The sequence below is a fragment of the Dipteris shenzhenensis genome, chromosome 2 (genome assembly GCF_047967505.1).
Source record: "Dipteris shenzhenensis isolate YYH24624 ecotype China chromosome 2, Dip_SZ_1.0, whole genome shotgun sequence".
Lineage (NCBI taxonomy): Eukaryota > Viridiplantae > Streptophyta > Polypodiopsida > Gleicheniales > Dipteridaceae > Dipteris > Dipteris shenzhenensis.
Genome location: NC_141597.1, coordinates 51,935,742 through 52,079,920, shown reverse-complemented (window position 1 = coordinate 52,079,920; position 144,179 = coordinate 51,935,742). Strand labels below are relative to the sequence as shown.

Sequence of the window (144,179 nt, the reverse complement as noted above, 5' to 3'; positions counted from 1 at the left end):
CACAGACTCTGGGGGGCTGTTGAGCCCCCCCCTTTTTTCGGTTTCATGGGCTTTCAAACTGTATGAGATCAGAAAAAAGGGTGGGGCTGCTGAGCCCCCCCCTTTTTTTGGTTTCATAGAGCTTTCAGAAGCTCTATGAAACCGAAAAAAGGGGGCTGAAAGCTCTATGAAACCGAAAAAAGGGGGGGCTCAGCAGCCCCCCAGAATTTGCGCTAGCGCAGACTCTGGGGGGCTGCTGAGCCCCCCTCTTTTTTCGGTTTCATGGGCTTTCAGCAGCTCTATGAAACCGAAAAAAGGGGGGGGCTCAGCAGCCCCCTAGAGTCTGCGCTAGTGCAGACTCTGGGGGGCTGCTGAGCCCCCCCTTTTTTCGGTTTCATGGGCTTTCAAACTCTATGAGACCTAACTTCCCCTTCCCTTTCCATCATCATGTTTGTTGACGTATTAATTAAGAGATTTTAGACCGTAAAATTTGTAATGCAAACAACAACAGGCCCGTCTTCATCCCATCGCTTGGATCAGAAGACGGTGGAAGCTTTGAGAAGTTTGTCTACATTCTAACAGCTACACCCCTATCACCCTTCTAAAACCTTCACAATCCGAAAAACGAAAGATTTCTTTGCAGCACAAAAGCGGACATAAAATTACAGTTACAGACTAAAATACCAAATATTGTACCCTTCTCAAGATGCCTCGTTCCGAATCTTCGCTACAATCACTGATGCGTCTCCAGATAACTATTACCCTTTCGCTTTTGAACAATCACATTCACTGTGTCATCAAAAAACATCGTATAGACATTTAACAAAACGCTCTATCACGCAACGACGATCTGACGGTTTCCAATTTCCCTCTATGTCTACGAACTAGCATCTCGACGAACACTTCCTACATGCCGTTCCTACATGCCGTAGAGACCCTTCGATAGGGGACGAAGGAGGGAGGAGAGTGGAAAGAGGGAGGAGGGAGGAGGGAGCCAAGATAGGGGGACGAAGGAGGGAGGAGGGAGCCAAGATAGGGGATGAAGGAGGGAGGAGAGTGGAAAGAGGGAGGAGATAGGAGGATAGGTGGAAGGAGATAGGAGAGAGCCGAGAGTGGAAGGAGGGAGGAGAGAGCCGAGAGTGGAAGGAGGGAGGAAAGAGCTAAGAGAGGGGACGAAGGAGGGAGGAGAGAGGTCGACCTTATCCCGTGGTGCTTGCGTATTATACTCATCGTATCACTGAATTGCCCTTCATCGTTAAATTGATTTGGGTACCTTGGTTCGCAATCACCTACATTTTCTACTCATCATAGACTCGGTTAATCGGGCCGTATTCAACAGGATATTTTATTTAAGTTAGAGGGGAAGATCAGTGCAAAGCAAGAACCAAATGGCGGAGTTGATCTACCGAAATTACTATCATCCTAGGTGAGAGACCCATTCGACAATGCAATTAGTTTCTTTGTTCTCTATGTGGCTTGAAGCTATCAATGATGAAACAAAACGGTGGCTCATCCCTTGATACCATCGCAAGCAAGGATGTCTCCAAAGCGTCATCAGTGTGCGATCGGCCATGTGCGATCGGCCAGCGTGCATCGATGATGTACCCACTGTCTTCCTGCTAGATAGCCCACGTTGTTTTGAATGCTAGATAGCCCACGTTGTTTTGAAGGAGTCTCTCCTTCATCTCTCTCCAATCATTAATCGTCCCTATAATAGCATGTGGCTTTTAAGGCTTAAGATTGTGGCATCCTGGCATAATCCAAGTTTGTGAAAGAATCTCGGCCGCCACCTTTCTCACCATCATTCCAGCTGAATGGGTTGTAATGACGGCCACATGGCTACTTCTCATTGTGGTGTTAGGGCATCATCGACATTGGAATTAGCTCAAACACCACCTGTTTCACAATCCTCTACCCATTCTCTATCCATTTTCAATATTTGCACTCTGCTTTCTCGTGACCACGCATCCTGATACTACTCTCTTGTCATTTTCTCCTCTTCATTCTCTCCCACCATTACTTTCTAAGTCTCTTTGGTTGCCTTCTAGCTTTGCATCACACTGCATTTCTCTCTTTCATCCCTTCTTATTTTCATGATCCGTGTTGGGTTATCATCCCTCTGCTCTCAATGCCATGTTGGATTACCATCCCTTTGCTCTCAAGATTGTCTGTATTCTCTGACCTCCTCTAATAACCACTTTCTCTGAGCTCCCTCTGTCTTTGGTACCTTTTGTTGTGTCATCCAAAATGGCTATAGAAGAGGCTTCTATTGAATGGCTTATTGAAGGAGTGAATCTATCACACTCTATCCCGCTCAAGGATGGAAGAAGGATTGTTAGTAAACATTTCCTTCAAAGCCTTCTTCCCCATACGCACAAGCTCATCTGCCTTAAGGCAGTCATTGAAGGTGAAGCAACAATGAAGGTAAAGTTTTCATCTGAGTGGGATATTGATGGTCAAGAGCATTATGTACTGGATGCCTCCTTGACAAAAAGGTATGCTCTCATCCACAATACAATCATGGCAGCAAGTACTATTAGTGATCTTGAAGAGCCTGGTTCATCATCACGTTGTGTTGCTAGTAGAGTTTACTCCGAAGAGTTTGGCAAAGAAGGAAAGAAAACCTCTCAACCATCTCCTTACGTGGATCTTGAAGAGTTAAATCCCATTGAGAAGCCTGGTATGTACCACAATTCTTATAAGTCGAGGACTGATGTTGACATTGAGATGATGCAGACTTCACACATTGACCTTGAAGGCTCAAATGAGGACCATTCAAAAGATGAATGTCAAATTAGCAAAAGCATCATACCTTGGATCATGGAGAACAAGCAAGCCAATATACTCAAAATGCGGATTGCAAATATAAAGCAAAGGAAGCAAGTCACTGAATTACCAAGGGTATATAATGGAAGTATGCTATTGGAATTTCCTCCAACTTTTGGAAACATCAATGGCATGAATGGCATGGAGCAAAAATTTGATGGCCACATATGGACTAAACCATCAACCACCAACATGGCTATCTCATGTACAGTAAGGCTTAGCTACTATGTTGGCTCATTAGAATGCCATAGAATTACTTGCCCTTATTTTGCAAACAATAAGAAGTTTAACACATCCTTTTTTAGAGGCTACCTACAAAAGAAGATTGCTCTTGGACTCTTGACTGAAGAGGAGAGGAACAAGATTGTTTGTCACTATTGTCGTAAGCCTGCTTATTGCATTGATACTTGTAATTGCATAGTATATTATGTAATGCCATTTGATGAAACAATGACTAGATTGATGGTCCATGTTGGTGAACATCAGCACCCCGTACAGCCAGGAACATCTAAGGCAATGATAGAGAAAACAAAGAAGCTTGTTGCAGATGTTTTGAAGGTGGATAAAAATGCTGGACCACGCAAAGCTCAAATGAGTGTTGCCAAGGAGCTCTTGAATTCATCATTGATGAGAGGAGACAATAATGAAGGGGCAAGTGTGGGAGATCTAGAGTTGACCAACTTTCTTGAGCAATTGATACCACTAGTTGAGAATCAACGGTATGTTTGTTTGTAGCTAAGTGATTTTTAATTTACTTAACTTTAGAATGGTATAAAGACCTTCTAAATAGTTGACTTCTGATGTTACAGGTTCAAACGGATTGTTGCACAAGAGAAGAAGGCAAGGTTACCTGTTGGGGAAGGTTATGACAGCCTTCTTTTACTAAAGAAAAGGTCTATGTATTCATTCTTCCATGGAAGTCGTTTTCCAAGGCAAGGCTTGCCAGATGAAAAATGTTTTGTTTTTAAAATGTCAACCAATGGTCCAGCATCTGGTGTGGATCTTGTTAATCGCATGAGAAGAGGAGGAAATGGTGATTTGAGGAATTCATGGGTACAATTTGATCATTCCCATCGAGTGATTGGGTGGAGCACAATGGCATGTCATGTTTATGATCCTAGGTATAGCTTCCCTCCATCCTTATGTATCCATGTTGCTATCATCAAGAGAGTTGTGGTATAATATTTAATAATGTTGGCTTTGTCTACCAGTGTGCAAGAATTAATGACCATCGCCACATGTGAGATGAAAGATGAAGATGCTGCAAGCCAAATCCTATTTTGGGAGATGTTGAATGCCACAATGAAAGAATGTGGGTATCCCCCTGCAGATTTTCATGGTTTCATGTCTGATGAAGCTGGAGCAAATTGGATAGCTGTGAGAACTATTTTCAATGGGGGTCCAAACAACATAATTGTTGGGAGAGAGCGCTCATGTCTCTTCCATTGGGAACAAAGCTTGCATAAGCATACAAGGAAATTCATCAAAGAGGATATGAGGAACGAGCATATCACCATGTGTGAGAATTGGAGATTATGTAAGACAAAGCAAGAAGCTACCAACCAAGCAAAGCTCATTCGGAAGTGGTGGCATGCAGGACACGTCCGTGTGGCCGACATTCCTTCAATGGACATATGGTTTAGTTGGTGGGATGTGCGGATTGCCCATTGGGGGAATCTCATGAGCGCGGTATGTATTTTGTAGATAAATGTAGTAAGCTAAATAAATGTAATAAGCCAATCTAATTACCTCCCTTTTTACCACAGGTAACAAAGAGTTCCTTGGAGGAGGCACACACTCCAAGGTCAAATCTAGCTGAAAGCATGCATGGTAGTTGGCTAGCAGGAGAAGGGTTTAAGACAAAGATACAATTATATGATTGTTGCGTCTCGGACATGGCAAATGCCCTATTACAAAGTGCCAAACAATATGCATATATGATTGGAAGGCATGTTGGGGATGGTCCTAACTTGGAAGCCTTGATGCAAAGAGTGGCCTCAAGGAGTACACCTTCACCAGCACAAGTTGCACAAATGGTGCATGAAACAGTTGCAGGGACACCAATGTATGAAGAACCAAGACCATTACATGGGGATAAGGTAACAGTCCAAAGAAAGAGAAGCAAGTCATCAAGTATACATTTAGAAAACACCTCACACAAGCCAGGGTATGTGATGGAGACCAGAGATCGTAAGCAAAGAGGGCGGCCGAGAAAAATTAGGTTCGAGACAGAAGGTGGAGATTGGCATTCAATAGAACCGCAAGGTAATACCCAACCAGTGGATGTTGAGGCTTCCACAATGGAGCAAGGTGGAGTTCAAGGGGAGTCTACAAAAACATCATGGGAAAAACATGGCAATGTAGGGGAAGCTGAAGGAGCTCAGAATGAGACCATGCCCACAAGAGAACAAGCCCCAACGGCTCCACCTATGAGACAAAGAGGCCTTCCTAGTGGCCTCTCTATTGTTGAGGTGCCTATCCACCGTACCTTTTGGGCAATTCGAAGGACCTCCAAAAACTCTAAAGTGAAGTGTCTTGGATTCATAGATGGAAAGGTTAAGTGTAATCGATATATACAAAGCAGTTCACAAGGAGTGGTGGCACCTTGTTTCTACTCTGAACGGTGGCATCCAGGGGTAGGTGGATGTGGTTTTGTAATGATGATATAACTCATACATGGCACCTAGATCATAATATCATGCATGTTCCTGAACGTCCATCTGTGTGGAAGGTGGATGTGGAAACAAACATCACAAGTGAGGAGATAGGCAATCTCATCAAGGTTGGTTTTAGACTGCAAATAGTGGATCAACCCCATGTAAATTGGAGGACACCAAATGTACCTCAAGGATCAGCACCGATGCCAACTAATTTTTGTGATGCACATGGAGGGTCGGCATCCATACCAAGGAATTTAGCTCAACACACATTGGTAAGAACCACAAAATGGAGGCATGGCATATCTAAGGAGGCTGCAAAAAGAATAGCTAGTGCTCAATCTATGCACGCTGTTGTCATGGGAGAAATGACAGTGGAGCTTCTTCATCATAGTATTTTCCATTTGAGAACAACAGGGTCTGACAAGGCTCGGATGTCTTACGATGTGCACATCAAGACTGAACCCATGTGTACATGTCCAGATTTTCAAAAAAGAGAGTTGGGTCAACAACCTTACCTGGCATGCAAACATATCTATTACATCTTCATCCGTGTATTGGGATTGGATCCAAATCAACACATGCTTATTCATCAACCAACCCTTTCCACTATGGATGTTTCATCAGTGCTTAGTCGACCTAGGATCAATCCATAGACCTGAATGCAAAATATAAACTTGGTTGGTGTTATGATAGCCCACTTTTTGATGTGACACTTTTTTTTGCTCAAAATTTGTTGTGTTGAGTCAACACAATGTTCTTAATGTGGAACATTTTACTAATTGCTTTGGCCTTTTCAAATAATAGAACTACATGAAAATTGGCATATGCTTACTTGAAGTTTCATTAAACCTTTGTTGCCTTAGCAACAATCCATAGACTTGAATGCATAATACATATTTGCTGGTATTGTGATGGCTCATTTTTATATATGATATCATTTATTACTGACTTGCAATATAAATTACTTGGATTAATAGCTTTGTCTTTTTTAGTCCATAGAATTGCTAATTGCTTTGGTATTTCCTAGGATAAATCCATAGATACAGGATAAGTAATTACTTTGTTATTTTTTGATTAGTAGGTCTTTTTTTATGGGACTCTAAAAAAGCTCACAAACTTTGATAAATTTCCAAAAAAGCTCGCATTAAAAAGCTCACAATAAAATTTTCCCCGTCAGGAAGAGCTTCCAGTGGAGAAGACAGGAGAAAAAGAGGGCAGCCTGTAGAAAAAGCCTATAGGAGGCTACTAAAATCTACCCTAACCAAAAACGAACTGCTTCCAATTATTTTTGGGCTGTGTTTTGCCAGGTCCTTCAAGAATTTTCAGTTCAAATTTTGTGTGGGTCAGGGGAGAAGCCACAGGAGGAGATTTGGACAGGAAAGTTGTTTTTTGTAATTTCGAGCTCTATTTTGATAAATACAGTTTGCTGTAATTGTTTTGAGGTGTTCTCGAGGTGTTATGGGCCAGGAGCTACAGGAAAAGAGGTGTTTCTGAATTTCTAAGTTGGCTGTAGCAAAACAACAGCATAAGGGGTGAAACAAGAGGAGTTTTATGGAATCGAGAGTCAAATATATGCAAGTTTTGTGGATTGTTTTGAAGCGGAACTATGTGGCCTTGTTATACCAGAGAATTTATGATCTTTTGATGCCAGAGAGTGTATGAAATAAGACTAGAATTGAGCTGACTTGTAAGTTGAATATAGTCTCATGTGTGGGATCACTCTTGATGGGTTTTCCTGTGGAGTTTTGTGTAAAGAGTCAAAGCTAAAACTGAGTTTTGTATACATGCTTGACATAAAGTCTATTGATATCTCTGGGTGTTTGGTTCTGGGTGAGTTTGTTTTGCATGTGAGAGTGTGACATGCTATAGCTATACCGCTTCCATGTCATCACTTTTTGGTGCCTCCACAGAGGACTGTGCACTTCAGTTTACAAGTGTGAAGCTGTGCAGTCAGTTGTAGTGTTGAAGAGCTAAAAGAGATGGCACAGGACTTTCCAGAGTTCTGGGGGTTACCGCTTGAAAGTGTGTCTAAGTTTCTGGAAAAGATGGAGTTTATAGCCCTGATGAAGGATAGAGCAACTCCAGAGATCCTTTCTTAGATCTTGACCTTTTGTTTACAAGGTGATGCAAAAGCATGGTTATAGATGTTTGTGACCACCTTCAGAAATGCTCAACAACATGACCCTAAGTATGGTGTAGTCAGAGCTGCTTTCTTGGCATAGTTTATCCATGTAAGGAGTTCGAATGAAGTATGGAAGGAGTTGTGCAAAATTCAGCAAAAGGATAGTCAGGATGTGGATCAGTATCTGATAGAGTTTGGTAGATTGTGGAGTCTATGGTGTGAGCTTTGACTCCTGAAGTACCCCCATAGATGATAAAGAGAGACCGGTTTGTGGCTGGTCTAGAGCCTACCCTCCGTCTGAAGGTGGAGCTAAAGAATCTGGATAGCTTTGAGGAGGTTTTCAGAGTTGCTTGTGAGAAGGAGTGGAAGGTGAAGCATCTAAGGCAGTCGGGAATACAGGAAAAACTGAAGAAGTATGTGAATGTTCCAAAGATGGTGAATGTACATCCTAAGAAAGAAGCTATAGCAATTCCTAAATAGGAGCATTCATTGAAGAAAGATATTCATGAAGCAGTGGAGCTCATGAAGTCTTTAAGCTTGAATTGGATAGAGCTTGTAGGAAGAGGAAGAGGCAGAGGTGTTATGGGAAGGAAGACTAATGCATCATCTGGTTCTAAAGAAAATTCAGCAGATATTGGAAGAGGGAGAGGGTATCCGAGTAATGTGCAATGCTGGAATTGTGGTGAGTGGGGTCATATCAGTCTGCAATGTGAGAAACCAGCTAAAGTTAATGGTGGTATGTATCAGTTGTCTACAGGAATGAATGATAGGGTGATTGACCCTAGTGTGCAAATGAAGGATGCAATTCAGCCCAATGTTCATGAAGTCCATAAGGTCACATTTGCAGAGCAAGATATGGGACAGATTAACCTATTGGAAATGGAGAAGGGTAAGGTTTTTGGAATCAGCCCTGAAGAGTTTTCAGAACATGAGGAGGAGGAGGATGGAAGTATTGATGATGTGCAGCTAGTTATAGTTTAGCCTATGATTAGGGAAGTGATGAAGACTCCAGTGTGCTATCTACCATGTAAATAGTTTACTAATTTTTCCTTGCATGTTATCAGGGATGAGGATAAGGGTTCTTGTATGTCTGTTTGTCATGATTTTAATGTGGAAGAGGTTGGTCATATTGTTAAACAGGCTGAAGCTGATTATGAGCATGTTGATTGTACTTCTGACTCTTGGCAGAGAAATCCAGATATGTTGTTTAAAAAGATTATTGACGATGTTGTAGATTGTGGAAGTGATGTTAATGCTGAGGAACTTGATGTGTTTGAATATGGATATGACTTGGATGATCTCTTTGATTCAGAAATGAGTAATGACTTGCATGTGCCTGTACTTCAGCTAGTCAAGGTAGAATGTGATGATCAAAATGTTACTAATGAAGATACTATGGATGAAGTACATATTGATGATCTGAGTGATGAGTTGGATATTGTAGCTTGTGAGAATTTGGATGATGAGCTGAGCTATATTCTTGATAATGCATTGGATGATCTATTGGAATTGGCTTCCTTGGAGAAGATAACAAATACTTGCATACCAGTTGTGCAGGAAGGGAGTGATGGTATGACTGATGATGAGTTAGATGCTATTTTGGATGATGACGTGATAGATTTTGCATGTGTGGTTGCTGATCATAAGGTGTGTGTTTCTTGTCATGCCCAAGAGAATGAGTCAATTTTCAGTAGTGAGAATGCATGTGAGGCTATTGTTGTTGGTCAGGGGGACCAAGATGCTTTGCCAGGTAGTTTAGCAAGCTTAGACTTGGTAGAGATGCCTTTGCAAGATGTGGAGAATCTTGAAGGATCACCAGTGGTCTTAAAGCTAGAGAGACTATAGGGAAGTGGCAATGATGAATCTACAGTGCATGAAGTTGCTATGTTTGATGTTGATGGGCTGAAGGGAAATGAGTTTATGGTGGATACACCTCATCTTCATGCTCAACATATGGATGAGTGGTTTGGCTATAGTCTTAGTTTGGCAGTTTGTCCAGAGGAAGAGTTGGAAACCAATGATGTAGGTTGCAAAGTGGATGACCATGAGATGGAAGTTGATGATCAGATGTTGGTTAATTCAGTATATGATTATGAGTGGAATTCAGATGTGTCAAAGAAGAGTAGAGGTGAGGAATGGTTGTTTCCATCACAAGATTATGTGAGCTAGTATGGAGGAGGAAATGCAATAGTATATATTGATAATGCCATATATAAAGAAACCAGGGGGTTGCTGAAAATGGAAGATCATGACAAAATGTATCAATGGTTATTTGACACAGGAAAATGCTTAAAGAATTGGAAGGTGTATGCACCGAGATTTCTATTTGATCCAAGAGGATAAATAGTCTCTGTTTGTACAGCTGCTGGACATGAATGTCACAACAGAAGTGTGGGATTGCTAAAGGTGTGTGAAGATTTTTGAAAACTCCAAACTCAACTGTACATGTGTACATGAGTGATGTTCCGTATTGTGGTAAAGTCATGGGAGCACTCATTGACTTAGTGTGGGCAGTATGGATGTGTGGTTATATGTGGAATTCAAGCTTTAGGCTTTGATGGAAGTGTATGTGCAAGGGAAATGATGAGCCCAAGGTGTGGGAGCAACAGGCTAATCCAGAGCATGGTATACAGAGTATGACGGTGTTTTGTTGAGGGATGACATGTACTCTTCATGGTTGTCCTATGCCATATGTGCATGAAAGCATGAGTTTTTTCCATTGAGAATGCCTTGTTTCTAGTGTGTCAGAATTGGATTCATCATGTGTGATAGTCTATGGGAAATCAAGCATCAAATGCTTGCTTGAAGGTTATGTGCATTGGTGGTGCCTAAGGTTGGAATATAGGCACTAACAGCCATGGTATAAAGTTTGAAGGAGAGAGTGGGAGAGTTGTAAAAAAGCAAAGGTGACGTGGCTAATTTTAAGAAAAGCATGCATGTGCTACGTAGAGAAGAAAAGGCAAGTCAACGAGCTGGATGTAGATGAAGGTGAAAACTTGCAGGAGAATTCTAGAAGAAGTTCGTGGGCATACAGGGGATCATCATGCCAATGAAGGAGGGAATGGGGGTCGCCATTGGTAGGAGAAGTCGGGAAGTGGTTCACAGGAGGAGGAGGCTGCTGGTCAGAGGTACTACAGCAGGCTAGGAGGATCTTAGGTGCTGAGAGGCCATCATAGTTGGAGCTGGACACACATGCCTTTTATTGGTGCTAAGGTTATCGATGGAGCTGCTTGAAGAGCTGTGAAGCTGTGGATGCAGAGGAGACTACCTGGGATGCTTGTGGCAGAGCCTGGAGGGTAGATTTCAAGAAGAGGAAGCTGAAATTGCCGAGAGAAGGTTGAGGACAGTAAGAACAAAGTAGAGAGGATATTTCCATCGCAGAGAGTAGTTGTTTTTTAGAAGCTCCAGGGTCAGGAAGTGAAGAGAAGCAGGGAGACTTCATGTGTGGCTGAATTCTATGTCAAAACAAGAGGAAAAAGGTAGGCAACCTGATTTTTGTGCAGTTTGTCAGTAGGAAATGCCTATATTCAGTGCCAAGAGCAGGGTACAGTGAATGAGACAGTAGGAAATTGTCAGGAAATGTTGCAGGAAGAGAGGCGACTTCTTTTATGTGAATTCTGTCAGAAGAAAATGATGGTAGAGTGTGCCAGAAGTAGGGCGATTTCAGAAATGAAGACTTTTTGTGCCTGGGATTGATGTCTGAGGCAAGCGACTTCAGGAAGAGGCTCCAGGTGCTGTTTTTTTGTTGATACTGAGTGCCATAAGCAAAAACGTTTTTGCCAGGAGGAGTTTTGTGATGTTTTTCATTGCCTGGGTGTAGGAAAATGCACGTACAGCTGGTTTTTGACTGGATTTTGCCAGTAGAAGTGGGTTGTTGCTGATTTTTGAGAAGAGGGTGCCAGTAGGAGTGGTTATGGTCAGGATGCTTGCTAGAAATTAGAAAATTCAGGACTATTTTGATAGTTTGTGATTGCTACTGCCCTAGGGAAGTGATTTTGAGGTGAATTAGGTGTAGAACAGGAACAAAAAGTGTGTTTTTTGAGCTAATTAGGTGGTTGCAGCAAATCAATTGCATTTGCCTTAGTCAGGAAGAGCTTCTAGTGGAGAAGACAGGAGAAAAAGAGGGCGGCCTATAGAAAAAGCCTATAGGAGGCTACTAAAATCTACCCTAACCAAAAACGAGCTGCTTCCAATTGTTTTTGGGCTGTGTTTTGCCAGGTCCTTGAAGAATTTTCAGTTCAGATTTTGTGTGGGTTAGGGGAGAAGCCATAGGAGGAGATTTGGATAGGAAAGTTACTGTTTTTTGTGATTTCGAGCTCTATTTTGATAAATATAGTTTGCTGTAATTGTTTTGAGGTGTTCTCGAGGTGTTATGGGCCAGGAGCTACATGAAAAGAGGTGTTTCTGAATTTCTAAGTTGGCTGCAGCAAAACAACAGTAGAAGGGGTGAAACAGGAGGAGTTTTATGGAATCTAGAGTCAAATATATGCAAGTTTTGTGGACTGTTTTGAAGCAAAACTATGTGGCCTTGTTGTAGCAAAGAATTTGTGATCTTTTGATGCCAGAGAGTGTATGAAATCAGACTGGAATTAAGCTTATTTGTAAGTTGAATATAGTCTCATGTGTGGGATCACTCTGGATAGGTTTTCCTGTGGAGTTTTGTGTAAAGAGTCAAAGCTGAAACTGAGTTTTTGTATACATGCTTGACATAAAGTCTATTGATATCTCTAGGTGTTTGGTTCTGGGTGAGTTTGTTCAATGTGTGAGAGTGTGACATGCTATATAGGTGCATATAGCTATACTACGTCTGTGTCATCACCAGCTTGTTGAGATTATGGCCTTCGCTCATCCTTTCCTTTTCCCTATGCTCGAGTACAACATCACTTGGGATGTTACCATCTTCATTCTCATCTAAGGGAGGATAGTATGGTGTGGTCTCTTCGTATAAAAGCTTCTTTTTAATGTCCCTTTCCCAGTGATGAATATCTCTATCACTCAGTTTGAAAGCAGCAGGAAGTGAAGAGGTGCGTGAAGTTTATTACTCCCAACTTCATGTCACATCTCTTTTGGTAGACATGCCGGGTACGTTTGGTATTGGATTCATCCCACCTTACTAGACGGTCTCGGGTGTAATGGATTGCATGTTGTGCCTAGTATGGGCATGTGTTTTCTGATGTGATAAAGAAGATGCCTGGAAGAACTCCGTTATAAGAGATTGCAGCCCGTTTAAGAGAACTAGAAGATTGTGAAGGTGATGCTCAAGCTATTCGCACTTTCATCATGATCATATCCTTTATGTTTGCACTCTTGAATATGTTGGTGAATCGATGCCGACAGCAGGCACAATGATGGATTGGGGATTGTTTCATGCACTAGCAGCTTGGTGTGAACATACATATGTATGGGGTTATGACCTGCAACATCAATGGTTTGCTCTACTACCTGACTTTCATCGATGACTACAACAAATATTTGTTCGGTCTACTTTTTGAAAGAGAAATCTGAATTCTTTTCTAGATTTCAAGAATTCAAAGCCATGGTTGAGAACCAAATAGGAAGAAAGATCAAAGTCATGAAATCACATAGCAGAGGTGAATACATGTCTTTAGTATTCATGAACTTTTGTAGAAGTAATGCATTTGAATAGAATTCACATCTGTAAATACTCCTCAATAGAATGTAAGAGCTAAAAGAAAGAATGGTACTTTGGAAGACAGTGCTAGAGCAATGCTCAGTGAGAAGCAACTTCCAAATCACTACTTGCTTAATCGACTTCTGACCAAACTGATTCATGGTATGACACCTTGTAAGCATTCACTAGAAACAAGCCACACATTGGGCATCTCCACATGTTTGTTTGCATAGTGTATGCCCACATACATGACAATCATCGGTCACTGTAGAAAGTTGGATGTGAAGTCACGTAAATGCATCATGGTTGGCTATAGTGAAGAAAGCAAAGCATACAAGTTGTATGATCCCATCAACCAAAAGGTCATTATCTCTAGAGATGTAATTCTTCATGAGGAATTAGATTTCAAGACCTCAAATTCAGTGGAGAGAGATACACCAATTACGCAGTCACCTACAAAAAAGCTTGATCAAGAAGAGCAAGAACTGCCAGAGACAACCTCAAAAGTGCAGCAACTCAGATGGTCTACTAGGGAAAGAAAACAACTAGCCAAATTACCATATGCTCAGAAAGCCAAAGCAATTCTGGTTGACTACCATCATGGCTACAGAAGAGCCAGTGTACTATGAAGATGTAGATGATAAGCCAGAATGGCAAATTTCTATGAATGAAGAAATGGAAGCTTTGTACAAGAACAATACTTGGGAGATATGCAACCTTCCACCAGGAAAGAAGGCCATAGCAAAGAAATGGGTTTACAAATTAAAGTACAATCCAGATGGAAGCATTGAAAGATACTAAGCCAAACTAGTTGCAAAATGATTTGCACAGCAATATGGTCAGGATTATGATGAAACTTATGCCCTACTAGCAAAGATGGATTCCATATGGTTCTTGATATCACTAGTGACATGCAGCGAATAGAATGTGTACTAGCTAGATGTCAAGCATGCTTTTCTCAATGGTTACATAGATGAGGAATTCTACATGTAGCAACCATCAGGATTTGTTGAACCAGGGAAAGAGAATTAGGTTTGCCATCTCAAGAAAATTCTCTATAGCTTAAAGCAAGCATCCAGAAGTTGGTACAGCAGAGTTCATTAGTATTTTTCTAATCTTGGATATATGAAGTCCAATGTAGATCACACTCTCTACTACAAAGTTCAAGGGGAAGACATTACTATTGCACTTTTGTACATAGATGATCTAATTGTGATAGGAAGCAATGATAGCTTCATCAAGAAAATAAAACAAGACTTATCTACAGAGTTTTACATCAAATATCTTGGTTTTTTGCACTATTGTTTTGGAATTGAGTCCTAGAGAGACTCAGAAAGCCCCAACGACCATCCGACAACCATCCAACTCCAATCCAATAGATACAATGCAAACGCCTAAGCACTCCAAGTACACTCCAACTCCCACCATAGGTTCCAACTCCAACGCCAATAAGTGCCCGCGAGTGGGTGAATGCCTCTGACTCCGATCTGCCCGAAACGTGCCACACTACTCATTTGATTCAACCCCACTCTCATTCATTCTCCCCAACGTCTCCTCGACAAACTCCATCATCAAGCATACCTCCCACAATGCCAAATGAAAGATGATAAGTAGTCCCTCACACACACCAAAAACCACTGCCAGTTCATTGCGTGCGGCACTGTGGACCGTCCATTGCAACACCAAATCGACAGAAGCTTTTCCCACAAGCCTCCTCTACATATGGCACCCAAATGTGGCCATCGCCTCACATTTCCCAGCCCCCAGCCGAAGAGCTTGAGCCAAACCTCCAACTCTTAACTATAGCAGCGCTCCTTGATGCAGCCATGGCTCCTAATTGATCTCTCACCCCTAGTCAGAAAATCCCACATCAAATCCCAACTGTGGAGAAGATTGTAGACATCCCAGATCTAGAGGAGATGGAATCAGGTGACAAACCACCACTTCCACCACAGAAAAAGCAGATGCTCACTGCAAGCTTCGCCAATGTCAAGGTATCATGGGACTTGTCAAAGCATCAAAAATGGCTAAAAAAGATTGGCTTTTGTAGTATGCTAGCTTGCCTTGGGCGTCATGGAAGGCTTCCCCGCATGCTCTCACACAATTCAAAAGTTTCCAATGCAGTGAAGGTATGCTCGCTAGGAATATCATGCTTTCCCTTGAGATTATTGCACAGGTTTTTTAGCTTCCTATCATAAATGAGGAGGTTGTCTACAAAAAAAGATGTCGAATCCGACATGCAGAAGGAGTTCGACCCCCCGGAGACACAAAAGAACTACTTTTTCATCAATAATGTACAAGATACGACAACAATTTGTTTGGTATCTTGAATGAATATAGCTACTCTTCGTTAAGACTAATACTATGAGCAAAGATTCTTACGCTCAGTGCAGCTGAGAAGGGAACCAAGATTTCATGGGGGCACATCTACTCCACTCACAACTAATAATCGAAATTGCCAAAAGAGACTTGAGCTTGTCTAATGCTCATTCAAAGATAGGGCCGTTCATTGCAGCATTATTTGAATTTGCTAGTTGAATGGATGCAAAGGGCCTGGAGGTAGTAGTCCAACACTACAGTAAAGAGTACACAAAAGCAAATCATGATAAAAGGCATGAGGAGGACAAGGCAAAGAGAGACATGCTGCAAGCGCTAGAAGATGCCCACTACTCCAAGGAGGAAGCCACTATGGCTATCTATAGCCAATCCTTGGTAGAACGTTTATGGGATATGCCTCTTGTAGGAGAAGAGTTGCTAGCCACGCCTTCATAGCCAAAATCTTCCAAAAAGATCAAGTTAAAACTTCGATTGAAATTTGCACTTCAAAAGCCAGAGAATTGGAGCAAACTAGAAGATAATATTGCCATCATATTGCTTACAACACCTTCCAGGAGCTCCTTTGAAGCATTCTCCCCTGTTCACAACATGACCGACTTGTAGGCATCCCCAAAATAGAATCTGAAGAGTTCAACTACAGAAGGAATACATGCCAGCATGGAGCCAGAACATGCACTCAAAGTTTTATAGGACTATGTTGATGAACGGAGAAAAATTCAGCTGCAGCTGAAATAGCAAGTACATGAATCAACAAAGGATAAAAAAGCTAGACACGAATACATGCTGAAGCAGGCCAATATGCAAAAAAAGCTAGATGCCACACAGTTGGAGCTAGAGGAAGTCAAAAGGGAATATGCACAGTACAGAACTATGCAGGAGAAACAAGTCTCCAAACTCACTACCCAGGTCAGAGTCCAAAAAAAATGCTTACCCACTGTCACAACTTGGTTGGAAGAAATGAAGGCAAAATTTTTTCTACAACTGGATCGAATGGATGCAACCCATTTTGACTTGAACATTGAGAACCTGATACTCAAGGAACAGATAAATGCCTTGGAAGGAGTTGATCAGAAACTAAGGGAAATGGTAGAGGAGGTTGATGGTATTTTTTTAAGCTCCTCTGATCTCATAGATATGAAGGCACAGCTGGCAAAGACATCTCACAACCTGTGGTCCAATCTTAAAAAATGCTTGTTTATTATTGCACAGCGACCTTATGAGGCATTTGTATATGCTACTTATGCCTCTAAAATCATGGCATAGGAATTGGAAACCCTCAGAGCTACAGCATAGAGTGCCAAACAGAGTCAAATGCCACTGGATGCTGAGACAAAAAATTTTGAATTGCCAAAACAAAGCTTGGGAAGCTAGATGTAACAGAGCTAGGCCAATCCACACAATTGTCTACAAAGCATGCTACTTCAAGGATGAAAAATATCAGGATATAGATTTTGAAGAGGTAGAGACAAAAATTGAGGAGGAACTAGAGCTGAATGACACCTGCAGGGAAGAGATAGAGGAAGCAGACCCAATTGCTGCTAACATAGCAGTAATAGATCTAAACTCAACCCACACCATCAAGGTCCATCTGATGGACTATTTCCAATAAGGGTTCAAGTCTTCCACTTTTTTGCAAAAAGTTTTACCACCAAGTGTGCTAGGTGTTGAGGGTGACCTCTCCACCCATGTGGACCTCACCAAAGGAGGGTTAGTATACCCCTAGTAAAGGGAAGTTATATTAGTGAGTAGTTGAGAGATATATAATCAGACTTTACAACTCCAATCATCTTATATATTGCACTTTGTACATCCTCTGTTAAAAACCCTAGGGAAGAATAAAATATAAATATGCATTTAAAATTTACTAATAAAAAATCATTCTAATAAGAGTCATTGTAAACTAATTTAAAGATTCACAATTATAAAAAAAGAGTACCTATAAGAACTTATGCCAATCATGGACTTCAAACACTAAGCTTGTTGTCACTCATGAATGCTCCTTTTAAAGAATGCGTGTGTCTTGTCAGAGTGTAAAATGATGCAATCTCTCTTTTAACAATACTCTTTTCTTTGTTGCAGAGGAGCATAGATGGTGGAGCGGAGTGCCTTATGCTTAGGTGAGTCACCCTGGCTTTGGATGGCCTTGAGGTCGAGTCGATGTTTCTTTATCGAGCCTCTCCAATCCTCACTCAGAAAAAAGAGCACTCAAGACTTGTTGTAGAGGTCGATCTTGCAGAAATGGGCAGAATTCTCAAACTACAATTCTCCCACAGAGATTGGCAACAATTCATGAAGGAATGAACATTCACACAATGCTCTCTTACTCACAAATAAAAACATACCTATCTAAATATCTCTTCCAAAACTCTCAATCTCTCTCACAAAGGAATCACTCATGAACTTCACACAAACTCTCAAAGGAGATGAACGGAAATCCTATGGATGGAAAATCTCTATCCCTCAATGGAAGTGAAAGGACACTCAATCACTCTCGATCTCTCTCACACTCATACGAATCGCAATGCCTCAGCGGCGGTGGCAGAAGGCAAGGAATCTTTGATACCATGAACAAATATGGAGAGAAAAGAGGAGAAGAGTGGATATGAGGAGAGAGGGAACATCTAGAGAGCACACCACAAATCACTAACTGTGTACTATATTAGTTAGGGCTTCTAAAACTTGTGCCTTTTTAGCACTCTATGTGTTAGAGCTACGCACATATGAACTCATGATGTTGAGAGGAATCCTCAACACCATCTTCCACCCTTCTATTGGATGGATGATTCTCTCTCATACAAGTCAAACCTGACTAAGAGAGTGCATAGGATATGTCCTAGCACATAGTTAGTCAGCCTAGAGTAGGAAACAAGTAGGTTAGAGAAAGAAACATCCGATGTAGAGGTCACAACGGTGCTTACTATAGCATGAAGGTTGTAGGATGGCCTAGTAAATAGTCATAGAGTCTTAGTTTCTCTACTTATTGAGGAGAAGTGGTAAGAATCCAACAAAGGGATGGAAAAATAAGAACTCATTTATGTGTCATGTGATAGGGACAAAGGAAAGAAGAATGACACGATAGAAGAGGATAAAGAGGGCATGACACACGCAAGTGAGCTAAAATTTTGAGCTTGCCAAGGAAGAGGTTGTCTCTAAAATTTTTACTTCTACTTTTGGACAATGAATGGGCATCCCTACTTGGTGACCCCCCCTATGGAACGTGCCCTTAAATTGTCACATTTGTGGAAGAAAAGGATCCCCATTCTCCCTAACAAAGGTCCAATTGGAAAAAATTTTATCTACCCATCAAATATACCCCCTACAATGTACACATTTCCAAGAAAAGACAAGGGAGAATGGCTTATCTCGGCTTGTTTTCTGGCATAAACAAAGAAGAAGGTGGATAAGTAGCACTAAGTCTATAACATTTGAGTTGTAAACCTCTATTTTGAGATTACAAGAAGTCAAATTTCTGAAATTAGTAAAAGGAATAATGGAAGGAGAAAGAGTGCATAATAATGAACTTGTAACATTTCCCCCATTGCCATAAGGAGAGAGAAAGAACACCATGACCTCCTCCTGAAGAGGATCCATTAGGTGAGGTGTATACACATCTTGATATGATAACCCACTGATAAAATTACCTTCCTCTTTCATACAAGAACCTTCTAATAGAGAGAGTTCTCCTTTGGAAATTAGAGGAGGAATGAGTCCACCCAAGAGCAAGGTAAGGAGTTTATACCTTTAGCCCAAGATCCCATCACATGGATTATAATCCAAATTCAATGAGAAGAGAGGAAGATAAGCTGATTAATCAAGGTGTCCAAAGAGGGAATTCAAGGAGTTGATCAGCCGTGTAGATAGAGATGCATGGTAGACTCTATCTTTATATGAGTAGATTGGTCAAGTGTTCTATTGGAGCCATTGAGCTAAATTGCAAGAACATAGAATCAAACATGAGGTAAACCTTTAAGATATGAAAAATAGAAAAAGCTAGAAAGAGAGAAATAAGTACCAAGAGTAATCAAGAGTTTGATGGTACCCAAGAGAAATTGAGGGTTTGATGGTACCCAAGAGCAATAAATATTTCCACATTTGGAGGCCATGGTACCAAAAACAATGTTATGTTGGCCAATCTACTTGCATTCTTCAAGGAAATTATCAATTGTATCTTTGAGAGTACAATGGGAAAATACATTGTAAGGGATTGACAGTTGGACTTACCACTCAATTGTTAATCTATTTGAGTTAATTTGAAACCGAAGGCAATGTATTACTCAATGCATTGCTCTAAGATATGAAGAGGTATTCTAGCATCGAAGAGTAGTTCTAAGCTTGTCACTTGGGACTAGACCATTTGTTTATCATGGAGGAGTAGTTCTAAGCTAGTCCCTTGGGACTAGACCATTTGTTTATGAAAGAAGAGTAGTCCCACGCGCTGGTCACATGGGACTAGACCATTTGTTTATGAAAGAAGCGTAATTCTAAGCTGGTCACTTGGGATTGTAACATTCATTTATTTTACAATTGCAGTATAAGTTTCATGAGGTGCATGAAAAAGATAAGAGGGACAAATATATGACACTAATGAAGCTAAGCATTCTTCCCCTTCGTTTGATTATTATTTTAGGAAAGAATAATCTAGGAAACTTCCATTGACTATAATTGCATGTAGCCCCTAAACACTACCCATGATGGGATTTTAACCATGTTTAGTTATTATAGTTGAGGACAGCTAAGAAATTAAGCAAGAGGAAATGTCGTGACATGAGCACCCAATATTTTCCCAAGTTGAATGCTAATCAATAGGATTAGTTAAGAGAAGAGCATGAGTTCATATGGATCTAAAATCAGAGTCATGTTCAGTGAGATACGGTTATGTTAAGCTATAGGTCATTGCCTAGGGGTTAAAAAGGGATTAGAACAATTAAAGTGTAGGGAGAGGGGTCAAGGAACCTTAGAAATTCTAGTACCTAAGGTCTAAGGACTTTAACCTATGTTTTAGGGAGAATTGAAATGGCACATCTAATGAGGTTTGGCCACTCATGTGGTGTTACCGCAAAAAAAAATTCCATTGTAAATGTAATAAGTAGAAGTGAATATATGTGTGTGGCATTAGTAGAATATAATATGGAGTGGCAAGGGACCAAGGTTGAGGTGGTAGGGCATGTCCATGTGCCACCCTTCCAAATAAGAGGACCCATAGGTGTGTTGTACATAGTCAATGGAACAAATAATATAGTATTTATTTATTTGCATGTAACAGTCATTTATTTTGTAGTTGCAAGATACATTTCATGAGGTGCATGAAAAAGATAACAGGGACAAATATATGACACTAATGAAGCTAAGCATTCTTACCCTTCGTTTGATTATTATTTTAGGAAAGAATAATCTAGGAAACTTCCATCGACTATAATTGCATGTAGCCCCCAAACACTACCCATGATGGGATTTTAACCATATTTAGTTATTAGAGCTAAGGACAGCTAAGAAATTAAGCAAGAGGAAATGTCGTGACATGAGCACCCAATATTTTCCCAAGTTGAATGCTAATCAATAGGATTAGTCAAGATAAGAGCATGGGTTCATATGGCTCTAAAATTAGTCATGTTCAGTGAGATACAGTTATGTTAAGCTATAGGTCATTGCCTAAGGGTTAAAAAGGGATTAGAATAATTAAAGTGTAGGGAGAGGGGTCAAGGAACCTTAGAAATTCTAGTACCTAAGGTCTAAGGATTAACCTATGTTTTAGGGAGAATTGAAAAGGCACATCTAATGAGGTTTGGCCACTCAAGTGGTGTTACCGCCAAAAAAAATTCCATTGTAAATGTAATAAGTAGAAGTGAATATATGTGTGTGGCATTAGTAGAATATAATATGGAGTGGCAAGGCCCCAAGGTTGAGGTGGCAAGGCATATTCATGTGCCACCCTTCCAAGTAAGAGGACCCATAGGTTTGTTGTACATAGTCCATGGAACAAATAATATAGTATTTATTTATTTGCATGTAACCTTCATTTATTTTGCAGTTGCAGGATAAGTTTCATGTGGTGCATGAAAAAGATAATAGGGACAAATATATGACACTAATGAAGCTAAGCATTCATACCCTTCATTTGATTATTATTTTAGGAAAGAATAATATAGGAAACTTCCATCGACTATAATTGCATGTAGCCCCCAAACACTACCCATGATGGGATTTCAACCATGTTTAGTTATTAGTTGAGGACAGCTAAGAAATTAAGCAAGAGGAAATCTCATGACATGAGCACCCAATATTTCCCAAAGTTGAATGCTAATCAATAGGATTATTCAAGAGAAGAGCATGGGTTCATATGGCTCTAAAATCAGAGTCATGTTCAGTGAGATACGGTTATGTTAAGCTATAGGTCATTGCCTAGGGGTTAAAAAGGGATTAGAATATTAAAGTGTAGGGAGAGGGTCAAGGAACCTTAGAAATTATAGTACCTAAGGTCTAAGGATTTAACCTATGTTTTAGGGAGAATTGAAATGGCACATCTAATGAGGTTTGGCCAGTCATGTGGTGTTACCGCCAAAAAAAATTCCATTGTAAATGTAATAAGTAGAAGTGAATATATGTGTGTGGCATTAGTAGAATATAATATGGAGTGGCAAGGGCCCAAGGTTAAGGTGGCAGGGCATGTCCATGTGCCACCCTTCCAGGTAAGAGGACCCATAGGTGTGTTGTTGTACATAGTCCATGGAACAAATAATATAGTATGGTGAGATGGCATGGAATCTCCATGTGCCACCCCTCCACTAAAACCAAAAATGGTTGGCAGATTGTGCTCGCAGTGTGGAAGAGGGAAGTGAGGGGATAGAGAGAGAAAGAGGGATGAGAAAGTAGAGGAAAGAAGTGGGTTTTTTTTTCCACTTTTTAAGAAAAAATAAACAACGAGAGAATAATCGAGTATATTCACATAGGTGAAGGGCCAATCAAGGAGTCTTCAAATGCCATGCCGTGGAGATCGTATCCTAGGTGCCACACTAAATTTGTTGTGGGATTTTGAGCTCCATCAATCAACACTCATCAAAGGCCTTCAATGCCCACAACTGGGAGAGGGAGAGAAGAGGAGGAATGAAGTGGCGACATGGGAGGACTAAAATGGAAAGAGGAGAAGAGGATGTGGGAGTGGCAGCATGAGTAGAGGGAAAATAGGAAGGAGAAGGAGGAGGGAGAAAGGGAAGGGTATGAACATCAATAGGAGGTGAGTGTGGAGAACAAAGGAGGAAGGGGAGGCATGATGGTATAGACAACAAAGGGAGAGAGTCATGGAATACATGGAGATATATATTAGAGGTTAGAGCATGGTGGCTATACAAGAATGAGCATGTCGCATCAAAGGAATAGCCCCTCCTTTTATAACAAAGAACAGGGGGCTCTCTCCCATAAATGCATCCTCCCACATGCATGGTGTGGAGAGGGCATCTTCCATGTGGGTGGAAGGTGGTGCGCACCCTCAATTTGCAATCGACAAATTGAGGGATGCATTTTCCACATACTACAAGCCCCATATCTCTAGTGCAGAATGCACAGGAAATTTTCCACCCCTCTTGCACTAGTTGTGTCTGTTGTTCGAGAGGGGGAGGAGCCATGGCAATACATGCTCACACTGCCTGCAGTTCAAGGATAAGCTCGATTTGTTGCTTGTAGTTGAGTCTGACTTTTCAAGCATCCATTCTCCATAGTGTTTTCAACTTCAAAATTGCATCAATTTTTGGGTTTGGCCAATTTGAAAAATTAGCAATAATTGAAACCTCTGACAACACATTGAACTTGGTATAGCCCACAAAGTAGGGCAGCCCAATTTGGCTTTTGAAACTAGACATGAAAGACTCCAAACGTTAATTTGAGAGCCATGAGCTAAACACCCTACACAATGGCTACATTGAAATTTTTGTTTGGGAAATTCTTGCCAAAGGCTTCATCGAAAATGTCATTGAAGAGCAAGAGTGTGCACACATGTGTAAAATAGCTATGCAAGGAGCAACTCTCAAATTTCTCTACATGTTTATGTGTTTTATGTCTGAGTGCATTCTTTGCCCTTGCTTTGCATAAAATGAATGAAATTGTGTTTTGTTGCGGAGTGTCTTATGGGTTGTTCTATAGACCTTGAATGTTGCATGGAGATTGAAGTTACAATCTATCCAATTGGTATCAATTCTCTTGGTGAGAATGTTCCTTAATATTATATTGGTTGATTGGGCTTCCTTTTTACACTTGTAATAGGTATTGGCTACTCAATGCATCAACATAGATTCTCAGGTTAATACCATAAGCATTTATTCATGAAACGTGTACCTTGGTTCACAAATTCAATAGAACTAGACTAGCAAAACTCACTGTGGGTTAGATTTCATGAATGATCATATATATATTCATGAAATGAATGCATTGGTTCACAAACACAATGGAATTGAATCCAGAAAGCGGGTAATTGTAGAGAATTCTAGGTGAGTAAATAGATTGTCAACAAATAGTTTGAATAGGCAGCTTGCCTGATGGTGGGCATTTCTAAGCTTGTTTGTAATCTTGAAATTAGGCTCATTATTAGTAGCATCATCCACTTGACCTATCTCCCTTGTATTATTGTTTCATTAATCAAGTCAGTGATCCATGCAGAACAAAAATGGATTCCCAAGCAAATAATGTCATTTTGCAAGCTATATGTCATGCCTAAACGATCTTGCTCAATGGTTCTATAATTGCACTCAAATGATGATAATGTTGTTAGTGTAGTACATTGGGTAGTCCGTTTGTGCTTGGGTTCTACTAGAGTAGCTCCATAGTTTCCTTTCGAGTGAAGGCATATACTAGTTCAACAACTTGGGTAAAATCCCAAAGAAAGTGTTCATACAAGATGAAAAAATCTAATGAAAGACTTGAATTATTTGATGGCAATCCCCTTGAGTTGGTGTATCATGGCTTTGTGAGTACAAATTTGCAATAGCTTGATGAAACAACCGTCCATTCCATTTTGAAGGGAGATACACACCAACACTCGAGAGAAAGGACAAGGAATGTGTGGTTACATACTAAGCACCCATGTATGGTGTGTGAAGGGCGCTTCCCCGTGCTATTGCCGGGGCTAAAAGCCTAGTAGTTGAATGCTAAGCTAGCATTGTAAAAAAAAGGTCCCCATTGAGGCTTAGATTGTGATTAATGAGGGCATGCCAAGACTTTGAAGGTTGTTTCAACCAACCATAAAGAACATCGATATTTGTGGGCCAATCATTGCACTTTGGCATCGGAAAATTGGTTGGAATCCTCCAAAAATCATCAAGCTAGGTTGGTGTTGGAAACCGCCAAGAGATTTTCTGGTGATCAAGCTTTTCTCCTCCATGGGGCCTTGGCGTTGATAGAGCCCTACTTCTCTGAAGGAGATTCCAAATCATGGCTAGGTTCACTCCACCCACCATTGGCCATTCTCTTGGCCCAAGAGCCCGAGCCTAACACAAAAAATTTGTGTCAGAGCAAAGAGGGACGCGCACTCCATGGCCAGGTACCTTGCCATCTTCTCCAACCATGAACTACCACCTCCATGGGCAGGCAGGTGGTACACTAATGTAGCATTTGCAAGGTTCTCTTGTTTAAATTCTTGGTTGAACTTAACGTGGGACAACAAAGCTCTCGAGTCGACTCGAGAGAGCAAGCGTGAACTTCGCCAGCATGCTTGGATCATTTAGACGCAGATTTCCTTCTTTGCACCAGGTAGACCAGCTGGTTTTTTACTCCTCTTTCACAACGAGCTTTCCCACAATGCAGGTTTTTGGGTCTTCACGTCGTTGAGTTGATGGGTCTGTCTTGCAGAAGCTCTCCCGAGGCTACCTGACTCATCGACGAGCCCAGAAAGATGAGTGGTGGGCTGTCGATGGAGAGATTTTCAAAGCGGAGGAGTTCGATCCCAAGCGTGTGCTGGAGCCTTCGCCAAACACGCAAATGACCAATAAGAAAAGAAGGAAAGACAGAATGAAGCAATTGATGCTGACACGCCTGAAACTCAGAACCGACGTACGTTTGTCTTCCTTGTTTTTTGGATTCATATAAGTAGAGTAACTCAAAGAGTACGCCAATGCAAACTGATACTTAGCCGGAACGAATGTAATATTCTGTGCCTCTAAATACTGAGCAGAACTTTGACGATGATAACAATTTTACCGTTGTGGCACAACAAGGGACCTTAGAAGATGTGAGAGAGAGAGAGAGAGAGAGAGAGAGAGAGATCACTACAGAGAGAGAGAGAGAGAGAGAGAGAGAGATCACTAGAAACCCTGGTACATGCAACTAGGATAGTTACATATCCATCTCGCTGATATCACATAGCATACGTCTTATGATTATGTACACAATCTTATTAAAAACGTAGTCATTATATCTTGGATTTTCAGCTTTGGGTATGTTTAGGATCCCTTAGAATTATTTTGAAGTGGGAGCGTCAAAGCGCGCACGCTCTCTCTCTCTCTCTCTCTCTAATTTGTAAGCACTGCCCTGCAGGCAGTGCTCTCCTTACACTTTTCTTAAAAAGTGTCCCTCCTCACATTTCACTTTCTATTCTCAGTGACATCTCTCTCTCTCTCTCTCTCTCTCTCTCTCTCTCTCTCTTTCCTCCCCCTTCCTAATTCAACTCGTCCCTCTTTCCCTCTCTGTCTCTCTCTCTTCCTCCCTTCCCAAATCAACTCGTGCCTCTAAGGGCAGTGCTCACGAGTACTTGCACTCGCTGGTTTATTTATTATAAATTTCCTCCAAATTTCTTATTTTATTTATTAATATTATTTCTAATCTAAAGTATACAAATAAAACAACAAACTAATCTAAAAATAATGATAATAATTATTTCCTCGTGTTTGCGTTGGTGTTTCATTTGTTTTCTTATATGTACGTTGGTTTATCTTTGCTCCCTTGCGTTAGCATTAGTTGTCGTATTTGTCCGCCCACTTAGGTTGTGGTAGCATTAGTTGGAATTTTAATCTAATTTAAGTCTTTCTCTTTCTCTGTGTGTGTGGGTATGTGTGTGTGTGTGTGTCTGACATTCCTATTCTTATTTTCTGCTTTGTTTCTTCCTTTTTGTTATCAAAGTTTTGGTTGTTTGGGTTGGGATTTAAAGCTGAGTGAGCACTGGGTCTACCCAAGAGATTCCAGAATGGCAGCTTAGGCATGGGTACTGATGAGACGTAAGCGTGTCTTTGCTTACTAAGTTCTTTTATTTGTTATTTTTCTCATGTCCTCATAATGTTGTCTTAAGTTGCGTACAAATTCCCTTCTTTCCTTTGTTATTTCATTTTATTTGTTAAGATTGGATATATTAAAGCCTTATGGATGTATATATATAAATTCTTTGTGTGCTGATGATGTCGGTGGGGATGTCATAGTAGCTAGTTCCTGCTATGTGTGATGGAGTTTATGGTTTTCAATAGTATGAGTGAATATCAGGAGATTGAAACTGCACACTGTGTTTTGTTTTTAGAGGATGAGTTGGGCATGTTCTGGGATTCATCTAGATATATATTTTGTGGCTATCTTGGGATGGTCATAATGTTTACTCTTTAAGAAATGTAGAGAGACAGCCTGAAGGAAGTCGAGTCTGGTGTTCTGGTGGGCATGGGATCACAGAACTTCCTTCACGACGGTGGCAGGCTCCTCGTGGAAGTTCACTTTGCAAAGTGGTTCTGGCTGTATAGGAGATTGCATCAGTCTAGCACAATTTGTTGGTGCTTCTCTGTGATTTTGGTGTTGGCACCTTTTGCTTTATGGACGTTTACTGGCAGGTTTAGTGTAGCTTCGAGGCTGGTTCCATCCCTCCTTGTGGTTTGCAGGGATTAGACTCAAGCAGACATGGTTTATCCCTATTATAGTTTCTTTTTTGCCTGTATGAAATTCGGTCCATTGCCTAAGGAAAAACACTTTCAAAAGTTAATTGTTATGTTTCTTGTACATCAGTTCTCCAAACTCTAATCTCGTGTCTGTCCTTGCCATTCAATATGAGAGAAGATATCCCAGGCCTTCTATCTGGTTTTGTAAAGTCATGGCATGAGAATCAAAAGACCTTAATGCTGTGTTCTTTAAAGCACGACTTGCCTTAGATGACACATATTAATGATGAAGCTTAGCAGAATCCCTAATTTCTATTTCTTTAGCGATGAGAATTAAGGTTGTTCCCCCTTGCAATGATTGGTATTTACGTTTTCTATTACCTAGGAATTTTCTTTTAACTTCAATTCCCTGGTATGAAGATGTACTTGATAAAAGGCATTTTTGCTTTGTCTCCCTCATTCGTGAATTTTCATGGGAGTAACTTACCAACAATCCTTTTGATTTTTTGCTAAATGCTACTATTTGATTTGAGTGACATCCTAAGATATAATGCAAGGTGGTTTGCTGTGAATGCTTTTATCAGACTTAGAGTTTTGTTGCACTGTATGTAGTTGCATATACTGCATGTTGTGAACCTACGTATCAAAATCGAGAGCTATTTTCACGAGGATCACTGGGTGGTCCTTTGTGAAGCTGATGTTGGATTTGAATATGCCCCCTAAGATGTAATGCAACTTGGTTTGCTGTGAAAATTATATGAGTTGTATTGAACTGTATATATTATGTAAGCTTGTTTGTTGTGGACCTGCATATCAGAATCAAGAGCCATATTGGACCTCATATATTCGAAGATATCAAATAATGAGAGATGAATGGGAGAAAATCGTCTGGGATCCAATACCTGTACCTCCACCAAAGACTCGCAACCCTTCTTTAGTACGGAAAGATGCTGAGAAATATGTCTGGCGAGACCCTCGTAGAGATTCTTATGGCTCTCAAGATCCTGGGTTTTCCAGGTTTGGCTCAATATGTTGTGGAGAAGGGGTAAAGAGTTTGAATTGCTGAAAAGTTTTGAAAAGTTTTTAAAATTTGGCTTTGTTCTCTTCAATTTTGTGATCTTGGCATGTCATCCTTAATGTATTCATTTAGTTTTCTGTTTAATGAGTATAAAAGCTATTAGATAACTGCTGCATTTCAGGAGTCAGAGGGTATCAAAGAGACATCAGATTACTGTTGTAAGCTACTCAGCTATTGTGATACTCTAATGGTTTGCAATGGTTGTGTCCAAATATACATACGTTAAATAGACTAGCCAATCTTACAAATTGGGATAAACAAAGGGAAGGAAATAAAAAACAGAGAGAGAGAGAGAGAGAGGTTTTATAATGTTTGCAAAGGCCAAAGAGCCCTATGAGGCCAGGCCAGAATTACATCATGCTAGCACACCCCTAAGAATCTCATGTCTAATTGAAGTGAAACTGAAAGCAGAAATATAGAGTTACTCCTGTCATGGTCATCCGTTAGTAATATAAGCTCCTTGCAGGCCCAACAAGGGTCCAAAATCTACTGCTGTCACCCTGCTTTTCTGTAGAAAGTAAAAAAGAGAGACTTGTCCAGGAAACAGTTCACACTACTAACATCCCAGATTCAACTCACAAATAACTCAAAATCAACAGAGTGTCCAGAACTGTAGATTTATTGAAATATTGAACCTGTGAACAAGGATCCACTGTTGTGTTCCAGCAGACTGAAGGAACATATGGCTGCACCAGAACTCTGCTCCATGTGCCTGTAGGACCGCTTAGGTAGGCAGGATAGGCTGAAATACAATCGTAGGAGAGGCTGTGTGGGGGGACTGCACCATTTAGCACTGAATGGGGAGTGCATTTATAAAGGGAACTGTCCACCCCTGGACTGACTGACTTGGCAGTATGTGGCCGACCAACCTGGTTTCCTGGCTGACTTGAACAGACCAGGTCTTGCTGACCTGGCTGCTCCCCTACCTGGCCTATAAAAGGCTTCTTTGCTGGGCTTCTGTGGTCCAGATCCGTGCTCCGGGCAGCCCTAACACAAAAAGAATATCTTTCCTCCCTGGGCCTGCCCAGAATCTAGGGCATAATAGCACCTACAATAAAAACCCCGGGCAGCCTTAATGTCCTCGTAAGGGGCTCACAGGCAGACATTGTGTCATGTGCACGGATTGTATCTGACATGTGTTTAGGCGCACAGGATTAGCTTTGATAGCGTGGAGAGGCTAGTGGCTAGGCAGGCGATTGTCAGGTTGGGTTGCAAGGGCAACGTATGAGTTAGGGTTCCAGCTATTTGGGCATAGGGGTTCAGTTTTCATTCACGCAAGTCAGAGCAGGTCTAGCTCTTCCTTGCTGGTCTGGATCCTGGATCGTGATGCGGACGTGCACCTGCTTTCTAGCGTAGCCCGGATTCCCAGCGCAGTCCTAAGGCCCTACGGGCGCCTTCAGGTGGTATGGGATGCCAGGAGGTTGTGGACTGGTTGGATGCAGATGTTTGTGCCAGCAGCCCAGCCTGTGGCTTGGGGGGATGATCGGATTCTACGGGTCCTAGACCTGTGATCATCATGGTTGGGTGGTGAGCAAGCTTGTGCCTCTCTTTGTGGTTCTGGATTTCCTGGAGCAATCGTGGTCGTGTCAGTTGGCTATCAGAGTCACTCGTGGATGGCGAATTTATGGAGGTGATTTAGATTCCTGTTTGGATCTCCCAGGTAAGGTGCGAATTTATGTTTTTGTACTGCTTGGCTAGAAATTGCATTGTTTCGTCAGCAGATAGGGAAGACGTGATTTCCCTAGGATTCATCTAGGTATATGCTTCTGCCGTATTAGTGGACATGCAAATTTCACCTTGTGAAGTTTTTGTCCAAGTTGCGGCTTGCTGGTATTGCGATAATTCTTTCTATCTTAAATGGTGCGTTGCCCTATCAGCTAGATTTAGATTTAGATGCTCGTTTGGGAGTGACTAAAATGAAATCGTTTAGACTTCACAAGCAGTTGTAGCTTGAATGAAGAGATGTGGACTACTTTTTGAATCTTGATTAGCCTTCTCCTTTACTGCTAGCCTTCGTCATGGCTGAGTTTGCCATTCACCTCCGGAGTGCCGACAGAAACTCAGTACGAAGACTTTGTATAAATGGATGCTCAAGTATGTGTGGGTGTAGTGGATTTGTATGTGTGAGAGCATACTTTTATACTATGGTCTACACCCACTGTTGGGCGCTGATGACGTTAGTGGAGATGTCATCGTAGCTAGTCCCTGCTATGTGTGATGGAGTTTATGGTTTTCAATCTTATGAGAGACTCTCGTGAGATTGAAACTGCACTATGTTGTGTTTTTAGAGGATGAGTTTGGGAATGTTCCTGGATTCATCTAGGTATATAAATATGTGATTTCCATGTGAGGGAGGATGAGTTCTGGTTGGAGGTAGGATATCAATTCATGGGAGAGGAAGGAGCGAATTTGAGGAAGGATGGCATGCGTGTTTGTGATTGGAAGTCGTTTTGATTGGTAAGAGGTGCGTTTTGAGAGGGAGAAGAAGCTTAGGGTCGAGTTTTCAGTTGGAAAGCTCAGGGATGCACTTGTATGTAGGCATCGACCCTTAGAGATAGGGAAATCTTTGCTAGATTGAGGAGAGAAGGCAAAAAAGCAACTTTGCTTTTTCGCCAAGCAAACCCTAAAAGCAAGCATCTAGATTTGGCAGGTCATGCTTTTCAAACGCTAGGGCACCAATCGGATTAAAAGCTCATGAATTCTGCATTAAAAGGGGCACCTTTATTCCGTTGGCAGCCAGCTCTTGATTCTCAACTGCTCCAGCGCCTTCTAGATCTGAATTCCAGCTTGCATTGTTCCTCCTTGCCACTTGCCACCCCTCCACTCCTTCATCACCATCTTTCCCTTACGAATTGCCGTCTGGCTGTTGGTTTGGGAGCCGAGACAGCTCATAAGCTGGTTCATCAACAGGGCCTCAGGATTTGCGCATTCATCTCAGCTCTGTTGCTAAGGATTCAAACAGCTTTGTGGTTGCTGAGCAGCCTGCCTTCAGTTCATGTGCCAGATAAGTCCTTCCCAATCGAAGTTTGTGCCTGTTGGAATGGTCACCTCCCCATCTGTAAGCCCCCATATGAGGAGAGCATGGGGGAGGTGGACCTAGGGATGTATAGATTGCCACATGGGCAGAGAATGGGGCTGCCACATGGGCAGCACATGAGCTGTCATGTGGACAGCACAAGAGACCTTGTGCAGGAGAGATGGCGGGGGGCATGAAGCCCTGGATATGACCTGGCAAGACGGAACTGCAGAGCAAGCGTATGGCCTGCAGCAGAGCCCTATGAAGGGCACGATGACATCAGCAGGGTGTACGGATCCGTACGGCGCTGGAGAAGGGCCTGGCAGAGGCACAACATGGCGGGGGTTATCAGCAGCCTGGTCGGCCAGGTATAGGGCTGGTAGGGCTGGTTCCAGCCAGGCTACCATGCCTAGAAAATGGCAGGGTAGAAGGGGGCTGGACCCTGCATATATAAGAGGGCATCAGCCCTTGAAGTGAGGGCCAAAGCCCTAGTTTTGTGGGCCAGGGGCCCTGGTTATGAGAGCCCTTCTAGGGCGGTTTTGCAGCAGCCTGGTCGGCCTGATTGAGGCTGCTGGTCGGTTTTTGGGGCAGGCCTTGTGCCCTATAAAAGGAGAGGCCTTGGGCCTCATAAATCATCCCTTGGGCCTCACACTGGGGGTGAAGGAGAGTGGAAGGTGTGCTGCAGACTGAGTTCCCTAAAGGCTGGACCTTGGCTGTCTTCTAGGGCAGCAAGGTGTTGTGATCATATCATCTGGAGCAGCCTTCACTGTAAGAAATCCTAGATTTACTATATTTAGCAATGTGCTAAGGAACAGAAAGGAGACTGAAATAGCAGAGAACAAGGAATATTTGTATTGCTTGAGTGTCTGTTGTGTCTCATCCATACAGTTGGGCCTCTCTTATATAGAGAGTGAAGAGTCACACATGAAAAGGTGTGTACTCCAAAGTGTATGTGCATGAAGAGGTGTGTACCCCTTGTGAAGGGTGTGACCCTTGATGAGAGGGTACATTACAATGGTAGTGTCGCTTCAATAGAATGTCTCTTGTGAAGGATTGTGCCTCATAGGAAGTGTCCCGTTGAAAGGGCATACCCTTCCACAAGTGTCCATTCATCAAACCATCCATAAGTCTAAGGTATAGAGAAAGGATTACGTCACAGATCGTGACATCCCCTCCCACTCAAAATAAGACCCTGGTGGAGATAATGAATTGGTGTAGAAAATATCACGGTAAATTCTGAAAATACTGCTGTAAAATGTTAGGGTACTGCTGTAAGTCTTCATCAGATTGCCAAGTAGCGTCGGAGTTGTCCAAATCTCGCCAAAGAACAAGGAATTCCGTGATAAGTCGATGTCGAGTCTCTCGTTGTCAATGGTCCAGGAATAAGGAGAACATAATCGTCTTCGATTTCTGGGACATAATCACCTGCAGGAGGAACTGCTTCATTGCCTGGAATGTACGTCTTTAGCCAAGAAATATGAAATGTTGGATGAATTTTACCCCATGATGGTGGTAATTCCAATTTGTAACTTAAAGGTGAAATTTTCTTGACGATCCAAAAAGGTCCATAGTATCTCGGTCGCAACTTAGGAAACATAGACTTAACCGTCTTGTAGCGATGTGGGGCTACAAATAATAGCACCATGTAACTAGTTTCAAATTCCAGGTGACGTCTACGTTTGTTGGCAGAACGTTGATACCGCTCTTGCGCTTTTCGCATATGATTCCTAACTTGGAGTAGAATGTCTTGCATTTCTTGAACCAGTTGATCAGCTAGGGCCACTCGATGGTCATGTGGTACACAGACGCGATCTTGATAATACAGAAGGTCGTCCGTATAAGAATAGGATGAGAAAATCTTCTGTTCCGGAAGTCGAAGGTTGATCTTTCGAAAGAACTTATACTGCTGTGCCGAAGTCTTTATCATTTAGATACTTCCCTTTGAATGAATTCGGTACATTCACAGATAATGTAGAGATTACCATAGCTGATGCTAGAGTTACCCTGCTGAGAGCATCTGCAACTACATTGCGTAGTCCTGGAATGTACTCAATGGTCATGTGAAAGTTGGCCAGAAACTCAACCCAGCTTGTTGAGCGTTCATGACTGGCTGAGTAAAGATATACTTTAGAGAGTGATGGTCTGTCTTTACCACCGAGTCGGCTCCATGAGATAATGTTTCCAAGAGCGATAAGCATGTACAATGGCAAGAAACTCCTTATCATAAACCGGGTATCGGGTTTGGATATCGAAATGTTTATGGCTGTCAAAAGCAATAACTCTGTCTTCTTGCATCAAGACTGCTCTTGTAGCATTGTCAGAAGCGTTGGTCATGACCTCAAATGAAAGGTTTGGGTCAGCAATAGCCATAACTGGTGTGGTAGTGAGTGCTTGCTTGAGTGTTAGAAAAGATACCCATCAGAGGGTACACGCAGCGGAAGACTTACAGTAATGCCCAGGAGCTCACACAATGTGCGGTGTGGATGTGGAATCACAAACTTCTTTACTTATGTGCATTCAGTAGATGTGCAGACTCATCAATAGACAATGAACCAGCCAAATAGAGAAACCACCAAAATATTATATATTTCCGTCCAAAACTATGGACACAATACAAAAGAGATAGATCCAGAGTCCCACCAATGGTGTGTTCCTCTGATCTAACCACAAGGTCCTTCTCCAATCTGTTGGCTATCTCTAGATTCGAGTCCGCGTGTTCCACCTCGAGCGTCTGTAGACTTTCCGTTTAGTGTGTTCTTCTTGCTGCCCTAGAAGACAGCCAAGGTCCAGCCTCTAGGAACTTAGTCTGCAGCTCACCTTCAACTCTCCTTCACCCCCAGTGTGAGGCCCAAGGGAGTGGCTCCTGGCTGCTCCTGTCTGCTCTTGAACTGCTGATGTCAGCGCGCCTTTCGTAGGGTCCTGCTGCAGTCCACTGAGTGCCTCATGCTAGGCCTGATCCAAGACATTGTGTCCCCGCCATCTTCTTGCACATGAGCTGCTCCTGATGCAACCTTTCATCCTTGGGATACCCCACCAACCATGAATGCTCCAGATCTATCCCAGATCCACACATCCAGGTAATCTCTCTTTGGGCACATCCTGCCCTAGGTCTCCCTCCCCCACACACTCCTCATTTGGGGGCTTACAGATGGGGAGGTGACCTTTCCAACACCCCCTCTCACCGACACATCCAGGCCCAATGCCCACACGTCGATGAAGATGCTCTAGTAACTCCCTGGTCGTAGTCCTCTGGAACTTTTCGATGTCGAAATCTTTTCCTGGCTTTTCATCCAGTGGCTCCTGCTCCACTTGGTCCGGTTCCGCTTCCGCACACCATCCTGGTACACAGGTCCATCTTTGGTAGCACCTCCTGGCACCACCTCCTTCAGTCACGTTCCTGCCTTCGAACTCGAGCAATCCAGCCATCACGATCTTCCAGTCGTCCCCCTCATAATGAGTGAAGAACCTGGAGTCTTCCAGGCACCATTCTCTGAGGGTCTGTTTCACCCCGTCCTTCCTTTGGCAAGGTCTGCAACAAAAGTACATCTCCAAATAACCTGGACTGCGAACTTTAAACGCACCTGACTGAACCTAAGTCACCCTCCTTCTCGCAAGGGCACAATCCTCCAGTCGTGGAAGTCGATTCCCTAGAGCTTCTGAATCAGGGTCGTCCTTCAGCAAGGTCCTTGCCTTCAGGCTCCCACACATGTGAGCCTCGTACTTGGCTCTGATACCATGTTAGAAAATTTACCCAACAGAGGGTACACGCAGCGGAAGACTTATAGTAATGCCCAGGAGCTCACACAGTGTGCGGTGTGGATGTGGAATCACAAACTTCTTTACTTATGTGCATTCAATAGATGTGCAGACTCATCAATAGACAATGAACTAGCCAGATAGAGAAACCACCAAAATATTATATTTCTGCCCAAAACTATGGACACAATACAAAAGAGATAGATCTAGAGTCCCACCAATGGTGTGTTCCTCTGATCTAACCACAAGGTCCTTCTCCAATCTGTTGGCTATCTCTAGACTCGAGTCCGCGTGCTCCACCTCGAGCGTTTGTAGACTTTCCGTCTAGTGTGTTCTTCTCCACCTTACTGCCTGTGAATCAGCCTAGGTGGGCAGCCCCTGCCAAGCTTTGTCTGCAGCACACAGGTCCCTGTTCCATTGCTCCAACCTGCTTGTGAGTGACTGCTCCAGAGGGTATGATGATCACAACACCTTGCTGCCCTAGAAGACAGCCAAGGTCGAGTCTCTAGGAACTCAGTCTGCAGCTCACCTTCAACACTCCTTCACCCCCAGTGTGAGGTCCAAGGGAGTGGCTCCTGGCTGCTCCTGTCTGCTCCTGAACTGCTGATATCAGCACGCCTTTCATCGGGTCCTGCTGCAGTCCATTGAGTGCCTCATGCCAGGCCTGATCCAAGACACTGTGTCCCCGCCATCTTCCTACACATGAGCTGCTCCTGATGCAACCTTTCATCCTTGGGATACCCCACCAACCATGAATGCTCCAGATCTGTCCCAGATCCACACATCCAGGTAATCTCTCTTTGGGCACATCTTGCCCTAGGTCTCCCTCCCCCACACACTCCTCATTTGGGGGCTTACAGATGGGGAGGTGACCTTTCCAACATTGAGTTGTTGTAAACTATACTTTGTTTCGGGGAGCCACTGAAAAACTGCTGTGCTTTTCAATAATTCTAACATAGGAGCTGCAATCTCGAAAAACTGATAGACCTTTGTATGATAGAAGTTTGCCAATCCGAGAAAAGAGTGGACATCATGAACATTCTTAGGAGTAGTCCAGTTTCGGATTACCTTGACCTTCTTGGGATCCACAGAGATGCCTTGAGCTGAAATAACATGTCCCAAATATTCGAGTTGGGTCTTGAAGAACTCACTCTTCTCAACGTTGATGTAGAGAGAATTTGCGCGGAGAACTTCAAAAACTTGGTGAAGATGGTGTTTGTGCTCATGTAGGGATCTGCTGAAAACGAGGATGTCATCGAGGTAAACGATGACGAACTTATTGAGGAAAGGCCTAAAAATGTCATTCATTAGTGTCATGAATGTGGCTGGGGCATTGTTTAACCCAAAAGGCATGACCAAACATTCATAGTGTCCATACTTTGTTTGAAAAGTTGTCTTGTACTCATTGCCTTCTCGTATGCGAATTTGATGATAACCTGAACGAAGATCAATCTTTGAGAATTGTGTTGCATGTAGAAGTTGATTGAAGAGGTTATCGATGCGAGGCAATGGATACTTGTTTTTGATAGTGAGCTTGTTGAGGGCTCGGTAGTCGATGCAAAGGCGCATTGACTTATTCTTTTTTACCACAAGGAGACCAGGAGATCCGAAAGGGCTGCGACTGGGCCGAATGTGATCTTTGTCGAGTAGTTCGGTCACCTATCTTTGGATTTCTTCATTTTGAGTGTAAGAAACCTGATAAGGAGGTTTCGACGGTGGATTACTGCCGGGAATAAGCTCGATTGGATGATCCACTGGTTGTCGAGGTGGTAACTTCTTTGGTAATTCTTGTGGAAAAATATCCAGGTAGGGCTGGAAAAAAGGTTAGTTGAGGTACTCAGGAGGATCCTTTGTTGGTGTCTCCTTTATTGCCGTAACTAACAGAAGTGAAGTTTTCACTTGACGTTTACGAACCCACTTCTTTACTTGTAGGGCAGAGGTAACTGGGGTTGAAGGAGAGTCCCTAGAACCAGTTAGCTCAATAAGTTTTCCCTGGTGGACAAACTGGATAGTATGGCTGCGAAAACTGATTGATGGATCATAGTTGTAGAGCCACTGTTGTTCGAGTATGACATCATACCGAGAAAGAGGCATGATGTTGAAGTTCAACTTGTCCGTATAATGTTGGATGCGAAAAGACAAGTTTTGATTGTGGTGTTGCACAAGAAGGTAGTTTCATTTGTGAGTTCAATCTGGTAGTCCATGGGACTAGGACTGGTGGTTAACTGAAGTTTTTCGATCATAGAACTAGCTAGGAAGTTATGAGAGCAGTCACTGTCGATGAGGATAGTGACCGTTGTTCCACGAATCGATCCTTGGACGCAAAGTACTTGAGTGGCCAGGGAAGGTTCGGGGTTGCTGGCAAGGTTCATGTGGATGGTATTTGCCATTCGAACAGCTTTGCCTTTCTTGTCTTGTGTTGGGGTAGCATCTTCTATTATTTGGGAAGAGCTAGGTTCCATATTGGAATTTTGCTTTGGTCATTTGGGACAATCGAACCATCTATGGTCGCCCGTACAGATGGTACAAAGTCCTTTTGTGCTGGAATTATTCTTCTTGTCAGTGGCTGCACCTTTATGTTGGTGATGACGGTCACGACTTTGTGAAGAGGAAGAGGCGCGATCCTTGGAGGAGTGCTTCTATTGGGATCCAGCATACGATTTCTGAGACTTGTGGGGATCTTGAGACTGTCGCTGACCTTGATTACTCGAGCTTTTTTCGAACTTGGGGTTATCTTGAAGGCGAGCTCCCTTGGCCATAGTAGAGTTCTGTGTTCTATTAGAACTCTGCTTCCTTGTGTTTTGGAAATCGGTAATGCGCTTTGCGTAAGCAATAGCGCCAGCTGTGGTGGTGAAGTTTGCTTTGAGAACATCAGTGCGTAACGAGGGATTTAGGCCTGAGATGAAAGCATGAAGGCAATCATCATCAGTTAAACCATCGATCTCCAGCACCAATGTGGTGAACTGAGAGATGTAGGAAGACAGAGAGTCCGTTTGCTCCAACTGTCGGAGTTTTGAACGTGCTTGGAAGTCCGCATTGGCAGGTATGAACTGCTTATGGAGCACGTGTTCAAAACGTTCCCAAGTTAACACACTTTTGCCATCCTTTAAGCGTCGTTGCCACCATAGGAAAGCTGTATCTTTGAGGAGGGAGGCTGCCAAGGCAATCTTTTTGCCTTCAGTGAGGTCGACAATATCAAAGTACATGCACAGTTTTGCGAGCCATTGGTCAACTGTTCGGCGATTTCGTTGACTAGTGTAGGCTTCCGGAAGTTTAATGTCAAGTCTTTTAGTTTTGGAAGCTTGGAGTAAGCGGTAGAGGGCACGTAGTTCAGTGTTTTCTACCTCTGGTGGGAATGAGTCCAGATAGTCGTCCGGTGGCGTTACGTCATCCTCTGTATGTGTGGTACTGCGAGAATCCTAGAGTTGTTGGACTTTCTGGACCAAGTCGGAGATGCTGTTCTGAAGCTGAGAAATTTGAAGTTGAAGTAATGCGTCGCCTTGTATGTTGACTTCAGGGGTCTTTTTTGGGACTTGAGTCGCTTATCTCCGGAGAGGCTGCACGCGAGCGTTGCGACATATCTGAGGTCCCTGTGAGAAGAGCACTAACCTGCGCTCTAGTTTGTACCATTCTTGGAAGAAGATCCGGGCTGCTCCCTGAGATTGCTCATGTTGGAGGGGGCAGGTGAGGGAGGATGGAACCACCCGTGGAAATTTGGTAAAGGAGGTCCTGTCTGGGGTAACACTGGTGATGCCGAAGTGGGTGTTACTGCTCGTGAGAGTACAGGGGTAGGTTGCAAAGTCCACGGATCTGAGAAGGGATAAGGAGCTGCTGTCGGGAGCGGAGGATATCCAAGAGAAGGAGTGCCTTCAGAGTGTAAATACTGTCTTGGGGAAGGTAAAACCCGTGTAGGAGGATATCTGGGAGCTGAAGGAGGTGGAGAGTACCCTGGAGATGCTGAAGCTGAGGGGTAAAAGTCTCTCCAAAGATGGACAGCAAACTCGTGAGGAATATTGGGTGAGGATAAGGTCATCAACATATGATGTAACGAGCAAGACAAGATCACCTTGTACACGTGTAGAGGTTGGTGTGCGATAGTGGTGAATCCTCATTGAAGAGGGCTTGTCCAAGTCTTACTAAAGGGCTATGCTGAGGGTAGGAAGCTATCCATGGCCAAGGCTGAGGCTGGTATGGCTGATCTGTCCCCTAGAAGGTAGGATCCTGTAGAGGCTATTGGGTGAGAGCTGCTGTGGCTGAGATCTACTGTTGATGCTGCTGAGATCTACTGTTTAAGTTACCAATGCTGATGCTGCTGTAGGTAATGAATCCCCATGCCGAGTAAGTAATGAAGCACCCTAAGATCTGTCATCTCAAGCATGACCTGTGTATCTCCCATCATTTTCTGATGATTTCTAGAGAGGATAAGGTCATCAACATATGATGTAACGAGCAAGACAAGATCACCTTGTACACGTGTAGAGGTTGGTGTGCGATAGTGGTGAATCCTCATTGAAGAGGGCTTGTCCGAGTCTTACTAAAGGGCTATGCTGAGGGTAGGAAGCTATCCATGGCCGAGGCTGAGGCTGCTATGGCTGATCTGTCCCCTAGAAGGTAGGATCCTGTAGAGGCTATTGGGTCTGCTGCTGGAGAGGCTACTACGTTTGCTGCTGATGTAGACTGAGAGCTGCTGTGGCTGAGATCTACTGTTTAGGTTACCGACGCTGAAGCTGCTGTAGGCTCTGCTGCTAGGGCTACTGATGACCTAACATGCTAATGGAGGTGGAGCAAACACTGGAGGGGCTGCTGCTGCTCCGGGGAAGGCTCAAGCTGGAGGAGGAATGTCTGGAGGGACTGCTGCTGCTCCGGGGAAGGCTCAAGCTGGAGGAGGAATGTCTGGAGGGACTGCTGCTACACTGGGAGATGGAAGAATGAGGGAGTGCTTGTTTATATAGATAATAGGGCTGCTAATTGGCTGACCAATTCTGTGGCATTCCAGATGCCACTGTTACAGTAAATTCTTGTTTATGTAAAAGGGCATTATGGTACGGAAAGTTGTAACCCCTTCTTTGCTATGGAGTCTAGATGAAGAAGGGGAACTCCGTAAGTTTCAGGATGTGACAGAAATTGAAGGAGTTTGAGAGAAGTTTTGTGTAGGTGATTGTTTCCTCATAGGGGTAGAGTGGTTACGAGGTTAAAAACTGAGGTGCAATGTAAATGGGAAATAGAGAAAGACTTAGTGGAACAAAGGACGGGGAAAATTCTAGAAAGGGAGGACAGTGAAGGGAGGAAAAGGAGGATTGTACAGGGAGTCAAGGAGTTTTTGGTGGAAAAAGGAGAATGAAGTACAGTTTGGTTGTGATCTTCTCTCTCCTTCACCCTTGGCCCGATTGCTAATCTGTAAACATAATTATGCACTGCAAACAAAATCCTGTGTCATCATTTGGGGTGGTGAGCATGGTGTTGATGGGTCACAGGGAGGAGAGAGAGAGGGGAATTCATTGGAAGGTGCCTAGCATTGCTTGGGAGACTGAGCCGTCCCTTTTTTTTTTGGCAAAGAAAGGAACCTTCTATTAATGCTTGAAAAACTTCATACAAAGCAGCAGCCCCAAAGGTGCTGAGTATGGGAAAAAACCCGAGAAAAGGCTGAAAGAAAAACCGGCCTGTTCTAGAGAAACCCAGCTCACTACCTAGGGGATCTCTGGTACTGGGGCTAACAGCTTGGTGGGGGGACTATACGACCAGCAAATCCCTCGCGGAGTGAAAATGTAAAAAACTCCTGCAGGCCAAGCCTTGCAGAATCAAGCACGCCTTGTGACAGTCGCCCTAGAGCTTGGGGTCCCACCCTCCGAGGTGGAGCGGATGGTGTAGATGATATCCTGCCAGATGACGACCAAGCTCACCCATCACTAGACTGCAACGAGCAACCCATATGTTCCACGCAGTGATACTGGCTACTACCTCCCATATGCTGTCCTCCGGAGGAGTTTCCGGAGGAGGAAGAGGAGCTAGGCTATCGGGAGGGACCACCTCATGGAGCTCTATCCTTTGAATGCTTTGACCTTGTATCCGGTAAGCTGGGGAGATCTCATCAATCTGGAACACGTGTCCTCCGGAGGAGTTTCCGGAGGAGGAAGAGGAGCTAGGCTATCGGGAGGGACCACCTCATGGAGCTCTATCCTTTGAATGCTTTGACCTTGTATCCGGTAAGCTGGGGAGATCTCATCAATCTGGAACACGTGTCCTCCCTCAGTCAATATTCATTCTTATGCTCTCACGACTCAGCTTGAACCATGGTTCCTTACATAAACAATATTCTTTTATTACAACTTTATTGGAATCGTGGACACAAGGCATCTCAATTCCCTGGAAGGTTCCATACTATAATTAGCTGCTTTGCTAAGTCTTAACCCCTCACCATTCGTTACTGGTGTAGGTGGATTATCTGATTCATTAGAGGGGATGAGCTTTGAGGTTCATTTCGAGTCTGTGTGGGGCAGAAGAAATAGTTGCATGGGTGGTGATTGCTGGGCCTTTGTGCATGCTCAGGGTGAGCCTACAAGCCACCAAAGTGCTTGTGCCCACGAGTGGGCTTGAACACCTCAGGTTTGGAGCCTTGGTGTGATTTAACAGCAGTCTTTCTCCTCCTACCTAACCATGTTCTGTTGCAGGATGGTGCGGACGAGTTTTGCACTGTTCAGGGTCAATTAGGACCTACTTTGCTGCCACGGGAATAGGCTGGTCCAGCATGGGGGGCCAACCAGGCCACCCCGTGGTCAGTAGACCCGACTTGGTTGGGGGACCAGGCCCCATTACCCAGTCTGTGGGTAGGGAGGGGTACGCCGACCTGGGGTTCCGCCCTTTTGACAGCCAAGTCAGCCTGTCTAGTGGACTGACTGGATGGGGGGCTGGGGCTATATATAGGCCCCTCCACCTCATTGTATTCATCTCATGTTTTGGAGGTTTGTGTGCTCTCTCTTTTGTTCATTTGCCGCTGCACTCTCACAGTCCCATGTGTGCTGCCTGTAGCTTGCTCGTATTTGTTGTTAAATATATCCGCCAGCTTGGCAGCTTGCTCAATAGTTTGGGGCTTGTGAGACCTCACGTGGGAGGCTAGGGAGGGAGGCAAACCTTGAAGAAAATGCAGCAACTTTCCCTTCTCAAATATGTCACTCACAAAAAGGGTAAATTTCCAAAATTGCTGCAAATACTCATGCATTGTGCCCACTTGTGATAGTGCATAGAAGTCTGCTAACTACTGCTCTAGTACTAGTGGGGATACATATGTAGTGGCCATCAGCTTTGTAAACTGAGCCCACATGGTTGGCCTTTGCGGAAAGAAGAAAGAAAGAAAGTTGTATTAACGTTTGTAGAAGGCCTTATATGCCTATGAGACAAGATACACATCCAAAAAAGGAAACTGCTACATCTCCGTGGAGAGAGTGACTGCACAAGGCATCTCCTAAGAGTCCCTCGAGTACCGCTACCAAGTGTGAGCATAATCCTCTAAATGCATGGCGCTCCTTGTCATGTTTGGGATGGAAGCAGAAGCAATCTTCCAGCTTTGTGAGCCATTCCTCCAGCTCATTTGGAGTGCGTGTGCCACTTTTAAAATCGTGCACTATGAACTTATCCTTGACATCTTTCGCTGCCCAATTCTTGCTTTGGTCACCCCCAAATGTGCGGGCATCATGACACTTAACATTAGTTTGGTAGAAGGACAGAAAAATGTCCTATCACACTTTTATGTCCTGTTACTTAGCCACTTCCTAGAATTATTCTAAGGCATTGATAAGGTATTTTGGGGTTTTGATCATTGACCAAAATAGCTTATATGCTGAAAAACACTCGCAATTATTATTGATTGGAACTTACGCCTAAGAATTTGAGTTTTACCTAAAGTTTTAAGGTTGAGTTGTTTATCAAATTTCAAGCTGTTTTCTTAACCTTTTGATAAAATGGCCATACTTCTTGATTGGCCTTGGTGGGCTATAAAAGGCAGCCCTCTTGGCCTCACTTTAAATCTACATCAGGGCTATTCCAGGGTAGTCCCCTTAGCCAACATCATCGGATCAGCAGCAGGATTAGGTTGGGCAAAAAAGTAGCAATTGTGCTCCTCAGGCCGTGATCCCTACAGAGTTACGTAATGCGTGGTTCAGTCTGGACAGCAATAGTAGGGTCTGCATCAGAGCAGCCCTTAGTTTACAGCTCTACAACGAGGGAGTTCCCTCCATGCAGTCCTCCTCCTTTCTTTTCTATAGCTAGGGATTTGTCCCTTTATAGAGTACTTAACAACCTTTGCACGTGTGAAATCACTTGCAGAGTATTCTCAAAATTTGGGGCTTTCGAGGGCTTTTGCTCTCCTTATCTTCCTTCTACTATTTGAAATCTTCTCAGGCCATTTCAACAGCTTGGAAAGCCTACATTTTGAGGTCCATACTTTGGGATAGGTGCACTTTTGCAGTCATTTTGTGGACAGCAAGTCCTAATTCTGCAGTTGCAAGCCTTGAGGCTATGTTTTTTTTGGGATTTGGTCTGCAATTTCTCTTTTGATTGCAATACATTGGGACAGATTGGAGAACATTGAGTCACATTTGCAGGACATTGAGTCAGATTTTCAGACATTCAGTCTTTTTTGCAGGACATTGAGTCAGATTTGCATACATTGGGTCACATTTGCAAAAATTTCAGCAAAATTTGGGGCTTTTCTGCATTTGCCCTCAATAAATTTGGGGCTTTTGCCAGATTTGCTATTTTTTGCAGTGAACATTGCCTGTCATAGTCACATTTGGGTCAGATCTGCATTTGCCCTTTCATTTGGGTCAGAAATTTGTAGATATTTGCTGTCATTTTTTGGATAGCCAGCTTTTTGCAGTGATAGCCTTGAGGCTTTTGGGTTTTCAGGTCTTTTTCAGGGTATCACATTTGCTATGGCTAGGAACAATCAAGATTTATTTGGAGTTCTTCGTGAAGATGATAAGTTGGATGGCATCAACTATCCGATGTGGTCTTATCTCATGAAACATATTCTTGTTGCAAAGCATTTGTGGAATATTGTTTCTGGGGCTGATTTGAGGCCAGCCAATGCTACAGTGGTTGCCTCTACTGCTGGTCCTTCTGCAGGGGGTACTTCTGATGCCTCTTCCTCTAGCACTCCTGCTACTGCTCTTCCAACTCAAGAACAGTCAAGATGGGATGCAAGAGATGCAAATGCACATTCATGCATTGCTTTATCATGCAAGAGAATCATTATTCCACACATCCGGTCTTGCAGGACAGCAAAGGATGCTTGGGATAAATTGGCTTCTCTCTATCAGATTCGCAATGAAGCTCGTGTTGCATATTTGAGAAGGCAATTACAGGAAGTCAGTATGAATGAAGGTGAGTCAATGGATGCATACTTGACAAAGGTTAAGGACCTCATGGAACAGCTTGCCAACATTGATGAGGTGGTGCCAAATTCACAGCTTGTTAGTACCACATTGAATGGACTGCCAGATACATATCAAGGGTTTGCTACAACCCTTCGATTAGTGGCCATGGGTAATCGACCACTATTCTTTTGATCAGTTAGTTACTTTGCTTTTGCAGGAAGAGCAAAGTAGAGCTATTAGACAAGCCATTATTCCTGATCATACATTTGCTTCACAGCAGGCAGGAAGAGGCAAGGCTTCCAAGCCTATGGGCAAGCCAAAATCTGCGCATAGCAACTGCAATTCCTCCCATGCATCTAAAAATACAGCAGATAAGGCAAAGAAGAAAAGATGCAACTATTGTTGCAAGCCTGGACATGACATTTCAAAATGCAAGAAGCGCATTGCTTCAGAGAAAAAGAAAGCAGGATTGACAGTTAATGCCTCTCATGCTATTGAATCCCATGAGCTAGAAGATGCTTCACATGCACATGCTCTTCAGGATGATTGGGCATGGGCTGTCCATTGCTCATTTGATCTATCCAAAGCTGATGCATTCTTTACTGCTAATGATGCTCAGTCCTGGTACTTTGATAGTGGTGCTTCCAAGCATGTCACATCTTGCAGACAGTTGTTTCATTCTTTAGCTGATGCATCTCGAGAGGGGACTATTACATGTGCTAATAATGCTTCATATGTTGTAAAAGGAGTTGGAGATGTGCAGCTCACATCCATTTCAAGCCATCCTGTCACTCTGACAAATGTTCTTTTTGTGCCTGACATTGAAGTCAACTTGATTTCAATTTCAGCAATTGCTACTTCAGGTTTCAGAGTGATTTTTGATGGCTACAGATGTCTAGTTTATGATCTTTGTGATGACAATGCCATAGTTCTCACTGGCACTTTGCAAAAAGGGCTTTATCACCTTGATCATCATTCAGCTGCACTTTCTATTGAAGCATTGGCTATTTCAGATTCACAGCTTGCTGAAAGTCATCTTTGGCATGAGAGAATGGGCCATCTCAGTTATAGAGCTCTTGCAAAGCTACATTCACAGCAGATGGCAAATGATGTACCTCAGACTCACACAGTTTCCAAACATGTGTGTGAGGGTTGTCTTTTGGGTAAGATGCATCGATTTCCTTTTCAAAAGAATTGTCCAAAACTCTCAAAAAGGAAATTGCAGCTAGTACACAGTGATGTCTGTGGCCCAATGAGGACAAATGCCGTTGGGGGGTATAAGTATTTCATGACTCTCATTGATGATTTCACAAGATATTGCTGGGTATATCCTTTAAAGGCCAAATTTGAAGTTTTCAATTTATACAATAATTATATTATATTTATATTAGTTTTTAAGTTGATAATGTATATTTTTATTAAAACTAAAATTTAATATCTAGTTAATAGCAGGAAGAATATTGTAGAGATTTTTCAGATTAAGAACTACCTTACAAATACATTCACTAATTCTTCGTTGTTTAAAGAATAAGTATTATATAAAGCACATATGCTAGAAGACCTCCCTTTCAAAATTATTTTCATTGTTATATTTTTTTAATTAATGTATTTATATAATAATTTTATAATATTTATATTAGATGAGAGGAAACGTAGACTAGAGCAGAGAGGAAAGAGAGAGAGAGAAGAGAAAAGGAGAGGGAGAGGAGGGATTGTTAAATATGGTTGAGAATGAATCAGGATGCAAGCTTGTCACCCTCAACATAGATAGGGGGGAAAAGTATATGTCAAAGGAGTTTGATGCATTTCTGTCTTCACAGGGCATTATTCACTCATGCACTACTCCTTACACTCCTCAGCAGAATCGTGTTTCTAAAAGGAAAAACAGGTCCACAATGGAGATGGCCAGATGCATGCTTAAGGCCAAGTCTTTGCCCAATAAATTTTGGCTGATGCAGTAATGTGTGCCAACTATGTGCTGAATAGATCACCTACACGGGCATTGAAGACTATTACACCTTATGAAGCATGGAAAGGCAGGAAGCCTTCACTTTCACACATGAGAGTTTTTGGGTCTCTTGCATATGTTCATGTACCATCTCCGCTGAGACATAAGCTTGATGACAAGGCAATCAAATGCATATTTATTGGTTACAGCCAGGAGAGCAGAGGGTATCGGTTATATCAACCAAATATTGGGAAGATTATTGTCATTAGAGATGTAATCTTTGCTGAACATTTAGCTTCTCCTCTTGTGGACTGCATAGCAAAGCAAGATGTTGACATGTTTGATGCCTTTGAATCTTGGTTACCTCTGCCATCATCAGAAGAGGATTTTGACCAGCAACATGAGCCTCCTGTAGGCCCTCCACTAAGCAATAATCAGCCACAACCTCATGCTGATTCGCAGGTTTCTCTTCCGGCACACAATGATCCCACTACTCATGATGTAGTCATTGAAGAAAGAGCTGTGAATAGACAGCAAAGCAAGTTCCCAGATGGCTCTTGATACCTTGAGGGACAGCAAACAAGATCAGCCTTTTGCTGCCTGGACAAGATCAGGGAACAGACAGCATGGTCACTTTCTTGAGTTTGCACTCCTTGCTACAGCTTGCAATGAAGAGCCTTTGTGCCATAAAGATGCTTTTGACAGCAAAGAGTGGATGGATGCAATGAGAGCTGAGTTACAATCTATTGCCAAAAATGACAGCATAGATCGATACAAAGCTCGTCTTGTTGCAAAAGGGTATGCCCAACAACAAGGCATTGACTTTGAGGAGACATTTGCTCCCACATCCAGGATTACTACCATTAGATGTGTCATTGCCACATCAGCCCATCATCATTGGCAAGTGCACCAACTTGACATCAAGACTGCTTTTCTTCATGGGGATCTGCAGGAAGAAGTCTATGTTACACAACCTCCTGGCTTTGAGGTTGTTAATTCTGAAAATAAGGTATGCCGGCTTAGAAAAGCCCTTTATGGTTTGAAGCAAGCACCCAGGGCATGGTATGCCAAAATTCATGCACACTTACTATCCCTTGGTTTTCAGAATAGTCCCACAGAACCCACTCTTTATGTCCGTGGGAGTGGATCTGATTTTTTAGTGCTGATTTTATATGTGGATGATATGCTTATCATGGGCCCAGATACTCAGCAAATTGCAGCTTTCAAGGCTGATTTGCAGCAGATTTTTAACATGTTAGACATGGGACGGCTCCATTATTATTTGGGCATTCAGTTTGCTCATGTTGAGGGGGATATCATGATGTCTCAGTCCAAGTATATTGGACAGCTCCTTGATCGTTTTCAGTTTGAGGATTGCAAGCCAATCTCTACTCGAGTGGACCCTGGCTTCAAATTCTCAGCTTATGATGGGAGCCCACCATGTGATATCACTCTTTATCAGCAGGCTGTTGGATGCCTTATTTATTTATGTCACACTAGACCTGACTTGCAGTATGCAGTATCTCAGCTCAGCAGATTCATGCACATGCCCAGTTCACAGCATTGGCAGGCAGTGAAGAGAGTCTTCAGATATCTCAGAGGCACTCAGGATTTAGCCCTCTTCTATGGTGATCAGGGTTCACTTACCATGCATGCTTACACGGATAGTGACTGGGCAGGATGTTCCGACACCAAAGTGTCACACACTGGCAATTGTTTTTTGCTTGGCAATTCATGTATCTCTTGGCTCAGCAAGAAGCAACCAACAGTTTCCACGTCTAGCTGTGAGGCTGAGTACAGGGCAGCTTTCACCGCTACAGTAGAGTGTGTTTGGCTTCGACAATTACTTACAGATCTTGGTATTTGCCAGACATCCTCCACTATTGTCTACACTGACAGCCAGAGTGCTTTGGCCATTGCGCGTAACCCAGTGTTTCATGCGCGTACTAAGCATATTGAAGTTCACTATCATTATGTTCGGGAGCGGTTGTCAGCAGGAGACATAGAGTTGTCCTATCTTCCCACAGAGGACAACATAGCAGATATGTTTACAAAGGCACTTCCTCGTCCCAAGTTCGAAGTCTTCCGACAGGCTTTACACTTGGTTCCCTTTGTTACATGATCTGACATCCCTTGTACATTCATAGGTGGCTATATCCTTTTGAAAGAACATGTGCCACCATGACCAGAAAATGCCAGGTATTTTGAGACGTTTCCAGAGTACTTCAGCCCATCCCATGGAGGGGGGTTTGTAGGCCATCTTCTGGTGGTTCTAGTGATGCCCTATAGGCCATGGTATGTGCCTTGTAGGCATAAATGTAGGCACTTGTAGTGTTAGTGCCTTTTAGGCCACACAGGACACTTAGTCCTATGTGACACCTAGGACACTTAGTCCTAGGTCTAGGTACAAGTACCTTGTACTTCTATTTTTCACTATCCTAGTTTTGACGGCTAAGACTCGTGCGACTCTTTGCTACTTGCACTCTCTCTCTCTTTCATTCGATCCTACAGAGCCTTTTTGCATGCATGCTTCAGCTCCAAGAGATGCGGAGGCGAAAGAAGAGCGCGATCGCTAGGCTCAACAAGCCAAGGAGCTCAAAGAGCGCATAGCTCGAGAGGCGATGGAAGAATGGGATCATCATTTTCTCATTTCTCTACTCCGCCCACAAGGAGACAAAGAAGGGGAGAGAGTTCCGCGGCCCATTGAAGCTTCATTCCTCGGGAAGCTCAATTTTACGATGGTAAGACCTAACCCCTAGCGTTGATTGCTTGGCTCAACCAGTTCGAGAGTTAGTTCTTAGTTGTGCCTACGAAAGACAACAAGGGGTGTATTCTCACATCGATGCACCTTACAGGCGAGGCGGTCACATGGTGGCACAAATGGTATAAGGACGAGACCTTGGGACACCTCATCATGGGTGGACAGAGTTTGTGAAAGATCTTAGGACACGGTTCTTGCCACTACACTACCTGGATAGATTGCATAGTCAATCCTTCGAGATGTACCCTTAGTGAACCATTATGCCAACTGGTTTACACATGTGTCCATTCAATTGCATGTCCATTCATTGCAACAGGAGGAACTTGAGAAGCTAGGTAAGTTTCTTCATGGTTTGTGTACAAACTTCCAATGGTGTGTCTGAAGTTTCAGGCCACGGGATTATGAGAGTGCATACGAGCTTGCCCATACCTTTGAGCTTATGTACAAGGCTCAAGGATCCAAGTTAGCCAACATCAAGAAGTCCTAGAATTCCACCATGCTAGGAGATGGTGGGAAGAAGTTTGGAAACGGGCAGCAGATGAAGATGTGGACTAAAGGATAGCGATTGTTATGGCGGTTTCTTGGATTCAGCAACCCGGGTGACCTATGTCAAAGCGAACATGTGCTTCTATTGTCATGTGTAGGGCCACAAGAAGCAAGATCACCCTCGATTCAAGAAACTCCAGGTAGAAGCAACCACGTCAAGTGGTTCATCAACACTTTCAGTCCCCATGAATACAACATCAGTGGTCATTGAGGAGATTGAAGATGAGCAGCACGGGGAGCCTCACGTTTCCCCCATGTTTCAGGTTTACAGTGAGATTGGTGGGCAGAAGGTCCTCTACTTGCAGGTTTAGGGAGTTTGGAAGATATCATCTCCATCAAAGCCGCCAAGCAAGCCCGGTTGACTCTCATCCCGACAAATTCCATTGCCTTGAATGGTGCATTTGTGGGACAGCAGCATGGAGGTTACTTCAGCCACTGTGAAGATCCTTAGGGTAGGCAAACAGCTGGCCGCTCAGGGTCGCACCAGCTCAGGCAGCGTATATCATCCTATGCCTTAAAAATATGGAAGCATTTCGTGTATGGACATAATTTCTCTGTTCGTATAGATCATCAAGCATTGAAATGGCTTCAGACTATGCCAACGACCTAGTGGTTTGACCGCTAGGTTCGATGGAGCTAAACTTTTCAACAGTTTAGTGGAATGACTGACAACCAACCTGGGTCAGAAGATGTCCTGGCTGATGTTCTCAGCAGACGGGGCATGGTGATCTCCATCCCTATAGTTTAGAAGTCTTCTCTTGCAGACCGATGCGCAACTGGTACCATACTGACTTAGATTTTCACGTTCATTGGTACAAGGTTTGGCTTGATAACTAGTTCGACGATTATGTTGTAAATAGAGGATAGAATTACTCACTCGTCACACTCCTGATCGCAGCTCAAACAACACTCAAAGAGAAGGGGAGAGAAAGATAGCAAAATTCAGATATATATTCATTCACAGATGTGGGCAGAAAAAAGCTCAAAGACGAGCATATAACCAGCCACGAGATGTTGGACCAACTCCTGAGTCTACTCCTCTCCGTGCGCCCTTGCCGGTGCAAGGTAGTTCTGTGCAGGTTTGCTTGATAACTAGTTCGATGATTATTTTGTAAATAGAGGATATAATCACTCACTCGTCACACTCCCGATCACAACTCAAACAACACTCAAAGAGAAGGGAAAAGAAAGATAGCAAAACTCAGATATATATTCATCCACAGATGTGGGCAGACAAAAGCTCAAAGATGAGCATACAACCAGCCACGAGATGCTGGACCAACTCTTGAGTCTACTTCTCTCCCTGCGTGCTTGCCGGTGCAAGGCAGGTCTGTGCAGGTGATGAGAAGTGAGGGAGGAGTGGAGCTGTGGCCCTCAAAATGGCTGACTAGGCCAGTTGGTTGCAGCCAACTGCACTGACTTTTGAAGGGGCCTAAATGGCCGCCCCTTGGTCGGGGTTTCTAGGCCAGTCTCCTGGCCTATATTGTGAAAAACCAGACTAAAGCAAACAACACAACTGAAATTGGAGGAGGTGAACACATGTTACAACCGAAGTGGACTCGGGGTAGACAGCAAGGCAAAGGCAGGACCCGCCTTAGCTTCTTCAGCATCTATCTCTACCTGAACCTCAACCTCAGCTCCCGCTATAGTTTCAGTTTTGGTTTCAGCTCCAGCCTCAGCTCCCTCTATCTCTATCTCTACTTCGAATTCAGTGTGAGGGAAAGAGAGAGGGGTGGAACGTTAGGAGAGGGAGAGAAAGGCTCTGATACCACTTGTGAGGGAAAGAGAGAGGGGTGGAACGTTAGGAGAGGGAGACACTAGGGAGTGTGGGTGTGTAAAATGTGTTGAGCCACACCACAAACTCAAAGGTTTTATTAGGATTAGGGATTCACCCTATGACTGTCTTAAGACAGTCATAGTGGTCACAACATTGTAAAGGGTGGCAATGTGCCTTTACCCCAACAACCTCCCACCTAAAGGCCAATGTGCCTAAAGGGGAGAAAAGAATAAAAATTACAGCAATATACAGTTACTGTATACAAGACCATAAAATAAGAATGGTCTCATCCTAATCCCAGGATGCGGCGACAATGTGCAAACCGCTCTGTAGGCAAGCTCTTAGTGAGCAAATCTGCAGGATTATCATCAGTATGCACCTTCACAAGCTCAAGCCGCTTGTCTTCCAGTACATCCCTGATGAAATGGTATTTCACATCTATGTGCTTGGTCTTCTGATGAAAGACCGGATTCTTTGCCAACATGATAGCACTCTGACTATCACAATGCAAAACTGGCATATCTCCTGTAATGCCCAAATCTCCCACCAGCCGAGTAAGCCATATTGCTTCCTTGCAAGCCTCAGTGGCTGCAACATATTCAGCTTCAGTGGTTGACAGTGCAATGCATTTCTGCAACCGAGACACCCATGATATAGCACCTCCTGCAAATGTAAAAATATAACCGGTAGTAGACTTCCGGTTATCTGCATTCCCTGCATAGTCTGAATCTGTAAAACCATGCACCAATGCATCCTGCCTACCATAGCATATGCACAAGTCTTTGGTACCCTTGAGATACCTCAAGACGCCTTTCACTGCTTCCCAGTGCCGCTTGCCTGGATTTGCCATATACCTGCTGATGACTCCCACCGCAAAAGCAATATCCGGACGAGTGGCAACCATGGCATACATCAAAGAACCAACTGCAGATGCATACGGAACCTTGGCCATCTCAGCCTTATCATCATCTGATCTGGGGCTGTCCTTACTGCTGAGTTTTAAATGAGGAGGCAACGGGGTACTAATTGACTTCCCCCCCTCCATTTTAAACCTCTGCAGTACTTTGTCAATGTACTCCTTCTGTGACAGAAACAAAAGTCCCTTGGACCTGTCACGAATAATCCGCATACCAAGAATATGGTTTGCATCACCCAAGTCTTTCATGTCAAAAGACTTATGCAGTCAAAGCACTAATCTCCTGCTGAGATTTGCTGGCAATTAGCATGTCATCCACATATAGAATGAGTAGCATCAAACTGCCATCCTTTGCCCGTTTGGTGTATAAGCAGTGATCGGTCTCACACCTATGATACCCTTGGGACTGCATGAAGGCATCAAACTTCTTGTACCATTCTCTTGGCGCCTGCTTGAGTCCATACAAGCTCCTCTTGAGCTTACACACAAGCTGCTCTTTCCCTTTAATAGCATATCCTTCTGGCTGACTCATGTAGATCTCATCATGGAGATCTCCGTGAAGAAAAGCAGTCTTCACATCCATCTGACATAAATCCATGTCCTCATGAGCAACAAGGGCTAACACTGCTCTCAAAGTAGTCATCTTGACTACAGGGGAAAAGATCTCATCAAAGTCAATGCCCTTCTCCTGCTTAAATCCCTTGGCAACCAATCTGGCCTTATACCTCGGTAAAGCATTTGAATCCACTTTGACTTTGTAAACCCACTTGCACGGCAAAACCTTTCTGCCTGCAGGTAGCTGCACCAAGTCCCATGTATCATTTTGAAGTAGGGAGTCCATTTCTGACTGCATGGCTTTCTCCCACTTCCTTTTCTCTGTTCTTCCCATAGCTTCCTTGAAGCTGGAAGGCTCACCACAATCTGTCAGCATGATAAAATCAGCCACATTATTGGCTCCTGGAACAAACCTGTCAGGAGGCCGTTGTACACGGGTGCTCCTCCTAACAAAAAACTCCGTATTAGGCTGCTGTCTAGCCTGTTCATCATGCATGACGGGTGGCTGTACCACCATATTTGGCTGTTCTACAGCGCCATTTGCTGGCATATCCAGTGGTGCATCATTGGCAAAATTGTCTGGCTGATTTTCAGCCTGTATACCCTCTTGAACAGGGTTATTTACAGCAGCCTGCTGCTGCATATTATTGGGCATTCTTTGCTGTCCGACATCATCATAAACAACCCTCCTGTATTCCACAGGTTGCATGGGTTCTTTGTGTACACTATCCTCTTTAAAGATGACGTCATTGCTGCGTATAATCTTCCGTTTGACAGGATCCCATAACCTGTACCCCATTTCACCTTCGTCACCGTAACCCATGAAGATGCATCTGAAAGACTTTGGCTCCAGTTTGGTGCGCAGTTTTTTGCGTACATGAGCAAAGCACTCGCAGCCAAACACACGTAAGTGCTTATATGAAGGTGGCTTGCCAGACCACACCTCTGACACTTTCAATTCCAAAGCCTTGTTCGGCGACCTGTTAATTAGGTGAACTGCTGTTTGCACGGCTTCTGCCCAAAAGCCATGGGGCAATGCAGCATAAGACAACATACATCGAACTTTCTCCTGGATAGTCCGATTCACTCGCTCACTCACACCATTTTGAGATGCATTATGAGGGGCTGTGAGTTCCTGTTTAATGCCCTTAGCTTCGCATAACTGTACAAAAGCATGTGACACATACTCACCCCCATTATCGGATCTGAGGCATTTCAGCCTGCGTCTTGTCCGATTCTCAACCTGAGCGACAAACTTCTTGAAGGCATCTAAGGCATCGCTCTTATGTTTCAAGAAATAGACCCACACTTTGCATGTGGCATCATCAATAAAAGTAATGAAATACTTTGCACCCCCTAGTGATAGCTGTGGCATCTCACACAAATCAGTGTGCACTAGATCAAGCGGTGCTCTATTCTGGGGAGTTCTCCTCTTATGAGGAGTCATAGAATGCTTTCCAAAAATGCAATGATCACAAGTAGGCAAATCTGAAAAATGAAAGAGACGGCAAATAACCCAAACGTGACAGTTCTTGCATTCCTTTAACGGACATGTGTCCCAACCGGCTATGCCACAATGAAACCTTCGGCAGCTCGGTTATGGCAACAACATGATTACCTACACTGGAAACATAAAGAGGGTACAAGGTATCACTCTTATAACCCTCAGCCACTACAACCTGGCCATCAGTAATTACCCATTTGGAATCCCCAAATGTGGTGTGGTAACCACTGTCATCCAACAAGCCAGTGCTAATCAGATTTTTCTTGATTTGCGGCACATGGCGAACACCATCAAGCATAAATGTGCGTCCGTCAGGGAATACTATCTGTATACTGCCAATCCCTGCAATCTGACATGCATAGTTGTTCCCAAGGTGAACAACTCCATGAGTACCTGTGTAGGAAGTAAACCACTCCCTATGAGGCGTAACATGAAAAGAAGCACCTGAATCCAAGAGCCAGGTGTGCTTGTCATAGCCATCAACAACCAATGTATGTGCAATTACAGCAGAAGAACATAATACATCATGTCTGTCACTGTCACTGTCCTCTGCTGCAACATTCACTGCATCCAAGTCATCTGCCTTGGCCTTGCCTTTGCCTTTGCTTCCACTACCTGCATCCTTTGTCTCAGCCTTCTTGGCTTTCTGATCCCGTATAAACTTGAAGCACTTAGACTTCACATGTCCCTTCTTGCCACAGTAAAAGCATTCAATATCCTTTTTGCCACGGGAATGACTACGGGATTTGGACTTGCCAGCAGATCTCCCCTTCTGCTGAGTCCTACCTCTTTCCTGTACCTGCAAAGCATTGGAAGACTTGCTGCCCATATTATTCTTCCTGCTCATCTCCTCCATAAGGAGAGAGCTCTCCACATCAGCATACATAAGAGTGACATTTGAATTTGACAAAGTGGTCTTGAAAGTGTCCCAACTCTCAGGGAGGGTACACAACAAGAAAGTAGCCTTGAACTCCTCATCAAGGTTCAATCCCTGTGCGATAAGCTGTGTAAAGATGGCATTGAACTCACTCAAGTGTGAGGTCATAGCTGTACCTTCCTTCATGCGAAGGTCGACAAGCTTCTGCAACCAATAAACCTTACTGGCTGAGCTCTTTTGGGCATACAACTCTTCTAGCCTCTGCCATAGGCCATAAGAGGTCTTTTCTGCCTGAACATTGAACACAAGAGAATCAGTGAGAGTAAGCATGATAGCCGCCCTTGCGGACAAATCAAGCTCCTCCCACTCATCATCTGCCATCCGAGATGGCTTGACACCCTTCACCCTTATGGGCTTAGAAATCTTCTTTAGCAGAAGTACATTCAAACACTGTTCTGCCCATAATGCATAATTGTGTGCCCCTTCCAATTTCTTTATGTTCAGTATTGAGGATTCACTTCCCCCTGATGCCATATCAGACAAGGAAAGTGCCTGACTCCCTGTAAGTCAAAAAATGACTAAATAAAATTCTGATTTCTCAGAAAACCTGCTCTATCAAGAGCCAGGAGCACTCACAATAGTGCTGTTTTTTACTGTCAAAAAATCTGCAGCAAAACAGAAAATTTTCCCTCTAGTCACTGTACCTTCTGACACACTGTACCGTGCTCAAATAGGCATAAAACAGTAACTACAGAATGCTGCAGCTGTTCCACAAGTGTTTTATCAGTGCATCATCATCTGACGAAGCACAAAACACTGCTGTCCTGGACACTTCTCCCACCTCAGATGAGGTATTGCACTGATTTTATATGCATAAACCACTTGTCATACACTGTTTTGTCCACTGAAAAAGGCTCCAAACACCTCAGCCTGTCACAAACCTGCAACAAAGTATGGGACAAATCCCAAGCAATCACCCTTCTGCCAAGGGGATAAAAGGCATCTGAAGTTCTCAAACAGTAACTCAAGTGCTCACAAGCAAAATCTGGGCAAAAGCCCCTTGATTTGACACCTGTACCAAGTGATAAACACCCTCAACACTGAGGTAGCATACAAAATACAGCGCTCTCCTGGCACTTTCACCTGACAAAGTAATGCATAAACTGCCTGTGTGCACAGTGGCAACACAGATCCCACCGTACAAACACCGAAAAGAAGATCTTTTGAGCACTGTCAACGATGGACAGTTAGGGACCGAGTAAACTCGATGCGCCCTGACCAAGCATGGCTCAACTGAGATTTTCTAAGTGCCGTACACAAAATGTGACCTGCAAAGAAATGTCACTGATACACTGCGGAAAACGAGACCAATGTGGGCACCCTGGCTCCACACTGCCTCAAGGCATACACTGCATACACTTCCAGGCAAAAGCCCTTTGAAATTGTCACCCGAAAATTGAGATTTGCACTCATCAAAAGCATAAAAGCCCTCTGCAAATTAAGGCATCTGACCTTCCCGAAAAATAACTATGCAACTACCACACACTGTGGCACTAGTCACCTCAAGCACGAGGGACACGAGTGTACTTGCGGTACCTCAAACACACAGTTTTAGAACTGAAAAAATTCCGAGAATGCATCAAGAAAAAACCTCGTTGTACTTCTGTACCTGCGTGTACTTGCAAGTACCACGCAAAAGAGCAGAGTGCTCTCCCTTTTTCCTTCTTCCCCAAGAAAAAATTTTTGTGCCTGCTGTACCTGCAAGTACCTGCTGTGCCTGCACAATGTACCTGCTGTACCCTGTACTTGCGAGGGCATGGATCCCCAAAGAAAATGTCGAAATCTTGGCTGAGGGTACAGCCGGTACGGCTGCCTGTACGTGCACGCGTTCGTATAGCCGGTACGGTTGCCTGTCGCGGCGTCCGTACAGTCGGTACGGTTGGCTGTACGGCTGGTAGCGGCTGCTGCCTTGCAGCCGGTCAACTGGTTGCCTGGCTGGCTGCGGCCGCCTCGTAGGCTGCGGCCGCCTGGCTGCTGGTAGCAGCTAGCAGCAGCTAGCTGCTGCTGCAGCTATGGCTGCTTGCGTGCCTGCTGCGCGGGGTGGGTCGCGCACCTGCTGCGCGTGGCGGCGCCCTGGCTTGCTGTTGCCCTGCTCGCTGCTGCCGCGCCTTGCTCGCTGCTGAGGGCACGAGGCCCGAGGGGAGAGGGAGGGGTAGACCGGAGTAAGAGGGAGAGAAAGGCTCTGATACCACTTGTGAGGGAAAGAGAGAGGGGTGGAACGTTAGGAGAGGGAGACACTAGGGAGTGTGGGTGTGTAAAATGTGTTGAGCCACACCACAAACTCAAAGGTTTTATTAGGATTAGGGATTCACCCTATGACTGTCTTAAGACAGTCATAGTGGTCATAACATTGTAAAGGGTGGCAATGTGCCTTTACCCCAACATTCAGCCCCCGCTTCAGGCTCAGCTCTAGTTCCAGTCTCAGCTCCCTCTACATGACATACTCATGCCCATGGCGCTGGTTGTTGTTCCCTTCCCCTCCTCTCCTATTACAGCTCTCGCACCGCTTATGACCCCTACTTCGGAGGTGTCATACATAGTTCCGCATTACGCTTCACTCTCCCCTCTCCCTCTCAGTCAGCCCACGCTCGCACACCCTGTTGGGACTGCCTCATCCATTCCACTGTCATCTCCGTTCCTCACCCAGTTCACCCAGTCATCGTTCAGTTTTCGGGCTCAGCCCCACACTTTCATGCCACAGTCACCACAGTCTCAGCATGGACATGGGTGGGCTGATACTCCAGAGGCCCGTGAGACCTTGCTCATGGAGATACATAGTTTTCGTGAGCGTGAGATGGAGCTGACTGTTGGAATTATATCTATAATTCAGCAGTGACCAATGTAATATAATAAGTTAGTTAGGGGCACTTTTCCCTCATTTAGAGGTTTTTCCCCCTAACTGCAGTTAGTTCACTAACTATGGTTAGTGACTACTAAGGTTTTGTCACTATGACAAAACCTTATCTACACTACTTTGAGTTGTACTCTTTTTACACACTCTATTGAGCATCTACAGCTTCCAAGCTCTTGACTCTCTCACTCTCTCTAGCTCTCACACTCTTTGGCTCTCATTCTTTCTATTCCTTCATTTGGTATCAGAGCCTGGTGCTCCTTGCTCCCTCCAGCTTCAACCATTGCCTCGACTTTCAGCCTCAGCAAATCTGACCGTACAGTCCGTACGACTGTACGGATTTCTAAGACTGCCGTTCGCCGTACAGCTCTGAGTTTCCGTACCTGCAACCGTACCTCGCCGTACGCCGTACAGCTCGGAGCTCCCGTACATCGCCGTACGATCCTGTCGCCTGCCGCTCAGACATCGCCGTACGATTCCGCCGTCGACGTACAGCGCCGTCGACCTGTACTGTTGGTACCTGTACTGCATTTGCTTTTTTGCTGTACCTGTCATCTGCAGCGCCGTACACCGTGGACAGATACCGTACGGTATCTGTCGTGGTCACCGTACCTGTACGGCACTTCCCGTACAGTGCCGTACAATCTGTACGGCACTTCCGTACACTATTCAGTACAATCTGTACTGAATCTCAGTACAGTACAGCAGCAATTCTTCTTGGTTCCGGACAAAAGATTTGCAGGTGTCTCTTGGCTGGTCATCTTTGATTTTTGGCAGGCTGAGTTTGCAGACAGCCATTGTTTGGCTAAGTATTCTGCAAGAACATTTGGGGCATTTTGCAGATTGAAGCCATTGCAATCATTGGGCAATTTTGAAGCTATCACAAGAGCAAAATTGCAGATTCATCTGAAATTTGGGGCTTTTGTTTTAAAATTGCAGATTTGGGGCTTTTGACATTTTTACCCCTTTCTGGCTGCAATTTCTAGCTACAAATTGGGGCTTTTGTGTTTGGAGAGCATTTTTTGGAGTATTCAGTATATACTGCCTTTATTGGAGTGTTTGGAACACTTTTGGCAGATTTTGGAGAGTGTTCTATGCTTGGACAGATTTCTGACAGCTCAAGTGCAGAAATCTAAGTTGCTTATACAGCCCGTGCTTGGGTGTGGTTTGGGAGTTGTGCATTTTATTCCCAGTAAGGGAATTCAGCTTTGTATCTGCTTCAATTCCTTTTTCAGATATGGCCCATCAAAATCAGAATGATTTTCAGTTCGGTGGTCTTTCTCAGGAAGACAAATTGGATGGTACCAACTACTCCCTCTGGAGTTTCATGGTACGTAATATTCTGATTTCTCGCAATTTATGGGATTATGTCAATGGGGATGAAATCCGACCAGCAGATATTGCACCTGCTACCCCTCCTCATCAAGGAGGTGGAAGAGGTCGTGCACAAGGTGCAGCTGCAGGACAAGTTGTTGGTGCAGCTACAGTTAATACTCCTGAACAAAAGAGATGGGATTCACGAGATGCCTTAGCTTTGTCTTGCATCTCTCTTTCAGTGAAAAGATCAATCATTCCGCATATCCGGTCGTGTAAGACCTCCAGGGCAGCGTGGGATATTTTGGAAAGCATGTATGCAGCACGGAATGATGCCAGGGTATCTTTTTTAAAAAGAGAGTTGACCAATACACATATGGAGGAGGGTGACTCCATGTCAGCCCACCTCACTAAGCTACAGGATCTCAGAGAGCAGTTGTTAAATATAGATGAAATTATTCCTGATTCAGAGATGATTACAACCACTCTAAATTCTCTTCCTGAGTCTTATCTCAGCTTTCATACTTCGCTGAATTTATCATTGAGGGGGGGTGCAAATCCTCTTTCTTTTCATGAGCTGATAGGACTTCTGCTTCAGGAAGAGCAGACCAGGAAAAATTTGGCTTCACGTGCAGGTGAACAAGCCATGCTCTCAAAATTCAAATCAAAAACAAAGGGACAGGCAAAAACAGCAGCAAATCAGCCTTCCAGTGGGTCAGGACAGCCTTCACAAAAGGCTAAAAGTGATGCTAGCAAGCCCAAAAAGAAGGGTTTCTGTCACTACTGCAAAAAGCCAGGTCATCACATAGCAGAATGCAGGAAAAGGATTGCAAAGGAAAAGAAAAACAGCTCAGGAATGGCTGTTTCAGATTCAGCCCCTTGTGCATCTGACAGTGGGGATGCTGCAGCCAACTTTGTTGGTCAAGATTATGCCTTTTTATCTTGCATTTCTGATTCTAGGTTGGCTGTTCCAGATGCTCGGGATAGTACAGCTTCATGCAGTGATGACACTTATGCATTTTTGACTTGCAGTTTTGACTCTTCTTCAGATGCATCTGCTTTCAGTGTTGATGAAACACTGAACATCTGGTATTTTGACAGCGGTGCATCCAAGCACATCACTTCGAGGAAGTCTCTTTTTACTTCCTTGCATCCACCTCCTGTTGGTAAGAAAGTCACTTGTGCCAATAACTCCTCATATTCAGTACGTGGCACAGGAGAAGTTGAGCTCACTGCCATTGATGGCTCAATTTTCAGACTTTCTGATGTTTTATATGTGCCTGGCATAACCAAAAATCTCCTTTCAGTGTCCACTCTTAACAGAGATGGATTTCAGGTCATCTTTGAGGATGACAAATGTGCTGTCCGGGACAGGGAAGCTAACAATGCCTTAATGTTATCTGGTACTCTGCTGCGTGGGCTTTTTCAGCTTGATATTTTTCAGAAAAGAGCAGCTCATGCTTTGGCAATTTCTTCCCCTACAGTTGCCATGCAAAATGCAGAATTATGGCATGCCAGATATGGCCACATGAATTACAACAGCTTGATGACACTTCAGAAATTTTCCATGGTTGATGCATTGCCCCCTCTGGAGATACCTCCTCCACATCCCTGTGAAGGGTGCATTTTAGGTAAAATGCATAGATTTCCCTTCAAAAAGGATGGTTCAGTTAAAGCTGTTCGAAAATTGCAGCTTATACACAGTGATGTCTGTGGTCCCATGAGGACTCCTTCATTGGGTGGTCATCTCTACTTTGTCACATTTATTGATGACTACTCCAATTTTACTTGGGTTTATGGGCTGAAAAAGAAATCTGAAGTGTTCACAGTGTTTAAACACTTTTCAGCCATGGTTGAAAATGAAACCGGGCTCAAGATACAGATATTACGCACAGATAGAGGTGGGGAATACCTATCTGCAGAATTTGATGCTTTCCTCAAACAAAAGGGTATTGTGCATCAGCTCACAGTCAAGCTGACCCCTCAGCAAAATGGCAAAGCTGAGAGGAAAAATAGAACCCTCATGGAGATGGACAGATGTATGCTGAAAAGCAAACACATGCCTCATAAATTCTGGTTAGAGGGTTTGATGTGTGCCAATTACATTTTGAACAGGGCTCCCACTAAGGCTTTAAAAACAAAAACACCTTTTGAGGTCTGGAATGACAGGAAGCCTTCAGTGGATCACTTCCGAGTCTTTGGATGCCTTGCCTATGCACATGTGCCAGTTGAATTTAGGCACAAATTGTCAGATAAAGCCATCAAATGCATATTTGTTGGATACAGTGCAGAAAGCAAGGGGTATCGTCTCTACAATCCTGCTACACGCAAAATCATTGTAAGTAGAGATGTGATATTTTCTGAAAATTCAGCTTACACTCAGGCTGATTTTCAAATGCCTTCACCTTCAGAAGATGTATTTCAAGGGTTGCTACCCATTGCATTGGGTTCCCCTGCTGATTTTTCTGATCCACATCAGAATTTACAGCAACCTTCAAATGCTTCAGTTCCGCCACGGGATGTCATGCCTCCTCCACAGGAAGTGGAACAAGTTGTACAGCAAGAAATTGCAGACATACATGCAGCCAAAACAGTCCCAAACTGGCTGTTGCAGACTCTCCGGGAGAGTAAACTTGATGCCCCGTTACCTGGCAGGACTCGCAGTGCAGCAAGGCACATGGAAGGTGCTAATTCAGTGGAATCAGCATATGCAGGTACTCTCCTTGATGAAGAGGAGCCTGCCACATTTGAAGAGGCACAAGGTAATGTGCATTGGATGAATGCCATGCACGATGAGTTGCAGTCCATTGCCAAAAATCAGACTTGGGATGTTGTGGACTTGCCACCGGGTAAACATGCTATTGGAACCCGATGGGTATTTAAAGTCAAACGGAAGCCAGATGGCTCCATTGACAGATATAAAGCCAGGCTGGTTGCTAAAGGCTATGCTCAAAAAAAGGGCATAGATTATGAGGAGACTTTTGCTCCTACATCCCGGATGACCACCATCCGATCAATAATTGCAATGGCTGCACATTTTGAGTGGAATGTTCATCAGTTGGACATCAAAACAGCCTTCTTAAATGGGGACTTGCTGGAAGAGGTGTATGTCAAACCACCTCCGGGTTTTGAAATTACAGCAAATGCACTTCAAGTCTGCAAGCTTAATAAAGCTTTATATGGGCTGAAACAGGCCCCTCGTGCATGGTATGCCAAAATACATGCCTTTTTGACCAGCAAGGGGCTGCACAATAGTCCTACTGAGAGCACCCTCTACATCAAGATGGATGGGGGGGAAATATTAGTCATCCTTCTTTATGTTGATGACTTACTGCTCACAGGGTCCAATGACGACAAAATTGCAGATTTCAAAACTGATTTGCAGACCCACTTTGATATGTCAGATTTGGGGCTGCTTCATTTTTATTTGGGGATCCAGTTCTCTCATGAGAGACGTGGCACTGTTATGTCTCAGTCCAAGTATGTTCAGAAACTTTTGGACAGATTTAACATGCAAGAGTGTAAGCCCATATCTACTCCTATGGAACCAGGGCTGAAACTTACAATGCATGATGCAGGAGAATCAGTTGATGCCACACTTTACAGTCAAGCTGTTGGATGCCTCATATATCTCTGCAATACTAGGCCTGATATTCAGTTTGCAGTATCTCAGGTGAGCAGGTATATGCACAGCCCTAAAACTATGCATTGGCAGGCAGTTAAGCGCATCTTCCGTTATTTGCAAGGCACCAAGTCTTTTGGCTTACTATTTCCCAGGGGGGGTGACTTACAGATGCATGCCTACAGTGATTCAGATTGGGCTGGTGATTATGACACTAGGCAGTCCACTAGTGGCAATTGTTTCTTTTTGGGAAAATCTTGCATTTCATGGCTAAGCAAGAAACAATCTACAGTGGCTACCTCATCATGTGAAGCTGAGTACAGGGCAGCTTTCACAGCAACAGTGGAATGTGTCTGGCTGAGACGTTTATTTGCTGATCTTTATCTGTCTTTGGAGGGTCCTTCTCCAATTCTCACTGATAGTCAGAGTGCCATTGCAGTGGCAAAGAATCCAGTGTTTCATGCTCGCACGAAGCACATTGAGGTTCACTATCATTACGTCAGAGAGAAGTTACATGCAGGAGAGATCAGTATGATCTTTGTGTCCACACATGACAATGTTGCAGATATCTTCACCAAAGCACTACCACGTGAGAAGTTTGAGGCATTTCGCAGTGCCCTGAACTTATATCCATTTGGTGATTGATCAGCCTTGTACATGACATTGGCACTGCAGGGGGGTGTTGGAATTATATCTATAATTCAGCAGTGACCAATGTAATATAATAAGTTAGTTAGGGGCACTTTTCCCTCATTTAGAGGTTTTTCCCCCTAACTGCAGTTAGTTCACTAACTATGGTTAGTGACTACTAAGGTTTTGTCACTATGACAAAACCTTATCTACACTACTTTGAGTTGTACTCTTTTTACACACTCTATTGAGCATCTACAGCTTCCAAGCTCTTGACTCTCTCACTCTCTCTAGCTCTCACACTCTTTGGCTCTCATTCTTTCTATTCCTTCACTGACTTGCTTTGCACGGGAGCAGGTCCGCTTCTTCTAGGAGCAGAGCCGCATCATACAGGAGCAGGCTAGGGCCATTCGGGAGCAGGCGGGTCTTATTCAGGGACTCAGACATGATATCATGTAGCTCCGACAGGAGGTCACAACCATACACATTGTCCCAGGGAGTACCCCGGTGGTCGAGGCACGGATTGCGAGCATGCAATCTGCTATTGAGGAGACTTCCAGATGGGTTGACGTGGCCAAACGGGTACCTGCAAGGGTAACCGTTTTGGCTACTCTCATGCAGCAGTAGCAGAGAGCTAGTAAGGCTCTCAACATCAGAGTACGCGGGATCCCATGCACTGAGGCTACACAGATGGTAGATGCGATTGCATTCGTGGCTGCTACTCTGGGTGTGACTGAGCACAGGTGACAGGATAGAGAGGGCATGGTGGGTGGGGAGAGATCCCAACTAAGAGCAACCCCTGATCATACGGTTTCATGACACTCAGGCACGACTTTCAGCTCTACGACACAGGTCAGTCCTTCGAGATCAGCCAACGATCTCTATGGATGAGGACCTCACACCTCTACAGGTTGAGGAGAGGCGCTCTTTGCTGCAGCAGTGGCATCAAGTCCGAAAGGAGAGGAAGTGGGCAGTGGTACAAGAGGGACGACTTCTTACAGGTCCCCATAGGGCACCTGCTCCCTCTCCTACATAGGGAAGCGGGGTCTATGAGACTCAGATATCCGATATCCTGTCCCGCACCATTTGGAATTATAATGGTACCTTATGGTCAGAACCAGGGAACTTCTCGGAATCCTATATAGGCCACGACATAGTCTTTATATAGAGACACATCAAAGTCCAGAGTGCCCTCTTTTAATAGTCAGCGGATATACATGGGAGTCTGCCTACAGAGATGAGACGAGGGGTACAGGAGGAGTTCGAGGTTCAGGTGGAGTTGTAGTCCTTTTCAGATCCACACTTCGGGGTACCATTTCAGTAGAGCAGAGAGATACACATTCTAGATTTCTTTGGATCCGGATTCGACACATGGACAGCCGGAATCTGTTTGTCGCAGTTTGCTATTTTCCCCTTGAGACCTCCCACTTTGCCAGAGATATCCGAGGTGATGATGAGACATCCCCATTTGTTGCCCTTATCAGTCCATCGTTGACTTCTCTAGCTGCGGAGAAGTCCTCCTAGTGGGGGACTTCAACGCGAGGACAAGGGCCTGTCAGGTACCACTTCTTGACTTCAGAGATGATTCCACTCTATTGCCAGATATTGACCTTTAGGAGGCAGGTATGCTACGGGTTTTGGCTGACAAGCGAGGTCCATTCTCATCTTATGGGTAGGCCCTATTAGATCTCGGTAGGATACATGATCTCATTATCTATAATGGTCTTGACAGATGGCGCGCTTCAGGTGGTTTCTTGGTTCCACCCCACTCAGTGCTTACCTCACCTACCACGATATACGCTTTGATCGGGATCACTCACCTTCTTACTCTGGCCGTTTGTACATACTTCTTGCTTATATTGACTTCATATCTCTTTTAGAGGATCGTGCTACCCTTGTCACCCGCTCACTACACGAGGTTTCCATTCACGCTTTCCCCCACGATATACGCTTTGATCGGGATCACTCACCTTCTTACTCTGGCCATTTGTACATACTTCTTGCTTATATTGACTTCATACCACGATATACGCTTTGATCGGGATCACTCACCTACCACGATATACGCTTTGATCGGGATCACTCACCTTCTTACTCTGGCCGTTTGTACATACTTCTTGCTTATATTGACTTCATACCTCTTTTAGAGGATCGTGCTACCCTTGTCACCCGCTCACTACACGAGGTTTCCATTCACGCTTTCCCCCACGCCACTCGCTCCACCCGCCCACCACCCCTTGGAACCGTACCCTGTAATAGTTGGTACGATGATGAGTTTAAGGCTTTACCCCGTCAACTCAGATTTGAAACAAAAAACAGTCTTCCGAGCGCACCAGATACACTAAGCGAATACCGTAGACTGGTACGGAGGAAGAAACTAGACTTTATTCATAAGAACGAGGAGCTACTGAACATTTTGTTTAGTAATAACTCTAAGGGCTTCTGGCAGAGATTTCTAGAAGGACGATCCCCTCCGCCACTCATTGACACTCAGATCTGGTTTGATTATGCACGCACACTTTATGACATCCCAAATCAGCCAGTCCCTAACCTCTCACACATGCCTCGTCTCACATCTTGCACCCTCTTCACTAAAGGAGGGGTAAAGGATGCCATACTGAAACTTCATAATGGCCGAGCGAAGGATCATGAGGGGCTATGCACTGAGTTCATTGCATATGGGATTAACCTCCTAGCCCCGATCTTAGCAAAGCTTTTTAATGAAGCTATTTGTTTGGGATTTCCACACACTTGGACCATTAACACTATCTCACCCATCCACAAGGCAGGGGATCCCATGAGCCCGGAGAACTACAGAACCATTATGATTGGACATGTCATGTCCAAGATTTATGCATCAGTACTTGACTTCGAGGTTAACAGACTTGCAGAGTGTCGAGGACTTAGAGTAGCAGGACAGGTCGGATTTCGGCGTGATCATGGAACCATGGACCACATCCTCACGCTCAGATGTATCATCGAGGAGGCGAGGTCACGGAAGCAGAGGGTTTATTGTTGCTTTGTGGATTTTTGCAAGGCATTTGACACGGTTCCGAGAGCCCGCCTCATACGGCGCCTACAGGACTTGGGTTATGACCAGGAGATCATTTGGGCTGTCATGGCACTTTACGAGAGAGTTTCAGGTAGAGTTCGGATAGGATTTAGGTGGACAGACGAGATCATGAGCACCATCGGGATCAAACAAGGGTGTCCTTTGTCGCCTATCTTATTTGGCCTCTACATTGATGAGCTTGAGACAGTGATGCAGACACAGGGGGTGTAGGTTGTTCTCTTGCGGACACGCTGATCTAGATTTTGCTCTACGCAGATGACGTGGCTCTCTTGTCTTCCTTAGCAGAGGGGCTTTAGAGACACCTAGACACACTACAGTCCTTTTATGAGTCTCATGATTTGAAGGTCAACTCGGGTAAAACCAAGGTCATGATCTTCAATACATCTCAAGCCATCATGCATCAGGAGCAGTTCACATTTGAGGGGTCATCTGTTGAGATAGTTTCATCATACACTTATCTTGGGGTTATCTTCTCCGGACGCAGCTTCACTATGAGACCCGCGATGCAGGCACGCTTGAGTAGAGGGTATGCTTCATTGGCCAGACTAGAGAGGCAGTGCTTCCGCTCGCACTTTCAGGATCCACGCACCAAGGGGTTGCTTTTTGACTCCTTGGTTCGCCCGGCGGGGATGTACGGTAGCCCTTGTTGGGAGTCAGACTTGTCGGATATAGAGTAGGCCCGTGTGGAGCGGCTACAGGTTCTCATGTCATCACAGATGATTCGTGGTAAGTCATCCGTGCCTCACCAGATCATTCAGGTTGGGTTTGAGTCACTCCCTTTACAGCTAGATGTTGCATTTTAGGTCATCACGTATCTGTACCGAGTTAGGGAATATGGGGATTATACCTCGGGGCGTAGCAGGCTACCATGGATAGCTCTATTCTCTTATATGGCACTTGCAGCAGGAGGAGACTAGAGGTGCTGGTATGCTCGTACAGAGAGATGGTTTGAGCAATTGGGGCTCCACATGGATAGACTATCTCCCTTCGAGTATAGCATGGATGCTCCTTTTTCTCCCCTCTTATTACACGAGGTCAACCAGGTTATCCGTGAGAATCTACTTCAGCTACATACATTTCGCCATGGTTGGGACCGAGTGAACTCTCAGTGAGGCTTAGCTTCTACAGAGATCACTTCTTACACATCACAGCGGAGGGTTTCATTGACCCACCAGGATACACGCAGATTCACCTATCCCCCTCGCTGAGGATCTCTCTTAGGCAGTTCTGGGTCTCTTCACACAGACTTCGCATCGAGAGTGGCAGAGCAGAGCGACTACCCAAGGAGAGGCGCATATGCACACTGTGTGACATGCAGGAGGTTGAGATAGAGGAGTATTTCATCTTTAGGTGTCCTGTGTACTATGAGATCCGAGGGTGTTTCCACTGCCTCTTCAGGGATAGTTATGTGATTTTGGCTTGTTTCCTCTCCTACCCGGACTAGCGGTGTTTGGCAGGTTTCATTCATGAGGCACTTAGACATTGTGAGAGGATACTCCGAGCACGGAGACAGGAGCAGACTTCTTCCTCGGCTGATCCCTCTTAGAGCTCTATCATGGAGTTCTTTCAGCTAGATCACATGGACTCCCACGAGATGAGGCCTCGACATGATCGTGATTCGGAGCCTGTGACCTGACAGCTCAGACAGAGGGTCAACACATAGATCACACTTGGGGACATCCCCTCCTTGTTTAGAGTCGGAGCCCGACCGACGGGGTCACAGTAGCCCTTGTCAAACGTAGAGCTATGACCAGGAGACATGCTAGGACCGCACCTTTGAGTGGCCGACAGCACTCTATTGCCGACTTCATGTCTCCACTGCCTCATCCATCCTAATATCTTGCTGTTGCTGCTGATGATGATGATATTGATGACGATGCTGAGATTGATATATAGTCGACGATCGACATGACTATGTTGTACTCAGGACTTAGTACTGCCATTTTGCATTTTTGCATTTTGCATTCCTGAGTCTACTCCTTTCCCTGTGAATTCACCAGTGACACGACCCTAGAGATATCCAAAATCCCAGTCCTGCAAAACACACACAAAGAAACAACCATAAAAACAACATATAAGGGTGCAAGCTAGCTCATCACCCAACCATGATATCTTCAAGAAAGGACTCGAGAAAGTGGAACGTCCACTCCAAGCCACGAGCTGAGTTGTTGACATGTATCCCAATCAATTCCCAACCAACGTGGCGTCCTAACTCCCATACCACTAGGTGGTGCCTGTAAGATTTGGGGGAGAGAGAGAGCAAGAGAGTGAGCTGAGAGCTGAAAGCTTGAAAGCTTAGTTGCAATGAAGAGTGTGAGAGTACAACTGAAAGAGTGAGAGATAAGGTTTTGTCCTAGTGACAAAACCTTAGTAGTCACTAACCATAGTTAGTGGACTAACTGCGGTTAGGGGGAAAAACCTCTTAAAGAGGGAAAAGTGCCCCTAACTAGCTTATTAAATTACATTGGTCAGCAGTGGGACCCCCCGCACCCGGCGCTTATGGTGGTGACACGTGGCATTGGTGGCATTGGCCACGTTTTCCTACAGTGCCCAAGGGCCTTGGAATTGTTGCTGAGTCTTGGGCTACGCTAGGAAGTAGGTGGCATCCACGACCCAATCCAGGATCCAGACCGGCAAGGAAGAACTAGTTGAAAAGTGAACCCCGGGCTGCTTATATAGGCTCGAGCCTAGTACGCCAAAAAAAGTAGAAACTCTAATTTGAACCCTAAACAATCTCTGCCCTTGCAACTCAATCCGAGAATCGCCTGCCTAGTCCTAGGCCTCCCAAGGCTTCCTAGGTAATCTTATGTGTCTAAAGCACACGTCATATATGGTCCATGCACATGACATGCTCCCCCTCCTCTAAGAACTCACTTGTGTGTTCATAAGAAAGTACGAAAACTCTCTTTGAAGGTTATTGAATTAAGAATTCTCCTCAACATGATCCTTTCACTTAATCATGTATTCTATGATTGTCCTATTTTTGACTTGACATTCACAAAATCCAAGAAAATTTTCAGGTTCATGTGGTACAAGGCTCCTATAAGTTCTTGACGAGTTACCAATTTATCCTCAGCACCTAGTATTTCTTTAGTCTCCTGACATGGAAAACTAGATGAACTCTTACATTAGGAGGCAATTCTAGTTCATATGCAACTTGTCCAATTCTCCTTCTAATCCAAAGTATCTAGAGGATAATTTTTTAACCCTATCAGTACTGGGGCTCTTAGATTCCTTTGGAACTCATAAAAATACTATCGTTCCTTAACAAAGACTGTTAGATTCCTTTGGAACTCGTAAAAATACCATCGTTCCTTGAGAAAACTCTCATAGGGAACGATGTCAATTATAATTAAATTTGTCCCGATCTTGGGCACTTCTAATAGACTCCTTTGCAAGCAACATCTCTTGCATATCTTGCAAAAATGATCTTGCACCATCGTCCTTGATTCCCTTGAATCCACGACTTAGGTTGAAATTCGTACATAAGCATAAAAGGACTAAAACCTGTACTTGAATGCTTTGCACTATTATTAATCATTGGTAAATATTTTCCCCATGAAGGTACTTCAAGAGGGGATTCTTGTGCTCTCTTAGATCTTAGACTTTTTCAATCTTCCATAGGATTAGAGGTTGATATATATTATAAACGTGAACAACCTGAATGTAGTTGTTTACACATTATAAAAATGCCTCACATTGACTCAAAACATTTCTGATTTCGCAAAATATGGAGTCATTTCTTCCCAAGTACATAGATTTCCCCGCCTTTGTACAACTAAGGAGTCTTTCATCACTCAATGTAGTGATTTGATCACTTTACTAATACACAAGAGGTATAATCCAAGAAAAATAATGAAAAAAGTACGCACAATCTTAGATATGAAGTCTTTTATCTATGGTGTATTGGCCTTAGGCATGTTTAGAATGATTGAACATAAACTGAAAACAAAAAGCAGGGGAGCTGAATAGCCCGTTTTTCTTTTAGTTTCAAAATAGAGTGTGATTGAGTATTCATGTGCTTTCTAAGTTAGGACTGTAGTTTTGCATTTTTGTAGGAAGCGGTACATAAGTGTAAGGGGTTCTTTTATTTTTTTATGTTTTAAGAGAGAGAGAGAGAGAGAGAGAGAGAGAGAGAGAGAGAGAGAGAGTTTATTCCTTTTTTTTGGAAGATTTTGTTTCTTGATTTGCTTAGTCACCTTCTTCCTTTCTTCTTTTTCTTCTCTTTTGTTTATTTGACGTATTTTAGTAAGCACCGGGTTTGCCCAAGAGACTCCACGGGTTTTAGAAACCCAGTATAGCTGCTTATGCTTGGGCACTAATGACGACATAAGTGTTTCTTTGCTTGCTAAGTATGTCTTCCTTTCATTTTTCAGAAAGTTTTTGTTTCCTCTTTTTTCTTCTCTTTCGTTTTCTCTTTTTATTTTCTGTGTAGATTTTTGGACTTTAGAACAACAAAAAATCTAAATTTGTATGATTGGACATATTCTAGTCTTACAAAGGTATATAATATATTTTTCCCATGAAGGCTGCCTCTTGGAAACATATGCATGAAGCATATCTTTCAAAGCTTGGTTTACCACTTCTGTCTGGCCATCAGTTTGTGTATGTTTAGAGGAACTCAAAACTAAGAGTGGTATCTCACTTGTCAAAGATAAGTGTCCAGAAATCACTCATACACTTGGAATCTCTATCATTGACTATGTCGGTAGGCAAACCATACAAGCAAAATAACTTGTCAACAAACTGCTGAGCCAATCGATTTGTTGGAACAGCTGAGCTAGTAGGTAAAAATCTAGCCATCTTTGTTAAACGATGTACTGTAACCCATATGGCATCATGAACCTTGTGTGTTCTTGGCAAACCCGTGATAAGATCCATGTAAATGCTTTCCCATTTATTGCTAAGAGTTTGCAACGACTGTAATAAACCTACGCTCCGTAGGAGGTCAGCCTTGGTCACGTGCAGACAACTATGGGGACTGGCCTTGATGTGTTGCATATGGCTTCCCGGGCTCTGTTGTCAATTTGAAAATTTATACAGATAGTTTCTCCAACTTTAAGAGCATACATCACAACATAAAGTTCCTTTTCTAGTGTCGACCAACACAATAGAGTGTCATCTAACTTTTTATTTTCAAAAGCAACTGGTCTACCATCTTGGAATAATGAGGCTCCAACTGCATAATCACTCGCATTGGTATCCAAAACATAAGGTCGGGTAGGATCGGGCAATGCTAGAACGTGTGCTTCCTTGAGACAGAAACTTTCATCGTGTCAAAAGCCTTGCTCAATTCCAAGTGATAGGTTGATTGGACTGACGTCCACGATCTTTTAATATGTTGGTTAAGGAAATTGTGGTTTTAGAATAATCACGTATTGATTTCCTTAATAAACTTGCTCAAATAATCTCAGAATAAGTTGTTCATCATTTGTTGGAAGGTTGCGAGAGAATACTTTTTCTTCATTGTCACTTTATTCAATTGTTTATAATCAGCACACACATTCTCCACGTATTATCTTTTTTTATTTCTTAAAAAGATAGGAGCACCCTAGGGTGATCTACTTGGGCGTATGTAACCCATCTTCAGGTAGTTCTGAAGTTGCCTCGCCAACTCATCCTCCTCTAACTGGCTCAGGTGGAATACTTATAGGCTGAGTGCTAGGGACTAAGTCTATGCGATGATCTATTGTCCTTTCTAGAGGTAAACCTTGTGATAGTTTAGCTGGAAGTACATCAAATAACTTCTTTATTTCTTGGTGTTGAAACACACTTACATCATTCTTGTCTTTAACAAAAACAACAATGAAGAAAGAATTAGGACATATTGTAGCACATCATATGAAGTTGGTACAATATATTTCACAGTTGCATTGGAGAGACCTTGGAGGGATGAATATAAAGAATCTCAACAAAGCGGTGGGATTCATCTTTGTCCCACGTGTCTAAAGTCTTTGAATTTCTGTAGATAATTCTTAAAACTGAGATTCTTCTTGGCCATGTCGAGGGCTTTAAACTTGCCCACAATTTCTTAATCTTCTTCCTCCTTGAGGAATTCTTTCTTGAAGGTATCTTCAGATTGAGCCCGTGTGGTAAGTTTTGGCCGTAGTGCCTTCCACCAAAGGAGTGCTTTGCCTGACAAATATCCTACTGCAAGCTGAATTCTTTTGTCATCAACATAGGGGTGAAATTGGAAGTTTACCTGCCACTTATGTAGCCAAGTACCCACCACCTCCTTGGTGCTAGCCTTCTATTCTCTGGAATACGGATCCGGAGTGATGTTTGGGCCCATAGCAGAAGCCATATAGCATCTTCACAAGTAAGAGCTTGGATGGTCTTCGTCATGAACGTGATGGAACATTGTATGCATTGATATGTTAAACCAGTTGTGAATGATTTGGGCCCATAATAGGAGCCATAGCATCTACTTAAGTAAGAGCTTGGATGGTATTCGTCATGAACGTGATGGAATAGTATAAGTGTTGATCTGTTGAACCAGCTGTGAATGATTCAAGGTGACTGCATCAAATCTCACGTCCAAAGTGGTCAAGAAGTCCTTGAGAGCGTCCTTTGTGATTAGATCATTGTATAAACCTTGATCATCACCTCTAGACAGGTCCATACCATGATCCACACCCTGAATTTCACCTTGGGATGAGTGATTCTGATCAGTCATCGGATTATCTTGCAAATCGTCTAACCTTGAAGAGTTCAGGTAGAGAGAAATCTGAGTTTGGCTGTTTTGGAGCAGCGAAATTTGATTTCGAGGCTAGAAAGTTGTCCGAAATGCAAGGCAAACTGTTGTGGCGCAAGTCAGGATCTTGGAACTTGGTAGGCGAAATTTGAAATTGGACTTTCAAGCTGCCATAAGAGGGAAAACTGCAAATTGCAAGTGTATAGCAAGAGAAGGATGTCTAGAACAGCAAATCTGGCTCACCTAGATATGAAACAATGAAGGCAAAGGCTGGAAATCTGTTGAAATCCACCTAGGATGCACCTTCTCTGAATCACAATAGTTGTAGGAGAGTCTCTTGTGGATGGAGATGCTGTGCTAAGAGCATACACTGATGTAGAAGTGATGGCCAAGGGAGAGGTGCGGGATTTATAGCCACGGGGCTGGCCCTAAATCTTGTGCTTTTGGAAAGCTGTGCTTTCCTAAAAAAGCTAGCTGCTTTTAGAAAGCACAGCTTTTCTCAAAAGCCATTGCTTTTCCCCACAAGCCCCTGTTTTTTTTCAAAAGATTTAATGAAAAAGCTACTGCTTTTTCATTAAAAAAACATTGCTTTTCTTCCAAAAGCCAACTGCTTTTGGAAAGCACAGCTTTTAGAATGCTTTTCCCGAAAAGCTATAAAAATTGTTTCTTTTTCCTCATGAACTCTCATGGCAAAAAAAGCAGGGATTAGCTTTGATTCAGCCTGCTTCCTATTTTGCACCCATGTCCTAGATTGTGATCTCTCTCTTCCCAAGAAACAATCCACGATCATCTCAGCAACCAGCTTTTAGATGACAGGCTAATTGTAACGGGTCTCCAAGCTGTACAGAACTCACATAAGTTCTTTTTGGAGAATAATTTCACCAATCCTTTTTTCCAACGGACTGGCATCTGTTGTGTGTCCCATGCAAGATTAACCATATATAGCATTGCAGGTGAAACGGCATCCCAATATTGTAGATAAAATTCCAACGTAAGACCATCCCACTGTTAGAAATGGACCAACAGAGGGTGTGCACAGCGGAAGACTGATAGAATAGCTCAGGAGCTCACACAGTGGAGTGGAATCACAAACTTCTTAAACTTACGTGCATCAAATAGATGTGCATAAGTACTGGGTTTGCCCAAGAGACTCCGCGGGTCTTTAGAAACCCAGTATAGCTGCTTATGCTTGGGCACTGATGACGACATAAGTGTTGCTTTGCTTGCTAAGTATGTCTTCCTTTTGCTTTTCATAAAAGTTTTTGTTTACGTCTTTTTTCTTCTCTTTCATTTTCTCTTTTATTTTCTTTGTAGATTTTTGATCTTTAGAACAACAAAAATTCTAAATTTGTATGATTGGACTTATTCAAGTCTTACAAAGGTATATCAAATAGATGTGCAGACTCATCAATAGACAATGAACCAGCCAGATATACAGCCAGATATAGAAGCTACCAAAAGAATATATATATTCTGTCCAAAGCTATGGACTAAATACAAAGAGAGATATATATTTCCGTCCAAAGCTATGGACACAATACAAAAGAGTGTGGTCCTTTGATCTTACCACAATGGACTTCTACTATCTCCCGGATATCTCTAGACTTGAGCCCGCGTGCCTCCACCTTGAGCGTATGTAGACTCTCCATCCTTTGACCTCAGCTCCTTGCTGCCCTAGAAGACAGCCAAGTCTCAGCCTGACACTTGAGCTAAATCTGCAGCAACACTAGTACTCCTTCAGCTTCTGGATGTAGGCCCCCAAGGATGGTGCTTTGCTGCTCCTTTCTGCTCTGCTGGAAGCTGCACTGCTGAGTAATGTTGTGAGGCTCAAGTGCTCCGTTATAGGACCCAAGGCCTGGTCAAAATAGCCGGCCAGTCAGGCTGCTTCTGGCCGACCCAAGCAGGCCGACCAGGCCCTGACCTGATCTGCTCCATAAATGCCCGTGAGGGCCTCACATTACTAGGGCACTTTCATGCATGGCCTGGCCTAGTACCCAGCCTTTAAATAGGCCTGGTTGGCTGTCCATTCCCAGCCCAACCAGCCCACTAATCAGGTGACTTGTCTGCTGGTTTGTCCTGCCAACTTGCGCCATTTCTAGGCCCTGTTGCAGGTTGTGTACCTGCCCACAGACCCCGTCAAACAGATCGCGACGTTGGCGCCTATGCTCCTGGTTAATCCTGCCATCTGGTGATGCTCCAAATCTGCCTCTGCCAGGCCAGATCCAGGCTGAACATCCATAGCCAACTTTCCATCCATGAGCTCCATTTGTTGCAGCCACCATGGCTCCTCTAGGTACCTCACTTTCCTTCACTCTTTGATTCCTGCCCACATTGCAGACATAACCCTGTCCATGTGTTAGTCTCTAAAGACCTAGGTCCACCCCCCCATGCTCTCCTCATATTGGGGCTTATAGATGGAGAGGTGACCTTTCCAACACCCAACCGGAACTCTTCCATTTGCCACAATTACGAATGGCATCTTTCAACTCTTTCTTCGTGAAGGGAAGTTCAAGCTGGATAGCCTGTTTTGGAGATAGAATTGGACCGACATAATGAAGGAGTTCCTTTTCCGGCTGAAATCACATCTTGTGATGGAGAATCAGCCTGCCCAAAATGTCGAGCAAAATGAGAAACACAAGCCTCAGCAAGTTGTGCTCTGAAATCCAAGTACCATCCAAATTTTTAACCCAGCATATTGGCAGATCGCCTCTTATAATGGTGATTTTTGAAAAAATCCTTCAAGGAGCAGCCCTTACCTGTGAAGGCACCTTGCCTTGCCTTGGTTTCCCAATTCTAAACTTTTCTATGCTCATTGCATCGAAGGAAGTGTGTAGCCTTGTAGTGGGAGATAGACTATCTTCACTCTCTCTCCTGCTCAATACTAACTACAACTGCAAGATGATGCACTCAATACACAAAGTGAGTTGTGGATGTGAGTGAGAGAATCAGAGGAAGAGAATATAGTGAACCTCCGAAGAGGAAATAGATACAATTGAATAATGAATGCCCAAAGGGTTGAATACAACTGTATGAAGGGGCTGAAACCCTCACTACAAAACTGGAAGACTAGACTACCGAGAGGAGGTGAATCCTCACTAGATCCCTGAAGAGGCTAAGGCTACCGTGCTGGTTTGCTACGGGGAGGCCTGACTCTGCTGCTCTGAAGGCTTGAAGGCCTGAGGAGTGGCACAACCCTTGCACATTATATGTCAAGCACTACAACATATTTACAGTTGTACAAGTATACAAAAGTGTAACACCCAAGAGAGAGATTAAGATTGCATATCTACCTTATTTGAGGGCCAGGAAATAATAGAGCAGCTTCATCTTCTGGGAAGAGAGTGTGGCTCGCAGTGACTGCCGCCCAAGTAATACTTATGCCTGAATTTACAGCCGGAGTGTGTCCATTTGAAGAAGCACCCGTCCAAGTACTAGTTGCCTCCTAGCCGAGACAATTTTCCTCGGGGTTTGCCAACCTTCATTCGAGGATTTGTCCCTTGCTTTTGCTTGAGCTACAGGGGGCATTTGGGAATTGCAATTTTGAGGTAGGGGCAACCTTACCCTTGCCTTAATCCTGAGCAAGATGAACATGCTTATTTGTTTTGTGTTTAATCCCACAAGGCCCAAGGCATCCTTAGTTTGCATAGAGGCAGGCATAGCATGAGGAGGGATCTTATGTAGAGCCAAAGGGCATTGCGAAGCCATGTGACCGAATTCCCTGCATTCAAAGCAGGCTCCTGCAAAAAGACCCCATTTAAGAATGTTTAGGAGGGGGAGTGAGACTTGAAACTGAGATGTGCTCATGAAAATGGGGTCTCCTCTTTCTTGTGACAGGCTCCTTCCTTTAGGGCTGAGGCATTTCACAAGAGTTGCTGATGGGGCTAAGATACCATGCTAGTATTTCAAGGGCTGAAGGATGCACATGTACAAGCAGATAACGCAGTAAATCTGAGCCTGCAAACTTTAAACAAAACAGAGGGATAGAGCAGCAGAGGTACTTCAAAAGATACTTAGTTTATAGTCACCATAAGAGTGGCAATGGGCATAACTGCTTCAGGATGAAGCAATCCAGCAGAGTGCTGGGCAAAAAATAGTCTGGAAGGACTGATGAAAACTGAGGTATGTATGCAAAGGAAGTCTCCAAATATCTGCTCCTGTGTGCCTTCAAGGGCGGGCTGCAGTGGGATGCAGAAAGTGTGGTAGGAGCCTTAAGTATATAGGACAATCCTGCTGTAGAACTGGCCGACCAGTTCACTACCTGGGTCTGTCTCAGCACACTGGGTCTGCTGGCCTAGTTTCTGCCGACCAGACCAGGCCAACCTGATCTGGTATTTGAGATGACTTGCAAACTGGTTGACTGCCAGATCTGCCAACCTGATAGAGTCCGAAATCTGCCCATAATGCGACCTTGCTGGGGCCAGATCTCCTCTCTTGACAGCTTTGCAAACTGCAGCCCTAATCTGCTGCCAACTGTTTGGTGCAGTTCTGCCTACCCTTCCTTGCCTACATATCCACTGCTTTGAACTCCTCATACAGGTGGGTCAGTGACCTTTCCAAAGCTTTGATATTTTTATGTGGGGGGGCATCGAAACGAAACACAGTGCCCCCATCCCACCCCAACCTTTGAAAAAAAAGTAAAAGAGAAAAAGGGGGAAAAACTAGTTTGGAAAGTTAAAATGAGGGCGCTCTTAGTCTCTCTTTTGAATTGTGATAGTATTAATTGTGTGCAGGTGGGATGGGTATTTTATAATAGTCTATGGGTGTTGATCATGTTCTTCTTGTGAATGCAATGCAGGATGGACAAGCCACGTTCAGCCTCATATGTTGACAACAAGGTATGTACATTTGGTTCTTTTTTTACAGAGAAGAATTTTTTTATTAATGGTTTGGAAAAACCCCGGTGCTTTCAGCATCCATGAGGAACTGAAAAAACCAGTAAATACAAAAGAGGCTGTTAGAAGAATGTAGATTTGGTTCTACGAGGCACTATGGTGGATCCGGAGGGAATCACACTTTTGTAAACTTGTATATATACGTGTGTGTGTGTGTGTGTGTGGTGTCAACAAAGGCTGCTTTCTGCTCATTTTTGTTGATTTCTTTGTTCCATATTTCCCCTTGTTTATTGTACGCTGCGTATAGTTGGCAACAGCCATCTTTTGTAGGGGCTTCAATGCAATCAGGTTGTAGCACAACCTTACGGCAAGTAGCAACTTTTAGTAGTGACCAGATTGATCGCAGTCCACAATGCACAGACTTTACAGCTTCTCAGCTATCCAAACACTCGCGGGTTTGCGGTAGACCGCACATGCAATCAGCTCCAAATATTAGTGGCTCCTCAACATGATTGCGTAGTGCTTTGCTGTTGTATATCCACTTCTTGTGGCCAAAGGATAGCGACAGAATGCTAAAATTTTCACCCAGCAGTTCACTGTGCTGTTTGCTTTCTTTAGGGCCAGCTATCAGTGGTTCGAACAACGAACACGATAGGTGGGAGATGGGGGGGTCAATACGCAGAGCTCTCTGCAGAGATGGCAGCAGGAGAATTGGTCGACGTCCCAAAAGAGAGCTGTAGATGCTTGTGATTGGTAGGCTTGTAGTTGAAGTAGAGCTGCATCCTGCAGTAGATTTGCTTAGAAAAGAGAGGGCAGAAAGAGTAGTCGTTTGCAGCTAAGAGAGGGTGATTTGGTGAAAGATAGGCCCAGTTGTGGGCGTGGAAAGGAGGCTGAAGTAGATGGCGGATGGGTGCAAAGTGTGCGAAAAGTGATGCCATGCATGGGCTGCATGAGGGGGCTAGGCTGCATGAAAAGGTGTGGCATGCAAGCCACATACTTTCCCCTCCTTTTAGAACTTTCTTAAAAGGGTTGGTGTCCTAGAAATGTACTTTTAGAAAATACCTTTCTAACTCAAAAATTTTCTTTGCAAAAAGTAAAGGAAAGATCCAAATCTTTAGCGGGCCAGCTCTGTACACATGATCTAGACCTCTTCCATGCTAATTCTGGTCACAACCATAGGTTATTCCTAACCCTGGGTTAGACCACACTCTAACCTTAGATCTAATCGTAGATCCCAAGTTAGGGGCTTAGCACATGGGAAGAAATAGGATGGGAATGGGAAAAGGTGGTCTCGAGTGGTCCCATGCATATTTCTATCCTATTCCCATCCCACCATGTGCTAACAAAAAAAGAACTAGGGATGGGTTTAGGAGGAAGAGGACACATGGCATCATTTCATGTGTTTAAGAGGTGGGGACCTTGTGGGGACAAGGACACATGTCATCCTTCCATGTTTTTGAATCCCTAAAAAAGGGGAACCCATTCTGGTTGCCAAGGTCTAGAGGCGATGGTCCAGGATCGGATAAAAAGTGGCTACTCCCATTCTAAATCCATCCTAGACCACTTGGTGTAGGATGGGAGTAATGATGACAAAAATATAACCATCCTAAACCCATGCTAGCCCCATCCATGTGCTAAGGCCCTTAGTCATGCCTAGGTTTTGGTAAGCCTATACCCTCATTAGTCCAATCATGGACGTAAAATTTGGTATTGGGACTTGATTTCGACACATTTCTCAAGTTGTTGGTGAGAGCTTCTGAAAGGGAGCAGATGGAGTATATATGTCTTTGGGTCATTGAAGGGTCATAGTGTGACAATGAGAGGGGGTGTTGGAAAATAGGGTCCATTTTCCCACCATAGTAGGAGAGCACCAAGACATGGTAGTAGGTACCAATGTAGGAATGGGGGGCATGAGAGTCTACTGTGTGTGCATCAGGTTTTTTATTCCACATGGGCAGATCTTAGTGGAGGGATATTTTTACAAGGTGCCGGTTATCTTCTACAAATCTTGCACGCATGGTTATTCACCATGTATGCTATCTTCAGTATAACTTCTGTCACCTTCAGCGTGACCACATTATTTAAAGTGCTAGCATGACACCTTCAGTGTGTCCGTGACACCTTCAACGTGCGCCATGTCTGCGTGACCTCCAATGTATATGTGTGGATGTTCATCTAAATAATGGCTATTTGAAGTTCTAAGTTTATTGAGTATTAATTGGAAATTGCGATTTTGCGTAAGCTCGACTTGGACAAGTATCAGAGCCTGGTTTTCTTTGGAGTTGAAGAGCTTGATAATACTTAGAACATAGCCTTAGGTCAGCTTAGGAATTCCTGTGTAAGTGTTTGTAAGACTGGCGTGAGGGTCAATGTTTACCCCAAGCTTCAACATGGTGAATACTAGGAGGACCAATGGAAAAAAAACAAAAAAAGTAACCTTGGCAACCAAGAAGATTGTACCCAAAGATTGAGAAGCATGTTGATTAGATGTGATGAGTTCATGCGGAGGAGGAGACTCCTGTGAATAATGAAAGTACAAAGTACTATAAAAGAGAACCCTAGGACCTAGTGTCCTAGTGGTACCACTAGTACTAGGTGTCATAAGACACTAAACGTACTAGGTGACCTAAGTGCCAATAATTAAAGCTACATGGCACATACCAGGGCTCAGAGGGCATCAATACGACCGGGAGAAGATGGCCTACAAGATAGAAGTAGGAACAGTATTTGTGCTCACCATACAACATCCAGGGCATTGGTTTGCTACGTGTTTTGGGATCTCAGAGGAAGCTTTCTAAAAGGAATGTTTGGCTCAGATTTTGTGCAATATATTTTGAGACATTTTGGACTATTCTATTGTTGTGTATGTCTTGAATTCGGTGTTTGTGAGTTCTAGCTTGTGGACACTGAAAGTTGAAGTTTTCAATTAAAGCATTCCCTTCTCCTCTCTAAAGATTCTTCCATTTCATACACTTTATCTATTTCTATCTTTGCTGCATGGAGAACTAGCCAGGGTCTTGGTTTTTTTTAACAACGAAAGGCATGAACTTTACTAGCTTTGTTTCAATAGGTAAGCTCAAGGATACACAATAAGGTCTCACAACATTACATTCATGGCCATAAATTTAAAGATAAGTTGACTACCATCTACATATTTAAGAGTGAAATTGAGACCTTGACAGCTATTGACAATGGCTCAAAAAGCTAGAAGATTGCTTAGCTTCTATTCATAGTCCCTCTGAGGAATCATGGGTGGACGTGCTTGTGCACTTTTGCTTTGGGAGGATACCATTTGTGAAGTTTGTGAAAGTAGGGAGAAACATAGCGTTGGAGAAATTTGAACACACATTAAAATACAATGGGGTGTCCGTTTTGTAGAAAATTATAAACCCTAGACTAAGATTAAGTCGTAGAGCAAGAAGGCATTATTCAGTCCATAGTAAGAATGTTTGAAGAGTGTTTGGTTTGATACAAATAAACCTTACTAACTTACTCAGATAGCAGCATAACCTTTGCTATTTTATGGTAATCCTGGCACAAAGTTCATGGAGATACTTTCGCGTTTACTATTGGGAATTTGTAAAGGCATAAACAATTGGCTTGCTCTTTGGTGAGTTGGCATTGTTCATGTTGGAAAATATAATTTCTCAACATTATTCCATTCTGGCCAATAAAAGTGCCTTTTGATCAAATGCATTGTGTATACTTGGAAGGCTGAATACTTGGCAACAACAATATCAAGACATTCGAATAGAATGGGCACCGATCATCATTCATTTCTAGTACGAGGACCTTTTCTTGGTTATATGGTAAACCATTCTTTATGAAATAGTGCTGGTCTATCTCACTTTTAGGCCCACATGTTTGTGTTGGTAGTTTATTCAAATCTCTTGGCGAGCTACCAAGTTGGACCTAGTATAAATCTCATTGAAACACCTGTTGCCTGGCAAAAGACCCGAAGCAATTGTTCGGTGCACCAGTGGTGCAACACTTGATCCATCTTGTTTCACGTCTTATGGAGGAGCTATGGAGGCTACTAACATCTAAAAGGAAGAGCATGTCTACTTGGGGAGTTGTAGAGCTTCTTTTAGCTAGTTTAGGTAGCACCTACTAAGATCTTTCTTGTTCCCATCTTCATCTGCTTCATGGATTTGCATGAGTTTAAGATGGCATGGTGAATTCTCACATATTTTTAATGTCCTTCATGTGGTTCCAGCCATGCATGCAGCTTTGAGTTATCCCTAATGTATAAGATTGGAGCGTGTCTTGTGCATTCAAGAGCAGATGAGAGTCTTTTTGTAATGAGCTCCAAGGAGTTCAAAGATGGTGACCATGGCTTTTGGAGAGCATCACGTACACTCTTCATTGATCAGCCATCACTTGTAAATTCCAACTTTGACCTCTACTGAATTCATTCCCACCCCTAACAGGCTACATTTGTAGGGAATGGGCTTATCCCTTGGTATTTTTTGGTGTGTTGGGTCATAATGGATACTATGTAGGTGCAAGGACTCAAGGGCCTTGTGCATCTGGAGCATTTCAATACGAGGCTCTACTGTTGCTCCTCCCCTTGCCTTGACATTTTCAGATCTCCAGTACCCTCTCCTTGCCCCTATTGTCTTTTTAGAGATGAATAGCTCCGTCCGTCCGTCACCCACGCTCAGCCCTCCATCCGTCGTTGATGCTCAGCCCGTCGCTCCGTCTGCCCATTAGATGTCAGCAGCCCACTAGCAGCCCGTCAGCGCCTGGCAGCAGCTCATTAGCAGCCCATCAACGTCGTCAGCAGAAGCTCTATCAGCTCGTGTTGTAGGCAGGCGTGTGATTTAGTAACCCCAGCTGAGCCAACCCCAGCTCAACTAGGGGGTTAGCTTAGCCAAGGGTCATAGTAGATATGGCCAGCAAATAATGGCCCAGCTTACCCTCTTCGTCAAAAAGCACCCCCTCCACTCCAACAACCTCCAACATCAGAGCCCGATACGCCTTCAGTCGCAGCCAGGACCTTCCCCATATGCACACATATATGAACAAGGTGGTTTTTGACCGACCCATTATCGGGTATCGCGAACAGATTTGCTTCTTACAAGATGAAGTGCAAGAATTACGAATACAATTAGCAGATGCCGTAGCTCGACTCTTGGTAAGAAGGAAGTCATTGAAGAGGTTGTAAGGACTTGCAATGCTTCTCCCCCTACCCCCCAACTAGTCTGTGCAGTCAAGAATCTAGTCCAAACTGAAGTGCAGACAGCCAAGTAAGAAGTGATTGTGGAGTTTGATACAAAGGTAAATAAAGCTGATATCCAGGAAGAGATTAAAGAACATGCATGCAGCTAGAAAGGATAATGCTGTGAAAATCAGAATTGGGGGACTCCTAGATGGATGATATAAAGAAGACTCATTCAATGATACCTTTGCAAATGTCAAAGCAGCCATGTCTACTATTGATTGGAAAGCTGACGCAGATGACAATCCTGATGATCTTGATGATGATGGTGAAGCTAGAGCAGTCCAGCTCGGTCAGCGTAATGGTCATGCTATCAATACATTCAACTCATGAGATTTATGTATAAAGATTCTACGACAATCCAATAAGTTGAAAGGAACTAAGATATGGATATCCGAAGAACTCACAAGAGCTCAACGTAAGGATAAGGCAGCAGAATTAGCCAAGGTTAAGGCTGCCACGAAGGATGGTAAATGGGCAGTTTATCGTGAAGGAATAGCACTCATTAAAGAGTTTAAATCAAAACCAAAAGACTTAGTCTTAAGCTGATGTATGGACGCTGTATGTATGCTTTCTCTACCAAGTAGGTACTTTAAATAAATTGAGTCACTCTTGCACTCTCTGGGAGCTGCCATGTGCCCTCTCTAGCAGATGTGTTAGATGGTTTTCTGTTGTCCCATAGACCTGTTGGTCTCTTGTGGACATTAATAGACTTTCTTTCTTTCTTTCTTTCTCATGCCCTCTTCTAACTCACCTTGTGTTTCGAACTTCACTCTGCTATTGTTTGCTACTTGATCCCCTTCTCCTTATTAGATTGTCCCTTTTTGTTGCAGAAGATTTCACTTTTGGGTTTTTATAAATTCTCTTACTAATTTGTAGGTTTGGTCTGCAATTTGCTTGTAGAATGCATCCAGATATCAAGAAATGGACCGGTACCCATTTATGGCACAGAGAGGGACAGGTACTTGTGATAGCATGTTTTTGTGTGAAAAGGTTACTTGTGGGACTGGGAAAGGTCGTAACTTCTGTTAATTTAAAAAATGATCTCATTTTATGACGAGGATAAAAAGAATAGAAAGGAATTTGTAATTGCAGGAAGCTGGATTAATGAGGATGCATCACATATAATCATTATCTTTCATGTGGTATGACTCATGAAATGAGACAAATCAATCAGACCAGCATCATTCATAGAGAATAAGTATATTATACATAAGAGACCCCTAGCATATGCATCAGAGATGACTCTAGATTTGGCCCATTTGTCAACTTCTTGGGAATTGTGTCACAGTTATTCATAAAATGTGAAGGGAAATATGAGAACAAGAAGCAAATGGAGGCAATATTTCGGCTGGATGAGAACCCTACCTTTTGGGAAATTTTTTAAAAATTCAGAATGGCTTATGACTGAGTTTGGTAATTCAAGAACAATATTAATTCTTTCAAACCCTTGAGGAACTAAGCCTACCATACAAACCAACTACTTTCGAAACAATGGTACGAGTAATGCCAACCTCTATAAATTAGATTATAGAACCTTTCATACTTGCTTCTACCACACCCCACCAGACATAGCATTCCAAAAACATTGTCAGATTATTGGAATGCACTATCTTGTTGGAATGAAGAGGTCGACTCCCCATTTATGGGCCCCCATATGAGGTGGACAAGGGGCGATCAGACCAATAGATGTTCGTTACCTCCCCACTTGTGAGCCCCCATATGAGGAGGATATGGGGGAGGATGGCTTACTGTATACTATGGAAGAGAGAGAGGTTTAGGGTTGCCATGTGGGCAGCAGATTGGCTGCCACATGGAGAGAACATAGATCTCCTTAATGTTGATTTGGGGCAGGCCTCAAGGGCGACCTTGGCCAGCTTCAGCTTCAGTGGCTGGCACTAGATTGTTACGCTCAAGTTGAGGCATCATGACCTCGGAAGGGTTAGTCGACACATTTTCCTTTAAAGGATCAATGTTTGTATTATATTTGTTTGGGCTTCACGTAAATGATAAAAAAGGAATCAAGGTCAAGGTCCTTGGTGCTGGTGACATGGCACAAGACTAGGTGGATCCAAGGCTAAGGGGTCTAAATGCATTAAATGTGCCAAGGGGCAAATGATTTCAATGATATCCCAAGAGAGGGGTAAATGATGCATTGAGGAGATGCCCTCAAGTGTAGACATGTGGCATACTAGATCCATCTAGGGAATTGGGGCTTGGTGGAATCTGCAAGCTGAAGCCGTCACGTAGTTGGCGGTTCTGAGAGTTTTGCTACCACCGAGGTTGGCTTGGAGGAAATTTTGTGTGCTTGCCCTGTGATAGATTGTTAAATTGATGGTGTGAAGTGAGTTAAAGATAGAGAGCGTGATATTTTGGTATCAGAGCAAAGCGATCTGTGAAGGTGTGGATGAACGCATTGGGCTGTGCTGAATTCTGGCAGATTGTTCGTGTCGTCTAGTTCATGCCATCCAATAGTTCGTTAGCATTGGATGTGCGTTAGACATCAGAGTGGCGCACGCGCAGGTTCACGGCTTGTTGCCTTCAGGGCTAGCTATTGCACATGATGTACGCTCCACGAGATGAAGCACCCAGTCTATTTAGATGGCATCGTGACTGGTTGGTGGAGCTTTGGTTAACACCAAAGGTTGGAGCGGAACATTATATGGTTGTTGGTGTTCGAATCGTGGGTCAATTGCTCTGCAAAGTTCGTGCGTTACGATAGGACAAATGGCTTTGTTAGTCGTGGGCTCGACTATTGGGTCTGGTTGCCCACAAAGTTACCTCAAAGTTACGTGCATTTACTGTGAACAAATTTTGAGGGAGCTTGGTTGCGCTTACTCACTGAACAAGGGTCAAGATTGCGAGAAGAGGCTAGTCTCGTGGGCCTACTCACATTTGGCTGGACTAAGAATGTAACTGGGATTTGGAGAGGCACTGCGCTTGGTCGAAGTGCTTTGTTTTGTTGGTGCGTGAGCTCGTGGGAAGGAGTAGACAGTCCCGCATGTTCGTGGTCACAAGGCAGGTCATAAATACGTATTGGTGTGGCTTGCAAGGACAAATTGATCTCTCCATGCAACATGAATGACCAGGGAGTTTTCTATGCTTTTTAAAATCAGTTGGCATATGTTAATTCATTTTGCCTTAAGATTTGAGGTTTCTGAGATTGCAGGAGTTTCCCTAGCATAGGGAAAAGCATTTTTGGTTTGCAGTCTGATCTATGTCTAGTTAGCTGTAATTTTGGGAGTTGGACTTTCGATTGTAGAAACAATTCAGGTGTGTTAAAAATAAAAATAAAAACACACACACACACACACACACCCATCAACCTAAATGGAAGTTGAAGAAGAAGCTTCTAGGGTGGATCCCGTAGAGTCGGGAGTCCGGACGAACCCGCAGGTGTGGTAGAATTGCATTATTGGAGGATGCCTTGCAACAGATTTTAGCGCAACAGTTACAAGAAGATGTAGGGCAATCTGAGCTCAGAAAAATGGTTCATAGTATGTCTACTAGACCATCTCGTGAAGAGAAGGTAAAAGCTCCAATGGAGCCTGAATCTAGTGTTCATATGGTCGAGCCTAGGAGGGCTAAGGTGCCTAATATTGCCAATTATAGGCCAGAAAAGTATTCTGGTTGGATGTCTGACCGTACTTCCGATATCATAGAGACCTGGTTACACAAATGGGGCGAGGCCTTCACCATTTGTGAAATCAAGAATGATATGAAGAAAATCCGCGAGGCAGCCACCCATATGTTTAATGAGGCAGCGGATCGAGAAAGATGGAGTGGCATCCACTACTTGGGAGGGGTTTAATAAAGAATTTAGAAAAGACTTTTTACCTCCTGACGAAGCATCTCGAGCTTGGGATCAGTATCGAAACCTTCGTTAGAGAAATTTATCAGTGGCGGAATACATTGATAAGTTCAGAGAAAGTGTAATGAAAGTTTATGAATCTCTACCTCAGTCAATCTAGGTAAAAGATTTTATCTTTGGACTGAATGATCGGATCAAGATGGAAGTTCGGGCTAAGTATGCGAACAAGCTAGATGAAGCAATTGCCATAGCCTTGAACTATGAAGATGCTAAAGGGAACATAACAAGTGGGTTTGTGCAGGTTGGGACTCGGTATGAGTACCCGAAGAAAACTGGGTTTAAGAAGAAGTGGATTAGCAAAGGGAGTGCCTCACAGCCTGGTGGTCAAGCCAAGTAGGGGAAGCCAATTGAGACTCCTAAACTAAGTACCACCATTGGAATGAAAAGAAAAGTAACACCAATGGCAGCCCGGGCTTGGTTGAAGTCTTCTTTGAATCTAGAGCAAAGAGAAAAAGCGAGGAGAGAAGGCTTGTGTTTTGGATGCCTTAACAAGGATCGTCGGATGGCTGAGATGGTGATCTCAGAATGCGAAGTAGAAATGAAGGGAAGTCCCAAAGCAGAAGAGATGCAGATTCAGCTAGCGGGATCTTCTCAAAGGTCAGTACTTGTTTTGTTATGTGTGTCTGTTACTAAGCTAGTAACTAGTGCATCTGATAATGTCCTGTCAAAGTCCGCAGCAACGGGGTATACAGCCTTTAATGATACGGAGTTAATTAAGATGAAAGGGCAAGTAGCCAATCATGATGAGTTACCTTATGGGTTACCTCTAGAGCGGAATGTTCAGCATAAGATTGAACTAATCCGGAGGGCAGAACCTGTAAATAGACCTCCCTATAGATAAAGTTTTACCGAAGAAGCGGGAGTACGAAGACAACTAGAAGAATACCTCAAGCTGGGGCAAATTCAACCCAATTTCTCACCTTTTTCTTCGCCAGTGATATTAAAAAAAAAGAAAGATGATACTTTTCGCCTCTGTATAGATTACAGAGCATTAAATAATATCACTATTAAGCACAAGTATCCGATGGCTCGGATCGATGATTTGCTAGATGCGTTACATGGGGCCGTAATTTTCAGTAAGATAGATCTTAAATGTGGCTACCATCAGATCCGTATTAGAGCCGAGGATGTGCATAAAACCACTTTTAGAAGCAGGTTTGGACATTACGAGTTTTTGGTAATGCCGTTTGGACTTACCAATGCTTCAGCTACATTCGTCATGCTTATGAACGATCTACTACGTCCGTATATCGGAAAGTTTATAGTATATTTTATTGACAATATTCTTGTGTTTAGTAAAAGTATTGCTGAGCATTACGAACACTTAAGAATAGTGTTCAGTACTTTGAGGAAAGCCAGTCTTTATGTAAATAACAAGAAAACTGTATTGTGTATGGTAAGACTTGAATATTTAGGATTCATTATTACTCCTGAGGGGGTAGAAATGGATCCAAAGAAAGTGGCTGCGACACTGACTTGGCCTATCCCTCAGAATTTGACCGCTTTGCGATCATTCTTGGGATTTGTTCAATTTTATCGAAGGCATATCAAAGGATATTTTGAAATAGTATCGCCATTGACTGATCTGACCTCAGATAAAGTACCTTTTATATGGGGACAGAATCAACAGGAGAGTTTTAACACCATAAAACAAGCTGTGGTCTTAGGACTGGTGTTAAAAATAGTTGATCCCCAGAAACCGTTTTTCCTTGAGACCGATGCAAGTGGCATTGCGGTAGGAGCAGTTCTCCTCTAAGAGGGAAGGCTAGTAGCCTTTGAAAGCAAGAAAGCTTTCTCCCTCTCAACGAAATTGGCCAACTCATGAATTAGAGTTGTATGTTGTTGTCCATGCTCTGAAAACATGGAGACATTATTTGTATGGGTCAGAGTTTTATGTTGATGTTGATCATGATACTCTGAAACATTTTTGTAAACAACCTGACTTGAGAGGTCGCCAAGCTAGGTGGGCAGAACTCATGCAGGAGTTTAACTTGATGATTCGGTACCAAAGAGGGAAGGATAATAAAGTTGCTGATGCGTTGTCACACATTATGCATAATATGAGTCACGGTATTAGAAACTGCTCTACTGATGGAGATAAGAGAAACTCAAAAGGTGGAGGAGAGTTCGTCCAGAGCCTTTGGCCTAAGGCTCATGTATTTAAACCCGGGGAAAAGGGTGACGTGGCATCCAGAAAAGGCCAAACTTATGCAAGATATACCATAAGAGATGGTATGCTGAAAAGAAATGGCAAGGTAGTAGTACCTAATCAGAATGATCTTAGGCAGAGAGTCATTCAACAATGCCATGATAGCCCATGTGCAGGACATCCAGGAGTTGAGAAAACGTATGATCTCGTGAAGCGAGATTTCTTTTGGCCGAAAATGAAAAAACATATTCATGAATATGTGACATGTTGTTTTTCGTGTCAGGTAAGTAAGGCAGAACGGGTAAAGCCACCCGGACTTTTACAACCTTTGGAAATACCACTAGGTAGGTGGGAGAGTATTTCTATGGACTTTATTGTAGGTTTGCCTACGACACAAGGTGGATATGATTCTATCCTTGTGATAGTTGATCGTCTTACCAAGATGGCTCACTTCATTCCAACGAGAGAGTCTGTTAGTGTCCCGCAAGTGGCGGATTTGCTTATTAAACATATATTTCATTTGCATGGATTACCCAAATCCAATAGTGTCAGACAGGGATGTCAAATTTACGAGTCATTTTTGGACTGCAGTGTTTGAGACACTAAGGATTGAGTTGGGGATGAGTAGTGGGGATCATCCAGAAACGGATGGTCAGACGGAAAGAATCAACCAAATTTTAGAGGATATGCTTAGAGCATATGTGTCATTGAGGCAACATACATGGTTGCCACTGTTAGAATTTGCCTACAATGATAGAAAACATTCCTCTACAGGGTTCAGTCCGTTTGAGCTGAACTATGGTTATAGACCAGTAAATCCAACTACAGTTGGAGTACCTCAGAAAGTGCCTAGTGCCGCGAACTTTGTGGTTGAGATGCAGGAGATGCTAGCACTTGCGAGAGCTAACATCCACCAAGCTATGGATAGAGCTAAGGCGTATGCAGATGAAAACCGATCCGTTAGAGAATTTAAGGAAGGAGAAAAAGTTTTTCTTAGAGTTTCTTCACACTCTTTGACTGCAGGAGAGTGTGCTAAGTTATCACCCCGATATTGTGGGCCGTGGTTAATTCTAAAAAGAATAGGCAAGGTAGCCTATAAATTAGAATTACCACAGCGTTGTAAGGTGCACCCAGTGTTTCATATTTCTCGCTGAAAGGAAATTTTGCATTCAGGTGACTCACTAATCGAGGGTGTTGTTTTGTTTTAGGAGATAGAGGATAATGCAGGACGCAAACCAACAAGAATCTTGGACCGAGGAACAATGCAAGTACGCAATCGGAAGATACCCACAATGTTGGTTGCATGGCATGGTTTACCTCTATCAGAAGCTACCTGGCAATTCGTATACTAGTTACGGAGAGTGTTCCCAGACTTTATCATCGAGGATGCTGATGCCTAAAGAGGAAAGGAATGTTATTTAAGTTGAGGCAACATGACCTCGGAAGGGTTAGTTGACATTTTTCTTTAAAGGATCAATGTTTGTATTATATTTGTTTGGGCTTCACGTAAATGATAAAAAAGGAATCAAGGTCAAGGTCCTTGGTGAGGGTGACATGGCACAAGACTAGGTGGATCTAAGGCTAAGGGGTCTAAATGCATTAAATGTGCCAAGGGGCAAATGATTTCAATGATATCCCAAGAGAGGGGTAAATGATGCATTGAGGAGATGCCCTCAAATGTACACATGTGGCATACTAGATCCATCTAGGGAATTGGGGCTTGGTGGAATTTGCAAGCTGAAGCCCTCACGTAGTTGGCGGTTCTGAGAGTTTTGCTATCACCGAGGTCGTGGCTGGGAGGAAATTGTGTGCCTGCCCCGTGATAGATTGTTAAATTGATGGTGTGTAGCGAGTTAAAGATAGAGAGCGTGATATTTACCTTGGTGAGGGCACATAGGCTGGAGCAAAGGGCAGCCAGATGGGGCCAGCAGAAGGGCTGCAGAAGAGAGAGGTTGTCTGGTTGGCAGGAGCAGCAGGTACAGTACCGCTGCTCAGCAGCAAATAATGATCAGCAGGATGTGTAGTACTGGTCGGGTACAAGCAGGTACAGAAGAGCTGGAGGCTGCAGCAGGGTTGGAACAGGAACCAGCAGAAATGCACATATCAAAGGGCCTTAACAGGCTGGGTCGGCGAGTCTGTTGACTGGTCAGCCAGTTGTGGAGGGATATAAAAGGGGCCCATTGGGGGGAATTCTTCAGTTCATTCTCTTGGCAGTTCAGTCCATTCCAGTGCGCAGACCAGCCATCTCGTGGAAGCACAGGAGTGGCTGTATCCTGAAGAAGACGTTCTCAGAGTCATTCTGCAGGAGTATTTGGACAGTCCAGGAGCACACAAGGGGCAGATCTCTCACTGTAGAAGACCTGATTCTAGTGCAAAGGAAGAGCAGTAGCAGACTCACATAGAGCAGCCACTGAAGTGCAATTGAGAACCCTTAGTGACATAGGAGGGGCCTACAACAGTCACATCCGCAAACAGAGCCTGTTCTTGCTGGCTCACCTCAGCGTATGTTTGCTGATGGTGTACAGTGTCACAGTTTTGGCTATGTTTTGTACTTGGACATTATGTCTATTTACGACATTTGTTTGGCTGAACATCCGTGTACAGTCTCTCCACTTCCTCTCTATACATACCTGCACAGAATGAGTCGGCATAGGAAGTTTTTGTTGTGAGATCTCAAAAGTGTCTATATTCTGCTGTGTAAGGTTTGGCTGTAGCAAGCAATTTTTATTCCTTTTCTCTAATGATATATGGGAGGGATAGAAAGAGGTTGACGCGCCTATGAGAAGGGCCTTATACAGGGCTTGTTGAGCAGCAGGTCGGCATAACCCTGGTCACAAGGGCTAGTTGTCCCTAGGCTGGTTTGCAGTAGACCAACAGCCTTGTTGGAGAGCAACTGTGAGGCAGTGATCTAGGGCATTTCAATGGGCATACCAATGGCCTGGGGGAGAGCAACTAGAGTGCATAAATAGTGATCAGAATGATTAGTAAGAGCTTGAGCAGCGTCTGAAGCCTACGAAGATGCATGCACCTTGTGTGCACACGTGTGAGGCAAGATAGTCACCCATGTTCACAGAAAACCGCAATGGAACTTAAATTTTTTTCCAATTTACCTGAGTTAAAAAAAAAAAAAAGCCACATGTGGATGATTTTTCCAATGAAGAAACTAGCCTTATCTGCCTGACAACCCTTCTAGATATCCTTCAGTCTTACTTTCCACAGTCAAGGTTTCCACCCTAGCGACCATTTATAATTTAGCGCAGCCACCAATGACTGGACGGCTATCAACCTTCTATATTATTCTGCAGAAATCTTGCATAGACGAGTGCACACAACATTGATTGACCCTCCATCCCGATTTCAAAAATCAGTAAAAAATTCCATGTTTAAGTACCTGAAAAGTTCTAGGAAAAACCTGAGAGGTAGAAGGTTGTAGGTTTCAACTTTCTCTCTATGTTTTGAAGCAGGCACTATGAGCATGGTATGCGAAGATACATTGCATTTTGCCTTCCTGCACCCTCTTCACAACCCAGGGAGTCACCCACGCAGCGCTTAAGCTTCACAACGGCCAAGCTAAGGATCATGAGGGCCTATGCACAGAGTTTGTTGCCTATGGCATCAAAACTCTAGCCCCCATCCTGGCAACGCTGTTCAATGAAGCTGTCTGCCACAGGTTCCCCAGAGCCTGGACCCTGAACACTATCACACCCATCCACAAAGTAGGAGATCCCATGGATCCAGGGAATTACAAGACCATCATGATTGGACATGTTATGTCCAAGATCTATGCATCAGTGTTAGATGGCGAGGTCAGTGCTCGCGCAGAGGTACAGGGGCTCAAGGCATCCGGACAGGCTGGTTTCAGGACGGATCACTCGACTTACGATCACATTTTTACACTTAGAGGGATCATTGAGGAGGCCAGACACAGGAGACAGAGAGTATATTGTTGCTTTGTGGATTTCCGCAAGGCATTCGACACCGTTCCCCGCGCCCGACTCGTTAGACGCCTGCAGGAGTTAGGCTACGGCTTGGAGGTTATCTGGGCAGTAGTAGCTCTCTATGAGCGGGTGACGGGCCAGGTCAGGATTGGCACCAACTGGACCCCAGAGATCACGAGCACTATCGGAGTCAAACAAGGATGTCCCTTGTCACCGACTCTATTTGGCCTCTACATCGACGAGCTCGAGACCACCATTAGGACACTCGGAGGTGCAGGCTGCTCTCTTGCGGAGGCTGTCATCCAAATTCTCCTATATGCAGACGATGTAGTACTACTATCCTCTTCTTCAGCGACACCTAGATGGACTTCAGGTCTTCTATGATACATGCCTTGGATTTCAAAACAGTCCTACAGAGGCCACTCTTTATGTCCGGACGAGTGAATCAGAATTTTTGATTTTAACTCTATATATGAATGACATGCTTATCACTGGTCCAAGCACTTAGAAAACTGCCGATTTCAAGGAAGAACTGCATTAATCATTTGCAATGTTAGATATGGGCTGGTTGCACTACTATTTGGCCATCTAGTTGGTAACGTTGAGGGGCCCATAATGATGAGTGAATCCAAATATATTGGACAGCTCTTGCAGCGCTTCGAATTCTAGGATCGTATGTTGGTTTCTACTCCATTGGATTGGCTCTTCATGCATCTCTTGGTTCAGCAAGAAGCAACCTACAGTTGTCACTTCTAGTTGTGAAGTTAAGTACAAGGCAACCTTCATAGCTACAATAGAGTGTGTTTGGCTCCATAAGCTAGTCTCAGATCTTCATGTCAGCCAGGACACTTCTATGACCATCTACATTGATAGCTAGAGTGCTTTGGCCGTTGCTTGTAATCTTGTCTTTCATGTGCGTACCAAGCACATAAAGGTGCACTATTATTATGTTTGAGAGCGCCCGTTAGCTGCAGATACACAGTTGTCCTATGTTCCCACGGAGGATAACTCTTTATGAAGGCTCTACCACGACCCAAGTTTGAGGCTTTTTGACACACCTTACACTTGGCACCATTTATTACGTGGTGTTGGTCTCATAGGTTGCTATATCCATCCCTTAGACGAATATGTGCAACCATGATATAGTTTCCATGATACCTTAGCCATACCATGGAGGGGGGTTTGTTAGCACTTAGCCCAGGTATGGCCTCGTAGGCCAGTTAGGATCAGTGAACCCTCAGGTTGACTTCATTGGTCAACATTTGTGGTTGAATTTGGGGCCTATATTGGTCACCACTTTTACTTTCTCATTATCCATTTGCAAGTACTCCTATTCTCTCAGCTGTTGTGTGCTCCCTAGCATTCCATTTGCATTTCCATTGCTCCCCACACCCAACAAGTACTCTACATCCTTCTTGTAAGGCTAATTTTTAAGCAAGTCCTTGAACTCTCTAAGTATTAGGAATGGTAGACAATACCTAGGAGGTAACTTTGGATATTTACTCGCCTTCAGTTTTTTTTTGAGGTTTTGGCATTTGAAGACTTTCTATTTTTCTTCAAACTCTGACGTTCTATAGTATGAGTTTGCATAACTTCTTGGAATGCTGTCTTTAGCTAATTTAAGCATTCGATTTATATCTTAAGAAAGTATTTGGCTACTTGAATCTTGTCTTTTGCGAGTCCCATTGCAATTGGGGCTCTAGGTTGAAATCCGTACATCATCATGAATGGACTAAAACATGTGATTGAATGTTTGGCACTATCATATTCAAATTCTGATATGGGCAAATTATGTTTCCAATTAGTTTGCCTTTTACTTACATATGCCCGTAGCATATCCTAATGAATTGATTGATCCTTTCAGTTTGACCATCACTCAGTGAATGATCCGTAGTGCTCATATTCAATTTCCCAACCTTATAAAAAATCCCTTCGAAAAAGACTGTTAAATTTGCTATCCTGGTCACTAATAATATTGGTTGGTAGCTCATACAATCCATAAATATGCCCCACAAATAGCTTTGCTATTTCTGGAGTTTTAACCTCTTCGTTGGTTGGAATAAATTGAGCCATCTTGGTCAACTGACCCACGATAATTCACACAGGATCGTGCCCTCTTTGTGCTCGTGCCCTATGTAATCCAACAATAAAATCCATGGAGATACTTTCCCATTTGCCAAAGGAGATCTCAAAAGGATACCTTAGAATGTTAAGCTTTATTGACCTGACATTTTTGGCATTTTAATACATAATCTTGGACATCCTTATTTATTCCAAGCCAAAAGATTTGTCTTTTCTTTTTTTTTTTGCAAAAAGAGACTTCTATTAAGTATTAAAGAAAACCATTAGAGCAAGCTCTATACGGGATACACCATGCAATGCATGAAAAGCTCAAGAGCCAAAAAGAAAGGATTGGGGCTGATAGTGCCATCTCAATCCGGTAGAAATCTCTGAGAAAAAGGGAGAACCCCTCCAAACTCGAAGAAATACAATCCTCCTAGAAGAGGCTGCCCATGAAGGGCCCTATAAATGGCTATCAAAGTGTGAACCGTGTCAGTTCAAATACCCGTGAACACCTGTGATGGGTGTATCTGGGTGCCATCCAAGGCCTCTATACATGTGGCTCTTGAAATGTGCCAAGAGGAAACGCTAGCCAAAATCTCCCAAGAGGTGTCCACTGAAGCATGAGAAGCTGTGAAGGGAGTAAGTGGTACATCTTGAAGGGAGCAGGGCTCTATCACCTGCCGGCGGACCGAGAGTGCCCAAGAAGAAGGCTCACCCTCATAAAACACCTGGGGCCCAGTACGGGATAACCATGCGACCGAGCCCCAAGTCATGAAGAAAGGGGAAGTATGAAAAATGCTGAGTATCCGAGCAACCCCTTTCCAAACAGTCCTCGCCTGACTGCAGTCCCAAAGGCAATGTCGCACTGACTCCTTTGTAGAATGACAGCGAGGGCAAGTGGGATCAGCCCCAAATTGTGATCTCCACTGGTTCACTGCAATCCCTCCATGAATAGAAAGCCAAAAGAAAAGAGTTATCTTTCTATTCCTGAGGGATTTCCAGAGCCTCCTCTAGAAATTCCTACGCAAATTTGCGGTGATGAAGAAGCTGTCCCAATGGGGGGCCTTGGAGGGAATCCAACCCCTACTGCTCAGCTGAAATCTCTTGGCATTACCAACCATGAAATGAAAGAAGGGAATCCCCCTTTCTCGGTGCCCATGATCTATCCACTCCCACTCTACTGGGTCCCATTGGAAGCACCTGATAGATGCACCTCCATATAACCACAATCTCCAGGATCGTAGGGCCAAGATTAGAGGGTCAGGGTCTAAGTACCACTGCAAGCCCGCTCCATGGTCCACAAAACCAGCAATCCTCACAGGCTGAAAGGCAACCTCTAGAAGGATATCATCCGTGGATCTAGAGAGTATATCTCCATCCCCAACGTCAAAGACCAGTGCATCTTCCTCAAGACCTCGAAGAGCGATCACCTGTAGAGGAACTGCTATCCTCGAAAAAGCTCCCATCCAAGTGGTGGAAGTAATAGGCATCTCAACTGTCCATTCCACCGGGATGGCTGTATCTATTCGCTGAATCCTGCGTGCTATCCCTCTGAGGTGACTCACTGACTCTAGTCTTTGATCCTTAGGTAGCCTGATAAAAAGCCTTCCAAGTGCCTATTGTGTAGGCGGGGCCTCTCTCCCATCTAGACCACTGCATGTAATGGGAAGTGCCCAGTGGTCTGCCATGCTCATCAAGTATACTATCGTTCCAAATGATCAGCTGCCTATCAATCTCTTCAAGGGTAGAGGGCGGAACCCTCCGAAGAGTGTTCCTCAAGCTCCCCCAAGCTTTCAGGATGACAGTCATGAGAGGAGAGGTAGGAGATTTGAGAGGGGCGGAAGTAAAAATCCAGCGAGGGCTGTCCACCCAATCATCTCCCAAGGTAGGTGTGCAAGCCTGAATGCGTCAAAAAAAGAAATCCTTCCAAGGTTCCTGCCCAAGCATGAGTCCCCTCACTACCACCTTACAAAGCAATGCCATGCACTGCAAGTCCGGGTCAATGATATTAAGGCCCCCTTCACATGTAGGGAGAATAATGGTCTCCCAGGCCACCCTCGCTGCAACATCTGATGTGCCATCAAGTCCACTCCATAAAAAGTTCCTGACTGGTCTAATGAGCTAAGTGATGCAATCCCTAGACCGGCACCAGGAAGAACACACAAACCAGGCAATGGCCAAAAGAACCTGGTTCATGGCTGAGCTCCAAAAAATCAGCTTTTTCCTTATACTCTCTAGTACTGGGGCAAACTGATGTGCTGGAGAGATGCCCAATCCTACCTGGCATCCCAAATATCTGACAGGAACACCCCTCTGAATCCAGGAAAAGCCCAAGTCAACTCCCCCGCCTGGAGTGTCCTCATCACTGATCCAAAAGCCAAAGGATTTATGCCAGTTAATGTGTACCCCTGCAGCTGAGCAAAAGATATCTGAGGTTGTCCGGAAAGAATCAAGTGACTGCAAAGAGGCCTCAATAAAAATAGCAGTGTCATCAGCCAACTCACAGTCAAGAAGCTCCTGCTCCTGTCTCAAGGGCAATCTCAGCCCATAAAGATCAGCCTGAGATCTAAGGAAGATACTCATATCTTCTGCCACAAAAAGAAAGAGGAAGGGGGCTAAAGGGCATCCCCGATGAACTGACTTGGAAATCTGAAACCTGTCACTCCTTACCCCTCCGATTAAAACCTGGCTGTGGGCTGATCTGTAAAGGGAGGCCACCCCTCTAATCCATGCATCTGAAAATCCAAAACGTAGAAGCGTGCCCTCAAGAAAACCCCAATTTACTCTATCATAGGCTTTCTCAAAGTCCAAGAGTAGAACTGCCAGCCTCTGCCTGCTCATAGCCCACTCTGTGGCTTCCCAAAAAGAAAAGATATAATCAAATGTGCTCTTGCCATGAACAAAACTTGTCTGAGTATCATGGATGAGGTCTGGAAGAAGGGGCTGTAATCGGATGCTGATCGCCTTGGCAAGAATTTTGTATAGAGTGCCCAAAAGAGTGATGGGTCTCCAATGGGATACAAAATTCCTGTTTCCACCTTTCGGGATAAGGTGTATGAGCCCCTCAGTCAGTGAGTCAGGCATCTCACCGGAGTCCCAAATGCCCTGTAGGGCTGAAGTAATATGATCACCTATCATACCCAAAAGGTTGTAAAAAAAGATGGAGTAAGACCATCGGAACCAGGGCACTTGCCCTTATGAAGGGTGGAGAGAGCAGTCCTGAACTCTGTGTTGGTAAAGGGTGCATCAAGTGAGCATATCATCTCTGGTGTGGCCAACACAGGTAAACTGTGCCAAACTACATCTCTAGCCACATCTCTGGCCTATGTGTCAGGATCTACAGAAAGAAGGGAGGCAAAAAAATCTGTCGCTAAGTGCATGATGGTATCCGAATGAGACTGCAAAACGCCGTCAGAGTCAATAGGCTGCCTGACACTCTCTCTACTATGTCTGGGACCAAGTGTAGAGAAAAAGTGTTTATTGACTCTCCCTCCCATATGTATCCAAAAGGACTCCCGTGCATGAAAGGCATACTTTGCTCTTTGATCAAGCAATGTCTGCAAGTGAGCCCTTGCTGTAGCAAGACGCTCTTGTATCCAAGCATCTGATGGTCGTCTCTGCTCCTCCCTCTGCAAGGTCGCCAACTGCCGGCGGATACCAATCTCCCGCTTGAGTACCTCACCTTGCCAAGCACTAGCGACAAAGTGATAAAAGTTGTTGATACTGACAAGTGTTGTGGCCACATGTGAAGGATCGGCCGCCCCCCCTGCAAGTGAGAAACCAAGATCTCCAAGATTGCCTCTGTGAGAGTCTCATCTATGTATAAGGCATCAGGGATCCTGATACTGTGAGACCATCCTCTCAGATGGGGCTCTGAGATAGACAAAACTACCGGAAAATGGTCGGAGGTGGAAACACCAGATGCAATGCAAACTGTCCCCCCTCTATCAAGAGCCCAGTCATCCACATAGAATCTGTCAATCCGAGCATGGATAGGCATCTGTACCCTATGGTTCGACCATGAAAACAAAAGTGACTGAGACTGAATATGAAATGCATCATCTGACTAAACATCTCTGCCACTGAACCTGAACAACAAGGCATCCCAAGCTACCTTCTCTGCCCCCTTGCTTATCGGATGGTGCCTCTACCATGTTGAAGTCACCTCCAATAATCCACGAATCTGTAATGTCAGGCCACGAGAGCAACACTTTCCCAAAAAGAACACAGTCCCCTCTGTTGTTCGGAGCGTAGAGGTTGAGGAAACCAACCTTACGTCCATCAATCAAAAGTAAAGGCAGGAAGCCAAAAAGTCTAGCCTGAAAGTAGCTTATTTGACTTGGAGCAATCTCTAGCATCCAGTTTGTGTTCCTAAAGAAAAAGAATGTCTAAGGAACCACCTGACACACTTGGATGAAGCTGATTCCTGATCAGATGTTTGTGACGGCGATGAGGGATGCTGCCCAATCCCTGTATATTCCAATTGGCTATCCTCATCGGCAGGAGGAAGCGGGTTGGAATACCTTACCCGACTTGATGGCGGAAAAAGAACCCTGCATTGGAGCTGACCTCCTACCATACACACGAGGTCCAAGGGGAGGAAAGTCCACATGTAAGAGAAAGAAAGATCTCTCAATAGAGATGCCGATAACTGGCTCTCCGAAAGTGGAAGGTACAAAATCATCATCTGGGAGGTTAGAGAGGTCCTCAAGAGCGGAAAAGGAGTTCCGCTGAGCCAGTCTTGGTGAGGGGGTCCGAAGGATTCCTACCGAAGCAGGGAGAGAATGTAAGACCCCCTTCCCTCTATCTATGGAAGGAGGCACCTGTACTGGGTCGTGATCAAGAAGTGCTGCGGACGAGGTGCCAACAACCTGGGTTGCTGAGGGAGGTACAGCCTAATCCTGGGGTGGAGTGGAAGAAGGCTCCCGAACACTAGGCTCCAAGGCGTTAGCCTCCAGAGGCTCCAAGGGAGATGCCTCCGAAGCGGTGGAAGTATGATCTGAAGTAGAGGACCTAACCCAGCGTGGGCCAAAGGTGGTGCAGGGTGCAGGAGGGACTCGAGCAACCCTAGGAGGAGGGGGAGCTCGTGTCTGAGGCGGTGCCTGTGGAGTGGTAGGTCGTGCTCCTGCTCTGGAAGACATTTGGTGCTACCTTGGGTGATGGATGGAGTGATACACATAGTCGATCTATTCAGGGCATAGTTGCATATTGCAAGGGTAAGTCATGCTTCTTGAAGTCCATTGATAACTCAGAGGGCAGAAAGACAGTAGAGAGGTTGGCTGATTTGTGGAGTGAATCTATTAATGAGGTGGGGGCTGATTATGTCATTCAATTCATAGCAGATGGGGAGAATTCCAACAGGACAGCTGGTCGCATTTTGGAGACACGTTATCCTAAGCTCACTTTTAGTGCTTGCATGGCACATTGCTTGAATAACTTGCTGAAGGACATAGGGAAGCTTGCTTGGGTTCATCCAATAATTGATTTTGCAAAGGATATTATTGGTTTTTATCACACGACACCACTACATTCTTGCAGTGTATCGTAAGCTTGCCTCCAAAGACCTCTTGAAGTATTCAGAGACACGTTTTGCATACAACATGTTGGAGCGTCTTCTAGAGGTAAAAAATGCTCTAAGGCAGCTTGTTGTGTGTAATGAATGGGAGGCGTGGAAGGAATCAGAGAGTGCAAATGCCTTGGAATGCAAGTCTTTATGCTTATCTGATGCCTATTGGGAGGATGTCAATCATATGGTGAAAATAGTGAAGCCCATCATCCTTTTGATGAGGCTTATGGATAGTGATGAGCCATGCATTGGCAAAGTTTATGAGGGGATGGACAAAATGATTGAAAATGTGAAGGAGGTGGTGACTAATCCTGACAGGAAGCAAGAATTAGTAGACTTGGCAGTGGAGCGGTGGAACTCCTATCATTCACCCTTGCATGCTGCGGCTTATGTGTTGGATCCAGAATTTCAAGATAACAAGCAAGAGTCGGATAAGGAGGTGATGCGAGGATGGGAGAAGATACTGAAGCAAATGGTACTAGATGCACAAGAACGAAGGCAAGTAAAGGATGAGTTGGCTTTTTATAGGAAGAAATATGGAATGTGTGGCTCTGAGGATGCACTAAGGGACATGTATATTGTGGGATCTGCTCTATGGTGGGAGGATTATGGGGCTGATACACCTTTGTTGCAGAACTTGGCTATCCGCATTTTGAGTCAAGGAGCAAGTTCCTCTCCTTGTGAGCGCTTGTGGAGTAGCTTTGGGCACATTGCATCAAAGAAGAGGAACAGACTTGGGACACAAAAGGCAAGTGACCTTGTGTTTGTGCATGCAAACTTATGTTTGCTTCAGAAGATGAATGCTGGGTACAGCCGTGAGGAATTCATTGGATGGCAGGAGAAGAATGGTAAGGCAACAGGCCAGCAAATTATTTCTGTGGTGGGTGCATCCATGGATGATGTTGGAGATGACCAAGAAGATGGAGATCATCCAGATGATGGAGATGATGAAGAGGAGGAAGAGGGCAGCAACCACAATGCTGCAGATTTAGATTGATCATTGATGTTGACAGTGTTGAGTGGATCATGCATGTAGCAGCTAGTTTTTTAAGTTCTAGGAGCCTTAGTGGTAGGAGGTGTCACTCTCCTTTTCTTGTATCCAAATTCAAGATTCCAAGACTCAAGATAATCTCATATGTTTGTGCCTTGTCTCTGATGGACTTTGCTTTTGTATGCCATCGGCAAGCTATAATGATTAATCTAGATTCTATTATCAATGATTATTCGTGAACTATGTCCCGAGTCTTGAGTCCTTAGGCTTACTCCAAATTTCAAAAGCAATTGCAATGTTTTTGAGTCTTGGATTCTAAGTTTAAGCTTTCTAATGTATAGAACAATATGTTTGTTTATGGGTATGGTGACGTGGCGTTCCCTTCCCGTTCACGTTCCCTAGGATTTGGGCGTTCCCGTTCGCAGGGGGTCGACGTTCCGTTGCCGTTCACGTTCCCTAGTAACTATGCTAGAAATAGAAACCTAGCTTGTAGCAAGTCTCTCGTGACGTCCGGGGAATCTAGGCACACTTGAAAGAAACCTCGCCCCAACAAACGAACATCCTTAAGGTGGGGGGCGAGCTCTTGGGAAAGCGTCGCAAGCATCCAATCTCTAGCTTGTGATCTGGAGGGGTGTGAACCAAAGATGCGTGTGAAGAGAGTCGTGGAACACTCATGCTCCAAGTCCTTTTGCAACTGCTGTAGCTCGTCTTTTGAAATGTGACGGTTCTCGCGGCCAATGTGCGGTAACAGATTGACTGAATGGGTGCCCATTTGTCAATCGAGGTGGGGAAGGCCGACTCAAACACCAAAAAAAAACTCCGTCCGCTTTCCTGATGCCCAGGAGACCCCCAAAAAACGGGGGTACACCTGAAGGGAGAGGATGAAGGAAGGAGGGAGAGAGGAGAGAGAGCAAGTCAGAAGAAGAAGGAGGTAGGTTGAAGGAGGAGGGAGGTTGAAGAAGGGGGGAGCTGGAAGGGGGGAGAGGGAGGGCAGCAAGGGAGAGAAGGGAAAGGGACAGCAGGAGGAGAGGGGAAGGAGTGAAGAGGAGAGAGGGAGGGGAGGAGAGGAGGAGGGAGGGAGAGGAGGAGAGGGAAGGGGGGGGAGGTGCAATGCAACAGGACTGCTCCTAACTGACAGTAAACTTCCCTAAAATTGGTAGAATATGCAGGAGTAGTGAAGTATCTTATGTTTTAGGAAAAAGGTAGGAGTGGAAGGTCATGGGCTGGACCTACAATAGAGACTTGTGAGGGGCTGCACAAGGACAGGAGGAAGTCAATCCTTTTTAGAATTCAGCTGAGTATTGAACTCTTGCTGTAATTTCTATTTCACTAATGAAGTACAAGTCATGAATGTCTTGCCAAGTACAACTAGAGCCCTTATATAGGTATGGCCCAGGGTAGTACAAAGCAGTATTGCTTATGGGATTACCTCCTAGGATGCCACGTGGCAACTTATGGTATCCCCTAAAAAAGGAAGAAAACACTTACAAGCCAATAAAGGCCTTTCTACTTACTTTTAGCGTAGTAAAAAGTAACCCTCTGTTACAATCCTCCCTCCTCAAATAGAAATTTGTCCTCAAATTTGAAAAGGCTGTAACCTGGACATACAATGCTCCTTGTAAACCTGAACAGCTCAATTCTGGTCATATCAACTGAACAATGAAGTTTCTCAGTCAAATACCTCCCTGTAGGCATGCTGATCTGTAAATGGAGCATATAATATTCCCAAGAAATCAAGCAATTGGGTGGAAGAGCTATGCTGTCCAATATAACAGATCTGATCATATAATCCAGTGAGAGACATGCTGATCTGAGAAAGGATAGTGAATGCTGGCTGCAGCATGTCCATATATGCTATATAGCAAGAGAAAATCAAATCTGCTCATAAAGACTCAATTTTGGCCATAGAATTCTGCTAAGCAATTGAGGGTACTGCTCCACAATTGTAGATGGCTGCCAAGAAGACTCCTCATCAGGTAGACCTCTCCATTTGATAAGATATTCCATGTGGGACTTGTTTCTCAACACATGATCTTTAAATCCAAGGATCTTCTCAGGTATATAATCAATTTGGCCCTCTTCATCCATAAGAGGTAGCTCTTCCATAACTTGCTCCTTAGGCCCCAAATACTTCTTGAGCAGTGATACATGGAATACTTTGTGTATTCTAGAGGATGGTGGGAGCTCCAACTCATAAGCCACTTCCCCAACTTTCCTCAAAACCTTGTAAGGTCCATAATACCTATGAGCAAGTTTAACATTGGTATTACCTTTCAAAGAAGCATGCCTAGACTTACGTAATCTGAGAAATACATAATTCCCTTCTTCAAAATGAAGATCTCTCCTATGCTCATCAGCATAATCCTTCATCCTTGCTTGGGCCCTTACCATATTATCTTTACATTGCTGTAATAGAGCAGTGATGTGAGCCAAATCATCCTTGGCTTGTTGGTTTGTCAATGCTTGATCAATAATGGTTGATGGGACATGAGCTTTACAGCCAAACATGGCTTCAAAAGGGCTCATACCAATTGAAGTATGCTTGGTGGTATTATAACAAAATTCAGCTAGATGCAACCATTGATCCCACGATGCTTGGGTCTCAAAGCAAAAATGCCTTAGATACTCTTCCAACCAGTGGTTAAACCTCTCTGTTTGCCCATTAGTTTGAGGGTGATCTGCTGTATTTGGGGTAAGAAGTGTTCCCATGGAACTAAAAAGCTCTTGCCAAAAATGCCCCATGAACTTAGCATCACGATCACTCACAATCTCCTAGAGGAAGTCCATGTAATTTAAACACATTATCCATGAATTGATTAGCCACCTTGGAAGCTGTAAATTGGGTCTTTGTAGGAATGAAGTGGGCAGCTTTAGTAAGTCTATCAACAACCACAAAGATACTGTTCCAACCCTTAGAGGTCACTGGTAGACCTGTAATAAAGTCCATGTCGATATGTGTCCATTTACCTTGAGGTATAGGTAGAGGTTGTAGTAGACTAGTTGGCCTCAAATTCAACTCCCTGTTTTGTTGACAGGGTTTACAGCTTTGAACATAAGCAAGAACATCCTTCCAAATCCCCTTCTAGTAAAAACTCTGTTTTACCTTATCATACGTCTTGTTGAGGCCTATATGCCCAGCCATAGGAGATGAGTGAAATTCCTGCAAGATTAGCAGCTTATAGGAGGAATTTTCAGTAAGAAATATTCTATCATTATACCACAAGATATTTATGGCAGTCATTTCAAGGTGGCAATCAAAAAGTGGCACCACTACATTTATGGCAGCCATTTCAAGGTCAAGACTGATCATAAGACTCTTAGATATTTTCTATCTCAGTCTTCTCTATCACCCAAGCAAAGGAGATGGCTATCCGTTGTGCAAAACTATGACTTTGACATAGATTACAAGATGGGCAAAGAAAATATTGTGGCAGATTCTCTTTCCAGGATATGGGCTTGTACTTTATCATCTATTACTGAGGTTTACTCCACTAGAGTGATAGGTCCTTTGGGCAGAAGCTATAAAACCAACCGGTTCAGTTACATGTATAGGATGATCATCATCATCATCTGAACCTGAGTCTCCATTAATTTGGGGATCCATAGTCTCTTCCCATCATAAATTTGGCTTCTCTTGAACTGGTCCAACCTTTTATTAAAAGTGGTAGACATGTTCTGCATCCTTTGGTCAATCCTCTGATTATTGGTCTTAATCTCATTAGTTAAGTCCTTGAATTTTTGTAGCATTGGGTCCATACAACTCTTTATGATCTGCTCTTGGTTAAGGGATGCTTGTACTTGAGGAGTTGCTGCTAATCCCCTTGAACATTGCCAACATGAGGATCATTGGGCTCAGAAACTACAGCCTGATCATCAACTAGTTCCTTTTTTGGGATGGAATCAAAGATACTCATTGGTTGCTTACTAGCTTGACCAGTAGACCTCTTGATAGGCATCTTTAATGACTTGAATCTAGAGTAAATGGACTGTCTTAAGCCCTGATAAAAAACCAGTACCAAAAGCCCCAAATACTAGTTTTGCCCTAATTTCGTAGGTCAACTTTCAGAGAGAAAACTTGAAATTTCCCACTTGATTAGGCAATCCTTATGCCAAGACTGAACCAAAGAGCCAATCAGGAGTATAAATTTATAACATTACACCTGGATTGCAAGAAATTGCTAGATCTTTTGGCAAATATCAACCCTGCGCTAACTGTTGCAACTGAATTTCGAATTGCTCATTAACAAAAGTCCAAATCAATATCACACTTAATCAGTTGCATCCATGGAGCTAGGCGACCATACGCACTACAGCTGACCCGAAATGGAGCTGTACATCAGAAATTCGCAGCAGTTCCTCCATGCCAGCCAGTCGAGAATTGCTCATAACTTCCCCATGCCATCTCGGATCACCACCAGACTTAGGGAGCAGCCTCAAGAGATTGATGCAAACAGATAAGCCAAGAATGACTTAGTTTGGTGCAGGAAAACAGGAGATCATCACTTTCTTTAGTTTCTTGCGCCAGAGAGAAAACCACTTCGATGTTGACTCAATCCTCCACCATTTTAGGATTCCCAGACATAGAAATGATCAGGGAAGCAAGGGCTTTCCACTGATGCAAGAAGCCCCAAATTCTGAGCACTTTGAAAATCAGGGTTTCTTAGAGTCTGCCATGTGGCAGCTTACAACAGAAAGTACTTCTGGCGCTGAATTTTTGCAGAGAGGTAGGCCCTAGGCTCAAGAGTAGACGCTCCAAATTTCAAAGTGATTGGACAAAGAATTTCCCAGAAATTCCCACGAAAAGTGCTCTGATACCAATGCAACAGGACTGCTCCTAACTGATAGTAAAATTCCCTAAAATTGGTAGAATATGCAGGAGTAGTGAAGTACCTTATGTTTTAGGAAAAAGGTAGGAGTGGAAGGTCATGGGCTGGACCTACAACAGAGACTTGTGAGGGGCTGCACAAGGACAGGAGGAAGTCAATCCTTTTTAGAATTCAGCTGAGTATTGAACTCTTGCTGTAATTTCTATTTCAGTAATGAAGTACAAGTCATGAATGTCTTGCCAAGTACGACTAGAGCCCTTATATAGGTATGGCCCAGGGTAGTACAAAGCAGTATTGCTTATGGGATTACCTCCTAGGATGCCACGTGGCAACTTATGGTATCCCCTAAAAAAAGAAGAAAACACTTACAAGCCAATAAAGGCCTTTCTACTAACTTTTAGCCTAAGTAAAAAGTAACCCTCTGTTACATGCAAGCAGCAGCGCCGGGGGGGCGGGGGAGCAGCAGCGGGGGGGGGGGCAGCGTAGGCAGCAGCGCGGGGGGGGCAGCGCAGGCAGCAGCGTGTGGGGGGTAGCGCAGCAGCAGCATGGGGGGGGGGGGGTAGCACAGCAACAGCACAGGGGGGGAGGAGAGGGGAAGGGAAGGGCAGCAGGTAGGGAGGGAGGGGAGGGAGGAGGCAGCAAGGAGGGGAGTCGAGGGGAGGGCAGCAGGAGGAGCGGGAAGCAGCAGCATATTCCAACCAGAATTGTCTTTTCAGAAGTGCATACATCCTAAATTCCTGGGTGTCTTGCATCTGGACTATTGTGACACTTATAAAGAACTTGGTGCCTAATGTCATCATATATCCGGGACACATACTCTACCTTTGTAGGGTAGTGAAGAAAAAAGAGGAAAAGGGGGGGGGTTAGTGGACTATGAAACTCACAGTTTTTCTCAGGTACTTCGTTTCTCTTTGCTGCACTGTTCAGACCAGCTTGTTTACTAGGTGTTTGGAATAGGTGTTATAACCATGGGTGAAGGCTTGTGCCTTCCTCCTGAAAGGATGAATTGTTTTGAAGTTGTATCATACAAATATTAGTGTATGTTTTAAGAATGAAACAAGGATGACTTTAATGTAAATATATGGTGGATATGAAGATTATGGTGAGACGAGAGGCTCTTACAAGTCGCAGCCATATAGAAGCAGGGGGCCTTACAAAGAGGAGGATGGCAGGAGTGTTGGTGCCAGACACACAAATAGAAACTACAGAGATGAAGAAAACGGTGGAAATATGAAGTATCAGCTTAGAAAGAGGGACTGGTCAGAAGATGATGATGATGACGATGATGAAGATGATCAGGATAACAGGGCAGGTGGCATCAAACAGCTTAGAAAGTCGCTGCCATACAGAAGCAGGGGACCATACAAAGAGGAGGACGACAGGAGTGGTGGTGCCAGACACGCAAATAGAAACTATAGAGACGATGAAAATGGTGGAAATATGAAGTATCAGCATAGAAAGAGGGATTGGTCAGAAGATGACGATGATGACGACGATGAAGATTATGAGTATAACAGGGAAGGTGGCATCAAACAAGTACATAAAAATTACAGAGATGAAGAGAAACGTGGAAATATTAAGCCTCAGCATAGAAGTAGGGGTTGGTCAGAAGATGCAGATGAAGATGGAAGTGAAGATTCAGATTCTGAAGATTGATTGAGCCGGCCTCCATGTCATACCTGCTCGAATACTCTAAAGGTTTGGTCTACTGGGAATTCATGCAAGAGCTTGTCTTGATTGTGAGCGAGTGTATATATTTCCTTTTAAGATACGGTTGTCTTATCTGCTCTATTTCTCAAGCAGGTACAGTTCTATTTCTATTCTGTTGGAGGTGGTCGAAAAATTGCTGACTAAGTGTCTTACGTTAAACTAGTTAAACTAGCATAGCGAAAGCCACGATTGGGCAAAGTGTGCTGCAATTCATTTTGCAAGCAGGCCAAATGGTCTGGGCAGTGCTAGTAATATTTGAGGTGAGGTTCTCTGGCATCTCTGATCTAATAACCAGATATTCTCCTATTACTCTGTTGCTGTTTCTGCTCATCCTCGTTTATCGCCACAAAATCATCATGGTGACATACCCACTGTTCTCATATGTTGTTCCAACTGTCTCAGCAATAATGTCATTCCATCTTTTCGAACTTTCAACTGCAAAAGCGAAGTATTACTTTGGTCTTCTCGCAAAGAAATGCCATGTGTGGAGTATCCTAAATACTTTACGAAACATTGTATCAGACATCTGACAACGTTTGTAGGGGAGGCTTGCCTCATTGTTGTCCATGCCTATCTCATCTAAACAGTTTTGAGACTGCCATTTTGCTATGCAAATCAAATGTTCCCCACAATAATTTGGACAACATTCAATCCAAATGTGTGTTTTGCCGGGCAGGGATTTCTGATAGTTGCCAAATCCTTGCTACTTGTATGTCAGACTTTGTAGATGTAGTAAATTTTACTTTATAAAGTGCCACTTGATGGATCTGATGGTCATTCTGTCCAATGGACTTCAAAAATTAAATACAATCTAATGGTAAGGGTGCTTGTATCTTTTGTGAGAAATTGTGAATTTCAATGGGAGATTAAGAATTGCTTAAATTTACCATGGTTAATATTTTTTTCCCTGGGCGAATGGACATTGACTTCTGTTGCTAATACTTAAATAATCTAATGATAAGGTATTTGTTTGTTTAGATACTCCAGTTTCCTTGTTTTTCTTTGGGGAGCAACTGTGGATTTTGTTTTGAGATCAAGAAATTTTTATCTTAAGTTTTTTTTGCTTGCATTGAGGCTCAGTGCTCACATTTTGGCCTCTTCTCATCTAGACTGGTTGCATTACAGTGTAGAACTACAAAAGGTCAAAATGGTCAATCTATCTTGCTGCTGCAAATCCCTTTCCATCCATTTGCAGATTTCTACATTTTGCAGAAGAGTCTTACAAGATGTGCTGGCCTTATTTACCATGCTATTGCTCTGGACCAGTAAAATGTGCTATTTTGCATTGTGATTCTTTACTATAAAGGCTATTTTTCTTGACCAAGAATAAGATAATTATTCATATGTAATTTAATTTAATTTAAGTTCAATGCAAGAGACGTGTTTCATGGGTTTCATCTGGTTGCAGAAATATGAATGAACTTGGTGTGCTTGAGGCCTATGGCTTGCAATGTCAGAGTTGAGCATATTGCCCTACTACTGGGTCGCTTTGTTTCAAAAAATCATTTCTTAGAAACCGTTGATCGTTTGCGATTGGAATGAATTGCAAAGTGATTCTAATTTTCGATACAAAATTCCCATGAACAAATGAAAGGCAAGGCTGCTGAGAGAGGGAGTACGCAAAGAGGGAGAGGGAGCAAGTGACAGTGAGAGAGAGAGAGAGAGAGAGGGAGAGAGCAGAGGAGGGAGCTTGAGAGAGAGAGAGAGAGAGAGAGAGAGAGAACAAAGAGGAAGGGAGGGCAAGGGAGTGATAGAGGAAGCAGATTTATAGAGGGGACGCAGGCACGAGAAGAGGTGAGGACCTTCGAGACCAAGCTTTCGTAAAACCTCCTCAAGCTTAGCCCCAAGCTTAGGTTAATTCTTTTGCTCCCTCCCTCACTAATTAATAGAAGAATAAAATTCATCGGGAGCACCTACTGGGATTACTTTTACCTTCATGGAATCTTATTTACTTAGTTGCTAGCAGTGAGTAGGGTTAAGTTCCTAAGTGTGGTAGTAAGGACACAAGTGAAGGGACCCACCTCTCTCTCTCTCTCTCTCTCTCTCTCTCTCTCTCTCTGTCCCACACCCCCCCCCCCCCCCAACCCACCCCATATCCACCATATACTCAAGTCTAAGAGCCGGCCACATAAGACCACCGGACGACGGTGCCCATAGAGGCGTTCGTCCTACTCGCGATAATGCTCCAGCTCGTATCGATGGTAGCGCTTGGTCCCATCCCGTCCCCTCAGTGCTTGCGGCGCTCATTCACCTCACCTCCGTCGCCTGCGGCATCATATGCTCTTGTCCTCTAGTCCCTATACCCGTTGTCTTTGTCTCTCCTCACTACAGCTAGCCCCCTCACACTCCTCACTATGCCCATCCCCTCACTACCCTTACTCCCACTACCCTTACTCCCACTCCCCCTCACCCTCGTCCCTCCCCTCTCCCACTCAGTTAATTTTCGATGACCGCCCTCTCCATTTTTTTTAAATACAAAAACCCTAAACTAATCCGAACCTAACTCAAACTAATCCTAGTTAATTTAACCCACTCTAGATTAGGTTAAGTAGACTTATAGTTAACTTAGATTAGGCTAGTTGACCTTAGGTTAGTTAAAAATAGTTAGGTTATATAACTACAGTTAGGATATGATAACCTTGCTTTAGTTAGTTAGGTTAATTAGGGATAAGTTTGGTTAACTAATTGGTAGTCATACTAATTGTATAGTTAGGATAACTAAGATAGGTTAGGTCTGAATAGTTAGATCAACTAATGGTTAGCCAAACTAAACCAGGTTACTCCTCATAAGTCTAAGGTCTATTCACACTTGGACCTAAAGATCAAAGGGTCCCTAATTTCTCCTAACTTTAAAGGTTCGTAACTTGCTCATTTGGTTATCAAATTGGATTCGATTTGAACCTAGATTTTCACACATGGAAACACCACACTACGGAAAAATTTTTCAACCCATTATACACTATTTTGGCATCCTTAGCACTCATTAATTTGTACCCTTGTGTGGACTAATGTTTGCACTAATTCGCTCATAACTTTAACTTGTGACCTTCGATTTGACGATCCATTTACACAGGCACATTCTCGCACTAAGAGGGACAATTCTAGGCACAATTATAAAACAAAGTTCCTTAGTACATTGACACATCTCTAACCTCCCAACACGCATACATCAACATCTGGACTTGTCGATGACGTACCCAATCGACCTCTCGATAATTTTGCATGCAACTATGCTTCGGCTAACGTCTTCGATTGTCCTTTGTCTCAAATTTTTCCCTTGCAATTGATCCAACCCATTTGACTCCTCCAATTCACAACATGATAGATCATCGTTGCGATGACGGTGATCTTGATCTTGAAGAGAATGTGAAATTTATTTTTTCATCGTAATAATTATGATCGATACAATAACAATCAAGGCAGGCGTACTTTGGTCGAACTAGAACTTTCAAAATACAATGGTCTGGGGATCCATCAAGATTCCTCTAGTATTTTGATACCGTATGTCGAGCGGGAGGGGATCAATCAAATAAAACCAAGGTAGCATGGTTTCCCATGGCCTTAATTGATGAAGCCTCGGAATGGTATCTTGATCTCTTAATGGAAGAACAAGCCACATGGGGCCAAATTCAAACCGAATTCAAGAGGCAGTTCCAAATGGAAGACTTTAAGATGATCCCACTCTCCAACTAAGCAATCTCAAATCAGGTCGCAGGGAAGATGTACACATGTACCTGGTTACAATAAAGAGTCTAATTGCAAAGTGTGAACCCCACGTCTCGACGGTATCTGATAGTCTGGTTCATTGTCGGACTAAGGAAGAAGATGTGGAAGGACATGAAAAGATAAGCAGCTATGAAACGTTCAGTGTTGCACATGCGTTCGCAATCGACATAGAGGATTGAATGATGAATTTTGACTCTAAGAGTGATGACGGCAAGGACAAACGCTCTAAAAAAGGCAAATCTAGATCCATTACAGAATCAACTGAAGGTCGCCTCTCGACCATGACCTTAAAGCTCAAAGATGACATGATGCAAGACAGAGCAAAAGTTGCGTGTTTCTCAGTCACAACAGTATCCAAGACGAGAGAATGTCTGGTACCCACATTGTATGGCTAGCCACATGACCAATGAGTGTCCAATCCTAAGAGATAGACTCAACCCTTCAGAGGTGGTTCAACCCCAAAGATTATGGTGTGCCATTTGCAATGTCACACGCCATGATGTAAACACTTGCTTCTACAATATGAGGATTGCACAACCCGACTCCAACAGTACCAATAGGAAGCAATCCTAGTATATTTGTAGGCAACACTAGCACCCAATGCACAAGTGCCACGGCTCAATCTCATCCCAATGAGGACACAAGTGCCTCAACTATTGATAAATCCCAATCCTCCACAATATCCTCGAGCCCCCAATCTTACTTCAGTAGTTCTAGTGTAACAACTCCAACTTGAAGAACTGGAACCATAATATGAGTACGAACATGAGTACCCAATGTACTACATGGAAGGTACGGAAGGACTCATTCATGTGTATGCAAATCAAGTAAGTTCAACTACTTATCAAACACCCATCAAGTGTTTTGATTATGGAGAAAACCACTGCATAGTGGAATGCCCACACAAGGGTAACCCCATTACATTTCAACTTGTTTGCAGAGATTGTGGAGTTGAGTGGGCATGCATAGATTTCCCACTCAGAGCAAAGACTCAACCAACCAAGGAAGTAAAATCTCATTAGTATGGAAAATCAGAGTGTGGCTACACAAAGTGTGGTATCACAACTAGTCTTGGTCATAACAAGGTAGCAGAAAGAAGCGGCACAGAGAAAACTCCTTTCCACTCAAAAACCAAATAGACCTCTAGCAAAACAAGCCTCGCCAATCTCAACAACTCAGTGAGGCCATGCCCAACACATCTATGGACAGTGCCACCCAAGAAGCAAAGGAAGACTACCCCAATAATAAAATGAGAAAGCTCGTTATCAAGCCTTGAAGTAATGGGTACAACAAGAGCAAGAGAAATTTGAGGCAGACAAGATGGTAGCAACAGAGGTTAGAGCATCCTCATCACCCATCGTTGACATAGTGATTGATCCCAACACCTTCCAAAGGGTAATAGAGCAACAGACAATACATTCCCAATTGGATAGTACGACACTAGCCAGCTTGATAAGTTGCCCCGTCATGATGCCAATTGGAACCTCATTGAGAAATTGTCCTACAATGTGGGAGAGTTTCAAGGGATGGATAGAATCTTCACAATACTTTCCCCCACTTAAAGAAGAAGTTAAGGTTACTTTAGTAAAATTCGATGCTAGTGATGACATAAAAAAGGAAACCATCCCGTTGGAGTATAAAGCCTTTGCCCAATACCTTGCAATAGTGGACGGTGGAGCCGGTGTAAACATTTCAGCAAGAGATACTTATGAAGAATGGGGCCTACCTCCAACGCAAAAGGCTACATTCAACATCCGCCTAGTCGACCATACTAAAATGAAGCCACTGGGCATCGTTGACAATGTGCCAACAAAAATTGCTAGAGTCAGGTTGACTCTCCAATTTACTATCTTGGATCTTTTCAAGGGATTCACAACATACCAGATATTGTTGGGAAGACCATGGCTTCAAGAAGCTTCGGTACTCCATGATTGAAGCATTGATCGAATCACAATCCAAAACAAAGAAACCATTATCAAGATCAATAGGCATTGGCCACAATAGATAACTCTAGAACAACACATCCAATGTTGCTAGATGTGGATGCATAAATGATCCAACAAGAGCACCAATCTGGGATGACGAATTAGAAGAGGTGGACTTGCCATTCTTCATGGAAGTGTCTAGTGGAACATTGATCTTGAAGAGGCCATAATTGAAGGTTACGGTACATAATTTGGTTGGGATCTAGAAACAAAAGTAGATACTGCCACATTGAAAGGTGAAGTATTTGACAATGATTCAGCAATCCAGTAGGCACTCATGTCCATAGAATATCCCAAGATAGACCCTCTAGCACTAGCCAATAGCAATTGGTCAAGGTAGAGCACTTTAATGAATTTGAAAGAATGCGGACTAGAGTGGTGGAATTGTATTTGACAAAGCCCACAAAAGCACCTGAGTCCCCAAATTTTGAATGGTATCCTAAAGGACTTGAAGGTGCATGTACGGCCAAAGAACCGCTCCTTGGGAGTGAGACTCCTACTTAAAATCCATCACTAGTCTCACAAAGCAAAAAAATTCGCAAGTTCAAACCCAATGTGAGAATGAAGATTGTAATGGTGAATACTCACAAAAAAGAAGAGCAAGTGAGCACAATAGAATTGGACCAAACATCTTCCACAACATCCAATGGAGCTAGCAACCAAGCAAGCACCTCAAAGTGCCATGATGGCCTAAGGGAAGTTCTTGATTACTTCAAAAACTACACCACGGGAGAAGCAAAAACAGCAATGCCTAGGCCAGCAGTCAGGGATTTAGAGCTCATAGAAACAAAGAATATTGAGGATACCTCACTATATGAAGGACCAGCCAAGATAAAAATTGAATCTTGCCTCAAATGGAGAAGAAGAAAAGCCTGTATACATCAATGAACAACTCACTCTAGAAGAAGAAAAATAATTAATAGCATTGTTGATGGAATATAGAGATTGCATGGCTTGGTCCTACAAGAAAATGAAAGGGACTTCCCTTGAAGTTGTAGTACATACCATACCGATTAGGGAAGAATCCAAACCTAAAGTATGTGGACCCTATAGGACAAATCCCAAGTATGGCACCCATGTCCATGAAGAACTAGAAAAGTTACTGGATGTCACTTTCACTACCCCCTACAATTTATTGAAACAGTTTTAGAAAGGATAGCTGCGTCTGAAGTGTATAGTTTCTTGGATGGGTTCAGTGGCGGGTACAACCAAGTCCAGATCGCTCTTGAAGATCAAGCAAAGATAGCATTTGCCATTGAATGGGAAATTTTTGAATACAGAGTCCTGCCATTTGGATTATGCAATGCCCCAACAACCGTTCAAAGGGTCATGTATACCGCCTTCAAAGCATTCCTGAACGAATTCCTACAAGTCTTCCTTGATGACTTGTGCATACATTCAGGAAAGAAGGATCAGTTGAAATGAAGTTTGGGGACCTTTTAACGAGGGGAAACCCTTTGACTACTCCCCTAAGGAATGAAAAGCAACCTAGTGTGCTGCTTTGCGGCTTCTTACTCAAATTATTTCTCCCCATCTTAGTCCATTTCCCCTTTGAAGGCTACACTCCCTCTACTGCTGCTACTATAAGCCATGGGTGGGAGGGGCATGTATTCATCCTCTGAGGCAATTACATACTAGGTGGCCCATCTATCTACATCAACCTGGTTATCCCAAACACCTCAATCCTTTGGTAGATCTCACCCTTGTCTAGAGTCTCAAGTAAAATCTCCTCTAGGAGGGACTTTGGAATCTCTACCACCAATCTGATTCTGGGAACCCATCATGTATCCTAATCGAGGTGGTTGTATTCGATAGAGCTCCAATGCTATCCAAAAAGCTTGACCAATGGAGGGTAGGATGGCTTTGCACTCATTGGGGAGCCTCGAGAAGTGAAAAATCATCGGGAAGTGGGGCACATGATGGGAGCAATGAACTCCATTTCCTCCATCGACTGCTAGACTTGATATTGTATAGGTATCTCCTCTCGACTCAAAGCTCAGTGCAAAATTTCCAGAGCTAGAATAGTTACTATAGGGAGGTCTTGTGTTGGCAAAATGGGCTCGGCCTCCAAAATTTTCTCAGTCTGTACTCCCACATCCCTTGTGTCTACCAAAATTTTAATACTATAGCATCTTCGAAATTGCCTTACATCTACTTATGCTCCTGCACTCTTCTCGGCATCTTCAAAATTTTAATTTGTACTATAGCATCTTCAAAATTGTAGTACATCTACCTATGCTCATGCACTTTGCTCGGCATGCTAGGTTGAGCATTAAAAAAATCTGGGCCGTGATCCCTTGCATTGCCTTTGTTTGTGAGCTACCTTTCTTCCGTCATCTTTGGTTTTGAGGTGCCCACTTGGCTACCCGCCGATAGGGACAATTCGCACACACTAGCCTGACAATTTGAGCCATCATGATCTGGTGGCTGGTGGCGAGGCAACTTGTTTGGGTATTCTGGTGAAGACGGACATATCTTGGAGTTGGGTGTATCGCCCCAGCTTTTCTTACAGGATTGCATTCTCCTCCTTAATATCTTCATTTTTGGTAGCAACCTATCATAAAGGAGAATTATCCTTTTTGAGCATTTCTAATTGGGCCCAAGCTACCTAGTGTTGTTTGGGGTTGACCTTTTGTTGCACACTCTTCAGTGCATGTGTTAACTGAATGTTCTTCCCCACAATAGTCACAATCTCACTCCTAGACTTGGCAATGAGCACCTTAAGTTTGTTCGCTTTGCATTGGAGGTTACTAAAGTCTATTTTGAGCTCGGTATGGCCTTGCCACAGTTGGTAGTAATTTCGGACCACTTCGTCATAGACTTTGCTTTTGCTATAGAGTTCCTCTTAGAAAGACTTGCACTCTGCAATCAAGTCAACCTTGGCCCATCTCAGACTTGCTATCTGCCCCTCAAAGAACCTTGCCATTTCCTCTCGGTACCGCATCTAAAGGGAAAGGTTATGCTTGAGTACCAGGGGAGGGAGCCAACGGTTGGCCAAAAAATCTAAGGCATGTGCTGTGTGCACCATGTTCTCCCTTGAGACTTGCCACTAGGACTTGGTGGTAACCCGATCTTGATGATCATCTTGGGTTAGTATCAGATCAAGGGGAAATGGCTCGGCATGGCACGGGGCATGCTTTGTAGAGGCAAGGGGGGTAAGGGCAAGGTGATGGTGGTGTTTTGAGTGGTACCAACCCTATGCTACTCAAATTGTTGCTTGATTGGCTTTTGTGAGGGTTTCTTGATATTGCCCTTGTCTAATCCTTCAATCTCCATTTGCTCTTTGGGTGTAGCCTCCTTTGCCTACTGCTCGGGCGTTCCACTGCCTTCTTCCCCCTTAGTAGACTCTTGTTCTAGACCCTTGGAGGTGCCCTTCTCGCAATAGTACTTTTGGACAACTTAGAAGTATTTAAGGACCACTAGGTAGCACTTAAGAACGCCTTAATAGTACTTTTTGACCACTTAGAAGCACTAAAGGACGTCTTAATAGTCCTTCTAGGCCACTTAGAAGTATTAAAGACCACTGAGAATAACTTAGAACCACATAGTAGTACTTTGGGGCATTTTGTAGTACTAATAAGGAGCACTTAGCAGTATTTGTGCACCCATTAGTAGTACTTAAGGACCAATTAATAGTACTTATGACCACTTGATAGTACCTCCAATCCATTTAGAAGTACTTAAGGACAAGTTAATAGTACCTTTGGACAACTTAATAGTACTTAAGGACCAGTTCATACTACTTTTGGACCATGTAATAGTACTTGAGAACCACTTAATAGTACATCAGGATAGGATAGATATGGTAGGGGATAGGAGGGCTCAACACATTTCAACATATGAAAAAGCACTTAACCTAGGCTCAATGGAAAATTACTTGATTGCATTAGCCTTTGATGAACTTATAAATTTTCACCCATTACAATTTGTAGACAACAATCTTCTTTGTTATCCTCTCTGCTTCCTCAGCTTGTCCCATTAGACTTGGCATCAGTGTATTGGGAAGCAGCTATAATTTCATTAAAGGTTAATATCCAGTACAGGTGGCTTGCCATTATGGCTAGGCTAAGAGTTGTATGTGAGTAGTACTAAAGAATAATAAATAACACAAGTACTTGAGCAACATGTATAAGTTTTGGATGGCTCTAGAATTTTTTTGAGCCTAAAAGTACTTCTGTGAATATCTATAACTTCACTAAAGGCCAATGTGTAAGAAAAGTACTATTCTTTACCAAGAATTGAAGCGTGTAGAAATACGTGGAAAATCTTGTGGTTTCTAGCAATTGTAGCATAGTAGAACCATCTCTCAGCATGAATATCACTTCCAAACATTGCTTTGATCGTATCACTTCACAATATCTCGAGCCTCATGCACAATTTCTTTGAACCATGGCACATGTTTGTACCAATCTTTGAAGGAAATATTTAAAAGTGTGCATGGAGCATTGAGATGCATATAATTTTTTATACTATGCAATGTGATTTTTCTTGCCTTTGCTAACATTCTATTTGGCTCACTTTCTAGATTAGTTTTAATTGTGTGTGTGTGTGTGTGTGTGTGTGTGAGAGAGAGAGAGAGAGAGAGAGAGAGAGAGAGAGGATGTTCACCCTCGGGTTAGGTTAACATGGAGCCACATGTTGAAGTGCATTCATTAGTGCCGACCTTAGAAGCGATGGAGTCCTGACCAAGCATCATTTTGTAGTAGTAAAGGTGCAAACGATTGTGACAATCCCACCTATCAGCAAAAGCGACATGAGGCATCGAGAAATTGGTTTTGTTTAGGTATATGATGTGATTATAATAGGTAAGGAAGAGAACAAGAGAGAAGTGTGTGGAGTTCTCTTCTTTTGACCTGAGCTAGCTAGGATAGGGAGTGACTGTGTTTTCATTGCAAGCCAAGGGGGACTGGTTGTATACAGATCAATACAAGTTGTTTCTGTTTGTTAATGATCTGTACTCAGTATCCTTTAAGTGTGTGTAACTTGGTATTCTCCCATCACCATATGGTTCTCTTGTGATAGCTAAGCCCAAACTTTGAGTCTTAATGTTGTAATCCATTCTATCACTCGAGCACATCATACTTAGGACTGCAAGAGAGGGCATCTTCATTGAGCACAACACGAGGTTGGGATAACACCATGTCGAACTGTATCAACATTTTGGCAATCCTGCTGGGAAGCAGGAAATTGAATTACGAGTTGAAAAGTTAGTTCAGGAGATTTAGAGAACGGAGCTAGTAAGCTTAGTGTCAGGTTCATGCTAACTAGTGACAAAGTGAAACAATTGCTAAAATTGTAGCCAAAACACTGGTATTGGCCCGAGGCATCCCAGAAGCTTGGTAGATGAAGGACCCTCATGGCAAGTGGAGTTTGAGCATTCATCTACTAAGAGCTTGGATTTCGAGTGGATGGCTATTTGCTCTATTAAACATCAAAAGGAACGAGAAGACCAACTCAGAGAATAAAGACAACGTCTTCGAGAATACTTGGCTATCATTCCAAAGGAATTACGTTGAGAAGATATGAAGGTAGAAGACAACTAGAGCAAATAGTTGAAGAAACAACCGATGAGAAGAGCGGCATGCTTCTAATGGAGAGAGACACCACCAAATACTTGAGGCGAATGTGGAGCAACTAAGAAAATTTTCTCAATTTCCTCTCAAAGTGGACATAAATCCTACTTGGCTTACAAACATACACCGAATTGTACCTGTAAGGCCTGAAGACAGTGCCGACCGGTTTGCTGGATAGCTAGTAGTAGCCTCATATGCATGAAGGTAGATATGATAGGTGGAAGGATAGTGGCTCAATCCTTTCGAGTGAAATACCTACCTATTGGGGTTATGAAGTAGAAAATTCTAAGTCTAGCACCAACATCAAGGTAAATTTTCAAATTTTTAAAGATACTGATGATGAAGATCCATGTAGTCACTTCCAAAGTTTATTGTGAGTCTGCCACATCAATGGTGCCACAACAAATGAGGACTATATGAATTATTTTCCATGTACCTTGATAAAAGATGTTCACAAGTGGTTTAATCAGTTTCCAGTGGGATTTTTTCCTGATTGGTATGCAATGTCCAAAGCATTCTTGTGAAGGTTTAGGCAAAAAATTGAAGAAGAAGAAAATGTCCGTATGAAGCTAAGTGAGCAAAAGCAAAACGAAGGAGAGTCCATCCAAGACTTTGTAATTATGATGTGAGCTCTTATCAATCAGCTAAGCATTTCTTTAGATGACATGTCTATGCAAGCCTAATTGATCACAAGTTGCACCTAGCTAGACTTGCACAAGCCAAATATAGTCAATCCGACTGGAACTTATAAAGAATTGCTAGACAAAGTTGTTTCTGTAAAGAAGATTGAAGGATCAAAGAACAAGGCAAAGTAGAAAGATGCTAACAATGACACAAAGGAGACACCAACAATGAAAGATAAGCTCAAAACTGAGCTGAAGAAGGCCTTAAAAGAATTGGTCATTTGAGGGAAGCTGGGCAATAATGAGAAATGGTGTAACAAGTGTTCTAGGGATGGACACGTGGAAGAGGAATGAAAAGCTAAGTAGCTTGGCCATCAAATGGTAAGCCACCATGTCTGAAGTAGAAGGACAAAGGTAAGAGTTGTAATAAGGAGAACATAGATCCATCTAATGTCAAGTGCGTTTGTTGTGGAGAAAATCTTCTGCATTGTGACTATCCAATATGGCTTAACATTTGAATTTTCTCAAGACTAACATGGAAAGAGAAGAAGTGGATCTAGACGTTGAGCAGTTGTAGCCAAGCTATTAGAGATTAAATTGATGCCCAAGTCGTCACTTGGATGAAAGAATCGGTTGCAATTATGGAAGACATGGATTCTTCAAGTAAAGACATCAACAAGAAGGCTCAAAAGGAGTTAGCTGCTGCTGCTAAAATTGCAAGGGAGTTGAAAGGGAAAGCTCTAGTAGAGGAGATGCCCAAGTTGATGCAACAATTTATTACCAAGCGAGGGGAATGAGGGGAATCCTAAAAATCTAAGGCAAATGTAACAAAACTGAGTGCTTCATTGGAAGATGGTGTAGAGCTAGCCCATCAAGCTTGGTAAATATTCAAGAACATGCAAGTCAATCTGACATTTGCTAAGTTAATGCAAATAGCTCCTTACAGTTGGTATGTCTTTGCTCAATACATCAAAGAATCATTCAAGAAACCAAAAGAGGTACAATCTTTAGCCGCTATAGGTGTGATTGATACTCTACTAGTTGATGAGGAAGTGCCAGTAATCACCATCAAGGTTAAGAAACAAACTAACCAATAGTAATAGTGGATGGTGGTTCTAGAGTGAACATCATTTCTAAAGAAATTGCTCAAAGACTAAAGTTTAAGTTCTACAAGCCATCACCTTTTTGAGTACGCATGGCAAATCAACAACCAGTTGACCCAAATGATATGTTACAAAATGTAAATCTATTATACATTTACCTTTATTGTGATTTCCATGGAGTAGCATGCCTATCCAATACTATTGGGATGACCTTGGCTTAAGAGTGCAAAATTACTCCATGATTGGGGTTCAGAAGAGCTGATCATTAAAACAGATAGTCAAGTTTGAAAGATTCTGAGTTATTTGTTGGTAACCAAAGAATTTGGAGGTCACAGATCCATTTCCTCAAGATGTGGAATCACAATTTATGGAGTTACAAATCCTCCTTGTGTGTGAGATTGATACTTTCCAAGTGGCTGCAGATATCAAGCAAAAGTTCAAAGCTGAGAAAATTACTAAGCAAAAAGATCTCTTTTCGAGTAATTTCACTGAGAATGTTGAGGGGGAACGAGAGCTAGCTGAGATGCCAGTGACTATCACTAGACTCGGTACCTGGTACTAGAGTCAACATAAGTACTGAATCTCAAAATAGAAGATAACCCTGCCATGGTAGTGGTAAGTGCCAATATTAATTCTAAGCAACTAGGGGTTATAAGGGATTTATTTGTCTAGTATAAGGATGTCTTTGCCTGGAGTTACACTGACCTAAGAGGAGTTCCTCTTGAGTTGTGTGAATATAAGATACCTTTGGTGCCAATACGACAATAGAGGTACAAAATGAATCCTAACTATGCCAAATAGGTAAAAGCCAAGTTAGATTAGCTGTTGCATGCGGGATTTATCTATGCCATTGATCGAAATTGATAAGCTATTTTTTTATGTGGTTGTGCCTAAGAAAATGGCAAACTTTGAGTCTGTATGGACTATCAAAAGATAAATGTTTGATCCATTTCTAATATGAACCATTGATGGAATCTTGGATCAAGTTGTAGGACATGAGATGAACTCATTTATGGATGGTTATAGGGGCTATAATCAAATCACTGTGGCTCTAAAAGATCAGTCTAAGGCTGCCTTTGTCATAGAATGGGGTGCTTATTCAACTCGAGTTATGCCTTTTGGATTGAGAAATGACCCATCAACCTTCCAGAAATATATGGTAGAAACTTTCTAAGATTCTCTCATTGAGTTCATTGCCATTTACTTCGATGATTTCTTTGTTTACTCTTCGGACATGGATCATCTCAATTACCTAGAAAAGGTCTTCTTGAGATGCAGACAAGTGGGGTATTTCACTGAACCCGGCTAAGAGTGTATTCTGTGTCCAAGTAGGGATACTACTTGGTCATGTCATTTCTCACCTTAGGTGTTATTTTGGCTCAACCGGAGGCTCGACTAGATTATCTAGTATATTATGCCAGCCAATTGTTGACACCTATCGAGTCCAATTATAATACCACCAAGTGAGAAGCCTTGTGGAAACTAAGGCATTATTTACTTGGCAATCCTTTTGTGTTCTATGTTCTTCTGTTGCTTCCTCATCATTGACGTCCACAATAGCTTCCATCTTTCCATCGTCTTTACTAGCTTCACTTTTGGTGTGCTCAATCATTTACTATACTATCCAACCTTCTTCTTCACCATCTGCATTCCCACTCAATTATTACGTTGTGTTTGTGAACATGGAAGAGAAGAGAGAGTGTTCTGATTGCCAGAGGAGGAGAAGATCTCCGTCTCATGTATCGTCTCTAAACCCTATCAAAAGCTTCAAAAATCATGTCCTCATAGAGATCTTATAGGCCAATAGGATCATGAAATTTGCAAGTTTTCCATGGAGAGAGGTGTGGGATGAAGCATTGGCCAAAGGAATTATGGACTCCTATGACAAAGAAGAACACAATGTCATCTCATCAAGGACACCCATTTTTTCCTCAGTGCATGGTTGTGTTGAAGAAAGCCTTCGAGCTCAAGTCATGCTCAAACCTTGGAAATCTTGTTCATGCCAAATGGTGTGATGTATAATTTGATGACGATAGCTATTCATCATTCACAAGGATACCTCATCAGCAAAGATTTTGATGAGAGCCTAAGGACGACATGCAAGTTATTGTCCGACTTCATTGGGCTAAAGAAAAGTGTTGACTATTTCCCATGGCAATATGTGGCACAAATGCTTACTGCAGGTTGCAACACCGTCTCATGAGACAGGGCAGGTACTGTGGCCAAACATGCATCTAGCATTAGAGGTGGAGTAGGCACATGAGGGGCCCAAAATGATGAACACTCAAAAGAGGGTGAACAAGGAGATGAGTTAATGAAGCAAGAGCAGGAGCAAGAAGAGGGATAGGGACAGAGATAGAGGGCAACAACCAATAGGAATGGTGGGAGCCGAGAAACCAAGAGGATCATGTCGAATAGGCACAATAAAAGATACTGGAGGTGAACAACAATGAAAACACCTCTAAGCAATAGAGCCAGGACAACTCAAAGGGGAACAACAACAAGGACACCTCCAAGGATCCAAAGGAAGTAAACCTGGAGGGGAAATGGGGTTTATTACTATTAATTTAAAAAAAAATCTTATTAGGTGGTCCTTAAGTACTTCTAATTGGTCTCGAACTACTATTAGGTAATCCCTAACAAAAGAGCACTCTATTCCTACACCAGAGAAACACAATGCTAAATATGAGGTCACACACACACACACACACACACATGTATGTATGCATATACATATATATATATATATATATGTATGTATGTATGTATGTATGTGCATACATACATACATACATACATACATACATATATATACATATATACATATACATATATACATATATACATATATACATATACATATATACATATACATATACATATATATACATACATATATATATACATATATATAGATATGTACATATATGTAATGACACTACTTTTTTAACCACCTTACTATGCATTGACCCCTTTTTGTTTTGTTCTTTCTCTACACTCCTCTTCATACCCGTCCCTTTGCCTATGGTGCCTTCTTGTTGGTTGGGTCACTAGAGTCTCTATGCCTTTGTTCTACTCCTTGGACTGGCTGGAAGGAGGCTAATCTATCAGCACATTGTTGCCTTGCTACTCACCTAAACTAGCATTGTGCTCCTTCTCTTCTATGGTGTCTTGCTCATTGGGTGAGTGCACTACTCAGGGAAGCTTCTTGGGGGGAGGAGTCAAAACTAAACTTTTGGGCTCAGATACTAGTGTTGGAATTAGTAGGAGTACAAAGTTAGTTAGGGGAGTAAATGGTAGGAGGGGGGAACTATATCTCATTCATTGGTGGGAAAGAATGGAGTCATTTCTCATTACAAGGAGGAGAAAATTGGTGAGACTCACTAGCTATAGGGGGTTGCCTCTTGGAATAGAGCATTAGGACCTCATCCTTGTAAATATTTTTCTCAATGTGGATGGAGGGGCCTCGACAACAATAAAAGACTCCAATACTCTTACCTCATCCAAAATGATTTGCTACTCATTGGGGACCAAGCCCAAGTTTCTCATCCAATCCTATCAAAAGGAGTCTTGAAATTGGTCCTTTAAAATGCTATGTTCCTAGCCACTTCAATTCTCTAGAGATTGTCTTGTGCCTAATCATGAACACACGTGGTCTAAGCTGGCAATGCACTTGCCCTTCTTACAAAGTACCTAGAGCTGTGTATCAAAATTCTTTTGGAAAATTGCAAGCCAATCAACTATGACTTTGGTCTTCATAAGAGCTAATGCCTTTGTACAGGATATACCTTGTGGTTTTCTTAAGTTAATAGGAACTTGAAGAAGGGATGCATGTCTTCATAGATGGAAATTCCTAATCAAATACACTTGTGAATATGAAAAGCACTCTGGCTTAAAGAATCTCTGTTGGGTATTGGTGTGGACCAGAGAGAGAAGACTCGTGGTGGGAAAGTGGAATATCTTGGAGTCTTTAGAAGAGGGAGGGGAGAAGGTACCCATGTTCCAAAAGAATCCCATTCCCATGCAGGAGCCCAAAAACCCATCCACATTCTGAAGCTATTGGGATCCAATCTAGGAGGACATGCAATAGCAAGAAGCGGGAGCAACAACAAACTACACACAGCACGCAATACAAAAGGCACAATTCTGACAAAGGCTAGAAGGCAAGGCAGGGAGTTGTGGTACTGTTATGGATAAAATTGTCTAAGGAAAAAGGCATTAATATGTATGTGTGTTTGTATATGTGGCAATAGTATAATCAAATATGGTGTGCATAGGGCCCAAGGTTGAGGTGGCAAGGCATGACCATGTGCCACCCTTCCATGTAAGAGGACCCATAAGGTGTGTTGTACATAATCCATAATAGTAATATTATAAAATGCAAGGTGGCATGGCTCCTCCATGTGCCACCCCTCCACCTAGGATGCAATAATTGAGATATGGCTCAAAGTCCATGGGAGAAGCAATATAAAATGGGTGGAGATGGCTATTATATTGAGTTATTCCCTCCATATGGGATAGGCCCATGTGGGGGAGGTATAGAAGGACAAAGAGAGCTAGTTAAATAATGGGGAAAGTAGGATGAGGTGGCAAGATTCCTTGTGCCAACCCTCCATTTGTCCTCCTAGAGGTTTGAACCTATTATAAAATTGGAAAGAGACCAAGGGAGTATCATAGACTTGAGATATGGGGCTTGATTTATGTGGAAAATTGAGGCAAAGGGTTGTCGCATACAATTGAGAGTGCGTACCCACCTAGCCCACATGGGAGACTTTTCCACACACACCATGCATGTGGGAGGATACATTAATGTGGAGAGACCCCCTCTTTTGGCTATAAAAGGAAGGGGCAATTCCTTGATGGGACACGCTCATTCTTGTAAAGCCACCTAGCTAGTATTTTGATATTTCCCTCTCATCCCTCCTTTCCAATAAAGTATGGTTCACTTCCCTTGATGTCTACATCTCAACATTCCTCTTCCTATCATGTACTTGCTTCTCTTCCCACTCTCCCTTTCCCCTTGTGTCATAGTCTCCCTTTTCCTTCACTCCACTTCTAATTCCTTATTCACCCCTATGACATCCCTTCGCCCTCGTGATCTCCTTTTCTCTATGGCCTTTGAGCGTCGCCATACTTAGTCTCTAGCCTTTGGTCTCGGTTTCTTTTCCGGCTAAAAGTTTTGGTGTGGCTGCTGGGATACGAATCTCCATGGCTGGTGGTGAATCTTCTATTCGTACGGGTTACATCAACAAAACTATACCATCTGTGCTCTTTCTAAGCTACTGCGCGTGCATTCGCTTCGTGCGTCTCCTGCGCTTCAGTTCTCTGGACTGCTGTGACTTCTGGTTGTGGACAGTTTTCTACGCTTCAGTTCTCTGGACTGCCGCGACTTCTGGTTGCGGACAGTTTTCTGCGCGACAGTCTCTGCACTGCTCTGGTCGCGGACTGTTTCCTGAGCCCCTGCAAAAGAGTAACAGCAGATCCCGCACCCCCCCTATCTCTTCTCTTCTTCTTCTTCTCTTTCTCTTCTACTTCTCCTCTCCTCTCCTCCCCTTTTATTAAAGAGTAGGATTGGAACCCAAGACCTCCCCCTTCACAAAAGAAAGTCTTATCATTGGGCCAACAAGTTGGAAGTGGTAAAAATGTAATGATTTTTGTTCATATATTGAAATTGCGGGAGCTGTAACTCTCTAACCATAAGGAGTTTGCTCTTGTTGTAAAAAGAAAAAATATTTCATTTTATGTTCTCTATCCACTCCTCTTGCTAGATCGCCAATTCAGAACTTCTCCAAGCCCACTTCACGAACGCACGCCTCACGAGAAGGGTGGACATTTATGTCACTTCTCGACGCGTTTAAGGAATTGGTGCCTGTTCCTCCGCACCTTACGGCTACCAATGCACGAGATGTATTCCTTCATCTTCATGTCAACCTTCAACGGCTGATTGTCCAGTGCATTATTGATGGTGATGATGGGTGGAATGACACACCGTGGATGATTCAGGGTGACGAACTACTGATACACTGGGAGGATTTTGACTTTACTTCTACTCATTGTGCGGTGATCGTACTTGCTGCTTCAGAGGTAATCAAAACGGTTTCCTTCTTCGAAGGGTGGGATGCTCCCCAAGCTTGGGGGGAGATTTGGTGCATCTGCTTGTTGATTCCTGTGGAAAAGCTCGTCCTGAATGGTTTATTCACAATCTCATTACAAAGGTTTCTAGGCCTTGGCTATGGTTGGTAATGTTTCGACCAAGGAATCCATTTGTACCTAATCAGCGTTTTGTGCCTCATTTCGAGCTTCAAATTGTAATTCTTTTTGGGCTTAAGATAAACTATCAACAAAGAATTGCAAGTTTATTTGGTGCTGAACGTTTGGCTCAAGTGTTGAATTCTCCCCACCCTCTCCTCCTACCTATCTTGGACTATCGAGAAACTTGGGATGTCCGAATTCTCGTCTTGGTGTGATGACATCTTGGATTCTTCAATTTGATGGAGCTTACAAACCTTCGACCAAGGCGGCTGGCGTGGGTGTGAAGCTCACTTCACCGGGTGGTGAGGAGTTTTGTTACAGCAAGTCTTCGCCCGCAAGTACTTGCAATCAAGCTGAGTACTCGGCGCTCATTTTTGGGCTACAAAAGGCACAAGAACATCATGCCAAGCAATTGGAGGTGCAAGGAGATTCTCAACTAGTGTGTGAACAAGTTAGTGGAAGGTGGAAGGTGCGGAGCAAAGGCTTGGTTCCACGACATCAACAAGCCTTGGAACTTTGCAACCAATTTGAAGAGGTAAAAATTCAGCATATCCCTCGAGCTCGAAATCTTGTTGCTGATTTCTTGGCACGTGAAGCTTGTATTTCAATCACGCATGACGCGAGTGGAAGCGCCACCCCAACCAAGCCGCAAGCCACGAAGGAGGGTGATCATTTGTAAGGAATGCAAAGGTTGTGGTCATCATGAAACTAAGTGTTGGGCCTACTTGATACGAGTTCACCGACTTCGGAAGACCATCAGGAGGGTTCTCAAGGACATTGCTCAAAAGAAGGATGCCAGACCGCACACCCCTTGAAGAAATAGAATGGCGACTACAAGAACTGGAAGAAGCTGAAGGTGATGTGCAAGCTCTCCAGCTGTTGACATTTGTCATGGCATTCTTGTTTGCCTTGATGAACAACCTCATGCGACGCCGCACCTCTAACCCTCGCGTGTAATGATCAAAGTGATATCATGAGGATTGGTCCTTTTAAGATTGTCTATGTGCTATTCTATGCTGAAGATTCTTCTCGTGTAATATTTCACACTACACCAGTGACACCTTACCCTGCCTATGTGTGCTTTTTGGATGTATCTTCACCCGATTTTCAGTTCAAGCTTCCTCTTACTATTGTTCGTCCATAGATAAGCCCCTCTTTCCCATCTTCCAAGCATGGCTGACATTCCCGTGTTTTGTGGATGGGTAGAAGAAAATCCAAATGAGTATCTTGTGGCTTTCAAACGCCGTTGTGTCTCTCTCAACTTTCTTACTGAAGACAGATGGCTATTGGTTCTCCCCACATTTCTAGAAGGTTTGGCTCAAGTGTGGTATGAGAAGCAAACCGAAGATGTTCGCCAAAGCTGGCCAAGGTTGACAGCAGCAATGATTGAGTATTTCGGCAAAGAAGAGGAGCCGGAGAATGTGTACCTGCAGGTGGCAAATTTGAAGCAGTCAGAAGGTGAGACGGCGCGTCGATATGTGGATCGAGCGGCCGTGCTCCTGGACCGTTTGATTGCCACACAGGAGGACAATGCCGGATTTCGAGCTGGAATGACTCAGCATGTGCTGGGCTACCTTGTAGCAGGAGCGAGTGATGAATTCCGCCTCAAGCTTAAATGGGAGAATCCAGAAACTATGGTGCTAGCACATGAGATTGCTCAAAAGTTTGACAAAGTTCAGTCTGACCCCGCTTCAAAGAAGACGATTGTCCCTCCGCATCCCCCTCCATTCCTGCGGGGGGTCTAACTCAGGGGCATACCCCCACCCCTCATTAGGAATGTATCCACCGCCTCCACCTCAAATGTATGGTCCTCCCTTAGATGCTTACCCTCAACAAGGTGGATATCCTCATCCTCCGCCTCGACGATTTCCCCAGCCTCGCCCACGAGCTCCCCTCCTCTCTACTCCTGTGGCCCCTCCAACTAAAGAGGCCCCCCTGCAACAGAACCTGGAGTCAATGACCTAGCCAAGGCCCTGAATGATCTTCGGCTTGAGATGGTAGGCATCAGAAATCAAGCCAACCGCCCTCCAAGAGATCGTGCTAACGTTGTATGCTACGAGTGCCACCAGAAGGGTCATTATCGCACAGAATGCCCCAATATTCCAAGGGTGAATCTTCTAAGTGAGTCGGGCACTGAGGATTCTGATGTGGAGATCCTTGATCTCAGGAAAAGAACTCGTGCTACCTCGGACCCCTCTCTGGACCGGGCCGCCCCAGGAAGAAGGTGTCCTTCTCAGAGCCCTCAGACGCTGAGATGGCAGACCCACCAACAGAGAAGACTAAAAGATCTCGCAGGAGTAAGTGGTCACCCTCAGATTTTCCCATCGGCTCAGGGCAAGAGGACTATTCGGTCGTTCAAGACCTTGCTCATCGTTCTTTGAGCATCACACTCCCTCAACTAATAGCATTAAGCCCTAAGGTGAGACGTGAGCTGCAGCAAGGTCTCTCAACAAGGAAGAGCAAGAAAAAGGGAAAGGTACGAGAGGTATCTTCTATCTCTGAAGAAATTGATCGGCACCCACACACAGTAGATGTCATCATAGATAATTGCCGTGTCAAAAATGTGTGTGTTGATGGGGGAGCTGCATGTAATATCATGGTGCCCCGCATCATGAAGAAATTGAATTTGAAATGTACAAGGTGTTCCTCCACTCGAATCAAGGTAGCAGATGGTCGACGACTCGCCACCATGGGAGTCATTGAGGATTTGCCCATCACTGTCAACGGGCTGACCACCACTGTCAATTTCTATGTAGTGGACATTGAAGATACAGGCAGAAGTTACCCTGCCATACTCGGGAGACCATGGTTGAGAAAAAGTGATGCAGTCAGCTATTGGAAGACAGGACACATGTCTTTTGGTGCTTCCAAGGAGAAAATCCCTGTGCAACCTGGTGCCATGGAACCGGAAGAAGAAGAGGAGCATGACAGTGATACTCTCTCATCTTCAGTGTCTGAGTCCATGGAAGAATCAGACGGGGGGGAGGAATTCTCAGAGGAGGAAGTTTACATGATGGGGGTGTCTCCGACCCTGCCACCTGCAGAAAAGATAACAGCTAGTCCTCAACAGCTCGAATCAATGCTTTCTCCAGACCTCACTCTAGGTGAGAAAGATGAGTTTCTTGAAATGTTCAAAGATTTCCCTGACCTCTTTGCAACTAGCTACCACCACCTTCGCTATGTGACTGCCATAGAGCACAAGATAGAGCTGAAGCCTGATGCAAAGCCTGTGGCTCAGAAGTATCAGAGATTAGGGCCCCTACAGACCGACGCTTTGCACTCAGAGTTGTAGAAGCTTGTAGAGGCTGGGTTTATTGTTCCGGTTCACAATACTGAATGGGTTTCACCAGTGGTAGTCATCCCAAAGAAAAACAACAAGTGGCGGGTCTGCATCGACTATAAGAAGCTCAATGCTGCCACCAAGAGGGATCATCATCCTCTACCCTTTCAAGACCTCATTCTTGAGAAGGTAAGTGGACATGAGATGTATACTTTCTGTGATGGTTACTCTGGGTTTTATCAAATCAGAATTGCCGAGGAAGATGTGCTTAAAACCACATTTGCCACACCCTGGGGGACATTTGCATTCAAAGTAATGCCATTTGGCCTCACCAATGCTCCTGCCACCTTTCAAAGATTCATGCAGATAGTGTTTGCTCCTTATTTGGGGGATTTCTTGGAGGTGTTTTTAGATGATTTCTGTATATTCTCATCACGTAAGGAGCACATCATGAAGGTTAGATTGGCCTTCCAAAGGGTCAATGATGCAAATGGCAGTCTCAACCCTGAGAAATGCACCATTGGAGCCACTCAAGGGAGGTCATTGGGACATGTTGTCTCATCCGAGGGCATCAAGCCTGACCCCGAGAAGGTAGAAGCCATCCTCAAGCTCTCCCCACCTACAACCAAACGTCAGGTACGCTCATTTGTCAATCTAGCAGGATACTATCGCCGCTTCATTGATCAGTATGCTGCTTTGACACGGCCCATGACTATGCTATTAAAAGATGGGGTTGATTTCTCTTGGAATGAGGATTGTGATCATGGGTTTGCATAAATCAAGAATGCTCTGGCTTCAGAACCCATTCTACGCAATCCAGACTAGTCAAAGACCTTCTATATCAATCCTGGGTTTGGAGAGCACACTCTGGCAGGTATTCTTCTCCAGCAAGGGAAGGATCGGTTCATGTATCCCGTTCGATTTGCTTCTCGACAATTGCTCGACATTGAGCGATGCTATTCAGAGGCCGACAAGCATGCCTTGTCTTTGGTGTTTTGCATTGAGAAATTTAAGCATTATGTGGCTGGAAGGTCCTTCTTTATACTCACTGACACTGGTCTTGCAAAGCAGGTTCTTCAATCACCAAATCCCATGGGCCGGTTGGCCAAATGGTTGGCAGTTCTACAAGAATATGATTTTTCTTTCAAAATTGTAAAAGGGGGTTGTTCCAACTTGAAGAAGGCTTTGATTGATTTAGAGGAGTGCCTTGATGTAACCCTGGTACAGCCATAGAAGTTGGGGATCCTTGGTATGGTGGTATATATAAGTTTTTGACCGCTTTCTCCTTTCCTTCAAAAAGTACAAGCTATGAGAGAAAGAAGATTCGCAGAGATAGTAGGCGCTACACCCTCCTTGATGGGGTGTTGTACCGTCAAGGCATGGATGGGGTACTCAGACGGGCCATTGATGCAGATGAAGTGCCTAAGGTATTGAAGCATTATCATGATGGGTTTTGTGGAGGCCACTATGCCAGTGACTATAAGCTAAGAAGATTTTACATGCTGGATACTATTGGCCGACATTGTTCAAGGATGTCACTTTGTATTGCAAAACCTGTGAACCATGTCAATTCTTCGGTAGGAAGGATTTGCGTCCCGGGCAACATCACCCAGTGATGTCCATCCATCCGTTTCAGAAGTGGGGAATAGATTTTGTCGGGCCCTTGCCCATGACTGCCCACAAAAAGAAGTATCTTTTGGTAGCCACTCAGTATGTCACTAAGTGGGCTGAAGCTATCGCTCTCTCTGCTGCAAATGGCAAGGCAGTTTCAAGTTTCATATTTGAACGTATCTGCACAAGGTTTGGGACACCCATGGAGATAGTCTCTGACCATGGGAGTCCATTCTTAAATGAAGCAGTGGAGTTACTCATGGATCGCATGGGCATTGATCATCACACTTCTAGCATCTATTATCCAGCATCCATGGGTCAAACAGAGCGGACCAATGGCCTCCTCTGTAAAACCATAGGAAAAATGGCCGCAGGGAATAGGAGCCAATGGGATCAGAAGGTCACTGAAGCAGTGTGGGCTTACAACATCACTCATAAAACATCTACAGGTCACACCCCTTTTGAGTTGGTGTATGGTACTGAGGCAGTTTTACCACTTGAGATAGAGATTCCGGCCTTGAGATTGGCGCAGGAACAGAGGATGATAGAAGATGAACATGTAGAGGCCAGATTGGTACAACTTGAGAAGTTAGATGAGACCCGACGCCTTGCACTACATCAAACAGAGATCCAAAAGAATCGACAAAAGGCCCGATTGGATGCTAAGATTCGCAAGGGATGGGTAAGACACTTTGCTGAGGGGGATGTTGTGCTATGCTTTGATAACAGATTGGACCACCAAATGGATAAGAAGTTTCTGCCACTGTGGGCTGGTCCATACAAAGTCATCAAAGAACGTAGCAATGGGTCTGTACAAGTTCAGGAGCTGCATGAACCATATGGCAAGAAGGTGATCAACAAGCGCTACCTCAAGCCTTTCTTTGTGCGTGATGGTCCCAGGCATGGAAATGCAGTGCATTCCCTGCCTGGGGGGGGGAACTGTTATGGATAAAATTGTCTAAGGAAAAAGGCATTAATATGTATGTGTGTTTGTATATGTGGCAATAGTATAATCAAATATGGTGTGCATAGGGCCCAAGGTTGAGGTGGCAAGGCATGACCATGTGCCACCCTTCCATGTAAGAGGACCCATAAGGTGTGTTGTACATAATCCATAATAGTAATATTATAAAATGCAAGGTGGCATGGCTCCTCCATGTGCCACCCCTCCACCTAGGATGCAATAATTGAGATATGGCTCAAAGTCCATGGGAGAAGCAATATAAAATGGGTGGAGATGGCTATTATATTGAGTTATTCCCTCCATATGGGATAGGCCCATGTGGGGGAGGTATAGAAGGACAAAGAGAGCTAGTTAAATAATGGGGAAAGTAGGATGAGGTGGCAAGATTCCTTGTGCCAACCCTCCACTTGTCCTCCTAGAGGTTTGAACCTATTATAAAATTGGAAAGAGACCAAGGGAGTATCATAGACTTGAGATATGGGGCTTGATTTATGTGGAAAATTGAGGCAAAGGGTTGTCGCATACAATTGAGAGTGCGTACCCACCTAGCCCACATGGGAGACTTTTCCACACACACCATGCATGTGGGAGGATACATTAATGTGGAGAGACCCCCTCTTTTGGCTATAAAAGGAAGGGGCAATTCCTTGATGGGACACGCTCATTCTTGTAAAGCCACCTAGCTAGTATTTTGATATTTCCCTCTCATCCCTCCTTTCCAATAAAGTATGGTTCACTTCCCTTGATGTCTACATCTCAACATTCCTCTTCCTATCATGTACTTGCTTCTCTTCCCACTCTCCCTTTCCCCTTGTGTCATAGTCTCCCTTTTCCTTCACTCCACTTCTAATTCCTTATTCACCCCTATGACATCCCTTCGCCCTCGTGATCTCCTTTTCTCTATGGCCTTTGAGCGTCGCCATACTTAGTCTCTAGCCTTTGGTCTCGGTTTCTTTTCCGGCTAAAAGTACCATGTTAAAAAAAGCAAATATAGGATGAGAGGGAGGAGGGGAAGAGGAGACAAATTGGAATTTTGGCACTATGCAAGATGGGGAAGAAGTAGGCGAGGTGCCATGGAAGTGCCTAACTGAGTACAAGGAGATTGTGGAAAGCAAGCTAGCTATGAAGTGTGGGGCAAGCTTGGAGGGAATGAAGGAGGAAGCACACCCATGTTTCGAGGCATCTCAAGTCTTATTTTTAGTAGCGGTCATTGCTGTGGGGCCATGATTTTGGGACATACCTTATGCAGATCACTCTGGTTGTAGTCTGATCATGTGCTCTCATTTGTTGTTTGCATTGGGTTGTAGTGGATGGTTTATAGGCCATTTTGATGCATTACGATCCTTGTTGGCTGCACTGATAGGCCCAGATTGCATTGTCGGATGCTTTATTTAGATGTTTAATTCACAGATGTTTTATGCTGAGGGAAAGCTTTGACACATTGTAGTTGATGCACTGATAGTGCTTTGCTCTCTTGGATGAGACATTATTGATGCTTATGCCCATGGACGATGTTTATGCTTGAGGTATTTGGCTCTTATTGGTATTGTGTTTGCCATTGTTTTGTCATTGCAAGTTGGCATGTTCTTTTGGGCTAGATTTGCTCATATGGATGCGTAGTATATGCACATGAGTCAGATGCATTTTGCTAGCATTTTGATGCTTTGATCTTTGAGTTTTTTGGTGATATTACCCTCCATTGTGGTAGACATATCTAGGTGCACGTGGCATTTAGTGTGATTCTTTCTTGCAGGCACTAGCATTTGGGATTTTGATTTATTTGCATCATGGCATCCTCTTCCATATCTAAGGAGGCTTTCAGCATTAAAAATTTTGATGGGACAAACTTTCCTTTGTGGAAAGAACAAATAAGGGGTGTGCTTATTCAAAAGTAGATTAAACCCTTGGAAGGGATTGCAGCTAAGCCTGTAGCTATGTCTGAGGATCATGATTTGGATGCATTAGCAAAGTATATTGTTAGACTTCATCTTGCAGAGTCAGTTTATTTCACAGAGTAAATGAGAAGACTACGGAAGATTTGTGGAAGAAATTATGTGAAACTTATGAGAAGGAAACTGCCTCTAATAAAGTTTACCTCATGAAGAGGTTGTTTGAGTTGCAAATGAAGGAAGGGGTCTCCATTGCTTCTCACTTGAATGAATTCAATATAATTTTCAGCTAGCTTTAGGCTTAGAAGCTGAATTTTGATGCAGAGACGAAGGCGATATTCCTCTTGTGTTCATTGCCATTCTCATGGGATACCTTCCATATAGCTCTATCAGTAACTCTGCACTTGGTGGAATACTAAAGTTTGATGATGTTGTGGGTAGCTTGTTGGTCGAGGATATTAGATGAAAGTCTATGGATGGAAACAAGTAGGATGCAGCCTTAAATGTGCAAAGGGGCAGATCACAGTTCAGGGGGAATTCCCAAGAAAGAGGGAAGTCTCATAGCAAATCTAGGGCATGGAATATTGAGTGTTACCATTGTAGCAAGAAGGGCCACATGAAAAAGGATTGTTACAAGCTAAAAAGAGAGCAAAAGGATAGGAAAAAGAATGCAAATTGGGGTGCAAATAAGAAGGAAGAGAGTCCAAGGGAGGACAAAGGAAAAGTGAAGATCGAGGAGATGAATGCAGTCATTGATGATAGTGGCAATGTCAAGTCTACTTGTAGAGTTGCTTACCACTTCAGTTGATGCATATTCCTAGGATTGGATTTTGAATTCTAGTGCTTTATTCCATGTTAGTCCCCATAGGGAATGGTTCTCTACTTATGACAGTTGAAAGACAGGTTGTGTGCATCTTGGAATTAGCTATGCATGTGACATAATGGGAGCATGTGACATAAAATTTTCTTTTGCAAATGGGTCTACATTTGTTTTTAAAAATGTGACATGTGGCTAAGTTGACCAAGAGTCTCATTTCAATGGGTCAGCTACATGATGTTGGTTTTCAGGACAATCTTTGGTTTTGGGAGTTGAATAATTCAAAAAACCTCTATGCTTTTGGCAAGGGGTGCCAAGTGTGGGAATCTGTATCCCTCACATGTATCAAGGGTGTCTGACCATGTTATTGTAATAACCGAGCAGCTAAGTACTTCTTTGTAGAATTGCCAGTTGGGGCACATGAGCTAGAATGGAATGAAACTCTTATGCTGTTTGGGTTATGTACCACATTTGAGTTTTTTTGGTTTTGAATTTTGTGAGCACTATCTCTATGGGAAGCATACCAAAACAACTCATAAAAGAAGGGGAAAGAAAGAGCTTGAAAGGCTTGATTTGGTGCATTCAGACATATGTGGTCCCATGCCTACACAGTCAAAATACTATGTGACATTCATTGATGATGCAACTAGGAAAGTGTGGGTTTATGCTATAGCTCGAAAGAGCAATGTGTTCTAGGTATTTCAGATATGGTTGGCTTTGGTTGAAAATCAATCAGGTAGAATGCTTAAATGCCTACGGACTGACAATAGTGGAGAGTGACTTTCAGCATCATGGGATCAAGAGGGACCTCACATCCCCTCATACTCTAGAGAAAAATCCCATTGCGGAACATAGGAACTACACCATTTAGGAAAGGTTGCAATGTATGCTTTCCAATGCAAGTAGTTTTGGTGGTTTTTGGGCTAAGGCAATGAAGAATGCAGTGCATGTGATAAATAGATCACCTAGTAATAGTTTGGATGGTGGTATTCCTGAAGAGGCATGGAGAGGCAAGAAGCCCTCTTACTCTCATTTGCATATATTTGGGTGTGAGGCATACTTGCATGTGCCAGAAGAGCTTTGAAAGAAGCTAGATCCCAAGTCTAGGAAATGCATCTTTTTGGGTCATCGTGAAAGTGGAGAGATGGGCTCTCGCCAATAATCTAGAAGTAAAGAAGATCCAAAGAGATGATAAAGAAGCAAAGAAGATCATATAAAGGCATGATGTGTTCTTCAATGAGAAGAAGATGCATAAGACACCAGAATCACTTTCCAGGATGTGAATCCACCTACATATGTTGATAGACAACAAGCTGTCCATGCACCAAATGTGCAAAAAATGGTGCCCCTAGGTACTTCCATAGCTACACAATCAAGGGCAAATGATGGATCATATATGGGTGGAAATAATGAGCCAAATGAGGTTGATATATGGGCAGGACAGCAAGCTGAAATGCCCTAGAGTGTCTAGACCACCTGATAGATTTGTTCCAAGGGTGGACTATGTGATGCTTACTGATTGCGGGGAGCCTTCTTGCTATAGGTAGGCTATGCTGCGTGAGGATCAATACAAGTGGGAGTATGCTAGGCAGTCAGATATTAATTCACTTATGAACAACAAGACTTGGGACTTGGTTTCTTTGCCACATGGAAAGAAAGCATTGCCATGTAAATGGGTCTACAAGATGAAGGTCACAGGTGATGATGTGCCTAAGTATAAGACCCGTTTGGTTGCTAAAGGTTTCAAGCAAGAAAAGGGTTTGGACTTTGTTGAGATCTTCTCTCCGGTTGTGAAGATGACCACACTTAGATGTGTACTTGGACTTGTGGTGGCAGTAGAGGATTTGGAGCTTATGCAGATGGATGTCAAGACAGCTTTCATGCATGGGGATATGCATGACGAAATTTATGAAGAAAAGGGCAAAGTGCATTTGGTTTGCACGCTGAAAAAGAGTCTTTATGGACTTAAGCAAGCACCTAGAGAATGGTATAAAAAATTTGATGCTTTCATTTAGTCCCAAGGTTTCATAAGAAGTGAGATTAATCAATGCCTCTAGACTAAAAGGGCTAAGGATAATAGCCTGAGATTCCTGGCACTTTATGTGGATGATATGCTATTGGCTAGCAAGAACACTTATGAGCTAGATAAATTGAAGGCCGAGTTGCATGAGGATCACTAGCATGAGCCACCTAATATGCAATGAAGCTATAACATAGGATCAAATCGGATGCAATGCCAGTAATAACAAATAAATATGTAAGCAATTTTATAAATTTACAACTGCACAGATTGACAATTACACTACTCTTGCCTAAGTCGTATGTTAGCTTAGGACATAGACAACCAAAACTCTAAGCAATTTTGCACTTAAGCCCAAACAACAATACATGACTCTTTAGAGAGACAAGTACCAATCCAAAACTTTGGAAATGTTTAGCACAGCTTGACCCTTTATGCAAACACATCCAAGTCCTAAACTTAGGCTGCAACACATAACTATGAAGAGAGTATTAAGTTCCAGACTAGAAGTTTATGCAAACATCTCTAAATATTAAATGCAGATTGCATCACACAACTCTCAAGAGAGAGATACGTGTCATACTAAGAGTTTATGCAAACATATCAACATATGATGCAGGACGAGTCTAATATTTAGATATCAACATATCTAAATATTAGACTCAGCGTGATTCATACAACTCTCAATAGAGACATGAGTGCTAAGCATTTATGCAAACATATTTGAATACTAAACTTAGGCTACATCACACAACACTAGAGAGAGATGAGTGCTAGACTAAGCATTTATGCAAACATATCTAGATAATACATCATACAACTCTCAATAGGGAGACGAGTGCCAGACGGAGATGCAAACATATCTAAACATGAAACTAAGAATGTATCACATAAATCTCATCAGAGAGATTACTAAAAGTCAGATGTAAAAATATCTAAACATGAAACTAAGAATGCATCAAATAAATCTCATCAAAGAGATGAGTGCCAGACTAAGGGGAAAAAAACTTTAGATACTTTTAAATTTTACCTATGAACAGTAGACACACAAGCGCACAAGCATGCACATAGGTGGGTAGGTAGGCAGGAAAGTCCGTATTCATCCAATAGCAATGAGAAAAGCACAGCTCACTGTGCTATTTCATGGTTGCATTATTCGTACGAATGAAAGTGCAATACTCGCATAAATCTATTCGTAGGAATAGTAGTTTATTCGTATTAAAAAAATAGCATAAAACATGCAATTCATTTTAATTTGAAAAAACATGATTTTGTCCAACTTTTTTAAATTTAAAAAAATAGGGGAATTAATGCAAATTAGGTCAAGTGATGTTATTGAGGTAATAGAAGCTAGACCCATCCCATGTCACTCTTATATGTATTCTAGATTAAGGAACATCCCCGATAACCCCCCATGATAGTTGGTTGGGATACTTGAGACAAACTACAATAGGTTGCCTAGGACACTCGAGACAAACTACAATATCCAAATTAAGAAACATCCCCAATGATAGGTTGGCTAGGACAATTAAGGCAAACTATAATAGCCAAGATAAAGATATATTTCTTATGTCCTAGTTTGTTGAAGAACATAGGGGAGAGAGAGAGAGAGAGAGAGAGAGAGAGAGAGAGAGAGAGAGAGAGAGAGAGAGAGAGAGAGAACTAACTATAAAATACATTGTATTAAGGAAATGAGCAATATTATAAGTTCACCCCTTAGGATTAAGGTCTAATGAACCCTATCTTATCTCTAGAGGATAGGTGCAATTCACATCATTTTGACCGCCCCCTCTTACATTTCACTATATAAGTAGAGAAGCTTTTAAAAAAAGATTTTTGGATTTTCTATTCATTATGGCAACAACAAAGAAAACTCAAAAATTGGTGCGTAGACTTAGAGTGGAAGAAATTATTTACAATGAGTACAACCTAACCATCACGTCACCCTCTTATATTGTGATTGGTTACAAAACCATACTTACGAGAGAAAGTGGTCTTTGGTGAAGATGTCAACAAAAATAATTACACTTCTTTGTGGATGAAGCATGAACAAATAACATAATAATCCTTGCGGCTAAAATTTGATGAACGTAAGAAGGTTTTAGGTTGATCCACTTTGTCTATAGAGTTTCAATCATTTATTGGTGTTATCCTCTTGGATCCAATATTTGCATTTCATTAAGAAGCATTCGGTGACTTCTTCTAATTTTGGGACTTGAAAATGGGACTGCGTCCATGAAAGGTCCATTGACTTCATTCAGCTAATGGCATATGAGGATCGGCTCACAAGTGCGTCAGCATAGAGATATAGTACAAAATTTGGAGGATTATCCCTAAAGAGTGTTTGATAAAGAAAATAAGCTACAACATCTATTGTGCAATTTGAAAAGATTTTGATATGTTGAAGAGAATACTGCTAACTGCTTTTACATGCTTTGTCACATTGGATGCTTTTATGTGGCGGGGTGTTGAGATTGCATATCTAATTGTATGTCACATTGCATGTGATGACGATATTACATATCCAATTGTATGTGCCAGTTATCTTGGAAAACCTGACATGAAAATTATGATGTAGCAAGCTTTCTATTGCTATTTACTCTTGGAGATGGTTGCATGTCATAGTGATGAACTAAACCAATAGGTGCTGATAATGTACATTGACATGCTTCATGGTTCTCTCCATAACATGTCAATGCACTGCTACTGTGAGACTCGCTTGGTTCAATATCTAATGAATGAATATTGGTAGTGTGTAAACATGATGACATATTGATCTCTTTTGATAGAGATTCAATGCTGCTTTATGTTTCACCTTTTTGGATTTACAAGAAACATTGCTGGATTAAGAAAAATATTCCCATATGTGGTCAAACTTAGACTCTTGATTAAAACTTGGTTGATCCATCTCTATTGTTATTGATGTTGCTAGTAGTGGCGTGTCAAGTAGACCTTGCTTTTGAAGTGAAATATATGATTCCCAATTTGTTTACTACAATGCTCTCTACAAGAGGCTTATGTGACATAAAGGTGCTTCTTGATGAAGGCTTATCCAAGCTATTATTGACAATCATGCTCACTCCTGGAGGCTTACCCGTTTCATTATTTGGAGGTGCTCCTAACCACCACAAGTTTACGTTAACTCAAAGTGGTTTCATGATTTCAGGCTTATCCAACCTAATATTAATGTGCTCTCAAATGGAAGCTTACCCAATTTTTTTGATTATTTAACCATAAAGGCATAGGTGCTCACTCTAATTGAGGCTTACCAAAGGTTATGATGCTTGCTTGATCAATTTGTTAGATTTTTGCTAAAAAATTGCCTTCGTTTTGAATCATTCTAATATGTAAATTGGATTTATTTCCGCAAAATTCTTTCACATTGATGATTCTCGTTTGTTGATAGCATGGACCAAAGCCTTTCAATTTGATGATTGTCACTTGTTGAGAAGGTGGACCAAAATTGCCAATAATTTATTTATTGGTTGTTGATGACATCTTCCCCTCTTAGTTTAACAATTGTTTTGATTAGAAAAAACATAGAGAGCCTTTGATTTATCAAGTGCATGTGCTTGCTAAATTGAAGGATTTTGGAATAATCTTTTAAGCATCGAACAATCACTTGAGTGATACATCAATTCTTCTTGATTGAAAATTGTGTCTAAATGCACATAAACCTTGACGTTAATTAATTGTAAAATGATAGATTGAATTTTGCCAATAGCTACTCAATAGACAACTTGACTAATGATAGTCTTATGCTGACGTTCATTATCATGATCTTGATTACATTTGCTGCTTTGACAAGATTACCAATTAGATTGTCAATATGTAGATGGATTTGCAAAAATCATGAAATTGGTGTTATTTGCCACAAATTTTGTTCGTTTGAACTTGAATTCAGTCTTAGATACTGATTCATGAAGATCATGTGCTCTTGAACTGCTTCATAAGAAAATTGCCTCAAGGGCGATATCCGTGCTTTTTTTGTCAAATGTTGATAAAACTTTGCCAAATGAGAATTAGCTTTATAAAATTCCAGTAAAGGCAAAAATACATTGCGTTTACATAGCCTTTGATGTGCTGAACATTTTGAAAAAAACTGCATTCAATTCTGATATAGTATGAGTAGGTATTGAAAATTTCAAATATAGCCAAAAGGGTGGGATTTTGTTTCCTGGACATATCGATGGAGACAGCACTGAATTATGACCAAAATTGACCATGATGCGGCCAAAATAGCTTAAAATAGCTTCCTGACTGATGCATTGATTCCAGTGAATAATCATCCCCAAAAATAGGCTGTATGGCATCAATTTCTTTTGACTATCTTGTTTTTTGGTGTGTGAAATTGTGGTTTATTTTTGGACACAAATCGGATGTAGATTGACCAAGATATGGGCATCTAAAAATAGGCAATTTTCAGAAATCCTTAGTAATATCGGTATAAAAATTGAGAATGCCAAACAGGACAATTATATAAAGTTTAGATAACCATCACGCAGATGCAAGCGATTTCAACAATTGTTAAAGCACAATCTTCACAACCAATCCCCAATCCTCAAGTGAGCACTTCTGCCACTTCCAGAGGTTCAACATGCCCACATACCCTTGTCCATATCTATAATCTCCCTAGTGATTTTCTCTTTCATGGCCCTAAAAAAGATGCCTGATGAGCATTCCCCTTCTTCAAGACATCTCCCTCCTATCTATGCCCCAAGGCCCTGCATTTTTCCTTTTCTAGTCTCATTATTTCAATTGCCTCTTCAAGCAGGTTAATACATTTTCATCTTTAGCTCTTATCACAACACGGTTCTTTTCCAGCCTCCTATTTTACTTCGAAAGCGATTTTGCATTCTCAATAACCTCCTCACTGGCATTATCCCGGTCTGGTGCCTAGCAAACCCTCTGGTTGTCCCCTTGTGCCTTCATCCTTCATGCCTTCGTCAGAGTCATCGAATAAATCCAGATCCAATCTACATGGAACCTTTCCAACAAATTCCTGGCTTCTCCTAAGGCGAACTCCCACCAGAATTGGGCGATGATACGAAGCAACTGAACGGGTCACAATATATCAGCATAAATGAGGGTTCAACCTATCTCATTCAAATAAGTAGATGTGGTCTACCCTAAGAAATCTGGAGTTCCTTCCTTTTTGCTTTTTGGTCCATTAAAAGCCATCTAGTGTATGTTGTGGCTGAGAGTTCTTGGCATCTACTGCTCCCATCTCAAAGCATGGTAGGAGACCTGGATTTTGGATCTGTAACCAAGTTCCCTCCCCCAAAATGTTTCGCCCAAACAGGGCCCCCAGCTCCCTTTCAAGGGATCTATGTGGGCATAGATAACCAGAAACTCTATATCATCCTTTTTGAAGGCTGCTATTATAAAGTGACCCTCTTCTTTCAAATGAGCCTGGCGTGCATCTGTTT

General features: G+C 43.3%; 3 protein-coding genes across 6 annotated transcripts in view; 2 read left to right on the top strand and 1 right to left on the bottom strand.

The window, feature by feature from the left end:
- Positions 1–25,151: 25,151 nt before the first annotated feature.
- LOC147904958 (uncharacterized) lies at positions 25,152–110,048 on the top strand. 4 transcript variants are annotated; one of them, XR_015543408.1, is made up of 7 exons: positions 25,152–25,291; positions 25,391–25,591; positions 28,208–28,407; positions 78,535–78,574; positions 84,696–84,753; positions 108,294–109,167; positions 109,310–109,727. XR_015543408.1 is itself a non-coding variant. In XM_087396232.1 (7 exons), exons 1-6 carry the CDS (start codon positions 25,250–25,252, stop codon positions 108,851–108,853), a joined length of 1,101 nt encoding a protein of 366 aa, XP_087252358.1. In that variant the 5' UTR covers positions 25,152–25,249; the 3' UTR covers positions 108,854–108,895; positions 110,033–110,048. The 4 variants fall into 4 exon arrangements, 3 of the variants coding, with proteins under 3 accessions (XP_087252358.1, XP_087252353.1, XP_087252345.1); XM_087396232.1 differs by lacking the exon at positions 109,310–109,727 and adding an exon at positions 110,033–110,048 and having other exon boundaries at positions 108,294–108,895; XM_087396227.1 differs by having other exon boundaries at positions 108,294–108,895; positions 109,001–109,727.
- On the top strand, positions 101,504–108,234 carry LOC147904959 (uncharacterized). Its single transcript, XM_087397962.1, has 2 exons — positions 101,504–102,260; positions 108,142–108,234. Exons 1-2 carry the CDS (start codon positions 101,565–101,567, stop codon positions 108,232–108,234), a joined length of 789 nt encoding a protein of 262 aa, XP_087254088.1. The 5' UTR covers positions 101,504–101,564.
- Positions 110,049–143,252: 33,204 nt separating the features above from the next.
- Positions 143,253–144,179, bottom strand: part of LOC147904957 (pentatricopeptide repeat-containing protein At3g02330, mitochondrial-like) — a 5,492-nt gene continuing 4,565 nt past the window's right edge. The window contains exon 2 of the mRNA XM_087389205.1: positions 143,253–144,179. This exon is cut by the window's right edge and continues 4,392 nt beyond it. The gene's annotated coding sequence lies outside the window, so the exon portion shown is untranslated.

Coding starts and splice junctions, on each gene's coding strand:
- LOC147904958 (XM_087396232.1), top strand. CDS start 25,250: ATGCTTGGATCATTTAGACGCAGATTTCCTTCTTTGCACCAG. Junction 25,592..28,207: donor GCCTGAAACTCAGAACCGAC/GTACGTTTGTCT, acceptor CCTGCATATCAG/AATCAAGAGCCATATTGGAC. Junction 28,408..78,534: donor CAAGATCCTGGGTTTTCCAG/GTTTGGCTCAAT, acceptor AATGCAATGCAG/GATGGACAAGCCACGTTCAG.
- LOC147904959 (XM_087397962.1), top strand. CDS start 101,565: ATGGTGAAAATAGTGAAGCCCATCATCCTTTTGATGAGGCTTATGGAT. Junction 102,261..108,141: donor GCCAGCAAATTATTTCTGTG/GTGGGTGCATCC, acceptor CTTGTTTACTAG/GTGTTTGGAATAGGTGTTAT.